This window comes from Passer domesticus, chromosome 2, assembly GCF_036417665.1.
Source record: "Passer domesticus isolate bPasDom1 chromosome 2, bPasDom1.hap1, whole genome shotgun sequence".
NCBI classification, from domain to species: Eukaryota; Metazoa; Chordata; class Aves; order Passeriformes; family Passeridae; genus Passer; species Passer domesticus.
Window position 1 is genome coordinate 29,342,627 of NC_087475.1, and position 144,179 is coordinate 29,486,805.

The window sequence follows — 144,179 nt, forward strand, 5'->3', positions numbered from 1 at the left end:
TTAATCCACAGAAATCTTGTGTGGATATGATTGGAGAGGGAAGTAAGCATGCAAAGCTTCTCTGGCATTCCACATCAGTGCAAGAGATAACCCAACTGCAGAAATAGTACTCTGCTCTTGAAGAACAGAACTAAGCTGGCACCTGGAAAGTAGTTTTGCTTACTGGTGTTTTCTCCTGCCTCTGGAAAACCTGTCAGACAGTGACCATGTTGAGCCAAGTTCCAAATGTGGGAAATAATCCTGAGAAGAGTAGGAAGCACTAATGAATACTTGCTCTTCTCAACCTGACCTACAGGTAGAAAGGCAGTTCCTGTTCTGACATCTCTTGCTCTGCCATCTTTAGCCATCAAAGAAATCACTTAAGAGGGTGAATGATACAGTCTGGAGCTCACTCATGAAATAGCACATGTAATTGAGATTATAAGTATCAGTAGAAGCTGTCTGAATCATCACCTCCTTGCATGTGAGAATCTAATACTGCATGTCAGCCTAAATCTGAACATCTGCAGCTAGCAACTGTATTTCTCATATTCTGATAAGTCTGTTTCTAAATCAGAGGTGATACAGAAGAGAAAGTTTGCAGATTTTGAGGGGGGAAAGAGAAGGAAACTCCAGCTTCTGTGATCATAGTCACAAGCTGACTGATTTACTTATTTATTGATGACATAAGTCATGTGTCATTTATAATGTGCCGCCACAATACAGCCGGACATGGTTGGCTGGCAGCAAATTATCCTGAACCTTGTGGAGGTAAGTAGGCTCCAGCATATTTTAAAGATGCCAGACATTTTGTCTCTTTGGCCAAACCTTCTCAGTCATTTATAAAGTTACATGGAAAGGTCAATCTGTACTTATAGATACAATATGATTTAACCAGATTACATTATTTCCATTTACTTAAAAAATAAATAAATTTTTAAAGGCACAGCAAAATGAATAAGCTTGTTAAATATCTCTTGGGAAAGGACTTCACTGTCCCCTGGGATATGACTGCTAGTTTTCCACTCTTCTGAATACATTAAAAAAAGTTAATCAGACTGGAATTTCAGTAGAGTTTCTGTTGGAATATAGAGGTTCTGAGCAAATACAGTTTTTAAATGCAAGAAGCCTTCAGAAGAAGGTCTATTTATGAGTGAAGTTCTCAGGGAAAATGTGATACTATTCAAAATAAAAACTACAGTTTCAAGCATTAAAAATAAAAGGGGAGACGAATCAACTATATGTAATTCTTCTGTTTAATGAAATTAAGTGACTAATGATTTGGTAAAGTACATTCGGAATAGTGCTCAGATCCAATTTTAAACACCTTATTGGAGACTGAAAATAATTGGTGTTGCAATGAGGAGCAGGCTTGGGGAAACAAAATTTGTTTTGCCTTTTTCTGTTTTAAATTTTCTGCAAATGATATGTAGTTTAACTATTGCTTTAAATTGCCTATTTATGTTTATTGAAAGAGGGTTTTGCACTCTAATAGCATGTTAAGCACCTTCTAATTATATTGAGAATGTTTGCAAACACACATTGGTCTTCAGTTTTTTCTCAGGCTAATGCAAATATTGATATACAAAATTGGAATAGTTTGAAATTCTTGATAAAAATTTTTTTCCTTCTTTATGTTCATGCTGAAAATCAGAGGATGTTTTACTCCTTTACTCCAGTAGTAGAACAAATCTAAGAAAATAAATCAACGTATCTGAATTAGTTGTCTGCTTTCAAATATTAGAGGACTTTCACAAATTCTCAAACCTTCTATTCACTATTCAGTTAATCTCCCAGTTAAGGTTTAATTCTAGATTTAGCTGATGGAATACATAGAACAGCTTATAACTATCACTAAGTAGTGGCAATGCTGTGACTGGTCAGGGACATGGTATTCAGAAAAAATGTAAAATTTAGGAATCCTCAGAAGTTAAGGTCAGTGAAGCAAAATAATGAGAATGTAGGGTGGAAGATTATAAGAAAATTGAATGTCAATAGTGCTGCATTTTTGAACCTGGACATATTTGCAAAAATGGGAGGATTCCATTCTCTTGAAATTCATTTTAGCACTGAGCCAAGGCCAGGTTTCTGCTGCTATATTTCTTTAAAGAACTTCTTACCTGGTGAGCAAAGCTGTTGCCGTTAATGGCACACTATTCAGTGCCGTGAACCATGAGAAGGAATTTCAAACCAGGTCCTAAGAATTCCCATGCTCAATTAATGGAATTTTTTCAGGCCAGGGGCTTTCAGCCTGTGGTAGAAGATGGCAGCTCTGCCATGCAGAGGGACCATCCTCAGGAGCCCTGGAGATTTGCCTTTTCCCCTGTGTCTGATGCCTGCCTTGCCAGCAGAAAGTCATCAGTTGCTTTATCAGGATGGCAAGCACACTAGTGATTCAGTGTTAAATCTACCTACCTTTTGTGGGTGCTGGCCAAGACATAGTTGGGGTAGAAGTTATGAAGTTATGTACAAGCAGCTTGCAGCCTTTTTCAACCCTGCTGAAGATGTCTGAACAAGCTGACCCAAAAGAGGAGCTGTAAAAGGGACTGGGCAGGGAAATATCTTTCTACTTGAAAATTTTCTCCTTATACCAAAATATGTAGTGTTTGTTTATACTAAAACAAGACCATATCCATAAATTTAAAAAAAAAGAATAAAAAGAGTAATTAATATTCTCTCTTCTGTACCTATTCTGTTTGCTTTATAATTTGTAGCAGATGGAAGCCAAATGTTTTTAAAGAATCAAAACTAATTTTATAATGAGATGGTTCATATTTTCAAAATAACTTCTCCTTAAAATGCCAGTTATCATTTTGATTTTAATCTATAAAAACATTACTGTTGGAATATGATAATATTTTCAGTAGCTCCAAGTGAACCCACATTCTTGAGCTTTCTTCCATAATCCATGTTTGAAGATTCTTCCTTTTCACACCACTATCTCATTGTTTTACTTTTCTTTGGAAAAATCTAGAAACCTTTGTGTCACAGCAATATTCTCACTGTCTGCTAACAAGCTGTTATGCTTCTATTTGTGGTAGATTTTCTTGATTTAGAACAAAATCTGTTTTTTTAAATTTATTTTATTGCATGGGCATATATAGTTCATTATGAGCAATTCTAACACAAACCAATAAAGAAGTCTGTCTTTTTTCTTAGTTAAGATTTAAAGAATTTCTAAATCAATATTTAAAGAAATGTAAGTGAAGATATGGCAAGAAAATAAACAGAACTGAGTAAAGTAGAACAGAGAAGGACGTTGACAAAATATGCTTTCTCTTAAGTGACAATTCCAAATGTTCATTTAGGAGTAAAAATAAATGGATGGTGATGGTGAGACAGAAGCCTGCGGCAGAAAGGAAGCTATAGTATGTGTCCAAAGCACCTAAATAAACAAGACTGAGAATAAAAGCTCTTATTCTTAAATACAAAGAAAAAATCTTAAATACATTCTTAGGTTGCTTAACTGAGGATTCAAAGCATCTAATATAAAAAGTACCAAATGCAGATGAATTGTTTTTAATTAAAAAATGCAACTCAACATTTCAAGTGGCAAGATTATCTTAAATTTTCCAGCTATGATCTATCTTGATCTTTCCTCAAGTAAATATCTTGAAAACCTTCTGAAGAAACCTCAGATTAAGTCTATTCACATAGTGAATTTGTGGGGTAACCTATGCGGTGAATAGGCTACCACTGCAGAGAAAGCATTCTTTCTTGGAAAACATTTAATTCATCACTATTGCTGGGAGTAGCCCTGGTATGTCAGTGCCACTGTAACAGAGACACTTCCTACCTCTTAAAGATGAGTGAGGAGAAAGTCAGGCAAGTGGAACAAATGTGTCTGTAGATAGGAAATTTGTCTGAGAAATTTCTGTACATGTAATCTCCAAAATAAAAGCTTACAAACTAGCCTGTTATGATGATTTCAGAAATTTCTCCAGGAATTTTTCTAAAAATTGAATATACAGTTTTTGAATGGTTGCTATCATGGAGGAAAGGTTTATAGCAAGTAGTTTTGAAGCAAAGAAATGTTTTCACCTACTTCAGCAACACAGAAGAATGGCTAATGTTAATGTAATTCCCTGTCAAAAGTACAAAAAGGGCACAGATCTAAGAAGTAGGTGATGCTACTCTTAAGCTGTGAAGGAAGGCACATCATGTGTACTTTGCACTTCACATTTTATGATGCCAGAAGTTAAATGCATGATATAAAATTTGCAGGAGCTGAACTATACGATAATTATGATAATTGGGGCCATTTCTCTCCGGGGAGTGAGCTCTAATAGTTAAGGAGTGACTCGATGTTAAAATAAAAATCTCACTATGCATTGATTAATTAAATAAAAGGTATCCAGAAGGTTTATTGCATAGTAGCAAGGGACATGATTTGTACTTTCTATGGGCCACAGTATGCATTTATTAAAAACCATATCTCTGTTTACTGGAAGTTAAGACTGCAACAGGACATACCCTTTCATCTGAAAATTACAACTATGGAAATGAACACCTAGGTGGGAAGATGTATAACCTTTTCATTTTTATATTGCCTATAACAGCAGCAAACCTGTGCTTTGTGATGCTTCCACTTCCATTTCTGATAGCCATGTAAAGGTATTGCTCTCCAGAGGTGTGTCAGAAAGTGCCTTGGAGTACTGACGGTGACTGAAGTGGTCCACTTCATCATCCACTCTCTCAGTGTCTCAAAACCTTTGGAGAATGCCTCACATCTGGTCCTGATTTTGTGAAGAGGGCAAATATGTCTTCACCTGGCAAGTGCTTAAACTGTGTTTAGTGTTAAGCAAAGCATCCTGGGGCCTTGTTCTGGCACTAAGGCCAGCATAGTGGCTTGCAACTGCACTAATAAAGTCACCCTTCAATAAAGGGCATCCACCTCCACACCAGCTGTTGGAAGTGGTGCCAGGGCTGTACTAATTCTTGAAATATGGCTGGGGAAGTCCTATATGGCAAGACCAAACTGTGCTTGCAGCTATTCCAACTATTCTAAACTATTCCAACTGTAATTTTACAGTATAGCTGATGGACTTCCCCTACCCAAGAACTTTGCCTGACACTGTTTAACTTAGCAATATATAACCCTAAATATTGGATCAGTAAGAGAGTACCAAGAATCACATAGACATAGGCCAATGAGTCTGATTTCTTTGCCCTGGCTTTAAGACATTTAGGAGAAAACCTCTACTGATTTTAAGACTCATGATGACACTGAGGCCCCTGTGCACAGGTATTGCCTCTGCTTGGAGGTGTTGTCCCCATGCTGCAGGCTGGGTGGGCTGGGCTTAGAAGGGAATAACAGTCTGCCTTGAAGGACTGAGGTGGTTAACACTAAATAAGGTGACAGTTGTCCCAAGCTGTGGGGAGCTGTGTGACAATACACACTTCCAGAGCTCACCCTATTCAGATGAGATCCAAGCTATTTTCTCAGTATGCAACTACTAGACACTTTTGATCTTGGGCTCAATCCTTTTATCTGTATATGTAAGCAGAATATTATAGATTTAGAATTAGATCAATTAAACTGTTTCTCCTCAGGAACCTATGTTTTTTGATCAGTGCTGAGTCACCTTAGGAAGCAGGTTAGAGTGTTTTCCTCATGAGTTTTGGGCTGAGAATATTGCTCTAGCTTTTATATTCTGGATGATGTTTTGACTTAAAAAGGGGATTTTTCAGAGCTTGTTGTCAGGCCTAGTAGAATAACTAACTTCTGAAATCTGTAAGAACAGACTCAAAGAAAAAATAGCCTAGATAAACCAGTTGGTACAGGGAATGGTTTCCAAAATCAAGGTAACTCCTCTGAAATTCACCCCCTTCAAGACTTCTTTTCAAAGAAGAGACTTATAGCACAAGTCGCTCTGCCGGTCTTGGTTGATGCAGTGTGACACAAGGCAAGCAGTTTAAATGCCAGGGCAGTTGATCTGCTGTGTACATACTAACATAGAAAAAGAAAACACAAGTGACTTTATTCTGAAATCATGTTCTTAACTCATCAAAGTTGTTTTGTTTTGTTAGGTTAGAAGAATATGGTGATAACATAGTGATGAAGCCTTTTTTTCCTAAACAGCCTACCAACAAACCTTTGTTTGTTGTCTTTGTAAGTACATTCTATTAATGGCATATATTTTTACAGTGTAGATGATGCAATGTTAGAAGCTGCTTTCCACGCAGTTTAATCTGAGATTGTATGCCATAACATTGCTTACATTGATATGAATATTACTTGAGCTTACAGTGTCAGAGATAGCTATCTCAACAGGATAGTAAAACAGCTGATTACTTCCTGAAGCACCTCTTTAAATCCGGAATCCTCACAATAAAATGCCTTTTAAGAATCCTTTTAATATTAGAGCATTCAATAGTTAATCACCTTCAAAAACTGTAAGGTACCATGGTAAAAGGAGGAAAATGTCCTTTCCTCCTTCCACAGGTACTTCATCCTTGTTTGCAATTTAAATGCAGCTTTGGTTTATTATTTTTAAATGCCTTCATTTAATAATTAATTCAAAAAGATTTTTTTGCAAAGTTGAGTAGAAGGCAAGAATGCTGAAAGCCTCCTCTCAGTCTAGACTGCTATTTTTTGTGTACAGAGGCAAAATGTTTGATGTCATTCCTGAATAATGTTCAGCAATGTTTTATCCATCTGAGTTATCCAAATACAAGCAAAGGGCAACTCCATATTTCAGTGACCTGACTAGTCCCTTTGTTAAATGGCCAGCTCCACTTAGCTGCAGATGGTCAAATGATATAAAAGTATAAGACATCACAAAAAGAGGTGCTGTAAGCTCTGGAATCTATTTTTGCAATCTGTGCTCATATTTTCTATTTCACAGAATCTTGTCCTCAGTAGAAAAGTTCCAGAAGTTTGCATTAATTAATTTTATTTGATCTATGTAAACTAGAAAAAAATCCATGAGGCTGACACTTTGAATCCAGTTCAAACTTGTTTAGATTAACTTCTCTTAATTACTAACCTAAGTGAAAACAAAGCAAGGGTAAAATCACTTCCTATGCACCACTGATGGATGTGTCTTCAGTGAAGAGTTAACGTGAATTATCCGTGCTTGAATTACTCTGTTTGTATAAGCTCTGTTTGCATGAAGGCAACCACACTGTGAAATAACACCAGAGTTTGTTTTGTCCACGCTATGCTTGTATGTAATACTAACAGTTGTGGATGGGCATCCTATGGATTTCTGTATTGGAGCATGCTGCAAAACAAAACAAAACAAAACAAAACAAAACATCCCCAGTTATTTGTTTATAAGAAAAGGCTGACCTCTTTAGATGAGCAGAAGGCACTGAAGGACTGTAGAGCCTTGAAGTTTTCCCATGGAGCAAACATATGTCCCTGCTACAGGGAGATCCATTGTTAGACTGCATCCATTAGTGGGCCAGCTAGTTAGAGCCACAGGCTTCACCATGCTGAAGTTGGGATCCTGGTTAAACTTGGGCAACATGTAGGCTAAAATTAGCTTTGCAGAGATGTTCTTGCATTTGGAATTTGCCCTCCTGCACCGTAAGATGCAGATCTTATATTGCTCAGATCTGCTTAGTGACAATAAAATGTCAGATTCAGGATGAGCTTGCCTGGATGCACTGTGACTGCTGCTTTTGAGGTCAGGTGCCTGCTTAGAGTAATAGTCTGCATATTTTCCTGAGCCTTTTTCTGTGATATCTATGATATCTGTGATAGCCATTTTATCTCTCCTCTGACATATGTATAAAACTTAGTCATTGCACTGAAGATGTATCTTCTCTGCTCCAAAGTTTGAAAATAAGAAAGAAGGTAACAGTTTTCAGGACAGGTTACTGAGAATGGCAGTTCACTGTTGGAGGAAATTGAAAACAATATCCAGCTATTCTAAATTTAAAAATCTGTTTGGGAATCTAAATACATATTTGCTCACTTAAATGAATGGCCTGACTTTTGGAGGTGCTAAGTTGATCCAAACTCAGAATGTTTTCCATCCTCAAAAATCTGGCCAATTGCTTTCATGTCTCTCTGTGGAATGTAGTCACCCAAGTTTGACAGTTTTGGCTCTAAGGTTTAACTTGACTGAAAACAAACTGGCTTCAAAACTGTAGGGGAGGTTAGCAGCAGCTGCTCAAACCTATGTATCCAAGAAAGAAAATCTTAAAATGTCAAATGGATTTCTTCTCATGAAGTCAACCAGCAATAAACAGGAACAGAAGCATACCTGGAAGGGTAAAACTAGACCTCAGTCTGCTATTTCTTGCTCACATAATGTTTCTGAGTAACTCTGCCCAGGGTCAGGTGCTCAGGTGGACTGTTGTACAGGAACCTGAGGCTTGTCATTTTCATAAAAACATCTATAATTTAGATACTGCTCTCTTCAGTTCTCAGCGGAGGAGCTGTGAGCTGGCACAATTATAACCTCCATACCATTCCTCTTCAAAATAAATGAATAATCTTGCAGGAAACAAGAGCTGCCCAGGCTGTGGCAGACTGGTAGAGAATGCTGTAAGAATATGCTTGCAATGCTTTGTGCATCTGCGGATAAAATGAAGTTCAAGAAAAAGGTAGTTACGAAACTTTCCAACTGAATTTGAAACTCAAACTGAGACTCAAAAGCTGAGACCAGAATTAGTGAACCATTTGGTTTTAAGTATTTGAAATTCTAGCATAAAATTATCTTCCAGTAATGGAAAAAATAGAAATTAATATTGAAATGATTCTGCATTCAAGAAGTGCAAATCTGTCTTCAAGTTCATTTAGCAAAGTGACATTTAAATTACTATGAAGAATTGTGTGTGCTATATATTATTTGTAATTTCATAAAATGTTGGAATGAGATTGTCCTGGGATCAGCATATGATTAAACTGATTATATACCTTATATACATGGTATGCTTCTTTTTCAGTCACAATCAAAATACAACCTTCTTTTATTAATATAATAATTTAGATGTCATAACTGAGATCTCAGTTAAATATTTTTAATTTCTATTCACAGCCTTTTATTCTCTATTAACACACTCATTTCCTCTCACCTAAAAAAAGATTCTACTTTTCCCATCACCACGATGGCTGACATCTGCTAGGATGACCCCCTGCCCCTCGCAGCAAAGCACTGCTATGTAGAAATGGACGACAGACAGATGCTCTTCTCCTCATTCTAAAGAACTTCAAAAATACGGATGGGTGCAGAAGAGGGCACCAAATACTAACTGTCAAAGCAGACACTGTTTTTCTCTCCTTAACACCCATGCTGAGTATTTTTCTTTTCCTCACTCCCAACCCCCATATATGCATATGTGTCTTAATACTCAAAATAAGCCTTACTATTTTATTTTGAGTCTAGGAACACTTCCATCCAATTTCCTTCAGGCCTGTTGATCTTCCTTTTCTGCTGTGAAAACAAGGGTGCGAGTAGCGGAAAACTAAAGAATATGCTACTGTAACCCACGCTGGCAGCCTGTGTCGCTCCTGTCTGCCATCTCTAAGCTCAGGCAGCAGAGGTTAAAGTCACTAAGCTCAGAAACCCACGTTTCAGCTCCTGCTACACTTGCTGTGCCACCCTGGGTGTTATACAAGGAGGACTCTTAACGTAAAGTGAAGACTGCATAGTTAAAATTACCTCAGGAAACTCCAAAATTAAGATTTTAAGTGTGATATGTTAATTTAGCTGTATTACACAGATAGCACCTTCTGCATTTTTATTGTTTTTATAGTTAAGGCTTATTATCTGTCATACATGCATTCTGACCCAGTTCTTCAAAATCCATTGAAGTCAAGGTTTCATCACTGCAATACACAGGTAATTGAAAAATTACATGCTGATGATAAGCTAACATCAGGGACAGGGCAGAAGGCAGAAATTATGACTTTATCTAGTTCTAGTATTCTTGTTGTCCCAGGACTATGGAATCAAACCATCATTGCTCTCCTGTAGATATAGTTTGCACATTTCTCTTCATTGTGTCTGAATATCTGTAGCCTGGTCCATACATAACTCCCATGGAAAACAGGAATTCCAAATTAAAATCCTTTTGGAGTTGGGCAAGAGTAGTTTTCTTCAAGATTAGTAGAGCACTGAACTATGTGGGAACTAGATGCCCAGCTAGTGATGTATGAGAGCAAAGCTCTTGAGCATGTACTAAAAAGAATGCTTTGTTTTGGTGTCTAGGAAACTTTGTGCCTGAAAGCAAAGGCCGTGGTAGATATTGGACATATGAAAGGTAATTATGCGGTGCTTGTTCAGAGACTCGAGAAACAAGAGTCTCTGTTGTGAGAGTGTGTGAGAGAACTGAAAAATTATGAATCAACAAATGAAATAAAGATATTATAGAAATATGTGTTACTTTACTGACAGTAGAATATTCTGGACACACAACATGTTGAATGCTTTATTTTTAACTATTTGTCTTTCAGACTATCTGCTAATAATACATGAGAAGAATACATGTTTCTTTCCAAAGAAACATGGAAAGATTTATCTACATGTTTCCATATATGGGATAGGAATTTCTACAATACCCTTTCATCAGAGTTGTGTATCATGCACACATGCACACTCATAATTCAAGCTTCACAAAAAATTGGAAAACAGTATGGGTGCTAGTAGCTCAAAGTCAGAATCTCTAAAAACCTAAAAAAGGTATAAAATGGAGACTCCTCTGTAGACTGATGGTGGCACTCAGACCATCAGTGATGAAAACCTCAAAAAGAAGTAGCTGTCTGTGTGTGTTAATTCCAGGTACTCCTCTATCAGGTCCCTGAGGGATTTCTTAGGGTCTATTCCAGATTTGAGAAGGGAAAGGAACCTTGGAAAACAGCTATAAGCATCATAGCTAAATCATGGAAAGCTGAATGACACAAAAATATATTTTGACTTCTACTGAAAAAAAAATTCTTCTAGACTGCATATTGCCATAGTATTTTTACTTCTCTCTTCTGGTTTCCATCTTGGTTCTTGATACAAACTGCTTGTTTCCAGTTTCTTGGATCTTCACTGCCTAGTATTGTTTTGAATCTTGCATCCTTGTCCCATGAAACCATAGTTATTACCCACTTATTGCACTTCCAAATAAGTACTTTTACCCTTTTGCTCATCTTTCTCTCGGGAAGAATTCCCAGCAGATGTCTGCAAGCTTACCTCATTCCCTGCTTTAAAAGCATCTCTAGGCCTACAACCCCTACAGCAACAGTCAGGCTGCTGGCCATGATGCTGAACAATGTCAGCTCTCATTTTCTTTGTGTTTCTCTCTGAGTGTCTGTGTTCCCAATGCTGTCTCTAGTTTCATTCTTAGATTTTCTTCTCTTTCAGGCAAGAAAGCCTTTTGTGAGTTGCTGGTGCAGCACCTTTTCTTGCAGTAAACTGTGGGCTCCAGGTGAGAGTATAAATCAACACACTGAGGCTGATTGTCTTAGGCAATCACTGTATTCTCCTATGCAGATTGTCTGTAATTCTTCTACTGGATCTCCAAGATGCTGGTGGAGGAGCAAAGGGATAGTCCAGGTGGTCCTTCTGACCCAAACTGCTGTATGAAGGATTCTCTGGAGCAGATGGAAGTGAAGGCTGGGTCAGGTCAGGTCCCACATTCTCACTGTTATAATGGCCCTTTGGTCTGCAGGGAGAGTTAAAGCTGCCTTCCACAGCTTTTATTTGGAAGCTGCTGCCTGGCGATCTGCCCCATCTGCTTCATCCAGACAGTGAATCAAGCCTGTTGTGCTTAAACCATTGACCCCTACTCTGAGAAATACCAGAGAAGAATAGACTTTAGCTAAATCTTTCAGTAGCACCCTCTCCCCTTATTTTTCTCCCTCCCTCCCATTGTTTTGAAGCCACGTCACTTTTTGTTTGCTGGAGGAAGATTAAACAAAGGAAGCCACCAGTGGCGCTGGGGTTTTTTGCTGCACGTGTTGTCTGCATCCCTCGGGCAGCCTTCCAGCAGGTATGCCCATACAGCTGCAGAGCCATTCACTGCTGAGCCATAAAACTGCTGGAAGGTCTCACCATCTGTGAGGAAGACTGTGTGAGAACTTGCTGCTATTACTGGGTGGCTTTCATGACAAATATCAGTGCCGAGCCCATTAGGATAGCCAACATTTTAGAAATGATAAGGTGTTGCAAGGTTGTTCTCTTTCTCTGTCCTAGTAGGGTGAGTCATGAAGTTTTGTAGATGTTCTCGCATGAAAAAATACTGGAATGGTTATGACATTTTAACACCATGGTACACTGAGCAATTGTGAAACTCTTCCCATTGACTGTCTGACAATGTAGCAAAGATTAGGGTGAGAAATTGTGCTACCATTACAGGAAAGAAAATGAGAGAGGGAAGAAAAGCAAAACCAACCCAAGAGCTGGCACTCAGAACTTTGGTAGCCTGGCAGAGTCAATGGAAAAAAATAACTGTGGCTCTGTATCTAGTCCATCATCCACACATTTCAGCCTTGCTGTTCACAAAATAAAAATGCATTTTTCCTTAAAGCCACTACAACTCTCTTGTCCAACAGTGTATTAATTTAATTCGTAGTTGATTATGAAAGGTATTGAAATAAAAGTAATTTGAAATGGTACCTGACTGTTGCAATGCAAGTACCTGTAGCTAAGCCCAGGGCCTTACTACAAGTTATTGTTTCAGGTATCTCATAATCATATGGAGCAAAAAGATATATTTCTTCTCTAGCTGATCAGTAGTTGGATTACAACCACTGTTACCCAAACATCTTGCTGTTATGGGAAAAAGTACATTTGAGTTTGAAAAGCCAAATCTTGACATGTAAAGAAACAAGTTGGAAAAGAACCTTAACTAGTATATCTGCAGCTGTAACCTTAACTAAACCTTAACTAGTACATCTGCAGCTGTAATTAATGTGGAAAAAGAGAAATAATTACTACACTCTTAACTCAAAGCCACAAAAATCAGTGAGACATCTTCCCTTGCCTTCAGTGGATCTTGGATCATATCCCAAAAGATGGCCTCTGACTTGACCAAGATAGTTATTAGCCTTTTGTTCAGTTTAATTATGCTTAATGAACATGACTAAAGCATGTTTGAGCAGTCCTAGGATGGTGTGAGCAGTAGCATGATTTAAAGAGGGAAAAGTTATCTGGCATTTTTTAAAGATTAGCTCACACCCTTCAAACTTTTTAATCCAGATGCAGCTAGCTGTTACGGTTGTGTTAGCCATCTGGTACTATAGTCTTTGGCTGAAAACAGAAGCAATATGTATCACCACTGCTTTTTGTTTCCAGGAAAAAGGAACGCTGTTTTTATGATCATCCATTCATTTAGTATCAAGCACATTTCACACTTGAGTTAACTGGAGACCTGCAGTTGATATATTCTGTGCTAAGAAGAAGGGCTTTTTATGGCTGATGGTAGAAACAGAGATGCAGAGGGAAAGGTTGCAGTTTCAGAGTAACTGAATAGAATATCATTGGGTTTTTTAGCTTTCCCTTCATAAAAAGATTTTTAATTTAGTGACATGTCTCAAATAACAAAAGGGTTTGTGCTTTCTGATTTTGCAGTTCAAAGCAAATAATATCTTCAGCTATATTTTGCTAAGCATTAAAACATTTGTAATTGCCTTCCACTAACCTTTCCAGCATACTACAAGTAACTTGATTTTATATACTTACTCAAACATTTTATTTTGTTCAAATAACAGATGCATGCAAAAAAACTACCAGCAATAGAGAGGAGAAAGGAAACTGCGAAGACAAAGGACATGGTGGCTGCTTAAAAATGTTATTCTTGGTACACAGCAGTGCCAAATTACATCACCAAAGGAACCTCCTGGCTTCTCATTGCAAAGGATTGAACTAGGTGACCGTTCAAGGTCCTTTGCAACCAAACCCTTCTAGGATTCTGTGATTCTGTCCAAGGAGACATAAAGTCTTTTTGAGAATAAAGAGAATGCTGCTGTCACACCATGCAGTAAAGGACAGAAGGACTCCTGTATTTTCTATATCCTGGATTCAGGAGTAGAGTTGGAGCAGATCTGTTAGCTCAGCTTTCTCTAGGTCTCCTAGGTAAAAAACTAACGCTTAAAAGAATGGAAGAAGATAACACATCCTGGATCTATAGTTAGTGACTTTGTTTGACCAATGCACAAAGTCAGGAAGTGATACAGCCCAACAAGCCCACTCAGCTATTTCCTATCTGGCAGCAGTTACAACTGCTTTTTGAAGAATATAGTATAGCTTCCTGGCTATACTATATACAGGCTGCCATTAAAAATGCCCCCACTATTTCAGTGAAACCAGCCCTTATTTCTGCCAGGTTAATGTGTGGGTCCCTTCTTTCCTCTCAGTTACACCTGACCTGCACTGCTCACAGTAGAGGTTCACGACTATGACTTGGCTCCCAATAAGCTGGCTAGCAAGGAGATTTTCCCTGTGCCGTGCCTTCTGTATCTGCACAAGAAATTTTGCATACCCAAGCATGTAACAAGAAACCTGTCAGCATATACTGCCTGACAATTTTATTCTAGGGCTATTGGTGACTAGGGGATACCTAGGAGGGCCACCTGGCCTTTTCCTAAGCTGTTCCTCAGGTAAAGATGATCATGCATCCTACAGTGCTCAAGCACCCTTCTTTACCTTATGTATGTCACTCAGCTATTGCATGTTTTAGGTACCTGTCATTTCAGTGTCTAAATCCAAAGAGAACAACTTAAGCAACTGAGGGGAAGCTGGAACTGGGGGCAGATTTCACCGGAAGCTACTCATCTAACCTGCTGAGATGTCTGAAACACTTCCAATGATATATATATATATACGTATGTATGTATGTATGCTTGAATAGCTTAAAGGATCCAGGCTTAAGTGCTGATATCACTGTTGAAAATGACAAAATGACTCCTGATCATATATGCTTAATTGAAAAAAAAATTAAGTGTAAAATACAGAGAAGTTTCAGAAATGCTGCAAATATATATATATGTGTATAGAGAGAGACAAAGATGCACAGTCTTGTCTGAGCAACGGCAAGTTTTAGTAACTAGTATAGCCACTCACATGTCTGCAAGAATAAATGGGTCAGGAGGCCCAGATTTCTTGGCCCAATAACCCAGATTCCTAAAAACCCACTGGATAATATTTTAAGTGATAGGAGCTAACACTAAAACAATGGGAATTTGCTCTTGGGATTAGCAGGGTCCACCACATTGCAGGCAGATTAGCAGGCAACTGGATTCACCCTGTCTGTTAAGATGTAGTAAGACATTCTGTTTCTTAGTAGGTCTAGCTTTATAAATCTGATCTTTAAAATGGTCTTGGGAAGTGTTCTGCATGGGCAAGCTCTCCTAAGGCTGAAATACTGGGATCTGCCTGTGCTTCTCAGAAAGAGTGAGCTGCAGCACAGAGGGTGAGGGCTGCTCTTTGCCATTTGCCTACTGCCCACTCCCAACCCAGCTGACTGCCTCTCTGGCATGTCTGAACATCCCCAGGAATATGGCTTTCCATATGATAGGAAACACCATGCGACTGCCTGCCTGCAATCCTGCAGTTGGCGCAGCAGGCAGGGCTGATCTTAAGGGCAGACTTTGGCAGGCAGGAGAGACATCCCCTGGAGGAAACCTCCATGTGTTTCATTGAGAAGGGAGCTGGCAAGCGTGGCTTTTACACAGTGTTGCTACTGCCATATACAGTTGGTGAGCAGTGAAGGTCAGGCTGCCTGTTTGTGGAGTACCTCTAGTCGTAAAACATCATATTTTCTTTGCTATTTTTCTGTCTGTGTCTATGCTTGTGTTGTGTGACTCCACTATTCCTGCCTGAAGAACAGTGCTTGTGATATCAAGATTGAAAGGAATCCCCAGCCTGTCCTCTGGCAGGCAGAGCTGGAAACCTCCTCTAACAACTGCCTGTGTTTTGCATTTAAGCGGAGCCACTGCTAAATCTTTTGCCTCAGCTTCTAAGTGCCCATCAGTTTTTCTGTCTCTGGAAACAGCAACACTGACAATTTAAAGAGGAAGAAAGGGGGGAAGAAAAGAATGAGTGAAGAAATGAGCAATGTCCAAAACAAATAAGGAAAGTAACAGCATAAGGGGAGGCAGCGGGTGAGCTCCTCTGCCCTGCTCTGCTCAGGGCCTCATCCATCCTCCCACCGCCATAGATTGACATTGGAATGTGATGGGGAGACAGACACATTTTGAGGCTAATATACGTCCTCCATCCTCCCCATCACAGCTGCATCTGGCCCTGCGGTGGGTTATCCTCTCCCTCCAAATGTTCAAGTCATTATCAGTTTGACAAATCCAATATATATAGAAAAATCTCCAGGCAAAATCTGTATTTCCAGAAAACGAGATTCCTATACCATCTGCAGCTAATTGTTTCATACCATATTCGTCTCAGGCCTGCTGAGCCCACTCTAGGCCTGCTGAGCCCATCACTTACCCTGGTTTTACACAGGAGGAGCTCCACTGTCTTCAGTGGATTAATGGGATTAACACTTTTGTGTATGAGAGCAGAATTCAGGGATGAAGGAGCATCCACCACTGCCTCAGATCTACCTCGTCATCACCTTAACACTGACAGGCATGTGCTTTGTTGATGGGCAATGAGTCTGGTTTTCAGGGGAAAGGGAGAGGAGGCAGCCAGCCAAAACTGGCTGTGGTGAGGAAGGGAAAGATGAGTTGTTGCCTCTGAAATCAGATCCAAACCACTGGGCAGGGAGATGCCGGCTGCAAAGGGTTGCAGCCATGGCCCTGCGCTTGCCTCTTGCCTAGGGTGATTGGCAGCATTTCCCCTCATTCAAAATTAGAGAAAACAACAGAGCTCAGCAGTAATCTTGATTCTAGAGCCTTGTTGAAACTCTAGACACACATATCTGACAGATACAACAGAGATTAATGAGCTGTGACCAGAAGTTTGATTTTTCTGTCAAGTGCTCCCATCCGTTTTTAATAAACAGGGGAACAACATAAACTCCAGCGCCTGCTCTCCGCTGTTTAAACCGGGCAGGTTGCTTTTGGTACCATGCATGTCTGTGCTGAGCTATGACTGTAACCACTGAAAAATGCTGGGGTTTTGTTGGGTATTTTTTTCCCCATTGGCCATTTTGTGGCTTCTTTTTTGATGAGTTTTTCTCCTTCCATATTGTTTCTTTTGTTCTCAGCATGGACTGTCTGGTATTTTACCACTGGAAGCTGTCAAATGTAATATCATGTTTACAGCTAAATGAGTTCAATTTAGTGTCATTGGTGTATTATCTGGAGCACATAAGTGCCTAAAAAGCCCACTGCTTTGTTTTTAACAGCACTCCGCTTTATTTTTTTATGGGGTTTTGGAACATGGTTTCCTCATCCTTTCCAAGTACAACAGGCTGAGCCAGCTAGAGTGGAGCCCGAGGAGCATGTCATAGTCTCTTCATGCTTCTGGTTTCTTACATTATAATCGGGCATCGCTCTCATAAAATAGTAATCAGTACATAGACATCTGAATTTGTCAAGAATTCATGGTAAAGCAGTCCCTAAGGATTATATGCCACAGAAATGTGTTTGAGAATTCCTCTATATTTATTTCTCACAAACTGTGATAGAAGCCACAAACAAAACAAAAGAGGATTGTTTATACCCCGAGGTATTTATAGGATGGGAAAAAGAGTGAGGAAACACTGCCATAAATCTAACTGGCCACAGAATGTCACTCTTGCTCCATGCAAATAAAACTGAGAGGAAATTTACCTGGTAATATAAAACCTGGGTCTTAAGGAAGGCAACTCAGGCAAGCTGTTGCCTGTAGACAGATGAAATATGGCTATGCAGACATGGATGAGTGGGTACACAAACCCTCTCCTACAGGGAACCCAATGATAAGCCTGCATGAAAGCCTTTGCAAACCTCTGATCTGAGTCTGCGTCTGAAGTCAAATCCTGTGGGTGACTCTTCTCAGTCTTGCCAACAGGTGGGTTGGGGACCTTAGAACGAGAAAAACCCTGGATCTTAAAAACCCTCTCCACACTAAGACAGACATGCACAGCAGGCCCCAGCCTGTGTTTAGGCCACATCAGTCTCCCTGCTGAAAATACCTGATTATCAGTAGGATTCTGGATTTGAGGGAGGTCCTTTCTGAGATGCAGGATCAGGACCACAGAGAAACAGCTAGCCTATATTATTTCAAACAAAAGCTACTCTTGAATAAAAAGCACTTGCAGTTTCAAAACATGAAATAAAAGCTGCCCTGAAACTGAAATTGTCCTTGACTTGATGCCACATACAACTGAAATTGCCACTAAATTTAACAGACCAATGCTTAGCATTTAATTGCCCCTGAAAAGACGTCACTGTCAGGAAGACACAGTATCAAACCCCAAATATTTTCGTTTTCATTCAGGGTTTCATTTCAGGTAGCAGATACCTGCTTCTCTAAGCTGTGACTTTGACTAGATTAGAAGACAGAGGTCACCCACCTGTGCAAGAAAGAATCCTACCGTGGTGCCACCTCTGTGTAGAAGGGGAAGACACCAGCTGCAAGGCACTTCTACATTTCTCCTTGGGGAAAAAAAGCTTTGGCTGAGTTCCAGAGTGAGACTGGGGAAACAGAGTAGAGATTATTTCCTGACCCCTCTGGGCTGAAGGATTGAGATTCCCCCCCGCCACCTTCTTGATAGGTGAAGCTTCTCTGGAAAAGGTACTGACACTTGTGTGATCTGTCTGTGACCACATTTGTGTGGTCTGTGATCTGTCTGCTGAAAACACATTTTTTATAGATCTGCAGAGGTGGAAAAAAAAAAAGTTTTTGTATTTATCAATTTTTGCATGAGCAGAAGTTGAATTTAAAGAGTAAAATGCAAAAAATTGTATCATAGAAAATTCTACAATGTTAGTTTTTGGTAAGCCTTGAAGTGTTTTGACTTAAGTATTTTTTCCTGATGTTTTTGGTCTAATCTTACTTAGATTTCAAAATAGAAACTTACTTTCAGTGTGAAAATTGCATATTTTCTTTTGAAAGTTACAGAAAGAAGATATTCTGATAATTTTAAAAAACATTTTCCAATTGTATTTGAATATGGTATTTTAATTTTAAAAATCCCATTTCCTCCCTAAGGCTTTGCTTTTGACAAATCCACATCTTCGAGTGAAAAACACTTTGCAGAACACTTCCCAATTTTGCCTAATATTTACATCTATTCTTCTCTGAGAATGTGTCACAGCTGTAGACCAACAGGAATCGCATAGAACACGGTTGATTTATGGTCAAAATAATATTTTTAAATCAACTTGTATTTAAGAGTAGTGAATAGCACATGTCCATATACCAGCAATGTATCATAAGGATTTTGTACCGCTTTTACATTTTTTACATTTCTTTTGCATAATTATACACGATTCATGTGTGATTGTAATTTTTACAATTATTTTACATAATTACATGTTATTAGAGCTGAAATTTGGGCATAGTTAAAGACTGCAAGCCAGATCCTCAATGTTTCAGGCACCCACCCTGATGGCATCATCTGTCTCCTGAGACAGGCAAATTGGACCAAAAGGGACTACCGTCCACTGAAATTAGAACAACCCCAGAGAGATCCATGACTTTGAAGTGGCAAGGAAAAGGAAATTGTTTGTTGCTGCTGCTTTTATGCTTAGCTGCAGCTTTGGCCTTGTGTAGTGTGATCCCACTTAGACACAGCACTCTTGGGGAGTTGAACGAAATTCACGGGAAGCTGCTCATTGCTTTCCTGCATCTGTCCCCACTGCCTTCATCTCTGGACCCCAAACCACAGGTACTTGGATGCAAGGCAAACCTACAGAGGGGCTTCCGTTTAATCCCAGAATATTGATTCCTCTGCCAGAAAAATCACATTTTCAATGTCCTTGGTAAATAAGGGGAGGAAGTGTCCCACACGCAGCAAAACCTGGGGCGTTTTCTTCACCTTGCCAGGCGTGCAGGCATTTTCTTCATTAGAGCAGTTGCTTGGTGGGACACACTACCCTCTGTGAAGGTGAATATTAATCACAAGTTTAGCTCCTGTCCTTTGCTAGCACCCTATTTTTGGCTGGCTTTCTGTTCCCCGGAGCTCAGGAAGGTCTCTGTCAGCTGAGATACATGGGGTGGGTGAATACCTTGTTTCCTTGACTGGATTATCCCTCATCCCCTCTGCATTTTAAGAGATTTGGTGGGCCCGTTAACAGCTTCTACCTGTTTTAAGACCTGTGACAGGAGGCTGAATGGTTCACTTCATGCAGCACTATTCGCCTGCCGTTTCTGCTCACGGTGTTGACATGATTTATGTAAATCATAAAATGTGGTGGGGTGACCTCACGAGTGTCCAGCTCTCCTCACGCACGTCTCTGGGCAGAAGGGCTAGTATTTATAAACAGTGGTATATTCACGTCTCAGTAACCTGCTTTATTTACACTGCTTGAGCAGGGCTGCTACTGCACAAATGAAATATTATTCCCCACCATGTGCGTTTCGTTTTTCTGTCGGCTCTGTGTTTTCTTTCATGCATTGCCCTCCCTGTCGGTGAGTTTGTCAGCAGCTCTCCCCAGCAAGGGGCTGGGGAGATGGGAAGGGGGTGAGTGAGGTTTGCTGCCATTTCCAGAGCAGATGGTGACAAGCAAGTGTGGGACCCCAGACCAGCAGACTAGCAAAATCCACACTGGGGCTACAAACTGAGCTCCAGTTTCTGCAGTTTGGAGGGGAGCGAGCCAGGGCTCTGCATTAGCAACCAGCGGGGCTGCAACAACACAACCTTTCCCCACAGCCAAAGCCATTGCCTTTGCTTATGGTGCTCCAGCCCATCACATGCTTCACTTGCTGTGCTGCTGCTGGTGGGGTGCTTGTTCCTAGGAAATCCTGGTCTTGGCTGTTCTTTGATGAGGGTAGGTGAGAGTTAGTCAAGCTGTAATCAAGCTTCTCAGGCATCTGGATATGGTTGAACCAGCTGGAATTTTCTAGCAAAGTCATCTTTTTGCAGTCATTTTTAAGGAGATCTTTTTACTACAGCCTCCAAAGAGCTCATGTCTGGCTCATAAATTAAGAGAAAAATGTCTTCTCTCTAACCACAGTAATGAACTCAACCATAAAAACTGCTTATCACCCTTCAGGTTTAGGGGCACTTATTTTTCATTTTTAATTTTTACCACTAATTTAAAAAGGGGGAAAATGTTTAATAGTCCTTAAAGTATCTTGTTTAAAGTTGTGTCTGATTCATTATTTCACCAATTTCTCCTGTTTTGAAAATGTGTTTTTATTTTTCATTTTCTCAACAAGATATTTACGGTAAATGTGAACAAGTCGAGAAAATCAATAGCTGGAACTCTATCAACCTCAAAAGACTGTGAGCATTTCAAAATGAACTCCAAGGCCTGAAACTCCAGAGGAGAAAGAGCCCTCTATTGCCTTTACTGATGGAAAGGGAAAAGCATCTCATAAAAAATCTCAATTTCTGTAAACCGTGTATACATTACTCTTCTAGCAGCACTTGAGCAACACCTAAATCATGGGGCCACAAGTGCTCACAAGCTTTTAGATTCAGATGTGGATCTGGCTGTGTGGAGGGATGGGACCTGTGTTTAGATGGATCTTCCTTCTCCTGTCCTATGCTGTGGTTTCCACAGGAAGAAAATTCCTGTGTCTGGACAGAAAGGGAACAGCCAGTGCTGTGAAACATGATCGAGGCAAGCAGGAAACACCTCTCCCATGTTTGTTTGAAACGAGAGCAGAGGCAGAGCTAAAGAAGGATCAGGATTTGGGCAGTCACTTATTTGTTTGGTACCCCGGGAAAGTTTAGCTGCCAGCCCGGGGTCGCGGGCTGTGTGATGGGGGAGCAGCTCCGCTGGGGCCGGCAGGCACATCTGGAAGCAGACATTTGGCTTGCGGCTGCAGCCCATGTGTCAGGTTTGGTGCGTGTCTGGAAACGCGTGCGGCAAGGACCATCACCCCCAGGACTGGGGAGGGGAGAGCGGGAAGAGCCAGATGGCTGAAAAAACTTGCTAAGGGAAAGTACTTTTCTCTTTATATTCTTGCAAATCCTTTTTTCCTGGCCCCCAAATTCACAGCTGCATTTGCTTTCGTCTCATAAAGATTTCTTTTTTGTTGTTGTTATTCCCAGAATGTGATGGAGGAATTCCTGTTTGTTAAAGGCATTCGCCGAAGCTGTGGTAAACCTTCCTGGTTTACTGGTTGAGATCACAAGGTAGTTTAGCTATTTGTCAAAATGCACTAAGTGAAACCTGGGCCCTCTTTCTTTTCCCTATCTTTTGAAAGGCTTTTAAGAAGGGTCAGATTCTGCCCTACCTCCTTCCCTCGCAGCAAGCTGCACCTTTTTTTCCTGTCAGAAGTGGAATTGCCTTTGCACATCCTGCATAAATAGAGGTAGTAGAATCTGGTTTAGGGAAATATTCTTCAAGTACATAATAAATTATTTCAGAAATCTAAATGACACTGAAATGAAAAATTGTCCTGTTGCACCAAAGGGATATTTAGCTGGGGAACCCCCAAGCTTAGTGTTTGGTGTTTTGAAAAATATCAATATTCTCTTCAGCTTCTAGCTGAGGAACTGAGACCATGTTGTAATTCTTACAAGATGGATTTCCTGCTCTCACTCAAGGGGTTTTCCCCATAAAGTATGGTAGGAAGTGTGTTGAGCCTCATTAACTCTCATCTTGTTGCTGAAACAGCACTGGAAACTGTTGGAGATGTATATTAGGCAAAGCTGCCTTGGCTTGTGTGGACAGCAGTGAGAAGCTGCTGTGAGGAGAGGTGAACCAAGGTATGGTGAAAAGCAAAAGGAAATCAAATATAAGTCCAGAAGGAAGTTTGTCTATGGCAATATGTACTCTACCCTCTCTTTCTTATATGTCAATAAATCACATCTGATTTTTTCCCAAAATCAAGTAAGAGTGAGTTGGAAACTGAGGAAGCCATTTCAGACCACTATCCTTTGAGATAGCTCCACTTTTGCATTTTACATATTACATCCTGTTGTATTTGTCTGTCCACAAAATCTCTGTAATGCCTCCATAGATCTCAGAAAAAATATTTTACTCTCCATCATCTCTTTTACCCCGGCACTGTTCTGTAGGTTTTTGTAGAGCTGCTTCACATTTACAGAGGAGTGAAGGCGAGGAGAGCTGGAGATTTCACACTTGATATTTACACACTGGACATAGGCTTCATTTATCTCTTCCTGAGTTTAACTCTCAGTGAAACAATTAAAAAGTCACCTTGAGGATTTATCTCTGAAAACACTTCAGCATGTCCTAAACAGAAGACAACTAGGGAACTAGCAGTGCTCAGAATTCAGTGTTGCGAAGGACTAGACTGCAATCTTACACACATTCTGTCTATTTTATTCCCTGGCTTGGGGCTGGGATAGCCCATGTACGTGACTCCAGATGCTAGCAATATAGAGTACATTGAAAGCAGAGCTGAGCCAAAATGTTCTCTTTGGACTTCTTCAGGAGTATGGGAAAGTACAGATGGAGATTCAGGGTGTAAACTTTCCCCATTGAAAGTTTGATACAGTCAGTGTGATTTTCAGGTGGAGTGAGAGGAAGCTGGGGGAAACCTGTTCCCCTTCAGTGTATTTACTGCTTAACGTGAGCAGCCACACTCTCTAACCCAGCAGCAGATATTCTGCCTTGGATGTTGTATACATTATACTGCTGAAAGAAGAATAACACAGTAATAATGTCCAGCTATTACAGGCCTTAACCTTTTAGCCTCAAGGGACTGCTCAGAGTTTTGTGTGAAGAGTGCCTGTAGGGGCAGGGTACAAATTTGCAGGTGCAAAGTAGTATTTGCAACTACAGATCACAAAGGTGCAAATGCCACATTCTGGTCTTTTGCTCTGCCATCCGCCAGCCTGCAGGCAGAAAAACTGGGCACTGTGCAGAGCTCTGGTAAAACCTGTGATCCTAATTATTTAATAACATTCCAGTCAAAGGATGTACCACTTTCTGCTTCTGTGATATGCATTTTCATTTTTTTGGATGGGCTAGGACACTGCCTCTTTCTGCCAGTTTCTGGAGTCATGACCTTTAGAGTGTGTGTGTGGCTTCTTGTTCTTTCTGCATCCAGCTTAGAGATTTTACAAATCTTCCACCAAGGGGGACGGATTACACTGACTCCTGCATTCTTTTATGTTCTCCAAGAGCTGTAATATTTACCAACAAAAATCTCTTCTCAATCTAATCCAGTTCACATGAATATCACATGAGGCAAGAGGCAGCCTTAAGATGTAGTGCATGATTTTGTGCTTACTGTCTTCCTTCCCCTGTCCTTATTTTTTCTTCAAAGGAGTTGTCTGTGCAAGAAGGGTGAAAAGACACGGGCCTTGGATTGCAGACCTGTATGAACTAACTTAATGGCAAGTGCAGATGAATACTTGCTATCCAGAGAGCATGGAGTACAGAGATTGCATTTATTAAACATATATGGGAAATTTCCAAACTCCGGCACTGCCACAGCGCTGTGAGAGAAGGCTTGTATTGCTACACGAGTCCAGCTTGTGTGCCAACATGTCTACCCATTCTGCAGGTGTATGTGTTACAGCCCAAGGCAAAAATATCCATGCCTTTCCCAAAGATCTCATGGTGCTTCTGCAGGCCAGATGGTTCCAATTTGAGGCCTACGCTCGGTGATGTAGCTGTATTGAGTTTCTTCCCTGAAACCAACAAAACCTGCTTTAGCATTTTGCTTGGATTAAAATATTTGTCCCTTTTTTTCACAGGGCAGAAGAGGGACTCCTGAAGCCACTGAAGGAAGGAAATCATTACAGGGTTCTACAGAAGTAGGTCATGTGCTACAGCTGCTCATAGTTTAAGAGGAAGAAACATGGGACCTCAAACATGGAACACGACTCCTTCAAAATGCTTGAGAGCAACCCAAGAAAAACATCCTCAGAGGCTTATTTAATAAACATTATCTATAATAGTCTCAATGTGTGCTCATGTTTCCTTAGGAGTTTGCACCTACTTCCCAGAGCTAACAAGATTCCAAAATAGAGTGCAGAATAATTTAATGAAAAGGATTTAATAGTTTGTGTTAAAGCTAATATGGTCCATTAGGAGCTGTCATTTTATAAACAATGAAGGTATGTTACCCCCTCTATTGCCATAAAGCCATTCCACACAAGGTTTTTAAACAATCAGTAATGATCTATAGAACACAAAAGACAATTAGAGCCACATTTGAAAAGTATGCTTTCCCTCACATTTGATTTCTTTTTAAGTAAACTTAAGAGGACTCTATATCTCTGTAGTAGACAGATAAATGTATAGCAGAAAGACCACATATATGTGTGTATATATATATATATATACATATACACACACACACATATATATATATATATGTATGCATATGTGGATTTTATTAGAAATCATACAATGTTCTTTATCTTAAAAGCACTGCTATTTCCACAGTTAAAAAAATGCCTAAAATGAACTGTTAAATCAACTGAAAAGTTTTTAAATATAATCAAAGTGTCACTTCACTGCAGCTTTTTCTTTTTTCATTGGATTTAAATTTTTGTGAAGACTCAACCTGTTTTCTTTAGGAACTGTGAACACAGAAGATTATGGACAGAAACAGGGCCAGTTTTAATATGTGGGGTTTTTTTCTGCACAAATTAAATGTGTGTCATTCTAAAAAAGGACTCTCCAGGTCTTGGGCTTCCTTATGCTTGGTGGCATATTCCACCTGTGTGAGCCTAGAGGATTACAACAACACCCATTGTTGTACGCCATAACTTGAAGAGGCCTGAAGAGAGGGACAGAAAAGCTCCCCAGCCCCTCCCCATGCCCCATGTTTTTTGGAAGCCAGGCAGGAATGAAGTATGAGAGAAATCAGACCTAATGACTACAAGGGAGGTGCTTCTGGTGTACAGTGAAGTAAGTGTTTGAAAAATTAGGTCCATAAAGTGTCTTTATTCCTCATTGCGACATGATCTAGGAGGAGATGAAATTGTCAAAAGATGACTAACTTGGTAAAAGAAAATGGATACAACCTTATTATTTATAAAGTGAACTCCTCATTTAAACAAGGCAGCTTTTTCAAACTTAGTTCCTTACTCAAGAAAACAGGCAAGAAGGAAATTTTAGTCTGAGGTCATTCTGTTACGTATTTACCTTACAAAGATTTATCGGAGCTAGTTCTACAAAGTTTGTCTTAGAACTGCCAGGTTCTTGAAAACCACATGTCTGAAAATCCTGCTAGAAAGCTGAGCAGAGACATGTATAATGAAATAGTAATTAATTGCAACAAGTGCCAAACAATCATTTTGGAAGATTTGATTAGACAATATATTTTGTTGCTTCCTTTTACAAACGGTCATTATTTGAACATCAGGTTGGGATTACAATAGATTCTACTTGACTTACCATATAAATCATAAGGAGAATGAAGAGACTGTCTGTTTTTTTCACATGACAGCAACACCAAAAAATTATAGGATAAACACACCCTAAATGTGTTGTTTGGGTACTCCTTTCTTATAGCATGTAAAATTTCTCAGATGAATAAGAAAGGAAAAAGTTTTACATCTATATTCACAACTATTGTCCATGGATTTAATCAAAATTAATATTATTGATTTACAGTGCTGCCTTCCTTGGCTGTCTTCATGACAGCACACTTAAGAGACCAAACAAGATTTCCTTGTTGGTCAATGGACATATTTTAGATATTTTTAATACAAACCCCACTGAGTCAGATCTACCATTAAATCCATGTCTAAGATTATTCAAATCTTCTGCTCTGTGCTAGGGAAAGCTGAAAGAAATTCACAAAGCATCCTAGATAGGACAGACATTCATGTAATGAAAGTACTTTGTCAGCTTATGGTGTCATTTTCACAGGGATAAAAGCACAAATCAGTTGTTTTCGAATAGAAGACATCCAAATAAAACTAATGCCCAGGGACAGAGGTAGAGCCTAATAAAAGCAGCTAAGCAGACCTGTGAAGTCTGAGGATTCATCTGAGCTCCCAGAAGCCCGGAATTTATCTAGCTAAACATAGTTGTTTCCATCCAGATATTTACATCACTTAAGGCTCCTTTTGAAGTAAATACATAGAAACAGGCATTTTTAGGAGGTACCTACTCAGCATCTCCTGTGGCTGGCATCTACATCTGACTTGATGAATTGAGTTTCAAAACACTGATTTCCCTCTGCTGATATTGAAGGGATTCAAGGAATATCAAGGAGGTGTCAAAGTATACAGGACAAACGTCTGAAACTAAGGATTGAAGGAATCTATCTCACAGTCTATTATAACAGCTACTAGGAAGGAAGATAACTCTATCCAAGTTTAAAGCAGGATAAGAGCTACTCTTGCAATATGAAGAAAGGATATAGGAGCATATTGTTCCGTTTCATATTCTTTGGGGTGAGGAATATCTAGATTTTACAGTTCTGAGTTTCTATTGTACTATTGTTACTGGACTTAACCCAGACAAATAATGGGTATAATGAACTTGTTTTAAGCTTGATTATATTTGCAGTATATTTGCAGTATAATGCAGTATTTTTGTCTTTGACTTGGTGAGCACAGAGCCAGTCTCATAGTTTCAAGCATAATTAAAAGATTTCCTGCTCTCTGATTTTTTCAAATGAAAATTATTAAGAAAAAGGTAATTTTAGCTTTACACTCAAATGGATATGATGTTAGTGTTTATTTACTTTCTAAAATCTCCATACAATTGGAGAGGACTGAAACAGGGGATGCAGGATGGGGAAACAGATTCCCGTGCTCACATTAGCTTTGTTTTCAAGGCAAATTTCACTGCTTTAGACTTCTTTCTTCCCAGGCAGATAAAGAGAAAACAAAATATTGGTGCCAGAGACAGGTGCCTCTAATGTATTCTTGTCAGACATGCTGGGAACAGGAGAGCTCTATTTTTGAGATACTACTGTTAGCTACATTACGTGGAGGTCTTGTTAGCGGTAAGCAGCAAATTGGTGTTTAGCGATGCAGCTGACAGCACTTATTAATTTGGGGGAAAGGGAAAGAAATCTCCAAATTCTCAGGGAGACAGGCATAGTCTTGTGTGTCAATATGAGGAATTTATGCAAACATCCTCTCATTCTAATGAGGTAGAAAAAGCAGTACTGCAGAGGTGGTAGTAAAATAACAGCTTATGCCTCGATTCAGGAAGCATGTACTTAAACCATCTTTATGCAGGACAGCACTTAATCCTCTGCTTAACTTTGATTTACATGGGTGCTTATGTGGTATCTCAGATAGGGATGACTAAAGGCTGGGATGAGCCTTGCCTCAATTAATAACAGATACAGCTCTGCATTCATCTAGTAATGTTAATAGCAATAACGTTAACAACAATAATTTGTGACTAGGTAGCTACTTTCATTTAAATTGATCAAATAGTAAGCTGCACAAACAATAATGATTTGAGGCTTCCTGCATTCCTGAATTGGGAGGAAGTTTGGGCCATTCACCCAGGGTAATAGAGCACCTAAAGATGGTGTGGGAATCACACAACTATGGTGCCTAAGATAAAGAAAGCAGCGAGCTGGTCGGCCTGCTAGGTCTGTCCAGTATCTGATTCCCTGTGTGCTCACTGGCCAGTTTGAACAAAATTAATAAAGGGGAATCTTGTGTCTACAAAGAGAATCTGTGGCAAAATGTAGAAATATTGGGGTCTCCTGAATGCCCTCCAGGCCGTTGTGCAGTCACAACAATATCTTTTCCATTGTCATCATCTAATAATATACAAAGGGGAATTTAAGTTACTGTCTTTATTTGAAACAAAAGCATTGCAATTTGCATGACCAGTGCAAACTGCTTCTAAAACAAACCGATTTGGAAAGAACATAAGCATGAGATATGTCTGGTTTCTTGTCTGGGTTACACTCCAAAACTTGATGATCACACCCAGATGACTAAAATAATGAAGGTGATAGATTAGTGTATTGATGCATAATCACTGTCTAGCCTCCAAAACTTATGAGCTGCATGATTTTGAGAACAATTACTTGTAATTAAAGCGATGCTGCTCGCCCCCCTCAAAGAAATATTTTGTGCATAACACCAATTAATTACATTTTTTCAATGAGAATAGTTCTTAAATGGCTGTGCTGCTATTTATTTCTGACCACATTCAGAATTCTGAAGAGATATGAATTATGTATTGTTTAGCAGTATTATTTTGGGGCTGGGATTGTAAAACTACCTCCTTCTTTTTCGTTAGCATCTCTTGAATGAATTAAAAGCTAACCACTTCCACAGGGTGAGGATATGAACTAACTCTTTTAATGATGCAAGGGAGTTTTTAGCCAGACAAACATTGTCTGATGAAGTCAGTCTATCCATCCAGTTTAACTATCTGCTTGTTCGTCTCTTTTTGATTTTCCACACCCTTCAGATAAAATTGGTGGAACTATAAGGCAGCCTCATGCCCTGCAAAGAAGAAATCTATGATTGTGCTAAATAAATTTTACTACATGTGCTTTTAAAAAGCAAGAATATGTCCTTTTTTCAGACTAAAGCACAGTGTAGGTTTTCCTTTTAATGGGGTTGCAGTACAGGGTTGTAGCTAATCTCATTATTAAAATATTGTTGTGAGAAAAGGTTTTCAGTAGTCTAGCTCTACATATATGAACTATTAATTCAAATGTATTAAACCTGAGCTTGGCATCTGAATTCCAGTTCAGCATTTGAAACATCATGTAGGCTTCAAAGAGTTGTATGAAACAAAAGAAGATAGGAACCATCCATAGTTTGCTTTTTCTAAAACTGCAGCTTTACCTCACCAGTTCTGCACAAATAAATGCTGTAGTACATCTTTAAGTGAAATAAAGTACAAGGTCTGAGCTTTATTCTCAGAGATGTTGTACACATGCTATTCCCATCAAATCTTTTCAACTCTTCCCCTTCCCAAGATACCACTGAAGCCTCTAAAAGAATTGGGTTTGGTAACTACATCTAACACCTTTCCTTCTGGCAGCTGTGGTTCCCTGAAGAGATAGATAGGTCTCACTCTCTTTTCTACTTCAAAACAGTGAGTTTTCACTTCTGAAAAATGGACAGGCTTCTCCTGATAAATCTCTTACCAGGTTTGTAGCACTGGCAGCGACATGAACTGATGTTTTCTCCCTAGAACCGATGTTCTGTATGAGTTACCATCCTCATCTTGATAAGTGCTCTGCAGAATGCTGAAGCAGCGTCTGCCAAGAGGGGAGCAAGGACTCCTCCTGCCTTCCCAGCTTGCTCCTGCCACCCTGAAATTCTGCCTCCATCAACATATGGAAGAGAAGCATCTTCTGATAATGCCCATGTACTCAACAGACATATGAGCAGCTGTACCCAGAGAAATGCATTTTTAGTACATCATAAATATCACACTTGCCCTGGGAACAAAAAGCAAGACAAAATTTCCTTTAAAATCAGTCAACACTCTCAGCAGAGAAACTTGTCCGTCTAACCACAGGCTCACTTATGAGTGGCAGAGACTGAAATCATGGCCTTGATTCATTTATGTTTTTCTGATCTGTCACACTGGGGTCTCTGCAGTAGCTCAGCCACCCAAGGAACGGCATGCTCAGTCTTTTCCATGACCCACAGAAACATTCTCCGTGACTGTTTTGGCAGCTGGGTGTAACTCAATCTGCTATGGTATCCACGCTTAAACAATTCTACGAGTAAGCAAAACAGCTACTGTTTTCATCTTACCATGTTTTTCATAGTATCTAGATGTTGAAATAACACTGCCAAAAAATTGACATTTTATGCTTTGACAATGATTACTCCTGATCTTACTCATGATCTCAGGCACAGCAAGGGGCCCAGGCCTTGGCTTCCCAATGTGTCAATCAATCCTCGGCACCTATCAGGCACACACACGCTGCCACCAGCCAGCAAGTTCAAGCACCTCCGCTTGAAAATAGCTGCAGTGGCACTGGAAAAGGAGGCATGTTTTCCACAATGTCGCAAACTTGTGAAAACAATTCTGCAACCAAAACTGAGAATAGCCTTTGCAATTGCTACCCCTCTCAGGCAGCCAGCTCACTCTTGGGTGCTGTAAATACACAGTAATAAACCGTACCAAGGAACCATGATACAGTAATGTTACAGTAAATTCTGGTGGAATTGCTTTTGAGGCGCACCAGCCTGTGAAAGAGGAAGAGAAATGGGAGACACTCACATGTTCGAGGGAATGAAAAGGAAATACCTTTGCAACCCTACTTCCCTACCTCTGAACACAGCTCTCCTGTACTTTGTCTGTAGCCTATGGTGCCCTGGCAGCCCATTCATGCATAGAAAGACTTGGCAGAACACATGGTTACCCTTACACTGAATTCTTTCGCCATGTGTGTTTAATATATCTCTGTGATCTGATTCAAGTGGAGCAGATTTGAATACCTCATTATACAGAGACCAATATGTCTTCATACACACAGTAATTATATTGTTCATTCTGATGTTAGAACGCTGTATCTCTTGCTGAAAGTCAGAGTACTCGCATACATTTTTTAGTCACTTAGACATAAGTGACTATGCTGACATTCAAATTCTAAACAAATTGCTAATGAGCTTCCCCGCTTCTTTTTTTTTTCATCTTCTCCCCAAAAGCAGATTTCTCAGCCTCTGAAAGAAACAGAATGGAAGAGCTTAAATGAGAAGACACACGCACATGACTGCAGTCTAAGGAATAGAAGCCCATTTCTCAGCCAGTGTGCACTGCCAGAGCTGTGTTGGCTCCTTGGGGAGAGGGAAAAAGACAGGAGAAGCAAGAGGGTGGAAATACTTTAACCACACTTCAGATGTCTACCTTTGTGCTTGGATTTTGTAATGAAGATTTATCTAAATCTCAGCAAGTGAGTATTTTCCCCTAATGGAAATGCTGTCTGCAGCAGTTGTTTCTTTCCTTTGTCTACCCACTACCTTTTTATCTTATTGTAGCCTTTTTGGTTTGGTAATAAAAATTGTACTTGTGATGCTACTTAAGGTGTATTCTTTGGTGTTCCCAAGCAATGTCTGAAGGTGCTCCAGGACTGCAGAATACACTCTGGATGTAGATGCACATGGTAAAACAGATAACACCTTATGTGACCAGAAGTGGGTATTGCAATTTAAAGGACAGGTTTGTGACCATCACAGTGACTAGAAGAGGAGTGCCTTTGAGAAAAGTCCCTTTAATGTGACCTGTGGTGCCCCCACAGGCGGTGCCTTGGGCAGGCTGCAGGCATTCAGCGTTCTTAGTGCCCAGACTCCAGTGCCTCCATCACCACCTATGGGTATAATTCCCTGTTATAGCACTACCCTATACAGATCTGAAGCACTTGGGTTTTAATTGCTTGGCAGTTAGCTTTTCTTTCCTTCCAGTACCTTGATACTTGAGGTCAGGTGTTGAAATGCCACTTGGGTTTTTGGGACCTGAGTGTTAGCAGCTGGCTTTCACTCTAGTTCCCAAATCATTTGCTGTGGGGGGTCTGTATTCACAGTTCCCTGTGACATTCATACCCTTATTATTATCTTATGTTAATTAAATTTCATATTGTTCTTAATTGTGTGTGTGGCCCCTGAGACAATGGGAAGGATTCATTATTAAAAAGGCAGATTTTTATTTAGTGCAGAATTCAGTGCTAAGAGAGACCTCACTTTACCCAGGGAAAAGCAGCAATAGAAGGGAAACAGCTGCTGGCATATTGGTCAGAAGCAAAAACAGTGGGCAAGGCTGAAAACAGCAAGACCAGTAAAGCGAGAAGAAAATTTAAGCCCATGTGTTTAAATTCAATCTTAGACTAAAAGACTTATAATAACATGTATCATCCCACTTGTCTTTCACCAATGTTGTATTTTAAGAGAAAGTTTCTAGTGTAAAATTTACTCCTTTTTTCAGTCAAAAAATTATTCAGCTGCAGGAAGGAAAGGCATTCAACAGGATGGCTCAGAGCACATTTAATGAGCCAGGCAGGAATAGCAGGCTCCCTTTCCCCTCTTCCCTCTCAAGGGCTGCAGAGGACATTTGTAGGCATAACTCTGGGCCTCTTGCTTGCTGATCTGCTCCTCCACTGTGCTGAATTTCTTTCCACTTTCTGTGAGGAAAAAAAATTATACCACTGTGCAGCAAAGCACATAATTTCTTCAAGGGGTGATGAACATTTGGTAACAAAATTCCTTGTCAATCTATGTGGCTTGCTCCGTGTACTCAGACTAACTGTTAGCTTCTCTTCCTGATGAAAACTGGAAGTACATGTGCTTTCTCTGCAGCAATATATTATGCCCCAGTGATATTGTCCTAGATAAGCATGGCTTTCACAGGCTGCATCCTCTTGTCTATCTCCCTGTTTGTGGGAAAATAAATGAACACGCAGTGTGTGTGCTTGTTCTCAGAAAATTCCAGTTGTGTTTGCTGGTTTTCATCTTTTTTTGTCAAACGGCTGTGATGCTCTTTCATTGCTTCCCATACGAAAAAAGTCCTGATCAAATACAGTGCATACCAGCTGGCAAAGGGATGAGTTCCCAGCAGGCTTTTGGCATTTGATACACTCATGTATGTGAACAGGTTGATATGATTAAGGTTCACAAATGAGAGACAATTCCAGACTTTTCTAATTTTTGTATAGCATTAAATATTTGCTGGTGCTTTTTATTTTGAAGCAGGCAGAATGCTATTGAATGTTCACAATGGCAACCTGATGGTTAAAGTATAAGGGGCATTCTGTCCTTCTCCTACCATTGCTATGACCATAAACCACACCTGCAAATAGAAAAGAATACAGAACAAAATAGGATTGCATATCTGTATGCCCAAGTTTTAAAAGCTTCACTGTCAATGAAAGAAAAATGACATGAGATTCATTTTCATTGCATTCTGTGAAAAGTTATTAGGAAGTGATCTGGGGACCTCTACACCTGTAAAACCAAGGGCACTGAGGGAACAGAACTCAGTGTAGCCACCAACACTGCAATTTGCTGGTTGGCTTGGGTTTCCTTCCAGCCATGCAGTATTCCCAGTTCTCTTTGTGCTGTACTCAGGAAGGGCACAAAGCTGTTTTCTTTCCAGACAATTTTACCGATGGGTCTGACTGCTTAATTGGTTTGGCATAGGATGCCAGAGCTCCACCATTTGTCTGTGCTTCCTGTTTGCTTCTCGTCTGTAATTCAGGCTGTGGAACGGCTCTTGAAAGTTTAGTGTGGTATGGTGTGGCAGATTGTGTAGCAGATTGTGTGGCTTCTTATTTGGTGACAAATTTGGTGTTATTTAGATGGCCTTAGGTAGCTCTTGACCCTCCAGCCCCTCGACTACTCATTTCCAGCTCCACGTCATTGCAATGCTTTGCTTAGCCAGGTGTTTATGTGGCCATGTACAGCAGTTTGTTCATCTAGTGGGAAAAGCAGATCTTTCATCCCCCACCTTGTTCACTGTTTGGCTGTGGAAGCAGTTTTGCCAGCACTGCCCAGAACTCCAGTCCTGGCACTGAAGGACCACTTGAGGAACTATGGTCTGCACCAGTCATTGCACCTCGGAAGCACAAGTCTGTGCACAACACTCACAGCATCAGCCCAGAGCCTGAAATGCTTTTTCAGCTTTTGCCTGCAGGGATCAGAGGAGTGTTAGTATTAGTGTGATCTATTTATCTCAGCTGTATTCAATTTCTCTTTTTTCAATACAACATTCTTGGGGATGAACACACTTTAAAATGGAAAATTGGGATGTGCATAGTAAAACTTTTCTAACAAAAGCCTGTCAATCAATATAGGGTATGTGACTGCATATGCACTCCTATGTATGTTAGCCTGAATGACACCAGAAAAATTATGCCAGGAGATTAATCCTTTAGCATTGCCTAGTTCTTCTTCAAAGTCAGGAGAAAGTGGTGAATGTGGTGTAAAAGACACATATTTTGTCAATGTTGCAGAATTTTATTTAAATAACGTGTTTTCTCAATGACTTTTCTTACTTCTTAAAACCGTTAAAACAGAGAAACTGAGAGATCTGATACAAAAGAAACACTAGGTTAGGACTGAAGATCAGCAAAGGCTTAAGACAGATGTTTCATGGATGACAAGGTGGACAGGAGCTGGCAAGGTGTGCTTGCAACTCAGAAAACCAGTGATGTTCTGGGCTGCATCAAAAGAAGTGTGTCCAGCAGATCGAGGGAGGTGATTCTCCCTCTCTACTCCACTGCAATGAGACCCTGCCCACAAAATTATTAGAGGGCTGGAACACCTCTCCTGTGAGGAAAGACTGAGAGAACTGAGGTAGAGCAGCCTGGTGAAGAGAAGGCTCTGGGGAGATCTTATTGTAGCCGTCCTGTACTTAAAGGGGATGTATATGAAATAGAACATACTTTTTAGCAGGGCCTGTTGCTACAGGGCAAGGGGTAATGGTTTTAACATCAAGGTGGGTAGATTCAGAGTAGATATAAGGAAGCCATTTTGTGTGATGAAAGTGGTGAAACACTGGAACAGATTTGTAGATGCCCCATCCCTCCAAGGTCAGGTTGTACAGGGCTCTGGGTGACCTAATTGAAGATGCCTTCTCGTTGCAGGGAGATTGCACCAGATGACCTTCAAGGGTCTCTTCCAACCCAAACCATTCTAGGACTCTATGAGTCTACATTAACATAAAAACTGTATTTTGTTTGTTGATTAGGAAAAAAATTACAAAGTAATTGAGGGTCAGATTCTTATCTAACCTATCTTAGTGCAGCTCCATTGAAATCACTTGAGCTCTGCTGATTTACAACAGTTGATGCTGGAATCCAGGGCAGTTGAGATCTAGTCATGACTTTCTATAACTTAAATTAATTACTGCAACACATTTATTTTTGGCTTGAAGGAAGAATTTTAAGATCAGGATTGATTAGCGCTTTTTTTTCTAAATTATTAGAGCATCTTCAATTTTATTTTAAATTTGCTTTTACTATTGATGGTAGTTTTTTGTCTCTTGTCATCATAATTTATCTGTTAAAAGTTTTTCTGAGTGTCAAATACTTAGACTATCTTTCAGATTCTCAGGTGACTAAGATAGAATTCTTTCTTTAATTAAAAAGAAGAAGATTGAGTTTCAGGGCAATCATGTTTTGATATTCCCATATGTATCTAAAGTCACTCAGATTAGGAGAACAGGACTTCAGTTTTTGAAATTAGACTTTGTTAAATTGGACTCTGAAAGTGCATTTTCCTATCTGACTAAAATACCCATGGTTTTAAATATTTCAATGTAAGCCCTCATCAACTCTGATAGATGCTAAATGGCACTGCTTTACTGTCTTGATTCTGACCCCATTTCTTACACTGTCAATATGGTGTAAATCCTTCAAACTCAACAGAATTACTCTAGGTTTAGACTGCCATAAAAGTTTAAAGTCTACCTCTATGCCTTTGCTCCCCAAAAGAAAAATGTTTGTCATGGTAGCGAACTGCAACCATAAGAAGTAGATTGGAGTTAGATTAATTTATAACACATAAAATCTGACATTCTGTTTTCCTAAATTAAAATACCATTTTTGGGGTACTGAACGTTATTAATCATTATAACTAATTAGAATTCAGGGTCCGCCTCTGAGGCACCATGTCAATAACATCACTGAATAGTGCTGGGCTAGGCTTGGTTGAAAAAGAAAGTTGGTTCACAGTATATGGTCAACATTGCTCCCAAAGCTCCCCATGCACACAGGCTCAAGATCTGATACTGTTTGTGGGCCACTTTTGCTCCTCCTCCTCCTTACTCATTTCTGCCCCCCTGTCAGCGATGTTCTTCTCCCCACCCTTTCAGTTTCAGGAGCCTGCAGGTTATTAGGCTGTAGGTCATTAGCCAGACACTACCTTACCAACAAAATGTGTTCAAAGTAAACCAGATGCAGGAAGAAGGGAAGATGGAGCTAGTGTGGGCCAGCAGCACAGCCAAACATAGTCTCCATCTTCAGATATCACAGCTGGACTCTGAGGTCCCCTCTCCTGTGGCCCGACAGCAAATGTCCTGTTTTCATCCTTGCAGTGAAGGAAGTATTTCAGAGCTCACCACTTGCTGAGATTCAAGTCCTTACAGTGACACTGGCTTTTAATAACACAGATACACCCATTTCTGTGGTTTCAAACATCCACAATCATACTTACAAATTTTTCTACCCTAATCAATCTCTTTAAAGGAAGTGGGAGGAAGGGATGTTGATAAAAATCTCACCCTTCTATTTGTACTCCTCAGTTTTTTCTGGTGAAAAATTCTGGTGCTGAAGATGGTGGCTGAAATTGGCAGCGAAAGAGTCACTAACTTGGATAGTGGTTAACATGATGGTTCTGTTAACCTTGATAGGTTTCCCTGCCAGGACAAGTGAGGCACTTGCAGAGCCTTGGACAAGCAACGGTTGTGGAAAAACCCATCATGGGATGTCCTATTAGCTGAGTGACACTGGCAGTGAAATAGTGCAGTGAATGACAGTTAAAAGTAAATTACAGTGGAAAAATATGCCTCTCAACTAATTTGTAACTGAAAGGCCAAGAATTCAGAAAATTCTGCAATAGGTCCTCTAACAGTCCTGACAGAGCCCAAGGTTTGTGCATCCAGTACAAACAGGTAGCAAAGTACCAGTAGGCTGTGTGCATGCTGACTTGTGAACTATCTCTCTCTTTTCCATTATTCCCATTTCAAATTGTATAGCAAAAGTAATTTGGGTTGTACATTTCTAAATAACCTTTTCAACCCCTTCCTCAGCATTTCTTGAGAATAGTAATAGTCATCTTTCTTGCCCAGCTAAGATGTGGTTCAAATTTCCATGAGTGGGTTTTTTTTTTGCGCTTTCCATAGCTGACCATCTTCCATTTACAGCATGCTACTCTGTTGCCATTATGGATCCTTAGCAGCTCAGATCAAGTTCCTACCTGTCCTGTCACCAGGTAAAATGGCATTCTGCAACTCTTTATGGCAAGAAACATGCAGTTGTGAACTCTCGAGCCAGGGTCACCGAGCAGTAGGTGTACAAGCTGCATGCCTCCACAGCAACACTTGTAGGATGGCTGCCATGACCAAGAGAACATAATTTTCATTGCTGCTTGCAAAAGATGTGGAAGAACTGGTGAGATGTGTTGGTGTCCTACTGCTGAAATAATGTCCTAGATGCAGACTGAGCTGATTTATTTTGGAAACAGGAAAACAGATCCTCCCCAAAGAACTCTCCAGAAGGATTCTCAGAACTACTTCAGCAGAGCTGTATTCCTATCCTCCGGATGAGCCAAGGCCAGTCAAAGTGCAGAGTGAGATAGCAGGTAGTGGGGCTGCAGCATACAAATATCACAGATGGAATTAAATTTACTTATGCCACATATGAAGGGAGCAAAATGCATTCTGACCAATAATGCATAAACCCAACAATGAAGAGTACAGAAGAGGTGTTACAGACAGATTAAAAGTACTCCCGCAGAAATGCCACAGGCTGCTCAGCAACATTGTGGATGCAGTACTCAGTCCTCATGTAGAAGAGCTTTTGGCCACACCTCTGTTCTTGATTAGGAAAACGATGAGATTAGCTCAATTACAGCATGGTGCCAGTAATGCCATGGTTGCGGGTTTCATCTCTGTATGGGCCACTCACTTAAGAGCTGGACTCAATGGTCTTTATGGATGCCTTCCAACTCAGGATATTCTGTGACTCAGAATATTCTGCAATTGATTTCTTGCATGAATATCCAAAATGGACCAGTAGTTGATCCTGCCCACGCTGCTGGCTTTGCCTGGAGTCTCATTCAGAGTGAGCAGAGCCTGTGCACGTGCTGCGGAGGAGCTGTTCACACCCAGCTAGAACTGTGAAAAGCAGTGGGCACCTGAGACAAGCTGCCAGCAGTGGAAACCATCAGCAAGGAAGTCTTCTGTATTGCTCAGTTTGTGATTTACTCTGGATCTGCATTTAAAAATACTGAAGGCCACTCAGGTGAGGGTATCATTTAGGGAACCTCATACCCCTTTCCTGCTCAGCCCTGGGCAGTACTTTTGCTTCCATCCTCCGACTGATCTCACGTGGCTGAAACAGGCAAAGATAGTAGTTGTTATTATGTCATGTTTACACGCATTTATGTGTGGTAGAAACAGGGGAGAAAAAAGTGATTGTGATCAAGTGAACTATTGCAGGATAAAGAGAGATAAATAATTCAGGTTCTCATTACAACCGCAGAGTGCAGCTTTCACAGAGAGGACAGGGACTGTCTTTGTGTGAATTGGTATTCAGTGGCTGTTTAGTAGCCATAGCATGTAATCTAGCATTAGTATTAACATAAATCAGTGGCAGGAATTAATAATATTTCTAAAGTCTTATATGATAACTGGATCCACACTATATTGTTTAGTTCTCTTGGGCATTTTAATGATCATGTAATAGAAATGTTGGAGTAGCTGAGATATTCTTTATAAAGCTCTATGAAAGGTCTTTAACACAATGTCTTTAGCAGACAGTTTTGATAGAATGTGTTGTAAAAGAAGAAATATACCTATTTTGGTATTATGAGTATGTTTCATTAGCTCAGTTCACAGCAATATGACATTACATTTAAAAAGGAATACAATTAATAACAATGAGAGGGGTTTTTTAGCTCCCAGAGTATAGCTGGAGGAACTGAGCAAGGTGTCAGGGCAATTAAATAGAGGGACTGTATTACCTTTGTCTGAACACTCATAACATCATCCTGTCTCGATATGTTGAATAGGGGATTTCTTTGCAGTAGGATTCTTAATTTATTTTGATGTTTCCTATAACTCGGATAATAATAAGATGGACTTTTTTATTAATCTTTAAAAATGTACAAATCTTGGGGATTAGCATGTCTGTAGATCCGTATATTTTCCATTTTCCACAGAGTATGGAACGATTGTATTAGAGATACACACAATAGCTTCTCAGCCTGAACTTAATGGAACCATCATATCTGTGCTGTGAAAAAGTACAAAATACTGCTGGTGCATGTACAGCACATGGATTAGATAACTGCAGTCCAGGGAAAAAAGTTATACTTTGAGACTATTAAAATAATCAACATGAGTATTATTTTATTCAGCATTAACCTTTATGTTCTCTGTTAAATGACAATGAAACCAGTGGAACACAATCCTTCCCCAGAGTAATGGTACCAGGCATTTCTTTCATCTCTAAAGAGGTTTCTTAATATCCTGCAATCCTAAAAATGCTATTTTTTTCCCCACTTCAGGTCAGATTTAATAACAGTAACAGGAGATAAATTGATTTGGCTCAGCCAAGCTTTCAGCAGCCCTGCAAGGGATGGGATGTCCCCTCCCAGGAAAAGGAGCAGCAGAAGGCAGCAGGGGCATTGCTGTGATGCCCTCAGGGAACTGAGTTCTACTCCCTAGGGACATAGTCCTTTCTGTGGCACTCACTTCTCTTCAAGAGGGTCTCCTGCTTGGCTCAGTCTGTTCTGCATGTCTAGGTGGGAAGGCCAGGAGTCCTCCTTGGCCCTGGGAATGAGGGTGGCAAGGAAGCGAGGAAGCCACTTGACGTCTTTGGTATAGCCAACAGTGAAAAACATAGGGTTGCTTTGAGAAGGAGAGGCCCAAAATGCTCCGCAGGGGGAGCTCTCTTCTGCGGGGCAGCTGACTTGTACTCCTCATACTTCCACGGCAGCAGTAGCTACATGGGGAAAAGTGTTAGGCAGGTGCCAAGGCAGAGGCGACCTTCCCCTTTTGCCCACACCTCCATGTGCCCCATTTCATGGGTGCCTGGCAGCGGTGCACCAGAGCCTAATAAAAAACACCATCCCTGGGCCCACAGGGAATTAATGAACAACTCCATGACCATTCATGAGTAATATTATAACCCAGCAGGGAACAGTTTCCTAAGCCAGGGAGCTCCAGGTGACTCCTTCCACAGCAGTGCCCGGGTTAATGGCGCACGGCGCCAGCCGCCCCAGCCCGTCCCTGGGCAGCAACTGACCTGGCCCTGCTTTTAAGCTGCCACATATGCAGTGACACACGGCGCCTCCAGCGATTAAATGGTGAGGGCTGCCCTTCCCTGCTCGGTGTTATTGACAGACCCATCAGGGGCAGTGATGCATCGGCACCTGCTCAGCCCCAGCGGGCCGGCACAGGACAGGGCGGCTGCCCAGCCACCATGTTGGCGGAGAGGCCTCGCGCCCTCCCATCGACCTGCCGGGCCTCGGCGTTATCGACCACTCCAATTTGCAGGAATTTATGGTATTGATGTGGGGCTGATTAACATTTTGTGCCACAGCAGTTCAATACGGGCTGGTAACAGCTTTTAATGATTAATTGACTTTTATGATTCCGCCTGGGCGCTGTCAAGCCGGCTGTGAATGGCGGGCACGCGCCTCCACAGCCACTCTCTCCGGTGGCACCGGGCAGTGATTGAGTGCCTGGGAAATTAGTGTCCTTGCTGTCTCGTTTTATGAAAGATAAATGCTATGACATTTAATGTAGACCTTAATTTAGAACAGAACTAAACAGATCATTTTGCAATTTAATCATAAACAGGTAAATATCAAAATTGTTTAGCATTTCACGAGTCAGGCAGACAGGCAGCAGAGGTAAAGTGAAGTGGGCAGCAGTGGAATGGCAGAGGTAAGGTGAGGTAAGGTAATGAGACTTGGAGCCAGAGATGTTTTAATAGTGGCAGCAGCATAAATTAGATGGTATATCACATCCACCATTCAGATATGGTCTGCCCATATGGTGATCTTGCTCTCTCTTTCTCTTTCTTCCTGTAATCCCATCCACTGTTCCCACTCTAGCTGTAAGGTGAGGGTTCTGACACATGACATGATATATGGGAAAAAAAATGTCACCCACAGTTAATTTGTTACCTAAAACAAACATAATCATTATGGAAAATTTGCAAAGGAAAACAGAATTTTATTATAGCCCATAACAACTGAAAAAAAGATTGTCTGGAAGGCTGTGTGCTGTCAACTCCTACCTTCCTGTGTTCATATTTATAGCCTATTCCTTTGCATTCGTGTTAATTAAAAAGATTGTAAGTTTCTTTTTAAATAACTGTCTAAACAAAATGTCATATTATGCGTGTTTATACATACAAAAGCTAAAATGGCATGTTTTGATCCTCTTTGAAATTTTTATTCTCTATCTTCTCATCACCCCCTCAATTTGGTATGATTTTCAGAGGAAATGAGGCTGCAATGGGCCAGATTCTTGAATCATTTTGACCCACTTTGAAATAGCTGGGGAGTTACTGAATCTCCCCATTCAAGGATTCCCTTGGCACTAGGGAGTTCCTAGCTCATACAAAGATGACAGAGCCATTTCCTATGCCATCTGTTCCTACAGAAACCATTTAGAAGAGCCTAGTGGAGGCAGACCAGGGTTGCAATTGAGGTGTTTCTGTATTTCCTTCTCCCTTTCCAAGACCCTCATGGAGGCAGAAGCTAACCTGTTACAGTGCAACAAGAATCCCAGGAGCAAAAACCTAAAGTGAGCTCTCTAGCTGATCCTCTAAGCTTTACCCAGTATAATTTGAAGGGATAATCCAAGAAGCCACATAAAACAGACCAGCTCCAAAGGCTCTTCTCTTTAAACCTGAATCACTTTCTGGAAGTCAAGAAGCAATCAGACAGAGTTAAATTACAAAACTGATTGGGCTGTAACATCTGAGGAAAGGGGGGAAAGGGGAATGGATACAAACTTCTGGACAAAGCTGAGTGCATCCCCCTCTTTACCCTGATCAGCAGAAAATCTCATCTAGTAACAGTCCTCAGCTAGCTATGTGATACCTGGAAGGGGGTACGTAGCTCTTGAATCAAAATTCAGAGTGCTGAGCAAGACCCTTAAAGCTCTGTGTACACAGGATGTTTGCCTATGGATTTGTCCTGATGAGCTTTGTGACTCTCCTGACGCTGTGATCCAAATGGCACATACTCTGACAGGTTTCTCTGCTTGAAGACACCAAGAGGTAGTAAGGGATGGCTTTTTAAACCACTTCTCAACTTATGCCACTTGTTACTCTGTCAGGAGGAGCACATCCTTCTTCACCATCAGGCAGGCTGGTGAGGAAGCAGGGTCCCACTTTCCCTGGAGTGAAACAGGAACAGAGTAAACCTATCTCAGCAATAAGGTGGTGACTATGTGCTGAGGGGGAGTCTTGATGTGCTGTTTCTTTGTTTGTTTTTTTTTTGTTTTTTTTTTTTTAATACCACCATTCAGATATTTACTTCTGTCTCTCAGCTCAAGCTTATGAGCATCTGGCACATTTGGAGAGTGACAGAATACCACACCATGTATGGGACAAACCAAGATGCCTTGCAGTGTCCCTGAAACCAGCATTTTTGCCTTGAAGAAGAGAAAGAAGATTAGGTCCCCAGGGCTTTTCAAGCTATAAGAGGTGAGGGAAAAAATAAAACGTATTGAAGAGCCATGGTTGGATGCTGCTGTCACTGGGTAACTGTGGGGATGACTGCTGATCCTTGGAGGAGCAGCAGGTTCCTTGATGCATATTGACCTCTCATGTTGTGTCATCACAGAGCCTGGCTTTCAAGGACATAGGACACAGGTTAAATGGCTATTATAATAGCCCATTATAACCTGGGCAAAGGTCAGTCTAAGCCACTGCTCACATTTTGCTTGTGCTAACAGCTGGCCCTTGGCAGAATTCAAGTGTGTCCACACAGGATCTCCACTGACCCAACAGTTTGAAGATCCAGCCTAGGGAGTGGCATTCTGGCTTTAGATATCAGCAGTGAGTAAATTCCCAGGTTAGGTCACAGTCATGGGCTAAGGTATAGGCAACATGCAAGTAGAAAAATTTAAATTCCCTTGACACTGACTGGCAAAATCTAGCACTTTAAAAGTACACATTTGAGGATGGGTACAGTGAGACCTCCTGTATGGGTCCTGTGGGTACCCATACAGCTACAGTTCTGGACCTAAGGTCACAAGACTAATCTCCAGGACAATAATGCCATATATTCATTTGGCCAGGATCACAGATGGAGCAGACATGTCTGTCTATACTCACCAATGTAAATATACCCTAAGCATGGGCACAGCAAGCTATGTCACTGAAGCCAATAAGAAATCCCAGTAAGGGGAGTTTTGCCCTACATCAGAGCTGCAGTTAAATGTGCCTTTGAATGTCAGTTTCTGAACCAAGCTGTTCTGTGTTTAGCTATCTTACTTGCACATTTGAAGGCAGGTGGCTTGTTTCTTTTCTCCATTGGGATGAGGTTCATGGTGATACCACTCTTAGCTAATAACCAGTTGAATATGAGCCCCAGAAGTGGGACTCAAGCCCTATCTCAGCAGACTCTACAATAATGCAGAGACAGTAGTTCCATCAGAAGGATATAGGTGAGAATGGGAATACTGAAGAGAGAGTGCTTCTGTTTTCTCTGCTGTCTGGGTAACTATGCAGCAGAAAGCACAGACCATAGAGCCAGAGATAGCAGAAAGGAGTGCCATGAGTGGTGCAGGTAATAAGCATTCCCACAGAGAATGAGAAGCTCTGAACCCTGAAGTTTGGCCCTCCCTATTTACACGCCATGTTAAAACATGCCTCGCCTTTGCTCTATTTAGCTCTGCAGCTGTAGACTCCTTGACGGCACTGCTGCTCACCACAGAGCAAAGTAAGATGTGGTCCTCTTCCCTGCTACCTCCTCTTTCTCAGTACGAGTCTCCTTAAGGGACCTTCAAAATCAATAGAACTGAGAACTTTTGTTTCCCAAAGCATTCAAGCTGCCAGGCAACTGCACAAAGGGCAGACAGAAGTTGTCGTGTTTGAAAGGAAGTGGCTGAGAATGCTGAGACCCAGAGTATATGAGACTCTGCTGACATGGTCTTTTGCAGATGGAGGTGAGCCTGTTTTGTCCTTTTTCCAAGCCAGATGGGGAACTGCTTTACTGTAAGCTGATCCTGAGTAATGAAACTACACCCCTTCATGTTCAAAAGCTTCTAGTTAGCACCATGTGCCCCAAAAAAACAAACAGGAGGGCTCTCAATTGCTGCCAAAACCCAGAATAGTCCTACCTTATGGTCCTGTGGACCTTTGAGGCAAACCCCGTAGGTTCTCACCCAACAGAGTATGAGATAGGGAGGCCCAGCTTGTGAAAGGAAATAAGAATGGTTTAAGTATGTGACCCTGTAGCAGGGCCAGTTCAAAATGTAAAACAAGTAAGCTGTTTCTTTTTCTGCCACATGTTGCAAAAAAACCAAACCTAAACGCAACCCAAAGCAAACAAAGCCACGACAGCACTACTTTGCTTCAGACAGAGACCAGGAAAATGAGGCAGAAGCCTGTGTCTTGGGGCAGCAATTGGTGCCTCTCATCCTTTATTTCTCCAGCAAGACCGAGAGTCTTGTTCTCCTGAATCCTTAGGACCTGCTCCAGGCTTTGTCCTTTTCACTGTACCTTAGCACTTTCTGCTACATAGGAAAGCAGGTCCCTAACTCCTCTGCCTGCAGGAAGGTTACACACTCCTTTTCAGCTGAGCTGGCTGTGGGTGGGAGTGGCTGGGCACATACAGTAGAACTATACTGGGCACCTAAGGAAGTAACACCCAGCAACATATATGCCTTGGAGATACCTAACTCAGATTGGCAGGATTTTCTGTGTGACCTTCAGTATGCACCTGCATTTTGCCTAAGTTGTATTCTAGGCATGTAAGAGACTGTTTGGGGTTGTGCTCAGGTTCATCTTATGCTGCCTTGAAGTTCTACCCACTTATCTGCAAAAAGATTTTATGCCTCCTCCTCCTCCCTTGGTGAGGGATGCAAGGTAGAGAGGAGTATTGTTTGAATAGCACAACAGAACAAGAATCAGAGAAATAGACAAACTGTGTGGAAAAAACTCAGCCCCACTAAAGTCGAGGCAAAAATTCCACAGACTCCAACAACTTTCTATTCTGTGGCTGCATGTGCTTTTGTCTCACCGCAGACCACTTTCAATGACACAGTTTTGATAAGTTGTACGACTACTGCAAAGGGTGAAATGCGACCTTCACCCTTTTATTAGGGTGTTACTCTGACCAGCATGCAGCACGTTTTTACATCAGACCTGCATCAGGTAACACAGGAAGAATATTGTATTATGAAGAAAGTTTTTCCCTCACAGTATAGAATGCCTATTCTGTCATGTTCCTCTCTGTTCTATTGCATATTGGCCCATACATACACTGCATTCAGTGGAGATTCCCATTTTCAGCCTCATTTACTTTTGTTTAGGTAAGTGGCTAGGGATACTGAAGAAGAAATGTGGTGGACTGTATTTATAAGTACAGCTCAGGTATTATCCATTCAAAAATAACACAATAAAATTTTGAGCAAAAATAATATTCAGTATTTTTCCAAGAGAATCTATTGTTTTTCTGCAGTCACATGCCAGCCATTACTCAACAAAATTCCACACATTATCTTTCTCATGAGTTCAGAGGGCAGCTACCAAGTGAAATTTCCACCTGTAGGCACTGATTTAGTCTTCTTTTTATGATTCCTCTTCCAGATTTATAAGAGAATTTAATTAGGCTTCTTATAGATTTCTTTGGCAATTTTTGAATATATATATCTATCTCCTTCTTGATTACGATCCCCTTTAACTCACTGGATGTCCCAAATTATAAGCTTTGCATGGAATCAGTTGCCTTTGGCTATGTTTGGTATTATGTTACCTTCTGTTCAGTTAACGGTGTGGAGATAGACCATAAGCACTGGAAAAACCTCAAAGCTCTTTTCTGCTGTTTTGAAATTGAGAAAGCAGAAACATAATTGCTTTTGTTGGATCACAATCCTGAATAGCAAAAGACTTTTTAAACATCTGCCCTTCCTTTGATTGGCTTTACATCTTCTCTCTTTTTTGTCTACTGTTCATTATTCTGCATTTTATTCACTAATGAAAAATTCTATCCATGACAATATTTTCATATGCTGTAAGATGACTGCAATTCAGTGCACTTAATCTGATCTAGCCCTACAGAAACCTTTAATAGAATGTGACAATATATGTTAATTCTGTGAGGTTTGTATTTCCTTCTTGCTTGTGTAATATCAGATCTGTCCTGCCTACAATCTCAGGGCAATCTCCTGCAACTCTGACTTTTAGCAGAGCCAGAGTCTAACTCCCAGCACATAGTTGCAACATCTGTTGAAGCCAAACAGCACCATGTAGCTATACAGAAAGTAAATTTTGCTTTCTTTGTCATTGAAGCCCTGCTCCCATGCAGATCTGTTACAAATCAGCACTGACTTTCATTCTGCCAAGATCAGGTGTCAGAATTGTTACATTTTACATGGGATTCTCTCTGATGGGAGAACTTGCATTTGTTTCCAGGTGCTGATCTCCTGCTCGCTCTTTATCACTAATCAAATTACTTGATATGTCTCTCTCCTTTCTTACTTTTTTAATACCACTGTCAAATACCTATCATGACATTACTATGCATTCCAGGGAAATGTGGCAGACAGAAATAATGCTGATCCCTGAGTGGATTGGAATAATCCATTCATTCTGCAGGGAATAGCTATCCCTATTCAATAATAATATTGAAATTAAGAAATCACATTCAGTCTTTTAACATGGGAAGACAATACAAATAATTGGGGAATTTCCTAATGAGTCTGTTATTAAAACAGTGTCTAGAGGAAACCTGAGCACTCAGACAACTGAAATGTGTCCTTTTCTTCTTTTCCTGGTTTGAGCATAATGCCTGACATCAATACCACAAGTATTTTCAGTGCTACCTGGGAATAAGAGGAAATGAAGGCAGGAGACTTTTGAAAAATCACTTTTGATTTTGCTCATTTAAGAGCTACATATTTCAAAAGAAATGAGGGCCAAACTTCCAAGTGCCAATAGTCCCCTGTTGGATCCAGATTTTCAGAAAGATTCCATTCTCATTTACACTTCTCAATAGAGCATTTTTCCACAAGCGCTCAGCAGCCAGCAATTCTTTCTGGCCAGGAAGCCATTGAGAAAGCTGGCCTTTTTTTTTTTTCTCTTTTTTTTTACCCTTCTGTGCCTAAAAGGGAACGGCAAGCTCTTTTGTGAATAAGGTTCTTCAGACAAGTTATGCTTGATGAGCCTGGCTCTGAGGGAAGAAGTGAAGTACAACTTTCCTCTCTGAAGCCTCCAGAGGCTGTGGGCGCTAGAAAGACCCAGTCTACTGTTGGGCAGAGATAGTTCTGAGAGAGGTAGCTTGGAGACTGGAAGCAATGGAGAAACACCCATAATTCCTCCTGGAGCTTTGCAGTATGTGAGGGAACAAGTATTTCCATGAATACCAGAATTATTCCGGAAGCCTAGTTTCCAATGGAGTTAGTGTTTCATGGCTGACTGACATTTTAAATGAATTATACTATTGCTGCACTGTGAATTCTGCCCTTATCAGACACTGGAGAATCCATAGGGGAGAGAAGCCTTGGCTGTGGAGTGGATTCCCTTATATCTAATAAGGTATAAGCTCTGACTGAAGCTTTCCTTCACATACAACCATTCTCTTTCCCAGGTGGATTCTCTCTGTGTCAAACGAGAACCGAGCGTGGGCTGCAGCCTTTCCATCAGTAGAAAATCTCCTCAGTTTTCTGTATTCACAAAAACTTACCAACTTGATTATCTCTGGAACCTCTGCCTTTCTGCCAGGTTCAGCTACAATTACCCAATGGGTACAAAAGTACAAAAGTTTTTAGACAAGTGCGTGTGCATACGCACACACAGAGCAATTATATGAGCTGTGCTTCCTCATGGAGCCAGGCTAAAAACACCCACTGATAAACTCTAAATGACTGAAGCCTGCTGTGTCTCTCAGTGAGTTGGGCAGGCTGTAATAAAGGGCTCAGTGGAAAGAGAAATAAATTATTCTGTATCTCCTGTCCCGTATGGCAATCAGGCACGTCTCCCTCCTCTGCTAGCCATAGGGTCTCCCCATCAGACGGGACCGCTGCTCAGCCCCTTTGGCACAGAGTGCGCTGCGGGGGCAGTCAGGGGGGCTGGAAGTGTTCCTGGCTGGTCTGCCAGTGTGAAGGATTGGCAGTGTTTCTTGCAGTTTCCTTTCCCATGAGCAACTAGCAGCAATCAAATACAATCTAGCCGTTATTATTTGCCGTTAGTTTCTTTGATTGTGATTTGGAAATACGTTGCTAAGGAAAGCAAAAACCATGGTTAACTGATTGATAGAAAATAAGAGTCATAGAAAACATCTGGAGAGCCAGATGAGTACAAGTCATTGTTTAGTTTAATACCCTTATAATATTTGCTGCAAACAGCCAAGCTGAAGGGTGGATTCTTCATCATTTTTATTATGTGCTTATTCCAAAATATTAGTGAATGGGCTTTGGCAGCAATGTTTGATTTGTGCCCTTTTGCCCAGATATTACCATGTCTTTGGCTTTCTGAGGCTGTGTAAGGCCAAATTATCAGAACATAATATCAAAATATAGGAATGGTCATACTGGATAATACCAACATCCCTCTAGACTCTTGCTTCTGATGGTGACGAATAGCAGATGTTTAGGAAAAATTACAAAGCCAAAAAATGCAGCCGTTGTTCTCCGACACACTTTTGTATCTTCTAGTGATTAGAAGCTAGAGAACAAGCTGAGCCAGAAGTGGTATCTTTGTAGTTAAGATGGATGGATGGATGGATGGATGGATGGATGGATGGATGGATGGATGGATACATAGATGGATTTTTTTTTCCTGCTTGGTTGCTCCTCCTCAGCCTGTGTCTCAGGAATGCTGATCTGAGGAGATCAGAGCAGAGAACATCCATGAGGACATCCACTGCAGCCTTTTTTAATTCTCTGGGGGCTATTCCTGCCCTTTCTCACATCACATTCATTTCTACCCAAAACTGCTGTGGTTCTAAAGCCAGCCTTGAAGAATCACCCTCCAAGGATATGGAGTAGTCCCTGCCCTCTGCCAATCCATTAGACCTTATCTATTACCTGTGAAAGGGTTTTCCAGCAAACCTTCACTAATATAATGCCGACAGAACCACCCCAGTGGAACTGTTTTGATGAACAAAATAATAAACCAGCAAAAGGACTTTTTTCCCTGATATTTTTCTGTCCACCTCAGGCAATTGTTTTCATGCTTCTGACAAACAAAGCAAGGATGGCAAAACTTTCTGTGTAGACAAGAAATCCTGAGGGGTGTGGAACAGAATATTCACTGCTTGTGGTTGCTGCTCAGTTGTCTCTCTGGGCTGCCTTATTGCATGAGGGAATTTACTTTCAGAACTGGAGATTAATGGAGATTTTGGGTAGATGCCATTATCTTCTTTAATTTTCCCTTCTTCTTGTGGCTTATTTAAAGAGAGCACTAGGGTACTGGTACTATAGGAAATAAAAACAAGGCCAAAAATAAGAGTGCTTTAAGAAAGATCAGCAGATAAGCAAAGGACTGGAAATGTTTGACCATTGGGATGTATTTATTGAAAGAAGACCCTTTTTGAAGGACAGGCTCTGCCTAAGCAACTGTGGAAACAGCCTCCTGGAAGCAAGTCTGGCAGAACTGATAAGCAGAGCTTTGAACTGAGAAAGGAAGGGTACAGAGTCAAAGACTTAAATAATCTCCACACGCCCATGGAGCACCAGAGGAGAAAGTGTAGGTACAAGAGGGTATGCCAAAGGATAAAGAAATTTGAGTGATCAGAATGGCAGGAAATAAGAATAAATAAAGTGCAAACTGCGAAGAGAACTGCTTCCAAGGTGGCAATACAGTAAGTGTCAGGTTCAGCTCTTGACAAAACTGTGTTTATGGGGCAGAGAAATTTTTAAGAACAATATATATACCAAAAAAGGGAAGAGCATAAACTAAGCTGTCAGGGCAGTAGATGGGACAGATATACACTCAGAACAGAACAGCAATCACAGCTGGAACACTGGTCTCCAAGCACATGCATTATTCAGAAAAGCAGAGGTAAAGGTGAAGGTGGTGGCAGACAACTGTGCATTAATGATATGAAACACTGCAAAGAAGTATGTGCAGAAATGATAGAATGCAAAAAGCAGAATTTATTCCAGCTAAAATCATTTTGGGGAAAGCTGGTAAAGGAGAGTACTTGGACAGTGCTAGCGCCCTGATTTTCGTCGGGTTATGTGTAAAGGTATACAGGCAACAGTGATGCCATTGGAGAGACAAATTCTATTGAGTTTGTATCACGCATTGAAATTTTTACCTCCCTAAATATGGATCAAGAACAACCACACTAAAAATTACAGAGTCCAAATATTTATGGATGTAATAGTCAACAAAGTCTTAAAATTCTCACAAATCTATTAAAAAGTAATGCTGGTTGAGCCTTGATTAAATGACTCTGCTAATAAGGTTTTGCATTTCAAAAGGGCAGAGTTTGGTAAATTTTTTTAATTGACTATTAAAGTCAGATGTATTGCAGAGTGTGGGCAATAAAATGTGAGGGGCATGGAGTTTCTACAGGTCTGAGCAACTAAAAGTTTTGGGAATCTGTGTACCAGACAAAAGAGAAAGCCTTGAGATGTGTTAGTACATTAGGTTATGTCTTTTAAAAAAAAGACCAGGTATTAGGCAAGGAATGGACTTAAATGTGACTGGAAAGATCACACCAAAAGTCTTCCCAAACTTTCTTGGATGATATCCTACACAGGGGGAACAGTATAATACTCTTCACTTGTGTTTCACTACAGGGTTTGGCACAGCAGTGCAGATGATGTTATTTGTTAGCTGGAGCTCTGCAGAAAAACTGTGTGTATAATAAGGATCTGGCTCACAGCATACAGACGCCACTGAAAAAAAATCATCATAAGACTGGACAGAAGCAATTAGGAGGGCACATCAAACTAACTGTAGGGAAAAATCTTGTTTCACATTTTCATAAACTATCATGACACTAGTACTGACTTCTAAATTTTTAAAGATGCAGCATTTAGAGGTATCATTAATTGAATAAAAAGCATGTCAAGACTCTGAAAACCAGTTAAGATTAAATAAAAACTGTAAATGCAAAGTTACTATTAGCAGTACAATTTCCCCTAGGTGCTCCAAGCTTATAAATAAACACAAATATCTGGCCATGCTATGAAAAGAAATTCTTATGCTACAGTATGACCTAGACATCAAAACAGGCAACTAAAATCTAGTGAGGCAGATATCAGAAAGTGTTAATGCTTTAGCAGAAAACCTGCAGAGACCTTGTGTGCAGCTCTGAGCACCCATGCTCAGGAAAGCTCGATTTCAGCTGTGCAGAACCATGACTACACTAAGGTTGGAGGCTTGATCCCTGTACAGACAGATCCCTGTACTTAAGAGTTGGATTCAGTGATCCTTGTAGGTCTGTTCCAACTCAGGATATTCTGTGAATGACATAACAGAATCATAGGATCATCACAGAATATCCTAAGTTGAAAGGGTCCCACAAGGATCACTCCTGAGTGAAGTCCAACTCCTGACCCTGCACAGAACAATCTCAAGAATCACATTATGTGCCTCAGAGTGTTGTCCAAATGCTTCTTGAACTCTGTCAGGCTTGGTGAAGTGACCACTCCTCTGAGGAGCCTGTTTCAATGCCCAGCCACCTTCTGGGTGAAAAGCCTTTCCTTAATATCCACCTTGACCAGTAGGAAACAAGAAGAGGCTTAAATAACTTGGCTTGTTAAGTTGGAAAGAAGAAAAAACAAACAAATAAAAAAAGGAGAAGAAGAAAGACACAAGCCAACCACAGGAAATCAACAAAAGCAGAAAAATATTTTCTAGCTGTTAAAGTCATCAGTTGAAAGCAAATCTATGTGTTTGTGGCAAGAAGAAACCTTGCTAGTCCAAGTTAGTCTTGTGGGTTCAACCATGGCTGAATATCTGAGGGAGAGATTAAAGGGAGATATTTCTATAATGAAAGAAGACTGCAGCTCTCTTTTAGTGTTTAGTAAACCTTTTCTCAGCTTTTTAGTTCCAAACTATTGCTAGTTTGCCAAACATGAACCAAAAGACATAAACCTTGAAATTTCATTTCAATTTGGAGCCATATTCTGAAGCTTGAGTCAAATAAGAGGAAGAATGTGGTTTTCATGGAAATCTAAAACATCTTTTTCAGACTTGTCTGACTACTCAGCTGAACTTCGCCATCTGAAATATTCAGACTGGCTATATCCTACATAGAGAAAAAGCCCTATTCACTACCTACCTGCTACTCAAACATCACCAAAAATGAAAATAAAGTTGTCTAGGATATTTGTCTATTTCCATTTCAGGTGTATGCAGTGCTGCTCTTTGCCAGTTTGAAGCTAAACCTACTTGCAGAGCTAAAGACTTGCTCTTCCTCTTGCAAGAGGCCATCGGAAATTATCCATTGGCTTCACTGGGATCATATGTATGGAGATCTTGCAGATGAGCAAGCAGGTATTTTCTTCTCTGCCCACAGGGTCCATGTGCTTCTGCTGTTTCTCCAGAAAGGTCCTTGGAGTGAAATTATCAAAAATAGTAACAGGTTCCCTCCTCTTTCCTCCAGATATGTTATTCTGAAGGTGCTTGGTTATGCTCCTGCCACAGTTAGCCAGCCATTCTCTGTGTCATGCCCTACTCTTGAAATTCACCAGTCTGGTTTCCACCATGACTCTGACAATTTGCTTGGTTCCAGCCCAGTGCTGCAGACTGACTCAGCCTGACACCCACCCAAGCTAAAGGTGACTGATCCCACCACCACCACCACCTGGCTCCAGCTGATGCGTGAGCCCTTGCAGTGAAAAACACACAAAATGCTTTGGTGGATATATGTTTTTTCTACCACTTCCCAGCATCTCCCTTGCTTTCATACCTCCTGCTGGATGGGGTCTCACTAACTGGAAAGTGAGAGAAAAAATTGAGTTTATCATGGTGTAGATTTAACTCTATACAAGTTCTGTGTGCCAGACATGGGTAAAGCATTATATTTCAACCCATTGCCTCCACTCAAAAAGGTGTTCCTACATTTATTTCTGCCTGGTTTTGGTTTGGGTTTTGGAAGTCTTTGTTTTGTTTAATGCCTGGTTCCTAGATTCATGGTTTTATGCAGAAAATATTTGAACAAAAGGGAGGGTTCAATTTACCCTGTCATGAAAAAAACTGTAAGACCTGCTTCTAAGAATTGTTCCAGCCTGGATTGCAATAAAGGGTAAAAAAATTAAAATGCATTTCTGTTGGCATCACTGTAAATTGAGCAAATGTGCTACAGGCTGGGGTAATTTTTCCTGAACCTGTCTGAGAGATATTATTTGTTATGGGCAAAACACATCGACACTCAGGAATAAAAGCACGTCTTGGCTAGACCTGAACCCTGAGCCAGTGCTGAATGCAGCACGTCCTTATTGGCACTGCCCACAGATAGGTAGAACAGGACCCATCTACCCTAACTTCAGCCATCTGGTCAGGTGTGCTCTAACTAAGCTGACTGCCTGTCTGCCTGCTGTAATTGACTGAGCCCTGCAGGCAACTTCAAAAGGTGACTCATCCCTCCCTTTAGTAGGTGCCTAAGCTAGCTGGCACGAATTGCCCTCTGCCTTTCTCCATTGAATGCAGAGAGAGAGGACACAGGAGACTTGGCCTACACACTAACTAGTATATGGCTAAAGTTAGTGAAGATAAATCCCATCTGCAGTTAGTGCTGGATCTGATAACTCAACTGCTAAAGCTCCATTTGAACTGCAGGCATTTAGAAATAGGTATCATGAACTTATTGGTATCAGATGTTGTTCATAAATGGGCAGTTCTAAAGGGAGGCCAGGGTGGGGGGAGGGATAGTAACCCCTTGATTGTGAAATTACATGATTACTAAATGAATATGATTCTTCAGCAGGCTGTTTTTAATGTTGGGGTTGTGTTTCTAATGAAGGAAAACATGTTGTATCACTGATCCATATCACAGTCCTCATGCTGTCTGCTATCAAGAGAAAGCAAGCTCTAAACTCAAGATCTATCAGATTTTTATTCATACCTGCAGAAATAAAACCATAAGGTTGTTCTTTTTTAAAATCAAAATAGTCTCTATGCAGTGTATCTGATTCAAACCATATTGCTAGCAAGGTGGAACCTTGAAAACATTAAGATTTTTCTATGGTAAAAGTCAAAGATTAGAGGGCCCTGAGGAAACAGAACACATGGGCCAAAAGTTTTAAACCCAAATATTAAAGATAGTCAGCCAAGTCAAAACATTGGCATCTACATGAAGGGATTGTGAATTACAGTGGGACTGAGCACCCGCTGAGTCTACTTATTCCCTAGCACTTCTGAAAACTACTCCAATTTTAATTAAATAACTTCATGTGGATGAAGTTGCTTCAGTTTTGTCCAAAGGAATATTTATGCTCCTTGCTTTACTAGAAGAACCCCAAAAGGGTTTGGGCCCTTGTCTTTCTGCACCAGAATGGGAAGAACAATGAGAAAAGTCTTTGGTTCTGACAGAGAGGTTTTTTTCAGTTGAATCAGAACTAACCCCTCAGAAAACAAAACAAAACCAAGCAAACAAACAAATGAAACTACCAAAAAACAGAAGCCCATCACATAAGTCACCAATGACTGATCAAAAGGACTTTGGACTAACAGAAACTTGCCACCACAGCTTCAGAAAAATTGAACTCAAAAGCTTATGATGGGCTCAGCCCCATCAGTTGCACAGAGATACCTCTGATTGCCACAGCTTCTGCCTCTTCACAATCCTGCCTGTAGCCCTCCTGGGGCTGACCTGGGAAATGCATTGTGCTAAATTAGATCAAGGAACTCTTCTCATTTTTGAAGTATGAGAAAATTGACAACACTGAAGTAATCTAGAAACCAAAGCTTGACTCCTTTGAGTAATAGGGAAACCCCAAAGATTATACAGTAAGAGAAAATAGGTGTCATATTTTAGGTTTAATTACAATCTTTATATCCCATTCCAACAGACACAAATTAATATCTGCTACTGTAGAGCTCAAAGCGGGTCTCCACCACCAATATCAGGAAGACCTTTCCTAAGCTAGAAGTTGTGACAGCAAAATGTGCCATGTGCCATTCTTCTGGATTTGCAGTCCTTGTGAGGTAAAGCATGAGGAATCCTCTGTCTGAAAGCCATTGGGTAGCTGTTCTTCCATTACTGTTCATGTAGAAGGGGAGGAAAAACTTTTACTTTCTTACTTTAAAAAACTTTCTCAGCTGAAACCAGTAATTGTTATTTCTCAATTTAACCATAATCCTGGGCTTCTCCGCTGTTCCTGTCCTTTGCCGGAGAGTATGGCTTTGGATAAGGCACAAAGGTGTCTGTACACACCTGCTCAATTCACAGTATAGTGAGCCTGTGATGCCACACACAACATCAAGGATGCCAAAGCATCTTAGCAAAAGGTGATTGAAATCCAAATACTGAGACAACTAACTTTTAAGATACGTAAACCCTTCAATGGAACTAGCTATAAACCTTGCTAGCCTAACTCTTCCTAGGTGTCTAATGAACTGGAGCGTATCTCATTTTTCATGCCTACTCTGAGACATCCTAGCCTGACTATTAGAGGCTGTGTATTGCCCATAAAGCCAAAAATGCATTTTCCTTTCAGCATAGATAGAAACTGCCCTTCTTCGCAATCATTGAAGAAGACGAGCATTCCCAGAGTCAGGAATGAAAATCTATTCCTGTCTGTTGCCGTACACATTATAGTTTCTTGTTGATAAAACCAGTTCAATGACGGTATGTTATTTCATTTTTTCATGTGAAGTTCAGTTTTTATTTACAAACCTTATTTTGATACTGGAATAAACTCGTGTTATTTTTAATTGCTGATGCTCATAGGATGTCAGAAAATGACATGGGACAGGAGTTATGAATCACACTTTCATCTCTGAAAATGCAAACCCCGATAAAATTTGACCAAGCAGCAGAGTATTGATCAAGCAGTCATTACTGTTGCTTGATTGACTGGTTTAGGTAGTGGCTTGTGGCACAGCAGAATTAGAAAGGATAAAGTCCTGGTCATCTTTCACTTAAAATTCCATCTGCTGTGTAGGAAGATTTTGCTCCATACAATAAACCAGGAAAGAGCATCTAAAATGTTGGGTTTGGGCTATTTCGGGACTTCAGATCTGAATTTCAAGGTCTAGGTTTTTTAAAACAATTAGTTGTTCCCCTGTTAAGATGGCATAGGCAATGTAGGTGGATGAAACCAATTTCCAAACTATGCAGGTGACATCAAAGGCGTTTCAGATGTTACAACAAAATAAAGAAGGAGTTAGAATCTGAATATTTCAGTATGGGCTTTAAGACTGAGGTCTTGGATATACAACAAACAATGTTGATGGGTAACTCTAGTTTAAGCCTTTATTTCCCCATTGGCGTCTGGAGGAAGTCAAAATCCCATGCAGGACTTGGTAACCTAAACCTCTCTTTTTGGGCTGGACCTTAGTAGTGGCAATTCAGAGTCAATCAAAATCACTTGGGCAAATTAAGCCTGGCCATCCAAGTCACATAGCATTTGCCACACACAGAAGTGGCATCTAAAGGCATTGGACAACCTGGGCTGAAAAAATAAATAGAGTTTGTATGGCTCATGCAAATACAGTTGTGACTAGCCAAAGTCTACAGTACCATTTCATGATTTGAGGTATGGACAGAAAGATTTCTGTGCTTCTTTGGTTGTCCCTGCCAACATGCATGTACAGAAGACCTAAGTAAACACGATAAAATTGGTACATGCATTTGAAGACTTAGCTCACATTCTGTACCTGTAAAAGAAATGCAGAAGCAGAAATAAGGAAAACTTCAAACCTAAAGAAAAACTTACATCTTGTTCTGCGGAAATACCTGCACTCTCTAATTCTAACTTGAAGCCTTAGAGGTAGAAAGGCCTGAAGTGAGGCAGGCACCTGTAGAGACTGGATGTGACCTTAAATGAGCTCAAACATTGTGGAGAGTCTATTTTTCTTTTTGCTGCTCATGCCACAGGCCTGGGGTGCACACTCTCCTAATCTGAGCAAGTAATGCAGTGACTTAACAGAACTGGGGTGACCAAGTCAGATGCCTCCCATGTGGATGTGGACAGAGGCATGGCTGAAGTGTCCCGTCAAAAGGGCAGCATCATAATTTACCCATAAAAATTAGCATATGCTCAAAAATTTTGGAAATAAAAAGCTTGCTGAGATACTAAACTTACTAAAGCAGCAGAATGGGGGCCCTGTTCATTTGTAAGATGCAGCAGCTGGCTGGGCCCCCCCCCCGCCCCGACCTCCCTGCAAAGGGAAAGAAGTCAAACGTGCTGGGCTAAGAGGTTCTCTCCTTCCACCCTCAACTCTGTCAGACTCTGCTGGAATTTATCCATTCCTCCTCCCTCGCCTCCCACCCCTAAAAATAGCGGTAGCTCTTCCAGCTCTTCACAGCTACAACGACTAATAAAACCGCAGAAGCTGGGGAAGCTCCCGGAGGGTAACCCCCGGCCGGGTTACAAAGCACCTTTCGGGCCGGTTTTTATGCACAGGACGTGTCCCCCTCATGCGGGGCACTCCTCGCTCCCAAGGGCGCTGCCCACCCAGCCGGCGCCTCTCCCCCTGCGCGGGCGGCGCGGAGCGGCCCGGCCTCCTGCTCCCGTTAGATGGCGCTACAGACTTTACAACCACGTGTGCAGAGGCCGGGGGGAGAGAACCACCGCACTAATAAAAGAAATAACCCTCGTATTGCCCGGAACGCGGGGAGTCGGCCCCGCGGTGGGCCTGAGGGAAGCGGCGCCCAGCGTCGGGATGCCCCTTTCCCGCGGGAAACGCCCGAGGCTGCCGGCAGCCCCGCGGCGCTGCCGGGGCTTGGCCCTCGGGAACCACCAGGGCAAAGCCGGGGGCTCGGGAACCAGCAGGGCAAAGTTGGGGACTCTTGGTGGAGCCATCCTTCCTAATGGGAGAACATCCTGGCAGGAACGGGGAGGAGGCGCCGGCCGGCTCCCAGCCGGGGAGCTGAGCGAAACCCACGGGTAGTCTCTCCTCCCTCCCCTGCATTACTTCTCCTCCTGCAATGTCCACAGCCTGCTTGGGTTCTGATGTGTGGGTGTTTGATCAGTCCCACTCTTCCCCCCAACACTTTTTTTTCTTGTTTGGAGTCCCACGTTTCCCCTCGGTGTAGAACTCCGCAAGTTTTCAGGCAGCCGGTCAGCGGCTGCCTCGGGGCTCCGCCGGAGCGAGGCTGCCCTCGGTGCGCGGCTCTGCCCTCGCCCATCCCGGCTGAGGACGTGGGGAGAGGACAGTGTATGAAACTGCTGGTCCTCAACTCCCTAAGTGCATGAATTATGAGCCAACGCTTCTTCGGCCGGTCCCCAGCCCAAAGGCGGCTGGCTGTCCCCAGCCCTGCCGCTGAGCGTGGAGGCGCTCACCTTAAGAAGGGGTTAGGGCTGTCCCGGCGCTAAGGCCACCGCCGCGCCCTCCTCCCGTGCCTGCCATCGGGCCGTGAACTTCCCGGTGGGGTAAGTTCTCCTTTAAGAAAGCGAACTGTTCCTTATGCATATTTAAGGCTGTTTGTCTGCAGTGCCCAGCTGACACGGTCTGGAGGCTCGCACGCGGGACCCGAGCTCTGGAGGAGTAAATCATCCCCACTTTAAAACCACCCTCTGCCAGGGCTCCAGTTGGGAACTCCTTGCATTGCTCTAAACACACGTAAGTCGTGGAGGGGGGGAGGGGGGATAGGGGGGTGCTGGGGAGACGGAATGGGGAGACCGAGCCTATTTAGGGAGATGAGTAGGTTATTTTGGTAATTTCCGTAACCAACATCCCCCCTACCTCGAGTCGCCCCCCCCCCAAAAAAAAAAAAAAGAAAAAACCAAAACACCTTGTCCTTGGATTTTAAAAAACAATTCAAAACAATTTTTTTTTTTTTCGCCCAGCCTCGGGGCTCCTGCCCCCCTCAGCATGCCTGGATCCTTAAGATCAGTGAGGTTTCCAGACTTCCTCCCTCTTTTTGTCCTGCACGAGAGCGCTTTGCTGGGCGGGCAAGTGTGCGTGTGAGGAGCGGAGAGGAGCGCCGGGAGGGTGAGTGGACCCCTTGCTTCAGCCGGGGGGGCAGGAGAGACCTCTCACGTCACCCGCGGATCAGAGGACTCCTCCGTCGCGGGGGTGGGATCCCGGGCAGTCTCTTCAGCCTACAGAGAGCGGGGGGAGCCTTCCGGGGATGCGAGTGCCTTGGAAAAGTCCCCTCCGCAGCTAGGCACCCTGCCACCTCCGCCCGTGTGCGCTCCTGTACGTGTGTGCGAAACGCCAAAGCCTATGCGAGGGTCAGGCTTGTGAGCTTCCACTGCAGCTCAAATGGGAAGGAGCAACTTTCAGTGCTCTGCTCTTAGTGGTTTCCTGCCTTTTAAAGTGAACTTGTTCGAGTGTGTTATTCAAAATGTGGTTCAGTAGTTATGCCTTCAAATTAAGTTGCTTCTCGGTCCTCATCGGGAAAAGCAGACATGTGTCCTCAATTGTATAGTATATATATATAAAAAATCTACTAGGTACTTTATGATTCCATCTGGAGAAATTAAAAGCCCAGAGCTGTAATGTTTATTCTTACATAGTTTACAAAAAAAAAAAAAAAAGGGGGGGGAAATGTGTGAGACACATGTCTCCAAATATAACCAAAGTGCTTTCCCTTCTGGTTAAAAAGTTGCATGCAAATGTTTTCATTTTGACACTCCCTGCCACCTGTACTTCTCAGGGAAACTTTTCTTGGCGTTAGTGACGAAGCACCAATAGTACTTATTAATGAATTAATTATTATTATGGCTGCTGAATTGACTTAAAGTGCTTTGGAGGCGAAACTGATCCATGTTAATCAGTTACAATTAATTGTGTTTCAGCTGCTGTGTCGAACACAGTTTCAAAGACGAAGGCGAGAAGGCTGTGCATGGGGTGCAGGGAAGGGGGTGATCCGGAGACTCTTCCCGGCCCCCTTGCTCAGAGATGTCCTCTTGGATTGCAGAAACCGGCGTAATGTCCCGGTGCCCGCGTCAGGTCACACAAAGGTGCGAGGGGCAACTTAGGTGGCAAACTCCTCTTTCTCCTACCAAAAGCTGCAAAGATTAAGAGAGTCTAGGATTTAGGAGCGCAGCCCCGCAGGGAGATTTCCCTCAGGAGTTCGCATTACGGGGAGGGCAGCGGGCGTGGGCTTGGCGGCTTTGGTCAGGGCTTTTGTGTTGGCGGCGGAGACAAGGAGGCAGCGGTGGGCAGCGAGGCCGAAGGGATCCACAGAGCTCTCTCGCGGGGGGGCGACTGCATCCCGCGTCCAGGAGCATCTGGGGAGAGGGAAGCGGGGGAAGAGGAGAAAATAGCTCCCTGAGGGGACAAGCGGCAGCTGGGCCGGGCTCTGTGAATGCCAGGGGGGCCAGAGGGACGGCGGCAGGGCCGAGGGCAGGAAAAGCCAGGTCTCGCACACAGGCAGCCTGAACGCCAAGGGGAGGGCTATTCTCGGCAGTGCTGCTTCCCGGCCGCCCCGCCGCCGGCGGGACCTGGGTGCTGGGGGTGCCGGGCGGGCTCAGCGGGGAAAGCTGGGGACCAGCGAGGCCAGGGAGAGGCGCTGAGACAGCCGGGCAAAGCCTGGTAAAGCTCCCAGGGTCGATGGGCCGAGGGGAGGCCCGAGGGCCGCCGTTTGCCCCGCTGGTCACAGGGTGGGTGCCCGGCACGGCGAGTGCAGGGAGCATCGCCTCCAAGAGGCGTGGGACGCGAGAGAGGAGCGGGCACTGGCTCAGGTGGACCGGGCCATGGCTGGGGTCGACCTGGCTGGGCCGGGGGCTCCGCACCGGCTGCCCGCACCCCCAGTGGGAACTGGTGGCAGGGAGGGGCTGGAGACAAACTTGCCGTCTTTTGCCAGAGAAACGGGATTTTCCACAGTGATAACGACACCTCTTTACAAAAGTGAGGGGCGGGAGAGAGGGGGAACTGGAGGTTCTCCCCGGGCTGGGCTCCTCACCCTTGCCCTGCCTGCCCCTTGGCCTCCGGCCGCCGCGGGGGGTGAACCCGTCCCGGGCGGCACCAGGCATCATCAAGTACTGCTTGTCCTTAGAGATTTACACTTCGCAAAAGTAAAGCTCTCCCCCGCCTCAGCCTTCAATGTGACTTTTTTTTTTCTTTTTTTTTTTTTTTTTTATGTCAGTCCGCAGAAAGGCAATTGGGAAACTCTATTCCCTCCCATCCTCTCTGGAATTGTGTTGCTGGGATGTTTTTGCGGTATGATTTTTTTTTCCCCTTCTCTCGCTCCAACTCTTTCTCAAAGACTCCCCCCTTCCTCCCTCTCCCTCTTTTTTTTTTTTTTTTATTCCCCTTCATCCCATTGACTCTACTCAATGCTTTTGCTTAAGATGAGCAAGTCGAAAAACAAACCACTCTACCCTGTATGTGCAAACGGACCTTTCTTGGAGAAAAGTAAAACAAACAAAACCCCTTTTACCTGCAATAGAAGATAGCGTAAAAATCATGCACACATACACCCCCCCGCCCCGGTCCTATATCGAATGCAGCTGTAATTAATTGAAAATTGTGGGAAGAGATGCGTTTTCCTTGTGTGAACGTAATAGCTAAGGTCGGCCGGGTAGACAGGACACCTCGCTCCTGCTCATCACGGGTGGAATAGCTCTCTCCTGGGATAGGTGATGTTGCAGGTCTGGCAGAGGTGCAGGATGCAAATCTTCGGTTTTCGTGTATCACAAAAGCAGGCTTCGTTGGATGAAACACCCATATTAACCAACTTTCTCCCTCCCTAGTTTTATTTATTTTCCTTGGATGCGGGACCGAGGTGGGAAAAACCAAACAAAAGCACTTGCGTTTGTGTCGGCACTTTGTCGTCGGGGCAGCACCCGCATTAGATTATTGCCGGGGATTTATTTGCATGCAGCTGCAAGCCCACAACCCGGCTGCTGACCGCTGCGCATAAAGGGCTGCCGGGGCCGGCCCCTGCCCGGCCGCCGCGGCTCCCGGTGGGAACACGGCCCGGGGGCCGGGGGTGGGGGGAGGATTTGGGAGTGGGTTTGCTCCCGACACGGCCCGGGGGGATGGTCATAGAGCCGGCAGCAGCAGGGTCCCCAGCGCAGCCAGAGGCTGCAGGTGCGGGGGATGGGGGGAGGCGGGGGCGGCGCCGGCCCGCAGCCCCCCTCCCCGCCACCCGGCTCGCCCCCAAAGGCAGCCGCAGCTCCCACTGGCCTTGCTCGCAAGCACATCCGAGAAAAGCTTTTCCTAATGCCTATGTCCCGGGGAAAAAAAAAAAAAATAAAAAGGACCGGTGGCGGATCTTCGGGATTTCTTAAAGCTATTTTCAGTGCTTTGAAATTTGTAGTAATGTTGATGTTCTTTTTTGCTCCCTCTTCTCCCTTTTCTTCGGCCCGGTAGCGTTTGGCAGCGTTTGACGAGGGAGCTATTAACCTTTGAAGCACGGGCTTTAGGTTCAAACTACCTCCTTCGCAACCCGCTGTATGCCTCCCCCCTCCCCACACAGGGGCACGATGCGAGGATGGATTTGGCTGTATGTATCGAGGTAAATGTCTCCTCAGGCCTCCCTCTACCTCGGGCTATGCTACCAAGTCTCCTTCATCTTCTCCCGAGAACCCGGTGAAGGCGCAGGGTTCCCGGAGCTTGAACTGGTTGCCCTCCGAGCACAGCGGGAGCAAAGCCTGCCTCCAAAGCGGGGCCGGCTGGGGACGAGCCCCACGGCAGCGCTGCCGTGGTCTGGCCCGTCTCTCCCTCCGTGAGGGGAAGGAGGAGGTCAAACCAACCATCCACAAACTTAGGGGGACTCCTGCCCGTCCCTCTGCTCCGACGACCAGCATGGGACTGTAGGAGAAGGGGAAGAAAAATTGAGTTCGGGGAACTTAATTATTTGTCAGAGGAAAAAGATGTTCCCATTCCATGCAGGCTCCTTAGACTGGGCGTGAGCAGGGGAGGCCCCTCCGGCCTTTTCTTCCAAAGACAGGGGGCTACGGAGCGGGAGCTCCCAGACAGGGAGGGCAAGGTCCGGAAACCTGCCCGGGAGGGAGAAGTTGGAAGGGCAATGGGGATACACACAGACACACAGAGGATCACGCTCGCCCCTCGCCTCCCCAGCGTGGTGCACGGAGAAGTCGCGCTGCCCCTCGGCCAGGCCCGGGGGGAGCCCTGCGTGCTGAGGGGCCGGGGCGGGCAGCCCACCCCGCCGGGCCGCCCGGTCCCGGTGGGGACCCGGGCAGGCTGCACTGGCACGGGAGGGGGTGTCTCCAACCCCATGCCCCCCAGAAAACTGGGGAATAGGAGGCTGGAGTGCATGTGCAAATTAGGATGCACCTGTGGGCTACAGTGGGCAGCGTTTGTGGGGAGCAGGTCAGTAACACGAGTGGCCAGAAAAAGCGCAGGGAAAGGCAGGAAGGGATGAAACCATTCGCTGACTCCTTGCGGAGCGAGGGTGTGTTGTCATCTTTGTTTTGGTTGTGTTGTTTTGTTTTGCAGGAGATTGGGACAATAGCTGGAGTGGATTATTCATTCCCGTAGGGCAATACTTCCCTGTATGGGCTTCAGGATGCAATTGGAAGCTTGGGAACAAAGCGGGCATCGAATGTCAAGGTAACTGGTCCCCTTCCTTTGTCTATGCTATTGTTAATGACGGGGCTCACTCAGCCCTGGCCTCAGCCGTGCTGTATGGCATTAATATTGACTTGAGAGAATAGGCAGGGCAATTAAAACCCAAATCCAGAACAACAGCAGCATCCAGCCCAAGCCCAATTCTTCAGGTAAAACATGCCTCTTCTGGGCTACCGAGAATGATACAGTAGTCTTGCCTGGTATTCACAGGAACACGCACACCGTTCATAAAATTAAACGCATCCCTATGCAGCGTTAACACGTAGGGGAGACACTGTAACCCTGTCCTTCAGTATCAAATCAAAAGGGAAAGGGCATTATTTTCAAATACCCACGTATTAGCAAAAGGGAATTCTCATCAGGAGGAAAAAAAATCAAAGAAACTAATAAAAACATTGTTCTAATTATGATAATCTACAACTAGTAGAAACCTGAGTATTTATTGACTAATTTTCTTCTTCTCGAGGTAGCGGATGGTATTTAAAGTTCAACATTTCACACAGATCCTTGTTTAGTTTAATTTTCTCAACAATCTAGGCAATTTCAGCAAACTGGGTTAAAAATTTTGGTACACATCTGAGTATGGATCTGCATAAAATAGAGAAGGCAAGAGAACTGGGGAGAGGATGTTTTATTATTTTAAGAAGAGAAGGGAGTGCATGTGTGTGTGGATGCATATATGTGACAGAGTGTGAGAAACAAATGGAGATATTTGCACCTTACATTTGATCTGTAGCTTTAGTGTGGACTCTGAAACAAATATCTATTAGATTTCTCTGAAAAATATCTCGCTTAGGCAGAGAGACCCCTGTTTTGAATGAGAGCTCCAGGTGATGAAAGAAATTTATGTTATTCAAGAACAATTCTTTATCAACTCTTTTATTTCTTTTTTTTTTTTTCCTAGAAAGATTAATTTCACCTCTCCTATCCTGGGCCCATTTTCTGTCAGTGAAGGGTTATAATAAAGATCAATGCCCAGCACTTCTCATATCTCTTGTACTTGGTAAATATTTGTAATGTTTTGAATGTAGAGGGGAGGTGAAGAGATGAGCCCAATCTCAGCTTCAGAGGATCCTCATGAGTACTCACACAGAGGGAGGAAAAATCCAAACAACCAAGCCAACCTGTTCAGAAGACCCACCAGCCCAAAACTCTATAGTCATGCAGTTAGTTTTTGTATTTTATCTGCCTGCTGGGTGAAAGGGTCTGCATACAACAGGCTATCTAGGTTTATGCGACCAGTTCCAGGTGTACATTAGTACTCCAGTTGAAAATGGAACCTGGAGTTGTTGAGCAAACAGCTCCTGTTTGACTGTAGTGTGGACTGAGTGCTGTCTAGTCAGCTGTATGGAGCGGTGGCAGGGAAGCAGCTCCAAGTATTTCCAAAACTAATAACAAAAAGGTTACTATATATAAAATGTTTATACAGCCCACATTCCCTCAAGTTGTTTAAATTTCGGTTTGATGCATATAAATATAGCAGACATACCCGGTTTCCCATTAGACAGTCCCTGCTTTTAAAATCAATTCATTTCAGTTTGAAAGAATGGCCCCATACTCAAGACAGTCAACAACCCTTTGACTTTGTCCACTCAGTGTGGACCTCAGGAAGAAATAGCATCTGTCTTTGTCATTTCACATGCGTATTGCAGTGCCTTGACATTGTGTTTTTAGAGCAGGCCTACTACTAGGGAGAGTAACAGTCCCCAGCTGTTTCCCCCTTTCTAATCCATTTTCCCCTTCTCATCTTAGGATCCTTTTGAGGAAGAAATAGTTCTGCTAGGACCCCGTGTTTGGACTTTGGAGGGCATGGTGCAGTGGTCTGATAGGAAAGCACTGTCCCTGCAGATGGAAGCTCTCCTCTGTATCCTGTGCCTTGCAAGAGAGGCAGCCAGGGGACACTTGAAGTAACCAAGCATCTGGCATCAAGCCTGACAATCCACTTCACACTATGTGAAGGAAAGTTTGTTCCAAACCACATACTTTGTGGTGCTCAATACTAGTGTCAAACTGGTTTGAACTGTCCCAGGTCTAAAATAAAGATCTCCATTGTGGTATGACAGCGAGCTTGTCTTACTAAACTTTCCCTGTTTATGTTGGAGGTACAGAGCTGGTGTAATACTGTCTTTTCACCCATGGATGGGCGCAATAGGAACAATTCAGAAAAGTTCTGTTTAGCTTTTTCCCCCTTGTAGTTGCAAAAAATTCAAGCTATCAGAAACAAGCCTATGTTTGAAGGTACAGTTTTCAACATGTGAGTGGGAAACATATGTACTGGCACTATTCAACAGCTCTGTAAGGGCTGTGCTCGAATTTTGGCTTTTAATCTCAACTTTGTTAGAGAGCGATGCAAAATGGAATGGAACCTGATTATTTGTGCTATAGCCTTGTGATGCTCATCCTATAACTGTTGGGGAGAGAAGCAAAACACTCTGCTAAAGCTTTGGGTGAGCCTGAGTTTCAGGAGGACTCTAGTCTTCACAGGTTCTCACTTCCCTGCCTTTCTTTCCTTAGTATTTGTTATACGGGATTTTTTTATTCCGCTGTTCTACATTTTAAAGTGAGTACAGATCAATCCTGGTAAGAGAGAGAGCTCCCTCCATCACAGGCTCACGTTTGGAAAATGCCTACCCACTTCCACTGTCCCCCTTCAAGTCATTGTCACCCTTTCAGGGGAGAAAAGAAAACCTTAAAAGAGAAAGAGAGAAGCGGGGGTAGAGGGAAGGGGGAGATCCCCTGATTCCTCAGTGACCTGCACAGCTCGGACAGACCTCCAAGATCCCCTCCGCCTCCTGCAGACAAGCCCCGACGGAGAGAAAAACCCCACACGTCTGAACTTTTAACGTGGCTTGGGGTTTACACGATTCAGGCTCAATTTTAACAACCTCGGGGGGAGGGGGGCGGGGGGGCGACAAGGGAGAAGAAAGTTTGGATTTAACTCTTCGCCGCTAAAAAACCACCACAACCCAAACCCCCAGCCACCAGCAAAAGCGCCCAGCGTCCCCGGCACACCACGGCGGTGGCTGGCAGGGAGAGGCAGCCCCAGCCCTGGCACCCTGCGTGCAGCCGTGCCCCGGGGCTCCCCTCGCTGCCCCGCCGAGGGGGCCGCGCTCCCTCCGAACGCTGAGCGGGGAAAGCAGCCCTGCCCCGGGTCTGCGGGGCCGACATGGAAGTTTTTTGGTACTGCCAAAGTCACACACACACAAATATATATATATATATATATATATATAAATACACACACGTCTTTATATATAGATTTATATGTAGGTGTCTAGTCTATGTTTAAATTATTCTATCTATACACACAGTCCTCCTCTGATGAGGTCATTCTCCCATATATATGAGATTGGGTGTAAGATGCCAGATTCTAACGCCAAGATCTTATCACTGCCGATCTAAAAGCAATATAAAGTAAATGTTAGCAGAAGGGGAAATAAATTTTGGAGAGAAACATTCAACAAGGTGTCCCTGAAGGCTTTTCCCCCGCCCTCCCCAGCCGATGTGCCCACGCACTTTATGCCAGAGAGAGCCATTTCTGCACAAGAGACTCCTGCTTCAGAGCAAGGACAGACTGCACCCCTCATCGTGGGTCTGTGCCTGGCAGGGGCTGCACCTTGACATTTTTAATCCCCTCTTCCCTTTCCCGAGCAATGCTTTCCTCTCTAATGCGCTAATCGGCTGCAGCTTATTTATTTTTATTTTTTTCCCTTGTGGCTTCAAATGTCTTAATTTTTTTTTTTTTAATTTCAGGAAACTCAAAACGGAAGGGGGGATGCTACTTGAAAGTGTGACTCAAAAAAAAGGTTTTGCTTTGCAGCCATCAGTAGCACCAGGAGACAGCTCCATTAAAAAAGTAGTTTTCCACTGCTCTTGAAAAGCCGTTATTTTTTACATCGCTTTTAGGAAGATAGATTAACAAAACATCACATTTCAAGCCACTCTGATCTGTAATTAAATGGAGGAGCCGGTTTGTATTCTCCTATGGCTTTTACAGAAGTTGCAGTGATCCAAAGTCAGGTTGCTGTGTCAGAGTGGCATTTTTATTAATGAGAATACAAAAAGCTTGCATATTCTTAGCCCGGCTTGAATTTAGTTGCTAAGCAACCGCTGTATGGTAATTCATCCGCGAAATTTAAATCTTGGAGAAAGGATCCTGCGTTTTGCTGAATGGTCGCCACGAGGAAAACAACTTGTGGGACCCGCGGCAGCTGCCGCCGCGGCACCGCGCCGCAGCCCGCCCGCCCGCCGGCTCCCCCGGGCCGCCGCCGCCCCGGGACGGCCCGCCGGGCACCGAGGGCACACGGGCAGCAGCGGCCGCCCCGTCGGCGCTGCCCCGGCCCAGCCTTCCACCAGCGGAGGAAGCGGCAGCGCCTTTTCCCCGCTTGGGGCCGGCCCGGGCCCCGCCGCTGGCACCCCGGCCGGGCGCGGCCAGGGGGACGCGAGTCCCGCCGCAGCCCCGAGGGCGAGGCCCCGCGGGCACCGCCGCGGGCCCGGCTGCTCCTTTGGCGCCGGGCAGGACGGGATGGGCCGCGAGCCTTCCCCCGTTCGGCCTTCACCCCTTAGCTTTTTGTGCCGCCAAAGCCTCTGAGGCAAAGAGCTCCCTACTGCTGTGTCATTGACACTGCGGGGCCGCTCGCCGCCCTCCTCTCCCCTCGCTCCGCCGCCTATTGAAGGCTGCGCCCGCTCCATTGTGCCAAACTGCAACTGAAAACACCGATGGGGCAATAACCACCTCCCTGCATCTCCTCCGATCGCTCCATCCAGCCACCCATTCCTCTCGCCAGAGGCGACCAAGCTCCTCGTCAAGCCTGGCATCAGCAAAATGAATCCCTGTCCTCAAGCGCTCGCCCCACGCCTGCCTCCGAGGTCGGGACTTGTTGCGTCCCTTTTAGAGTTTGATTAATTACCCTGGAACTTAAGCAAACTAAAGTACATGTGGCGAAGAAGCTCACGGCTACAGTTTGTCCTGCAGCTTGCCAGTTACAGAGGTAATCTACACTCGCTGCCAAATCGGAATGTGCATCTCTGCACTTCAGAAAGGTGTCCCTGTATAAATATATAGAAGTATCGATTTTGCTGTAGCTTGAAGATGTTGATCATTTATTACAAAAATAAACGAATAAATACAACAATGTATTGTTGCTTTCAACAGGATAAATATTTTACAAATATATAATTTAAAAAAACCCAAATTTAATTGTTAAAGTTATTTAAAATAGTACACTTATTGATAAAATTATCAATAGTATATACTGCATTTCATATTAGAACCAATTATTCTCTAAACGTTCCATTTAAAACCATTCATACAAAACAAGTTATGAGCATTGTAATGTGCAAACACGAGTCACTACATTAAAGCATAAGGATTCTGTAAAGATCACTTTCCGATAGGAACTGCTGCGCTTTTAAACCAAGGTAGAGCCCTCTCCTAAATTTCGGAATATACGCAGACCAACAGCAGTGACATGACTATTTTAAATACACCTGAAAATGATTTATTGCGGACAGACTCGACGGGGGAAGGATGGGAAGTGAGTGAGAAGACTGGGGCGTAATAGAGGACTGCAGGATATGAAAATGTAAACTATAAATAATCACATCTCGGGATTACCCAGTCTGATCAAACACAATTTTGTAAAATATTTGGGTTTCCTTTAAGCGGGGGGGGGGGGGGGGGGGGGAGGGAAGAAAAAAAAAAGAGTAAGGAAAACGATGCCGACTCTATTACCAAGCACGGAACACTGATATTATAAATGAATACAATTACTAAATTCATTAAGAGATCTGGCGATATATAACAATATTTTCATTATTTACACGTGTAACAATATAACCCTTAGCGCAAACCCTCTCACTTATTATCTACCTCTTGCTATCTCAGAGACTCACAACCCTGAAATTCCTAAATACATTCAAAGGATTCAGTTTCTCGGGGGCGGGGGAGGGGGCGGAGGGGCGGAGGGGGGAGCGCCCATGGCCTCACTTTTTGTGCATAACAAGTCCACGGAACGGGCACATTTTGCCGGTCCCTCCGACCACACGTTACTCCTCCAGCCTAACCCCCAGCTTTTCGGAGGCAGCAACCCGCAAAGGTTGCCTTTTAATAGAAACCAGCGTGAAGCCTAACGTTAGCTCTTTGTTGCCATCCAAATCGAGTAACCAAATACCGCTCCGAAATTTAAATAGACTTTTTTTCCGCGGCTAATACAACTGCTCCCCTTCGTGCGTGAAAACAGGATCCCACCTCACGTGTCAGTGGTACCCGGCCCCCGGAGGGGAGCCCGGCCGGGCCGCCTGCACGCCCGGCCCTTCTTCCCTCCCCAGCTGCAAAATCAGCCAGCAGCTTCTGCTACAACGAACAAAAGAAATAGCGTCCTTTACCCTTTCGGGTTCTCTTTCCCTTTGTTGGGTTGGCTTCTTCCCCCACCCCCCCTCTTATTTCCTCCGTGTCAGTAGGGCCTTTCGGATTTCACAAATCAAACCGACGGTGATATTTACTACGAGCTGGTGTTAAAATAATGCATCCCGGTGCGCGGCTCCCAGGTTGGCTTTGATTTATGGACTTACACAAGGCCTGTCTGAAAGGAAGAAATGCTTGTTGTTCCTACAGCAGTTTTCTGGGGGTTTAACCCCTGCCTCAATAGCACGTAGAGAAGCAAGGCAGGAGGGAGGGGGCGAAGAGGAGGGGAGGAAGAGGAAGGTGAGGAAGGAGCCACAGACGAGCTGGATCATAAAAGAAAACCTTATTCTCCAGCAGACTATCACTGGGGGCGGGTGGACGCATTAGAAGCAGCTCTCTACTTCCCACAACCTCCCCGCTGCAAAATGAAGTGAGTTGAGGCGGTCATTCACTTGTCCCTACATTGCAATAAATTCTAGTGGATAAATATGACAGGTCAGCTAGTGCATCTATTGGCATCTCCAACGTTACTGACACACGCGTGTGTTTGCAAAGAAGGCATGGCAGCGCTATGGCAAAGTGGAGGAGAAAACTAGACTACACCACTTCACACCCCATAGAAAAACCTTAAAACAACAACAACAGCCACAGCAACAGCAACAACAGAAACGGTGAACTAGGCAGACCGCACGTGGGATGCTGAAAGTATTATTCTATATATTCGATCAGAAAAAAATTATAAAATATAATTTTCTTTAAATTATAAAGAGACATTAAATACAAATATTGATACATACATAAAATGAGTCAAAATAAATTATAGGTCAGCCCCCCCTTCTCCCTCTTTGCCCCCTCCCCCCCCCCCCCCCCGCACCTCCCCCCCGTCTAGCCTCAGTTTGGAAAGAGAGGAAACAAGACTGAACTTTTGGAAACATCCCTCTCAGCAGCGGCCGCGCGGGACCTGAGGACGCGCTCAGGTACCGCCCGCGCCCGAGTGCCAGCCCAAACCGAGGCACCGCAGCCCTCTCGGGGAGAAGGCGGCATGCGGTGAGCTCTGATCCGGCCCTGCTTCCCGGTGACACAGGGCCCCCGGGGCTGATGGAAGGGAGCGCGGACACGGGCTCGGCGGAGAGGCGGGCAGGGGAGAGCCCCGCGCCGGGCGAGCAGCAGCGAGGGCGAGGCGGGGGCACTGCCGGGAGCACGGGCCGTGCAGGCAGGCAGGACCCTCGGCATCTCGCTCACTTTGGCAGTATGTCCCTTCAGAAAACTTTTTTTGTTTGTTTGTTTGTTTTTCGACACAGTGTTTATGCATCAGACACAGACTATTTCATTCTAACAAATTTATTTTCTCAATCAGCTCTTACGGAATCACTACTCAAATTAAATTACAATCAAATTATCACATCAAAAGATACCCTTATTACCTAACAACTGTCCATATTTTCATTTCATTTTGATTTGTGCTCGTCTGAAAAAAACACGTAATACAAGATCTGGGGAAAAAATAAATTACCGTTTTGCAGCAGTTCATAGGTATTCTGAATAAAATATTAAAAGAAGTCATTTAATGAAAATATAAAGCAAATTTTTTTTTTTAGATCAACAACGGATCTAACAATTCTATATTGCCGTCTTTTTGAAAAGTCTGTTTATTAAAACCTACCAAAAACACTGCTTGGAAATGGCAGTATTATATAATCACATCCACAGCACCCATTCAATCAAAGTTGGCAACGGATTTAGGAGAGGAGAAGTTCAGATAAGTGCAGCTGCAGATGCTCAGTCCTTCTAAATCCCTTTATCTGAATCAGTCCAGAAATAAAAAATAAAAATATTAATAAAAAAAATATTAGCAGTGGATTTTTTATGACTCTTCCATGATGATTGGCAGCCGTCAGGAGCAGGACTTTGACAGCCCTAAATTATTTCCCTTTCTTTCCCTGGTTCCTTTAATTCATGCAAAGTCCTTCTACAGAGCTCGAACTTTAGGGACCAACAACCTCTCCTTCTCTCACCCTCCCCCTGGCGTCTGTCCCTCCCCCCTTTCTCCTCAGGGTCAGTTTTCTCCGCGTGCGGGCATTTATTTCCATATTTTTGTTCTATAGCTATACCTATATATATAGATAAATATATATATATGTATTTGCTTCCCTATTCAGCCTGCTTGTTTTTAGTGCTGTGTGCATATTTTTTTTTCCTGGAAAAAGTGGACCCTTTCATTTTGCAGAATATATAGATATATAGCTATATATGTTTTCAGAGTGGATATCTGCCTTGCACCAAAATTCTACGTTTTGGCCAAGAAAAACAGGGTGCCGGAATGCAGCAGGCACCCTCTGATTAACCAGATTATTTTTCTCCTGCTTCCCTTTTTTTGACTGCTCCCATTGAAAAAAAAAAATTAAAAAGAGGGAGAGAGAAGGGAGGAAAAAAAGTTTCTGTGATTCATAGAAGAGAGCCCTTTTGGGGATGGGGGGAAGAGTGCGGGGGGTGGGGGGGAGAGGAGGAGGGGAGAGAAGAAGCGCAGACAGTGGTGTTCCTTACTGCGAGAAGGGGGTAATTTGGAGAAAAATAAAAACAAAAATAAAATCAAAAAAGCCCGAGCCCACCCCCCAAGCCCTTTCCCCACAACCAACCAACCAACCCCCCGGCACATCTGCAGTTTTGGTGCATTATGCATCTCCACCCCGTTTTCCCAACACGGTCTAAACGCTCTCGCTCGGATCGACCTTCTCCACCGCTCCCTATTGGTATCGATCTTATATATATATAGATGCACGCATATATCCATATATATATAAACACAAGCAGTCTGAACGAGCCTGGATCGTGTGTGTGTGTGTGTGTGTGCGCGCGTGTGTGTCTGTGAGCGTGCGGCTGTGCGCGGCGGTGCCGGAGCCGGTGGCGGTGCCGGCGGCGGTGCCCGGCCCGGCCTGGCCCGCGCTGCCCCCGCGCTGCCCGGCCCGCCCGCGGTGCCCCTCACTGCACGCTGGTCTGCAGTCCGTGGTGAGGGGGCGGCGTGTCGGAGTTGACGGTGCCGACCTGCGAGTAGACATCGTCGGGGGTCTGCTGCTGGATCCCCGGGGGGGTCATCCGTTTCTCTTTCTGCCTCCGATTGCAAAACCAAACCCTGACCACCTCCTTCTCCAGCTGCAGGCTGTCCGCTAGGTTCGTAATCTCCTGGGCGGAGGGCTTGGGGCATTTCAGAAAGTGGCTCTCCAAGGCCCCCTTGACACTCACCTCGATGGAGGTCCGCTTCTTCCTCTTCCTGCCCTGGGCGGCGATCTTGTCGATGCTGGTGGGACTGCCCGTGGAAGAGTCGGCTTCCTCCAGCCACTTGTTCAACAAAGGCTTCAGCTTGCACATGTTCTTGAAGCTGAGCTGCAGGGCCTCGAAGCGGCAGATGGTGGTCTGCGAGAAGACGTTGCCGTAGAGGGTGCCCAGCGCCAGCCCCACGTCGGCCTGGGTGAAGCCCAGCTTAATCCGCCGCTGCTTGAACTGCTTGGCGAACTGCTCCAGGTCGTCGGAGGTCGGCGTGTCCTCGTCCGAGTGCGGGTCGTGGCTGTTGACGCCGCCGTGGTGCGGCGGGTGGTGCCCGGGGTGCTGGTGGTGGTGGTGGTGGTGATGCCCGGGGTGCTCGCCCAGCTCCGGCGTCTCGCCGCGCACGAGCCCCGGGTGCACCAGGCTCTGACCGCCGGGGGGGGGGCTCAACATGCCGTTCACCGTGAAACCCCCGGGCTGCGAGTAGAGGAGCGACTGCTGCTGCTGCTGCCCGCCGGCCATGGAGGGTAGGTGGGCGGCCGCCGCCGCCCCCCAGGCCGCCGGGTGCCCCTGGTGCGGGGGGCCCAGGTGGGGCGGCCGGTGGTGCAGCGCCGCGCCCGAGTGCAGGTCGTCGCGTCCGCCGCTGCCCTTGACGTCGGGCGGCGGCGGCGGCTGCTGGGGGCTGCCCGTCATGCCCACGGGGCTGCCGGACCAGGGCGAGCCCGCTTCGGCGGCAGCGGCGGCGGCGGCGGCGGCGGCGGCGGCGGCGTGGGGCAGGGCTGTCACCCACTGGTGGGCATGGCTCAGCATATGGCCGCCGTTGCTGGCGGCCATGGCGCCCGGCATGAAGTCGCTCTGGACCATCTTGGCCGCCGGGTCGCCGCGGTAGCCGCCCGCCACCGAGGTGACGGCCACGCTCCCCGGCTGCATGCCGCCGCCGCCGCCGCCGCCGCCGCCGCCCGAGTCCGCGTGGACGATGGAGCCGGCCGCCAGGATGCCGTTGCCGGGGAGGTAGGGGTTAGAGGTGGCCGCGGCCATCCCGCGCCCGCCGCCCGCCGCTCGCCCCCGCCGCGCCGCAGACGCCGCTGCGCCGCCGCCGCCGGCTGCCGGGCGCCCGCCGCGAGCGCCCTTGCCCGGCGCTGCCGGGGCCGCTGCCGGGGCCGCCGCCCGCGCCGCCGCCGCCGCCGCCGCCTTCCCAGCCTCGCCGGGGCGCCGGGGCGCGGGGTTCACCTGCTAGCGCTCCGCTGCGCGCTCTCCTCCGCCCGTCCGCCGGCCGTCCTGCCTCCGCTCCGCGGCGCGCTCGGTGCGGTCGCCGGCTCTCGCTTCGCCTTTTATATTTTTTTAGCCTTTCTTTTTTTCTTTTTCCAAAAAAAAGAGAAATATTTAGCTGTACATGTAGTTTTCCTCCGCCTTCTTCTCGCCCGGGTTTGCTGCTCGCAGGGAGGAAACCAAACAAAGGCTAAAAAGCGAAAAAAAGGGGGGGGGGATCAAAAAGCCCCCGTGCCTTCTCCCCTCCGCTCCCCTAGGAGTACATCTCCTCCTCTCAGCCTTCCCCTCTCAGAGTGAAACTTTTCCTTTTCTTCTTCCTTTAAGGCTTTGTGTGTGGATATATTTTCCTTTTTTTCTGCCTCTCTCTCTGTCTTTCTCTCCTCGGTTCCTCGATCTCCTTTTGCTCTGTTAATTGCAAGTTTTGTTGGTGTCCTAAGAAAACTTCCTGTGATGATGATGGTGGTGATGGTGGTGATGATGCATTTCTCAAAGTTGTGCTGTTGCTGAAGCACTTTGTCCCCTTTGAAACAAGAGTCCTGCCGGAGCCTTCTTGCTAGAGTCACGCTCTGGATAAGACATTTTTTTCTCTCTACCTTTCCTTTTGGCGGTCGGAAAAAAAAAAGTAAAAAGAAATGTAAAAAGTTGAATTTTCTCGTTACCTCGCGAATTGTTTCTTTCCCTCTCCCGCTCTCTCTCTCGCTTGGTTTGTTGTCTTTTTTTTTTTTTTTGGTTGTGTTTGTTTTGCTTTTTATTTTAATTCCAGCAGTTGGTCGAGGGAGGAGGCGGAGGAGGAGCGCCTTGGTGGAGAGGTGTGTGTATGTGTGTGTGCATATATGGTATCCTTTATACACTAACTCCAGCGGGGAAGTTGGCTGCCGGGCTGGCAGCGCGCACTGGCGGTGCCGGAGTCCCGCCGCTCGCCTCTCCCCGCCTCCCTCTCCCGGGCCGTGCCCGCGCCCTCCCTCCTCCCTGCGCCCTCCCCCCTCCAGTCCGTCCGTCCGTCCGTCAGTCCCTCCCTCTCTCTCCTCCCTCCCTCCTCCCGCCGCCGCCGCCGCCGCCCGCGCCCGGCCCCGCCGCGAGGAAGCGGCCGCCGCCGCCCCCGCCGATTGGCTGCGCGCCCCGTGACGGACAGCGCGCCGCCGGCCGCGCGGCCCCCCTTCCGGCCGTTCCGATTGGCTGCTTTTTAATTTAGGCGAAGTGGCGTCGGAGATGGAAGTTGCCCCCCCCCTTGCCTCTATCCCTCCTCCCTCTCCCCTTCCTCCTTCCTCCTCCCTCCATCCCTCCCTACCTCCGCCTCTTAACTCTTCCTGCCCGGCGGACACACGCACCTCGGAGCTCTCCCGCCGTCGCCGCTCGGGCAGGGGCGAGCGCGGCCGGTAATAATTAATACCAACAGTAATAACTGCAATAACAACGGCGCCAGCGCCGGGCTGGATTCGGAAAGGCGTTTGTGCGAAGGTGTCGCCACCGGGCACACGCACCCGCTTCTCTCCCGCCGGCAGTGCCCGTACCGGCATTCGGAGCTGCGCCCCCCCCGCGCTCAGCCCCGGAGGCGCCCGCCCCCCGCCCGCCCCCTCCTCCCTTTGTCCGCCCCCGCACCCCGGGGTGCGCCCCGGACCCCGGCAGCCCGTCCGCAGCCGTCACGCCGGGGGGCTGGCCCGGCAGCGGCGGAGAAGGGCCGCCCCGTCGGCGGGGGAGGTGGCGAGGGGAGCCGGCGTCCGGGCTTGCCCTGCGCGCTGCGGTCTACTCGCAGGGAGCCAGCCCCGCGGCATGAAACGCTGTATTATTTCTCGTCCAGCGGAAAGAGTTAAGGGGGGCGGGGGAAGGCGGGGGGCGCGGGGGAGAGATGCGACCGAGCGGAAACACTGCGCGCAGGCAACCTCAGTGAACCACGGAGAAAGAGAAAGTGGCAACAAAAACAAGGGCAAATTGAACGCTCCTCGGGGACTGCCGGTGCAATAACACCGCTCGGACACGCAGGGGACACGGCGCTGCCAGTGACCGCCTGGCCGCGCAGCGCCGTCCCACGCGCGCTCCCGGGGTGGCGGGGGCCGCCGAGGGAAACGCGCGGTGCGGGCACGGGAACGGGCAGCGTCGTCCCCCGCCTGGCCCTGCCCGCCCCGAAACCTCCTCCGCACGCCGAATAACCCGGCCCCGGGAGGCGGTGAGCCGCGCACCGCCGGCAGCGCCCTCCGCGCCGTCCCGCTCCCGCCGCGCTCGGCAGCCGGGGCTCGGGGTCCCTCCAGCCCCCGGCTGGCACGGCACGAAACGCCACGGCAGGTCGGGTTAGAAAAACCATTCAAGGGAAGCGTACGGATCTTAAGGGCGGTGATAACTAAACACCAAACATAATCATTATAAATATATATATATATGTATATATATGTGTACATATATATATATATGTGTGTGTGTATATATATATATATATATGCATATATATATAGGTATATATATTTGTTCCCATGCGTCCTCCAAAGGTTTCTTTTTTTATATATATAAAAGATCCAACACAGATTTCATTGAATAAATCTGAGATCTCCAGGTGCAGACGTTTGAATAGTCAGTGCCAGAACCCCATGTTTTCCTTTCCAGCCGATTTTGCTTGGATCAGGCTCAAAAACCGAGTGAGTCTCGTGGTTTTGTTTACACTGAATGGGGAGGATAGGAACGGTGCCATGGGGCCGTCTTTCATTAATATACAGTGAGGATTTTGTCTAAATTACTGCTATGAATTTCACAGTACACGCTTTCAAAAGCCGTCTCAGGTGGCCTGATGAAACGTGATAGCGCCTCTGCAAACAGATCTACTTTCTTAATAAAAAAGGAAGGTGTGTGTGGGGGGGTGGAGAAATCCCCCAAAAATAAAGAAAAAAACCCCAAACCACCGTACACCCTCATAACAGCGACAACAACAAAAAAAGCTCAAGCTGGAGTATGGTCTTTTATTTTAAAAAAATATCCCAACAAAAAACAAACAACCAACTTCGTTCCCCAACTCTTCCCACCCCCTCCCTTGCAGAGTGAGATTGTTTTGTCTGGAAAAAAATCCAAAGTATAACAAGGGGAGAACAGTTAGTGCTGATTTTCATTTGCATAAATTTTCATATATTTTGGTGAAAATAATAGACTAGTGGAGAGCGGGGCTTAGTGGAGTCAGTGCAAAGGAAAATCTTAACATGGATCGTTTCGCTGGAGTTGAGAACATGCTTTTTTCCCCCTGTCACCTTATTAAAATCAAAAATTAAAAAAAATTCTCTAAATCCTGGGAGTTTGATCGGTAAGTGTTTTACATTTTTTTATCTACTTTTGTTTTCTTTAAAGTCTTCTGGATATGTATTTTCAAAAGCTTCGGACAAGACAGGGAAACCCATGGCAACTGCCTTGAAGGAAACAGGCTGGGAAAAAAAGGGAAAGAGAAAGGGAAAAAAAATCCCACCAGCAACAAAAAGCACCTTAGTGAAATATTACATAAAAAGCATGGATTCATTCCAAAGCTCAAGGCAGCAAAGCGCTGGAGTCTTTCTGGTTACTACTTCACTTTTCTGGGCACTGTTAATTATTGTAACACCAAGACTCGGGGAGGCTGGGCCGGGGCGGGGGGGGTGGGGTGGCGAGGAAAACTCTCGAAAATATTACAGATTTGTGAAGGGGAGGCGAGGCTGTTTTCAAACGCTGCTTGGAGGGGGGCGGGGGGGTCTCCCGGCGGGCGGGGAGGGGGCCCGGCCGGTGCAGCGGGCGGGAGAGGGGCCGGGGCCGGGCCGGGCCGGGCCGAGCCGAGCCGAGCCGGGCGCGGGTGACCCGAGCACCTGCCGGAGAAGGGACGGGCGCGGGGGAGGCGCGGGAAGGTGCGGAGCGGCGGTGCACGCACAGGGTTAATGCTGTAACTAGGGAACAGACGGTTAAGCACAACATCTAGAGCTCTGTAGTGAAAGTCCATCAGAAAGAGTATAATCAATCAAAACTAACCAGGACATCCCTTCATTTTATTCTCCAAGGAGATTGGGGCTGGAGGATTACAGACCAGATTTCACTTTGTTTCTCTCTCTTGACAATCTTGCCTGTCTCTCCGCTTTCCCCGAATCCCATCCAATTGCGAGGTGTAGTCTAATGATCTGAAACTCTTCTGCAGCGTTTGGGTCAGTGTGATAAATAATGTGATAAATAATGTAGGATTAAATTAACAGGCCAGATACCGCTCCTGAAAACTTTACCGAACCTTAAATATACCATTATGTGACTTTAATTTATTTTAATTTTACCCTGGTTTTTTGCATTTTTTTTTCTTTGCCCCCTCTGTTGCTGCTCTTTTGGATACACAATAGCTGGTGATCATTGTAATTTCCTAGAATTAGTTACTTCTTTGGAAACGGTCGATAGCCAAATCAATAAAATGGCTTGTAAAACTACGGAGGTATAGGTTTCAATTTGGGGGGGAGAAGAATCGCTCATTTTCCACTTCTTGTTGACGTGCCCAGCGTCTCTTTTGACTGGGGTTAACTCTGTGTGCTCCATCGGAACAGATGCCGTATAGAGCTGCTCCCTCAAGATCATTTGTTTCCTTGATGGGGGAACATTTCTGAGCAGAACATATTGGTTGCCATAGAGAAAGAAATAAAAGGAAGAACACTAGTCACATTAAGCTATATGTTTGTGCACTGGGCTTTAGATAAAAGGACCCCAGTTCAAGCCAGAGCGAACGGGGCCAAAGCAGAGCTCCTTAGCTTCACTAAAACTAGCTTTATTTTGTTTTGGACTTTTACGGTTGAAACATGTAAGCTAATTTTATTGGCTGTCGTTAATTTTATACGATACAGCTTGCCGAGCAAAATCAACTTTGGGCGCGCTCCGCCTGGCGCCGGCCGGCCGCCAGGGGGCGCCCCGCGACGCCCCCTCCCCGCGCGCGGCGGGGCCGAGGGCGGCGGGGCCGAGGGCGGCGGGGCCGAGGGCGGCGGGGCCGAGGGCGGCGGGGCTGAGGGCGGCGGGGGCTGAGGGCCCGGCCCCGGCCCCGCCGCCGCCGCAGCCGGCACTGCCCGCACACCGGCGCTCCCCGCCGCCGGGACAGCGCCCCGCAACTCCCGGGGCCCGCGGGCGTGGGGACGGCAGCGGGGGCTGCCGGTTCAGGGGCGGCCCGAAAGTGTCCCAGGCGGTGCGGTGCCTCCAACGGAGCCGAGGCCTGCAAGGGAGTGAGAGCGGTAATTAAACACAGGCACGGGCACCGCAGCTCGGGGCAACCGGGGTGCCACGCGGGGCTTTTTGTGGTTTTCTTTCTGTCCAAATAAGGCGCTTAAGCCTCTGGAGATGCAATAAAAGGACTCTTTTTTTTTTTCTTTTCTTTTTTTTTTTTTTTACATTATTTAATATTTAATCGCTGTATTAAACCTGGAAAAGTGGCTACTTTTCTTTTGCTTTCTTTCCTTTTTTTTTTTCCTTTCATTTTTCCCTCCTTCCCCCCCCCCCAAGCTGGCCACTCCTCCCCCCGCTCCCTTCAGCCTTATCTGTGCGCGGAGCCAGCGGCAGAGGCAGCGCCGCACTCCCCCCGCCTCCCGCCCTGCCCGCACCGGCCGCGCTCCCGGCACAAGTTTTCGCCGTCCGGGACCCTGGCAGATTAACCTCAACTAAACACAGCATCGACAGCGAGCGCAGCTGAGCCCCACGCAGCCCGGCTCTCTGTCCCTTCCCGAGCGCGCCTGCTCTCAGCCTCTCAGCCCCTTACTCCTTTTCTCTGCTTCCCCCGCTAAGTGATTGCAACAGGGGACAGAACCTAGAAATTTAGTTGGTGGCTTTTAGTTTTCGGGGTTTTTTTAGTGGGGGGGTTGTTTTGTTTTTTGGGTTTTTTTTTTGGTTTTTTTGGGTGGAATTCCTGGGCAAACGCGGCTGCTTCTCACCCCCGCGCCCTCGTCCGCTGGCAGGACACAGGGCACGGGCGGACCCGCGTGGCTGCAGCATCCTGAGCATCCTGCAACGCACCTGCGTCCTCCCGGGACGGGTGGGGAGCGGTGCCCACGGGGCGGGAGCTTGGAGCCACTTTGTTCCCCCGTGCTGGAGCCCCAGCAGTTTCCGTGCTACAAGGAAAGTTTTATTTCTTGCCTCCATAAAGGAAAGACCAATTGGAACCCTGGAAATCACACAGCCCATAAATATGATAGAACCTGGCAAGATGAATACCCCGCCTAAAAGCCTAACACATGCATAAAAAAAAAAAAAAAAAAAAAAAAAAAGGAGAGAGAGAGAGAGAGAAAGAGAGAGAAGTAATCAAAGACAGAAAACGACCTACAAGAAATTACACTTTTCATTTAAAGTGTTCGTGGGTCTTCATTTGGAAAACGGAGTCAAGTCCCTGTGTGTATTGACCGTGAGGTAAAATGGTTGAGATATTTACATGAACAAAACTTTCCACCTACCGCGTTTGGCGCAATGAGCGCTAGGAATATTCCAGACTAGTAAAACACATTTCCAGAGCGCAGTTCTCCTCAGAAACGTGGTCGCTTGCCTGAGATGTGCAGTTTGGTGAACATTTTCCTTGCCTGTGAAGCGGGCGGGTTTTGGAGTTGAAAGACCCCAGCAAAGTTCACCATCCCGGGGTCGGGATTGAGCGGACTTCTCCCAGCTTTCCTCTGCCCCCCCTTCCCCCAATCCTCCAAGCGTAACCTGCGTTATATTTTAAATAAAACAGGATTTAGAAGCGCAGCTCCTCTGCTCTGTGCCTGCGCCAGTTAGCAGCAGCAGGCGACTAGGTACGGAAAGCGAAGCGAAAACTAACGCTAAAACGAGCAACAAGTTAATTCAGCAAAAGTAAACTTTTCTGGCTGCCTTTGGAAGAGTCCGGTCCGGCCAGGATTGCCGGCTCCATGCCTGCCCAATTGTGGCACCCCATTTGTAAGAGTGCTACAGAGTACATGTTTTCCCTCCTCCTTTTTAAAATAAATGCCTATTTAGTCCTAATGGACGCCTTTGGAAAATGGATGTCGAAGAGATACTGTCGTGGAAATAGTGAAAAGAAAGTGTTTACCGTATTTAGTATTCATTTACTTATAGTGGGAAATGATTAGGTATGTACTAATATAACCGTGGAGACCAACTGCCTAATTAGCATTTACAAATTAAAATGTTAAACATAAAGACATATTCCGTATACAGTCTGCTATATGTAAAACACATTCGTGCATAATACAGCAGTCAGCTGCAAACGTGAAGTTGACTGGCTTCCAGATATGTAGCGTTCTTGGCTAATGCGATCTGCTCTGGGTTTTTCAAGCTTACCCATAGTGTAGTTCATAGTTCTTATGACCACGTTGATAGCTGCACTAGGGATATTACACTAACCAATCTGGAGAAAATAGGAAAATACACAGATTACTTTTAAAGGCTGACGATAATAACGATAAACACAATAGGCAGGCGGATCATTTATCCATACCTTTTATTCTGAAGGCTTCACTCGGAACCTTATTTATTGTTTTGAGCATAACAAAGCATTTCGGGTTCTGTAATAAATTAGAACAATAATACAGAACTGCACATGCAAAGCAAGATTCCTTTATTTCCCGGCTGCATAATTTTGATATTACCCAACGTGTCTTGCTCAGGGTTCACCTCACACGGACTGTAATGAGAGTTGCCAAATGAATGGAACAATCTATCTGTTGACTTGAGCCCAACGTAGACACATTACATATGATGGAAACCTAATGCTCCCACCGATGTTAAAATCAGAGGGATACATACTTTCAATCCAGACCCTTGAACATGTAGATTTTTATTAATAAGAATAATTGTGCATGTAGCGACATTAAAAGGGGATTTACAAGTTGGAGTCTTTTAAAAGAGACTGTGAAAACCTTAGCCCTGCTTTTATTAGACATGATATCATTCCGATTTGCGTGCTTGCCATCTCAATGGCGTTTCACATGTGATAAAAAAAAAATCCATATGCATTACATAGATTTTCTTTTACACGCATAAGGACTGGAAGTCTTTTAGTGAATATGAGGGTGAATAATTGTGATACACCAGAAAACAGTTCGTGCAGTTTGGCAGCTCTGGTTATTATTATTAGATTTTTTGACATTTGAACTTGTCTATTGTCTGAGGAGCTCAGTGCAGATTGCAGTAGGTCAACCTTAAGGCTGCTCTTTTTGGCATTGCACACAAACATGCACACGCTGTCTGTTCTCCTTGTGTGAATACAGCAGCTAGAGTTTTATGTTGCCTTTTTTTTTTTTTTTTTTTTTTTTTTTAATGCACATCTATTTATATTTATCTAATCCGCTTGGGGTTTTCACGGTCGTGTGATTAGTTTGTACGTGCCTTCATTTTACACCCATTCCTCCAATCTATACATTTGCCTGATGTTGGATACTTTTAAGTACTCAGTCGCATTCACAGCAGTGTAATTCCAGCATCACGACGTTTGATAAAAGGGACTTCAGTAGCCCTGGGATTAAATGACATATTTCCCCGCAGCTTCGCTCAACTCCATCATGACTCCTACAGTCAAAAGTTAAAGTTATTCATCATCTCCTTGCATTTATTCCCTCCTCCCCTCTCTAAATTCAGCCCCACCACCGGACTTCTGAAACAATTTCTTGCCGCCTGCCAGGAGTTAGGGGGGTAGCAGTGTGGGGGGCGGAGGCTGGAACCGAAAGCCCGCCGCCACCCCGCGTCCCCGGGGGGCGACCCCCGCCCCGCCGGCCTTTCCGCGGGCGCGGAACGGGCCGCGGCCACGCCGAGGTCCCGGCAAACGCCCTGCCGGGCGGGGCGGCAGGAGCCACTTCTGAGAAGGAAAACGCGAAATAGGGATGGATCCCCCCCTGGGGTGGGAGGGGTAAGAGAAGCAGAAAAACTGGATCAAACCCGATAGGAAAGTCAGTTTGCACTGGGAAAATCTAGAGATTGCGTCTAAATAACTTTTCCCTGGAGTGATTTGTGCGTCTTGCTTTCTTCTGTAGTTTGTTGGGTGTTTTAAATTGAGGCTCTTTCCTCATCTGCCGGGGTGAAGACACTCGGTCCGAGCAACAACCCATCTCTTCTTGTAGCAGTCTGTCATTTAAATATGTATCTATATAGGTATGCATACATCCAGGCGCATACGTCTGGATTTGTTCCCCCCTTCACTTCCCTCTTCCCTCTTTAACAAGAGCCTGATAACGCGTTTAAGGCTTGTTATTTGAACTCTCTGATCAGCATGCAGAAATGTAATTGCAACGTTTTTCATCAGGAAAGAAAAGAAAGGGAAAAGGGGGAGGAAATCCCCCCGCTCCCCTTCACACTCTTACACACACAGACACCCAGTGCTCTGTAATCGCTGAGTCACCGTATTGGGGGTCAGTGGGTAAACACGAAGGAGAGAGCAGCAGCTTATTGAAAACCCCGGCGCAAACCGCATCCCTCCTTATCTCCAGACTGTAGATCCCTCCCCTCCTTCTTCTCCTGGATTTATTACTCCGGACTTGGAAAAGAGTGGCCCGAGTGCTGCCAGAGCCTTTTTTGTGACACTGTATGTCCTCCTCAGGCACAGTGGGACCCGCTTTGTTCCGGCGAGGTGGAAGGAAGAAATTCAACGTTAAACTGCTATTTGGGCTGCCGGGAATGGGCGTTGTTTTGTGGGCGTGAGGGGAGAAAGAGGAAAAGGGGGAACAACGGGCAGTTCACCTAGGGATATAAAGAAAGCTTTCCCTTTCTCTGGGGCTGGGCTCTGATCTGGGCATATTTACTTCTATTTAAACGCTATTGTTCCTGCCAGCCTTTGACACAAACAGAAGGGGGGGGGGGGAGAGATGGGGAGGGGAAGGTGGTGGTGGTGTCTGGAACAAAGCTGCTCAAACCCCAGCAACCCCCAAAGGCAGAAGAATACTTCTTTTTTTTCCCCTTTAAAAACGTATGTGACAAGTCTTTCTGTTTGGCGTTGTTTTCTGGGTCCCCCCACTCTCCCTGTGAGCTGAGCAGAGTGCCTGGCTGTGATTCACTTACCAAGGCCCGTTTAGAGAGGTACATGTCCCCCCGGTAGGTGCCAGGGAGCCTCGGAGGGACAGCTTCTCCAGCCCCTGGGTCTGAAGGAGAAGACTTGAAATCGGTTTGTGGCAAGCCCTGCAGCGGGAAACAAAGAGGCAGAAATGTTGGGAGCCCAAGGAGGGCCTGAAACACAGAGAAGCATTGAGCTTCCCAGAGATGCTTCAGCTTCTCAGCGGGGGACAGAGCAGAATCCTTTTTGGGCCGTCTCTATGCATTTGAGGGCTGGACTGTACAGCCCACATTGAATCAGAGTCATTGTGTGTAAATGAATAAGTGCACATTGTTTTGAGATGCTGCTATTGTATTTGGGGTTGGGGGGAGGAGAAGGTTATATTTTGTGTCTGTGTGTGTGTGTGGGTCTATGTGCTTACGAAAGGTGAGTGCAGATTGCAATAGTTGCTGCTCTATTTTTGTTTGTCAAACAGGGCCCTTCTCTTGGGAGAGGGGCATGTGGCGGATCCCAGCCCAGGATTACATTAATCAAAGCATTATTTCCCCAGGGATGTGCAGCACAAATGATAGTAAATCCTAATAAAATTGGATCGCTGAGAAATTGAACGCTTAAAGTAATCTGCTCTGTCTGATAAAAACTTCAAATTTATAAGATATTATGCATCCCCACCCCCAAACACCTTAGGTATCATCACTATGTGTGTATTATACAACTATCGGTAGGAGAGAAATCACTGTTCAGTTAAACAGGCCCATCACTATTGAATATATACATAGATATAAATGTGTTTGTATGAGCATGCACACATATATTGCCCACACACATGCGCAGAGTCATAAAAGAAGCTAAAATATTTATGCACATAACAATAATGACTATGGTCAATACTGCCAAGACTTTACATGCAACACCTTTGCTGTGGCAGGTGCTATAGAAGGCTTGGACAGGGCTGCACATGGTTGTGTACCAGTGCTATAATCTTGCCTGGGGACTTAACTCTCTCTTGCTTTTTACTGACACTCATTATGGACCTCCACGATGGCACCTGTGATCTCAAGCCACTGAGCAGCTTTGCTTTTTAAACATGGGACAACAGGGGTGGTATGAAAATAATTAAAAAAAAATAAATATGTGAACATGAGTATTTGAAGCTGAATTTAGAAAGCTTTTGAGGGGATGAGCTTCAGAAGGAAACTGTTGGAGTGGATGGGAAGAATTGAAAGACTGAAAGGTATTCCCAGGCCAGGTATTAAGTCTCAGACATGCAGCATACTGTGCCCATAGTCTTTCAGTACAGGGCCAGGCCACCACCTTGCTGACATGGGCCAGCAAAGATCAGCTGGCCATTCGCTAGCTTCAACCCTCAGTCTCTGCTACTTCCTCTCTGCAGAAAGAAAGTTTATTTATAATTACTGCCATAGGACACGACAATAGGCTCAAAGAGATCCACTGTCCAGCAGAAAAATTAAAAATTGCTTTCTCTCTCCCCCGCCCCCCCTCCCCACCAAAGATCGCTGTGCTTCCATATGTGTAAGGGGCAGAAGGCATTTCCACTCACCCAGCTGAAACTCTTTGAAAGGCTGTGAGCCTCCCCCGGCGTTATAAATGCCGATCATTCCTCCTACCCTCGCCGTCCCGGGACCCTGTTACCCCCGCGGGAGCTGGCCCTGCCTCGGGCCCCGTTCGTGACCCGTCCTGCCTACTGCTTTGTGGCCGACGAGCTCCGTACTCCTCTCCCTGCCCCTGTCCTTTCTGGCATCGCTAGGCAGACCGAAGGCGGCTTATCCCTTTTCCCAGCGTGGGGTTTTCCTTCCCCGTCCCGGCCCCAGGGGCTTGCGGGGAAGGGCGGGCGGCGGTGGTCCCGACCCCACAGCGCCCCGCACCCTGCCCTGGCCTGCTGGTATCTGTCCTCCCAGCCTGCAGACAGGGGAGCTGAGCCCTCTCCCAGCCCCGAAATGACGCAGCCCCTGTTCCAGCATCGTCTCCCGTTTGGGCTGGCTCCATTTCAGAAGCCGTCTCCCTCCACCCCCTTCTTCCCAGCCTTCCTCCTTCCTCCTCCTCCTCGCCTCACCGTCACTCTCAAACACCCCCCCCCCCCACTCCCCACGCCTCGCGCCCGCTTCCCCCCGCCGCCCCAAACTCCTTCCTCAGGACCGTGGGATGCGGGTGAGCTCTGGTGAGAGTTGCCGGTCTCCATTTCTAAGCGGGGAGCCGCCGGGAGCGGTGAGGCAGCCGTGACGGGGGGGGGGAGCGGTCGGGGGGTTAGGGAGGCGGAAGGAGGGGGGTCCGCACCCCCTCTCTCCCCATCTGGAGCAGCCGCTGGTCCCGGGAAGGTGCAGCCCCCGGCCCCGCGCCCCTCGGTGGGCAGCGCTGCCCCGCGCCGGCGCTCCCCTCGCCCTGCCCCACGCGTGTGCGGACGGTGCGGGGACGCACTCACCTCGCCACTGACGGCGCCTTTTCTCACACCCTCCACGCCCCCCCAAAAAACCCAACAAAGACCAACTATTTGCATAGCGTTCGGCACCCTCACTCAGTATTTATCCCCACTTTTTTTATCACCCGTCTACCTCCGCCCAGACCGACCCTTCTGCCCCACCCCACTCCCCCGCATCCCGGGTGTAACCGGATGGCAAAAATCAAAGCTGGCTCCAATTTACCCCAGTTGTCTTCCTTTGAACACTCATAAGGTAGGTATGGTGGGATGCTGCGCTCCCACTCCCCATGTGCTCAGTGAGGTGCCTTCCTCTCCACCCTCTTCCCCCCCCGCCCCGCTCTCTGTTCCTTAATTGGCTGTATCTTGATGTGCACTTGTTTTGTTTAGCCTATTTTACCATTGCGGACGAGATAGGCAGGAAAAGGAGTGTTTGACTTGGTATGTCTCTGATTTTTTTTTTCCCCTCTCTCCCTGCCTTCCGAAGTTAATTTGCATTCGAGGTCTAATCCATGTTTTAAAATCCTGCCATTTGAGGACTGTATAGGAACAGGGCATTCGTTTCTATTTTTGAGGAGGAGCCTCTCCTGCATTTGCTCCTTTTTGTATAATTTCATTGTGCTCACAAGTGACAGGGATCTGCATCAGTTATTTTGCAATTTATTTCTTAAAAGAGTTGATCAAATTTTCTTATTTTTAGAATTGCAGAGGGAGCAAATACTAGGCATTAGAAAAGGAGCATACATTATTAACAATGTTGCAAACTTAGTCACAGACTATATATTCATATATATGTATTAATCTGCGTTCCTTGGAGTTGAATTTCTGCCTCCTGAACATTTGATTTTGATGAGAGAAATCAGCCAGAGAAAGTCAACTATACAAATACTAAAGTGTATTTTTAGTTCGTCACATCTATTTACAGGTGATTTTACTGCTGTTTGCTACTCTTGCTCCAGCACTTAGTAATTATTTGACTCCAGCAAGGCATTTCATAGGATTAGATGCTGCTTTACTCATTAAAGAGTTTTCAGTTTATCCAGGTGTAACTTTCATCTGCATCTCTGGAAATAGCTATGAGGCCACGTGGACTTTATGTAAAAAGTATAAAATATAAATGAACATATAAAAAGATTAGATTGTATCCATGGTTCTTTGGATGTGATGGAGAATCCCTCTGTGTTGAGGCCTTTATGGGTCCTTTAATAACTTTCACATATTTTATTTCTATCTATAAATGAATTTTCTTTTTTAGTGTAGTGATTACATGGATGGTATATGTTACATAATATTCATATGAAGCCTTTCAAGTATTTCTGTATGCGCACAAATTTATTTTTCACAAATATATGTGTGTGCATACTATACGTTTATACATGAGTGTGATAAAAAACATGCTGGAAGAGAAAAACTGCCCAAAATAAAAAATATGCATGAAGGAAAAGCCATTAAGATAGTTCACTGGGAGTTGGTATCTGGTACATTGCAAAAGTTACTTTAGTTTCAGACTTTACTGTAAACACCTACATATACCCCCATCTCAGCATAAAAATCCCTATGTGTGTATTTTGCCCTTCTAGAACTAACTAAATGGGACTATGAATTATGCCTAAAAAGATGCCACTGATATAAAAATCTTATAAAATAGTAATAGAATATGGAATTTTGTATAGTGCCAACAACTTTAGCACAATTCTTGGCATAAGCAATTTAATGCAATTTTATTTGTCTGAACCAGAATGATATTACAAAGTGAATTAATAGAACATTAGTACTGAAAAAAAGAAACAGTTCTTCCTTTGAAATATGAAGTGCCACTAACTTGAGATGAAACCTGAAAGTCAGTGAATAATATATGGGAAATATTAATATTTTAAATGTATCATATTTAAAATTGCTGTGAACTTAAACAAGATTTCATATCAAGAAAAACCAAGTAATTCATTTTAGGTTCTAATCTTATATGCAATGTTTTACAAATGAGGCAACTCACTAAAGGAGGGAAACCAGGTATGTAAGCATATCTTGTTATTTTGCACATGAAATATGGTCATTATGGAATATGAATTTAATTTTGGAAATGATAAAAAAGAATGCTTATTTTATTTTTTCTACTACGATTCAAGAAAAACAGTTTTAAGTAGATGATTAATTAGATGAAATGGACTAATATGGCCCATAATACCTGTATGGGCTTTTATACCTTGTGAAACCCCACCACAATGGGACCTCTATAAAAAGTATGAAGTCAAGTAATACAATCATATTTTATATTTAGAACGGGAGTTGATGTAATCCAGTTTAATGTTGTGAAAAAGTGAGCCCTCTGGCACTTGGCATGAAATTATTTTAAAATTACTCCTTCAAGTAAAGTTAGTAGAAAGACTGTACCATGGTTGAAGCCCAGCACTAAAGCTCGGGGGCAAACTGGATGCTGCTGCTTGCCTTGCCATCTGTTTAAGTGCAGACAAGGTGCTGCCCTTGGTCGTCTCCTTAGTTCAAGGTCTATTGGCTCCACTATTTCACTGTCCTTCTCCAACGAGCTCAGCGTGTGGAAGCCAAACCTGTGCTGCTCAAGATGGGCCAAATCTTGCTTGTCCCATGCATTGAAGTCATGTGGAGCTTTGTTTGATTGGAATGAGCAGGATCTAGCTCTCATTCTGCTCCCTGAAGTACTTCCATTAGACCTTAATGTCAACTAAGAGATTATTGTTTCATTTATTTGATGTGAATGGAGTTAGGTATGAAGGCCACCCTGATCTTGCCCTTATGCCTCAGCTGTCTAAGGGTTATATCCTATACACTTTGACTAGTGAATCAGGCCAGCAATAATTCTGGTCACTAGATACTGATAAGTAGGACATGCATTACTGAGCATTTTGAACGCTCAAAACACCTCATACCCGCGTCTTTGCATCGAAGCAAGTGCTGGACGTGTATGAGCTTAGCAGAAAGGGCAGTTGTGTGTTCTGGGAAAGAGTTAAGGCTGCCATGAGGACTGTCAGCACTTGTGAGGTGTCTTGTTGAAGGACACAAAAGCCTGGTTAGTCTGTAGACTGGCTCCCACATAGCCAGTTGCTCCCACTATGAGCTAGTTGCAGGTGCCACAGAAGAAGACAGGGTGATGATGGTGGGGAGGGACACAGTTATCACTTGCTACACAAGTGGATCTTTTTCTGTCCAGTTTTGGCCAAAGCTCTGGGACATTTGCTATAGTTCTCTCAATTATGTCTCATTAATTTCAGTAGCTTGTGTTTTCATTACAAATGCCCAGTGTCCTTTGGAAACTAAGTATGGGTATTTTAAATTCAGAATAACTGTGGTGAGAAAAAACCCAGGCTTTTCCTTTTTAAGCAGTTTTACCATTTAATCACAGTTTGTTTAAATATGCATTTCTCTGCTGTGAAATAACCTTTCTTTCCACATTTATGTGCACAATCCTAACTCATAGCAGAAAAAAACATTTTAAAACACTGTGTCATGCTTATAGGATAATTATTAATCTTGTCAGAATAAAAAGCGTACTAAAAGTATTCCATACAAAGGTTTGTGCCTCAACATTTTTGAGAGTTTTTTTTAAAGTAATCAGAGATGTCATAACAGGGGGAGAAACCATACGATATATACCATGTTGTACAAGACTCCTAGAGGACTATTTAGAAATACACAAAGCTTATTTTTTCTCCTTTTGGTTAGCAGACTACTTGATGAAAAGGTATGTTTTTATTTTTATTCCTGCTTGTGTCTTACAGTTCTATGAAGGTGATGGGAAACTACAAATTCCAGACTTTAGTTGTTATATATGATATAAAACTAAGGAAGAAAAATCCTCATAATACATATCTGGAGGGAGAAATACACAATAATCATGCAATTTGATAACAGAAAGAATAATTATTTGACAATAAACCCAATGTTAAATACAAGCAGAGTAATATTGTCCTAGTGAAAAATATAGCAAATAAAATGATGCTACAAAAAAACACTTATGAAACTTCCTCTATGTTTAGAACTTTTCCAGTTGAGTTCTCCTTTTTAATCATTTGTGACCACTGAGATATGGTTAGTGAACAAGCCAGTCAAAACTTTTCTGTCTTGATTTTCCTATCCCGTATCTACAAATCCAAAAATGTAACTTGTAGTAACTGCACTTGATGTTAGGAGGGTGATTTTGCTGCTTGTTTGCTTGGATTTTGCTCAAGACTTGATTTTGCCTACCCTGACTCATGCTGAAATTTCTGGTGCATGTGAGCAGTGTTTGTAGGGTCATCTACTGATTTTGTGCAAGAAGGACAGCTTTTCATACTAGGGATTCTGATAGAAACAGAAAAGGGATACTGTAGGATAGCGACTATTTTTCAAGGACGTTGGGCATTCACTCCTTCATTTAAGTTCAGTGAGAACTGTGAAAAATCAATATTAAAAAAAAGAGCAAATTTTTCTTTAGAAAGTTAAGTGTTATGGAAATTTGACTTGTACATCTCTGGCTATAATAAATAGTAAAATTCTATAGCTGGAAATGTCTGTTTTTATCTTTGTGTGGGTTTAGCATTAGCTATACGTATATAAAATGCAAATGCACCTTTCCTCATGTGATAACTGTTTGCTTTGCCTTTTTCTTTTAAGAGGTAGAAAAAATTATTAAACTACTACTGCCCTGAAAAAAAACCCAAACAGACAGAAACAATAGAAATTATTGTTCATTACTCAGGTAAGAAAATAAGGTCTGTAATCTGCAGAGGGTAAATTATGATTTTATATGCTGCTGATTTGCCTTTCTGAAATTAGGATCCTTGTACTGAAACTCTTTCAGCTATTTTTATTACTATTATAAAAGAATGAGATGCAGATTTCACACACCTGTTAGAGGGACAGCTTTTTGCACTGTGATACTCTGAAACCTAAGGAAAATACAGCAACTTTTCGGGGAGCCACCAATGGCTGGGGAGAGGAGAGTATCTGCACATGCTTCTGTGCCAGTGAATGCTGTAGCCGGTTGTGTGCACCAGGGGCTATGGGTTTTCTTTTCAGAAGAGGACTAGCAGAAGAACAGAAAGCCATGACTAGTTATTGATCCAAGTCCCCTCAGTGCAGCACTGTCAAGTTTTGGGATCAGTTTTGGCTGAATGGTATTGAGCTGCAACTGGGAAAGGAACCCAATCCAAAGCTCTTTCCACCCCCTGTGCCCACACCTGGGGAATAATTCCTTTGTCTGCAAGTGGTGGTTGAAGCTGTGACCCTCCTTCCAGCAATGCCCAGGACAAGCTGGCCCCAGGGCCCCCAGCAGGAGCTGGGGTCTCTGGGATGGGGGGGTGCTCCGCTTTGTTGTGCGGAACCCATAGGGAGGGGGCTTCCCTCCGCATCCTGACGCCAACTTTGCGCTTTGGTTTCATCTCTAATCTCTCTATTAGGGTTTTTAAAATTTTAAATCCTGGCTTCAGTTAGAAACAATTGGACTGTGCTCAGCACTGGCTGTTTTGGTAGGTTTGAAATTCCTGGGAAAACTCAATACTGGCATTTTCTAAACACAGTAAGCACACTGGAATATTAATAGGTGAAACATTTTAAAGGGGCAACATCACTTTGTAATTTTGCCTGTTAAAATATATCAGCTAGGGGCAGCTTGGGGGAGTTGCAGTAAAGACATAAGTGTTCTTCACAATTTAGAGCTTCTGAATTTTAATTATTTCTTTTTTTTCTACCACTGTAAAAGATCCCTGGAGACAATGGGGCTGTGACACTTAGCAACAGGTTATCCTCACTGTGCAGGGAGCACCATAAAAACCACAAAATGGACACACAGAATAAAATACAACACCCGTTGCCCTGTTTCCCAGTTTCTTTACGTTCTGGTGTTAGAGTAGTTGCACTACATCAGCAGTGGGTAAAAAGGAAAAAAACCCCAACCAAACAGATGGAAATGTCTCTAAAATGACAGAGTCTCTGCAAATTGCTTGAAGAACTATCTAAAATAATAATAATAAAACATTCTATATTGTTCTGGACTTTATTTAAATACAAATTTATGGAGCTGGTCACATAATAAAAATTGGAGAGTTTGGCACTGTAGTTGCTTTGGTGTATTTTTCACCATTGTAATGAGCTACAGGGAAACAAAGGAGGATATGAATATAAGGCAGTTGATATTTAGATTTGTGTGGCACTTTCATATGTTGAAAATGTCTTTTAGAAAATCTATTTTTCTTCTATCGTGTTACTGAATTGTAGAAGACACTGAGATAGAAAAGCTGGAATTATTTAATAACCAAAATGAGGAGTGGTTTTTGTAGTTTATTTCCTATATTTCTCATTGCCAACCTCTTGACTGATAAGGAATTTCAAGGTCCAGACAAAACTCACCCATGGGGTAGAATAGGCTGTTAGAGAGTGAGATGATAGATGGATCTATTCCTCACCTTCCAAACCCAGTTTCTTTATAAAGCAATAGAAAACAAACCTTTTCATAGAGCATCAAAAAGCAAGCTCAAGAACAACACTACTACTATCACACCTTTCACGGCATTTTTTTTCAGGCATCTGCCCCTGATTTTAATCCAAAGGAGCTGCTTTTGGAACTGGCGTGTCCGGCTTTGGTGTGTGCCTGCTGAGGAAGAGGTATGCCCTTTGTCCCTCACCTGCAGATGGCTTGGATGCTTTTACTTTACCGAGGCAAGCACTTCCCAGTGGGCTGCATTCAGAAAGTGCTTTTCATAGCATTAGTACAGAACCAAGTTACAAAAGAATATTAATCTAATACATTCCAAAATTCAAATATGTGTGATTAATAAGCATTATTATCTATAAATAAGGCTCTAATGATACTTTGGCAGTGTTGTAAACACAAGAATCAGAAGCAATTATTGTCATTATTGTTCTGCAAGTACCTTCCATGAATACCAAATGGATATTACTGTCCAGCTCTTTGGCACATAGAAATCCTGTAAAGAACAGTTGTCAGTCAGTAAGGCCTGGCCGGCTGCTGTTAACTACGTTTGTGTAAAATGTAGTGTACCTAAAGACAAAGCCGATGAGTTACTGAAAGCAAGACGACTGATTAAAAAAATTGTTCTTTGTCCTTTGCAACACCCAAAATTATGTTAAATAAAGCCTATGAGAAAGTTTTCCCATCCGATGAGATGAACTGTCTGGTTGTGATTAAAAATGGAAATGGACTCTCTGACAAAAACACTGCCCTTCTTTGTGTGAAACACACAAAGGTGAGGATGTCCCAGCTGAAAGGTGGTGTGTAAATAATGACAACATCCCCCCACCCCCCAGCTGTAAGAGGTAACTCTGGACTAGTTTTCAAGGACAGAAGATGAAAGGGGTCTTAATCCTCACCACATTTACCTCTCCCCTGTTCGTACAGGTCCCATGGACTGGAGTCACGCTGGTGGCCGGGTCCCACTCTCTGTGACACCCCCACTCGCCTGCCTTTGGCAGTCTCACCTCCCTCACCAAACCTTGCTGCTTTAGATGGCGCCAGCCAGCAGCAGCATTTTGTGGTGGGTGTTATGTTGTTCTTCGGATGCCAGGGTGTCATTGCGAGCGGGAACAGTGTGGGTCTGACTCTCCGAATATGCAGAAAGAAAAAGTAAAAAAAAAAACCAACCAAACCCCAAACAGTAAGCTTTACTTTCCAAATGTGTTCAATTCTTCTTTTCTCTCCTTGATATTTGGGGCGTGCGGCACCCTATACCATGTGGTTTAACATTTTGTTCTCTATTTGTAGGTCAACATTTCCATGATTAAACTTCATCCTTTATTCAGCCTGTTCTGGCTAGGCTTTGCAGCACATGTGATATAAGCTGTTTTCACAGCTAGTAGGCCAAATCTTACTCTGAATAAGGGAGCCAAACATATGTGACTGAGTCAGACACTTAAATCAACTCCTTGGTAAATGGGAGATAACTCCAGGTGCAGTGATGAACACTGAGAACCAAAAAAGTGGGAAGGGTGGCCAGCGTTCCTCTGTGTAGGAAAAGAGACAGCCTATGCACACAGGCAGTGAAATCATAGCCCTACCCAAATTTTGCTCTCCTGCACTTGTTTGGGGTCACAGAGCCCTCTTCACTGAAGTAATTGGGAATTTTTCCATTCAGGGTCAGGCCAGCCTGGGGTAGGCTCAGTTGCATGGAGCAGGCTGTGCAGGAGGGGGACAAGGCAGCAGGCACAAGAAGGTTGCTGGGGGAACATGGAGCACTTCACCTACAGCATTATGTTTCCTTCACTTGCCCTCCCTCCATCTCCCTTACCGATCTCATTTACAGACCAAGGCTGGTGGCTCTTCTTTCGCTTGGTGGCAGGTATCGGTTGCTCAAAGTCCATGAAGTTGGACTGGGCAACCTATCCACTTAAATCAGTGGAACAATTCCCAGAAGCACTGCCATCCAGAGAGAGTGTGACCCACCAGTAACCCTTAGTGCAGAGGATTTTTTTTTAAAGGACTCTGGCTGCCAGGCCAGCAGCTCTCTTCCTGTCCTTCTTTGCCATTGCCTGGCAATTCTGCTAAGTTCTGGGAAGACTAAAAGGCTCATCAGGCACAAACAGAAGTGCCGGAGGAGGAAGGGATGTCATAAATTATTTAGACCTGCTGTGTGGTTGCTGTGTGATGTTCCTATCTTCACCAGAGCTGGACTGGTTGGGGCTGTTGGGTTGCTATGCAGCAAGTACCAGAGTGAAGAGCAAGAGACCTCCTGCAGGAGGTCCAGAGAGGACCTATTTTCCTCAAATGGACATGGCTGTACCCATAATATTATAGAGAGAGGATTGTGCTTCATGTATAATTTGGTGATGAACTGCAGCATCACAGAGAGAACTTGACAATTAACCATTTCTGTCAGGAACAAGCACTTCCAGAATTACAATGGGGCTGCCTCCCTCAGCTAAAGGAAATACAGGCAGCATAGCAGGACCTTCAGTGACTTTCGTGTGTGTGGGGTTTTTTTTTTTTTATTGCATCCATTCTTTAGGGTTTGTTTATTTGCTTAGGTTTTTTTAAATAGCTTTTTTTTTTTTTTTCATTTAGGAAGGAAAACATATCCTGCCCCCCAAAAAATCTTATTGCTAGATCTTTGGTGAAAAAAGGTCAAACATTGATTACTGTGGCTTTTTGAGTACTGTGTTATTCATAGTTTAGAAAGTCCTGTCCTGATAAGACACACGGTAGACAACACAAATAAGATGAAGGTTATGCACTAGTCTGAAGTTTTGTGGACCTGCCTCATGGCTGGGCAAATCCCTTGGCATGTATGTGGACATCTGATCTACTTCTCTGCCATTATATTGGGAAGAAAAGCCTGCTGGCTATGAGATGTTACCAAGGATCTAATAGAAGACACTTGCCTTCAGTGCTTGTCATGCAGTTAGGGGAGGATGTACAGAATGAGGCACAGAAGCAGATGATCTGGTCCAATGTGCCTTGGGGATATGGAATAGTGCAAGGCAGGGGTAGGATGAACTGCACACTCCTGGAAAGCAAGAGGGAGAGTACCATGATTCTACCCTCACTGGAATGAAAGTTAATCAAGAATATGCTGGAATAAATCCCTATGTGCATCAAAGATACATCAGTATCAAATTAATGGAAAGGAGAAGGGAATTTAGGACAGCTAAGATCTGCTGATAGGGTCAGGTGACCTCCCTGTCCTTAGGTCTACATTTTGGAAACACAAATTGTACTTTGGTTTCACTTTTAAATATGTAAGCCAAATCGTGATGCTTACAGAGACCAAGAAGATTGGAAGAAGATGGGAAAGTCCTGTAATCAGGGTGTGAAAGGATTGCAGCAGGGTATGATGAAGTTAAGCAAAGAAAATTAGAATTTTTCTCCCCAGTTATTTAGAGAAAAGGAGTAAATCTCCATTTTCTTATGCTTAAATAACAGTCCCCCTCTTCCATGGTATAAAAGATCCCAAGATCAGGCAGGAATGAATTAGGACTGTGGTAACAGACATGATTTCAAGTTAATGAAGAGACAGTATGTTTTGTATTATCTTTTCTCTTGTTTTTGATTGCCGTTTTTGGGGGGTTGATATTACTGTAAGTAAATACATTTGTCTTTTGTTTCATTTTCCCCCTGTGACCTATTTCATTTAATTAGAAGGAAATGCATAATAGGAAATGAGTATCATCACACTGGGCTCCATCCAAAGCCCATGAAATCATCAGGAACATTTCCCGGGCTTTTCACTATCACTGCGTCCAGTCCAGCAGAAAAGAGGGGCTATTTCCACCTTATCTGGAAGAATGTGTGTTGTCAGTGTAAAAATATTACAGTTCTTATTTTAAGGTCTGGCCCCAATACTAGGGAAGGATTTTGCTACTGCGTGTGCCTCTCTGTGCCACATGTTTCACATCTGTGGCAGCACATTAAAGGATAAAGGTTCCTAAAACTTTAACTCTGAATATACATATAAAAAGAAGATACAAATTAAGGAAAAGATAAAAGATATTGATGGAAGTACAGGAGATGCTCTTTAACATGCATATTATTGACTCAATAGATTGTTACGGCTTCAGAGCTATTAGGGTCTGCTGTGTCAATGTGTACTTAGGGACTGTTTAATATGCAGATGGTTGACATGACAGACTGGAACCATTACAGTCTATCATGTCAGGGGGGATACATGAATACGCACTTTGCCAACACTGTAAAAAGTCCCTTTAAAATGCAGTAGCTGTTTTTTGCAATAATTTAATAGGTTTGGTTCTTTGGATGCCCAGAGACTTGAGAGTCAGGATTTATCAGCAACAAAATTTATTTCCAAATTAAGTCATTTTCCATGTGGAATGTGCAGTCTGGAGGACCGAGTGTAATCTCAGATACACAGCTCCTATCAAATCTTGTAAAATTAGCTACTGCACTTGTGCATGTGTAGAAGAGATCAGAATCTATCTGTCGGCATGTGTCTTTTTGAAGAATATAGTTTTGTCTTTTTGAGGGGTAAGGGAGAATGTCGTCTCATTTTTCATTCAAATAATCTTCAGTAGCAATTAAATAGCTTATGCTACCTAAGAGATCAGTTATTACAAGATAAGCAGCATGACAGTTTGGAAAACTGAATAAGTCTTTGATTATTTACTAAGTTTTGATATCTGCTATTTGCCTCAAAATGCTAAAAAGTGAAGTATAAGATACAAACATGAAAGGCTCATTTGATCATCATAAGGAAAGGAATCAGTAGTTTTGCTTTTCTTTTCCTCAACAACTTATTTTTTATTAAAATAGCAAAGCCAAGTGTTGTGTTTAATAAGATATATTTTTTTCATTTGAATATCAAATAGAAAAATACAATTAAAATATTTCTGCTTTTACATTAATCGTAGGCTATATTTCAGCAATGCATATATCTAAGAAGCTCAGCATACACATTTGGTATATATTAGATGCTTCTAACAGATGCCCAGACCTCTTCCCCTGATTTTTAATGTTCTTTTTTATGGCAGTGGTCCAGGGACATTTTAATTTGCAAGCCTGTGAACTTGGAAATAATACTTGTAGTGGGGCATTATGTCTAGTCCATTCCCTCTAAGTTTATTGTCCTGTGTCACCTAGCTCTGATTTTAGCTGATTTGCTGAACAGACTTGCATGGTGCAATTACAGCACAAAATTCACTGGGAAAAAGCACTCTGCCTTGCAAATAATAGTAATTGTACAATATTATAAAGGTCTTTCCTCTTATCTGTGGGAGAGTTGGGGGACAAATTCCACAAAAATTTGCATTTTTAGGCAAATGTGATGGCTGATTTCTGACAGCTCCTTTTACTGCCTGGTGCAGTAGAACAGGGAGACCATAGGGACAGTCTGGGTGTGGTGTGATGGGTAGGGCAAGTGCCAGGAGGTAGAAAGTGCAGAGAGTACGTTGCCTACAACCTGTTACACAAGTGCTCCTGGGTCTTCTGTGAGATATCTGCAATGACACAGGAAAGCCAGGAAAAGCTTAGGGAAAAAGAGAGGTCTGGAAAAGCCCAGGAGGTGGCTTCTTACAGCTGAATTTATGCTGTGCTCACGGAGAGGTCCCTAATAGGAGATATCTCTCCCTGGTGCTGAGTTACCTCTGCAACAAGGGAGGACCAAGCAGCAGAAGCCTGAGCTGCAGGAAAATGTATTGTAGCTTCAAACTGCATCAGTACCTGTGGGAAAGGTGAGCTTTGTTCCCTCCCCAGCTCTGGGATGGTGGGCACATCCTTGTGGCAGTGGGTTGTGACCATGGCTGTGGGAGTGGCAGCTCCCACAGCCGTTCTGCCTCCACCTCTGGCCTCATGTGGCTGTCCAGGCCACTCTGCCCTTCTCCTTCCCCAGTGCAGCCCTGGAAGTTCCATATCCCTGTCTGTGTTACCCATGTGCAGGGAAACATCATCAGCTGAAAGATGCACGTATGAAGGTACGATGTGAAGCACTGTGTTACCTGGTGCTAATCAATAAAGCAAAAATGTAGCTTTTGACAGCACTTGTAATTTTGACTATTGCAATGGTGTGCCATTTCTTTGAATGCAGTACGCTTCTGTGCCCCATTAAAGCATGGCTGGCATCGCTTTCAACTATTCACAAATGCTGAGATGTTGAAAAATGTAACATTTACAAAAGATACATCTGGTGTATATTTACAAGGCTCAGGAATCATTTAAATAGTGCCTGTGCCATCACCATATTAGGAGAAAAGTTAGTCCCAGCCGCATATGTGAAATCAGTAGTCAAATGTGTGCTGGTTGAAAGTCCATTACTGTGATATGGTATTTTGGGGTATTAAAGGTGAAACTACTAACCCGGGTATAATGCTCAAATTAGATAAATACAGACCTGCATAACATACGTGATAACTACCTATAAGCACCTGTTTAAACAGTGTGGTCAGAAGAGGGTTATGAGTTTTGAGGGATAAAGATTTAATTTTTTTTTAAGTAAAGCACAATCTTTGGCTTCTCATTGCAAGGTGTCATCATACCTTTTTTCCCTGTTGTTCAGTGAGAATGGTAAGACCTACCTTGGAATCGAGGAAAAAGCTATTGAACAGCTTCCTTTATATCACATAACATGTCAAGGACAAAAAGGTGTTTGTCTCCTCCTGCCAGTGCAATACCACTTAAGTTACATTTGTAAACTATTTTTTAATTAATGTGATGGGTCATGTTTTCACCACACTAAGGCAGGAAATTCAAGGTAAACCAGATACTCCCTTTCTCACTCACACAAACATGAATTAAGCATGTAGCATCAGACTTAATTTCAATTTCTAGGTGTGTAATTGAATCTAGCTCAATGTGAACTCTTTTTTTCTGCACCATCTCATTGATATCTGGATGTTAGTGACATTATTTAAAGCAACAAATCAACCTATAGGACTGTGTTCAACTATATGTCGTTTGACAGTAAATGGAATAAAAAAATGTTACTTTTCTCTAGGGGCAGATTTGTTAAAGGGTTTTCATCTTTTGTCAAGATATTTAATCTTGGAATGTTACAAAAAAATTGCACAGTTTGTACAAGTGCAGATTTCTGCATGCACAGTTTGCCTGATTGCTAATTTGGCTGAACACACTTAGCTTTAACTCACACAAATGAGAGAGGAAAGATAATTTTTCTATACATCCTTCTGAGTCAAGTGTGAGTTGCTGGACTCTAAGGGAAGCAGGTATCCACTTTTGGGGCTGAAGGCTGTCACTCTGGATCACCCTGTACATCAGTCTCAGTTCACGCATGCCAAAGAGAACAAATCCTAGCAATGAGTTGTTGAGTGATGCCAGCAGAAATGAATGTTTCTGAAAGCTTCAGGCTTTTGGAGAAAACAGCTGAAGCCAGCTCTGTGGCACTCACCACTGCTGCCTAACTGAAGGAGGGCAAGATTTTGGCACAAGCCTCCCATGTAATGGACAGATTTGAACACACCTTTGTTTTTCCACAGGCTGAGTAAAGCTGGTATGGGACTATAGAATTAAGCCAAAATGCCAAACCATGTTATTTCCTCAGAGGGGCTCACTAAAGAACAACTTTAACTAAATTATTAGCGCTACTAGTAATTATTATTATTAATTCCTTTTGGTAAGCCTGTCCCTCCATCACAGTAGCAATCACGTGCTGGGATGTCTACTGCTTAGGACATCATACTCTTTTGGAAGTGGATGCTTGTTTAATTGATAGATTGCAAAGAAGGTCTGACCTATTGCCTTTTCATGTTTTGCTTTGTTTCAGTTGCCTGGACTCTCACAGCTCCTTAGTAGCTTTTCTGATCCATCATGTCAGGCTGGCAGCTGTGCCTCTGCACTGTGCCTGCCTGCCCACCATGTGCCAGATTTCACTCTCAGATGCTTGGCATGCCCTCCTCCCTCACTGCTCTCTCACTGGAGATCTGGTTTTGCCTTCACCTCTATTAAACGCCTTGGTTTTAATGGGAACAACTGCTTTCCCTCATGGGTCCTCAGTCCTGGGCTTTAGGTGTGCAAGGACAGAGGAGGAGGGCACATTCCCAGATGTCCCTAGGTGTGTGCTATGTATGTGGGATCAGGCTTCTGCCTGACATCTGCAGACTGAGCCCTCTACCCCTCCCAGTGAATGGTCCCACTCCGAACCACGAGCATTTTAATTCTGAGATGTTTTCCCCAGGCTGTGTAACTTTTGCCTGCACTCTTGGCTCCCCACTGCTCTTGAGCATATTTCCCTGGGTCATGCAGGCCCACAAAGGTTGGCATCTCAAATGAATAAATTTCATTTTACATCAGTCCACCTGAAAAATTGTCCTCAGAGGTTTCCACCTCCTCCCCAACATCAGGAAAAAATGGTTGAAATTTTATAAGCAGATTTTCAAGAAGAAACAGATTTTTTTTTTACTGCCAAGCTGTATAATAGGTGTATTTGAGAGGTCGTTAACTTCAACAGTATAGTCAGAAACAGTGTTACACCCCACACTGCATCCATCGTTAAGCAATTAAGTTACTGATGGGCTTTTACATTTATTTACCTTGATGGAAAGATATGTTTACTGAACCTGAGTACAAATCAACATGAGGAGGTGGAAGTTCAGAGTAAATTTGACTAATGATGTTATGTTTTCATCCTTAAAAGAAAGGAAAAAAAACCTTTCTGCTTTTGATGCTATTTTATCTTCATTGGAAGGGATCCGAAATGATCCCAACTGTCATGTGAGTGCTCAGTTAGGCTTAGATCCTCTTTGATTGCAGCTGAACATCTCTCCCCGTTGGCTCATACCTTTCCTTATATGAATACAGCATACAGCACTTCAGGTTGTTTACTGAACAGCACTTTAACTCTTCCTCTGTGAATGCCCTCACGATTATATCTTTAAGCAAAATTTGAGCTGTGGCCACCTTGGCCTGAGGAGATGTTAATGTGGCCTCATTGCTGATGTGAAGGAAGAATTTCCTTTTGCTTTCACAGTAACTTCTTAAACAAATGAGAAATATTTTGTTCATGAATCTTAATTCTCTCTCCTTTTTTTCAGGCCCACTCTTTTCTCCAGTCTTGGTATGTGGATTTCTCTCTCTCCAAGTAATTCCTTAGCGTACCCTTGAATGGCATCTACCACACGTGAGCATCCTCCACAGTCTCTAAGATACTTTTGTTGTTTTTCTTCTTTGAACATTTGTTTTTTTGAGATGACATTGACAGACATGAGGCCTAAGTCTGGAGATGTTCTGTGGGTAGAACTCACATTTATTTCAGTATGTCGAGCAGTTTTAGGATCTGATCCATATTGAAGACTAGCATGGTGTAATGAGGCCTGGGCATATACAACAATATGTATTCTAACACAGCTCACTCAAAACAAATATGTTCCCTTCTCTTTGGCTGGTATAAACAAACAATCTCCATTGTGTTCTGCATGGCTCTGCTGCGCCGCCTTGCACATGGCAAGAGCTTGGCTTCCCTGTTCATAAAAACAGCATCTCCCTTCTGCGACGCCGTGCGCGCCCAGACAGACCTGCAGCTAAGGACACTGGTCTGAAACGGATAGCTGGTCTGGTGTTAAGTCCTAGTTGAGGGAATGAGGGAATTTTCTTGTGACAGATATACTTAAACAGGGTCTTGTTTCTGAGTCCTGTGGACTTCAGTCAGACAATACTGATTCTGGATTCCACAGCTGGAAAGCAGAGAATCAGTGTAATAGTTGTTGCAAGATTCCCTCACAATGACCCACAAAATCTTCACTTCTTATCCTCGCAATAAAAATCGTCACCTTTGTGAAAAATTCGTGATGACTTGAGGTGGAAACATTAGCAGGGGTGAGCTCAAAACTCATGTGTGAGACCCGTTGTCTGTGTGAAGCAGAGTGAGTTTGAACCCAGGTGTTACTTTTGTGATTGAGCTCAGACTTTTATGCCATTTTGCAAAGCCATTACCCTCTCCTGTAACTTGTGCTGGAAGCAGAGTGAGCTGTTTTGGCACTGAAATGATTTCATTGTTAGGCTAAGTGTTACACAGATGGCATTCTTAAATGTAAAATTCTTTTTATGATTCTTTCTATTTCATATTTATTTCATTAGATCATTATTTATGTTAAAGAGTCACTATTAATCTGAAACGTGCTCAGCTTGAAAGAAAATGTTGAGAGGAGTTTCAGGTATCTGATCCTCAGTCCTTTAGTTTTTGTGTTTTGCATTTTCCTACTTAAAATGGTTTTTTCTGTCTCTAGGTGCTATGTGACAGATCCACACAAACAACAGAGGGGAAAGAGCCTCACTTAACTGATTAGAGGAGAGAAGCAGTGAAAGGGAATATGCACAAAGCACTGCCAAATTCACAGAGCAAAGGAAAAGATAAAAAATAGAATGATTTCACCGGCCTTTTTTTTTTTTTTTTTTTCTCCACAGAGTAATGTAAGGTATTTCTTATACTAGCACCAGGGAAAGAATTTTCAGAAAAAAAAGTGATTTCTTAATTAAGGATCTCTAATTCAAAATATATTCATTTAATAAAGAGTAATTATGATAGAAGCAACTACTCATTCATATCAATAATTCATTCAGAAGTAAACAATATCAACATATTATCATTTATTTTTCTATTTAATAGGCTGTGATTTAAAATAAATCTAAATCATCATAATCATTCTGCTCCATATGCTGGGAAAGAAAAAGTCACCTTAAACCAGATGCATATTGTGAAAAAAAAAAGGAAAAAAAAGAAAAAGAGGAAGACAAGTTGTTCTAAAGAAACAGCATATGGGAGAAAATCTTAAGCCTCAGTAAAGATGCTCTGCTTTGTAGATGGCAATTTAGTTTTGAACTGAAAGAGGGTATGTTTAGATTAGCTATTAGGAAGATATCCTTCACTTAGAAGTTGGTGAGGCACTGGAACAGATTGTCCAGAGAAGCTATGGATACCCCATCCCTGGAATTGTTTAAGGCCAGGTTAGATGGGACTTTGAGCAAACTGGTCTAGTGGAAGGTATCCCTGTGCTGGGCAGAGGGGTCAGACTAGGTGGTCTTTGAAGTCCCTTCCAACCCAAACAATTCTGTGATTCTGTGATAACTATTATTCTATGATAGCGAGGCTGTTATGCCAAACAAGATTCTGGTCAATAATTTGCAACAACTAGGAGTCAAATACTAATTTCTTTCTTTTATAAAATTAAAAAAAAGAAAAATAAGATTTATCTCAGTTTTATTCAGGAAAAAGCAATAAATGTGATCAAGAAAATTCTAGTTCGAAGATGTTCATGTATGGAAACAATAGGCTGTTTGCAAGTCCTTATGTGTGAAAATAATAGTCTGTTTACAAGTTCCAAGTTGGCTCTGCACATGTACCTGCTTATGTGCTTGGAGCTGCATTTATTTTTCCTGTTGCTAATTACCTAGCCAATCCCTCTCCTAACTTGTATCCTTAACTACCCACATCATTTTGTCAGCTGACAGCTCTTTTTCAGCTCCCTAACACATCAGCACTCCTGAAGCATACTCAGTTAAAAACTTTTATTTCTGTCACCTGTCTGAGGTCCAGAGAGTGGCGTTTGGAGCCTGTGGATCAGGGTTGCGCTTTGAATTTCTTTTACTTTTGACATACTGAAAAAAGCATGAAGGGCTCAAGCCCTGGTCAGCCTGTGCTTCCCAGTTACAGCATCACAAGAAGTTGGTGTAGATCTCCGCTTACTGCTTTTTTCTGTTTTTGCTTCCAGTAGGTGAGGCCAGTGGCTGTGGTGGAGAGTGGGGTGTCAGCACTCTGCCTGTTCTGTTCCCACAGAGCAAGGCAGCACTGACAGCACACTCTTGGGCCCCAGTGCAGCCATAGGGCCCTCTTGTCCTTGGATGAGCTCAGCAAAGCCCTTTCTCTCTCCCAGACAGAGAGCCCTGTATTCTGTCTGGGAAAATAAGACTATGCAGCCCTTCTTCCCCAGAATTCCAGCAGCAATGCTCTCGGGGACCTCTCAAAGTGGTGGCCGCAGTTAAAATGCTGTCAGCATAGTGCAGTTTAATTCTGCAAAAAGTTGTTTTCTTAGCCTCTCAGGTGAGTTTTGTCACCTGTGTCATTATTGTGTTACTCTTCCAAGATTATTGTTGCTGTCCCAGCAAAGGCTGCCCAGGGATGTACAGTTCCAGGGCAAGCAGGTTTAAAAGGTATCTGACTTATGTTCTTTTCCAATCTATCTCTGTCATTAATATTCCTCCAAAAATTTTTAAGGAGAAAAGTGAGTCATGTTTGATTTTCCATACCCTAACAGAGAGGAGCCATGTACTTTCCACAAGCTATTGCATTATTTCTCTCTCCGGTGTGGCTCTGATTTAGTGCTGGATGAAACTCAAAAGGAGGATTAGTGTAGAGAGACTCCCATATGCTTGGATGCATTTCTGAACTGTGTACTATCCTCACTGCTTTTGATGAAAAAAGCTGGGCTATAAACCTGATGAGAACAGGCTTCCATGCAAGATGTTTAGTATTTCCTGCTTCCATTTGGGCCAGGAATACAGCACACCCAGCCACTTTTGGCCCTGTAGCTCTTGGTCACAGGCCTGCCTGAAATTTAGAAAACCACAGCAGTGGAAAATCAGTGGGGGAGTGAAAGGAAGTTGATTTTTCTCCACTTTAATAAAGGCTAGATTAGGGTTTTGTTCCAGTTTTGGCAAAAGCTTTGCTGGGGGAAGGGCACAGGTAGAATGTTTTTATATTAATGGAATTGGTTAATCTGTCTATTAGATGGCTGCACTGGAATGCAAGTCCCTTTTTATGGTCCTGAGTAGAAGAACTGCTTTTTAAGGGCTGCCCTTTCTGGGAAAATTAGAGCTGGATGTAAAACTCTGACCATATTGTATTTAAGGAAATTGAGAGCATAAGAAGGAAGCAAGATGAAGAGAAATAGTGAAAAAGGGAGAGAGGGAGGCCTCCCAAAGATAAACTGCTACAGTGAGTTGTGCTACTGCTTGGTGTCACACATGGGGGCTTCACTATACCTAACACCTGATCATTTTTCTAGCTAGTAATTAAATTGTAAATAGTGAAACACAAAGCAGCACTGAAATTGACCCTAAAACTGCTGGTGTACTGCCATTTGGGACTATCTTCTTTAGTATTTTCTTTTTTTAGACAGAATTTCCCAATAGTACTGTTATCAGTCGATCATTTTTGCTGATTCTCCTCTCCATTACAAAGGTTTCTGAGTTTGTGAATGAAAGGCTATGTTTTCTCAACCAAATCCTCTACTCCTCGGTCTATTAGTAAACTAATGTTAACTTACAAGATTTGACTGAAACCTCCGGGTCTGCCAGCTGGATGCTTGAGGAGTCCAAGCTGGCTAGGTAAAGAAACACCTTTTTCACATGACCCAGCTCGGCTCCCGAGTTGCCCCACAAGTTTCTATCAGTACAAAGGCTGACATTGTCTACAAGGAGCAACTCGGATTACGGTCCCTTCCAGCTGCATTGCCCCTGACCCCAGTGCTGCCCTGGGCTGCCCACGCTCTGCCCTCCCTGAAGCAGGGAGGCTTCAGCTGCAGCCCGCCGCTGACAGCGCCGAGTCTGCTCTTGAGGGTGGCCTTGGATGTGCTTTAAAAGGCAGTGCAGACGCTCTGTGAGGATAACATGGAATGATTATTTTAGGGCAGATTTTCCCCTAGAAAAAAAAATAGTTCTACATGTGCGCAGTTTGATCTTCACACAAAAGATTTATATAAGAACTCACTTCTCTCTGTCAGTTACAAAAAAAAAAAAAAAAAAAGCATGCTGGCAGGATTTAGGGAAGTGTGCAGGCTAAAGGATAGAAGCAGACAAAAGGGAGTTTTTCTTCTAAGAACATCTGCACAGCTGGAACCCTGGCAGTGCTGTGGTTTGAAAGCCTAGGTGTTGCATGACTGGGGCAAGGGACAATGTCTGTTTGGCACCCTCCTGACACACAAATTTGGCCAGAGATTCTTAGAGCAGTCCTCAGCCATGTCCCTTGCTGTGCATACACAGATGCATGGACATTATTTTGCCATCAAATGCCTGTTTTGGGGAATCTTCCACCCTGGAGGTAAACTATATATAAATGATCTTAGGGTAAAGGTGAAGGGAGAAACTGTGATTTCTTTAAGCGATAAAGTAGATATAAACCAGGCACAGAGTTAACAGGAATGGAATATCTGCAGTGCCTCTAGATCAGCAGAAACCAAACTTCCCTGACTCCTAGATGCGCTGCAAAAATGTGCCTATAGTTCAGGCTGGAGAAACTTAACAATAAGTCTGTTAGAGAAACAGCCCTGAGAGCCTGGCAAGGATAGAAAGGCTCCCTTGAGGCACCTGCACCCCAAATGTCTTTGTAAAGTCAGATCACCACCTACGGTAGAGCACAGGCTAGCTCAGTCTGGTCTGCTTTGTGGCATGAAGGAAATGCATGTGTGAGTCTGGAGTTGTTCTGATTTTTGTCTGTCTCAGGCTGGCCCCATTCAGCCATCTCTGCCCTTTCTGGGGAGTGAGTCCCAGATCCAAAGACAGATTCTAACAATACAGCCTGTGTGCATGCCTCTAATATAACATGATGCATATAACTGAATATAAGCAGGGATGAGGCTTTAGATCTTCCTCAAATCTCACTGTAACTTTGAGATTGTCAGACAGTGCTGAAGTGAGAGATCTGGAGTAGGAAAATTAGTGAACACAAAAGTCATGATATTTACTCAGTTTATGCATTTTCTCTCTCTTTTTCCATAAAACCTGCATAACTGGCATGTAATTGTTTTGCTAAGTGAGTCTTGAAAGCAAAAGTCTTGATGGCTGTCACATATCTTCTTTGTAGTACAGTGTGTTGTCCTCAGAAGATAATCAGTAGAACTTGCTCAGAAAAACTTAATCAGCAGAACTGAGCACATTGTCAGTGCTTAACAAATAATAAATTATAATAATAACCGCAGTTCCTTTTGACACAACCTATCAAACTTTTGCTTTATTTCCAGGAGTACCTTACTTACCTCTGTTTAAGATTTAATACTTTCTACAGCTCTGCTTGTTATGGTTGAGAGGACTGGTAATACAACCTAACAGGGTGGAAGTATTGACTGAAATAAAATTTTGACAACAGGCAGAAACAAAATACAAAGAAAATTCTTGAACTGTTCCTTTCCACTTACTGTTGTTGCTTTACAAGTCTTAAAAACTGAATTAAAGAATAGATTTGATCTGTTATATTGTTAAAATGTAACAAATTAATAGAATCACATTTAAATTTTCTGATAGTCTGTTTTTTAAAAGACAGACTGATTAGGCTTTCTTTACAGAGAGGTGAATGTGTCCAGAAGCACTTCCCTTATTATTAATTATTTTTATTATAAGGAGCTTGGATGGCTCAGAAAGTTGTTAACACAGCTGGGGCTATCACTTCTTTGCCACCATTGTAGTTTGGCCTTGGCTTGGAGTTACTAACACTCATATAATTTTCTGATTATTTGGTAGTTTTTATGCAATTTGGTGGTGGGTTTTACTCACTTTGAACAAGAGATGTATTCACGTTATAGAGAAAACCGTCAGGTCAGCTCTAAGCTGCTGCTAATTGTCACAGGCTTAAATGGACCCGTTTCAGTTTAACCCAGTTGAGGATCTGACCAATGATCACAACTGGCATTAATTAGCAGATGTGTTATCAGACTCCGTGGAGATGTCCTGGGTTGAGTGACAACAGAAGCGCTCAGCTGCTGCAGCCGGTGGAGCTGTGCCAGTTTGGCAGCTGATGGCACAGTGCCCGATGCTGGCAGGTGGAAAGCCAGGGTCAGGCCTGACGGAGGCACGCTGGTGGCTTCTGTCACCAGTCTCTGAGTAGAAGGAGCTGCAGACAGAGACCAGAGCACCAGGCATGTGGTTGTAGTAAAGCACAAACAACACAAGACTCCTGGGAGCAGGAAGACAAGGAGGATGCAGCACTGAACTGACTTGTCCCTGAAGCTGGATATGCACAAGATATTGCACTGCTAGAGAAGCAAAAGCCTCTAGCAAATGTGTTGAGGCTCTGGCTTTCCATGTGTGCCATCTGATCTGACACTGTAATGCCAGTTGCAAGTGTGTGGCAGGAGGGTGAGGGAAACACATTTAAAAGCAGGGGATCCTGAAAAGCAGTTGAATTTCACAGAGACAGCTACTGACAGTCTCAGTGCTATTATGGCTGTGACTGGAAAAGTATCTTGAGCAGGTCATGGGGGTGAATGAAGAGCAGGAATGAGAGGCTGCAATTTTATCAGGGAAAAAGAGCATGCTATCTTCCCTTTGCACTTATCTGAGTGCAGTGTGGGTTAAGACCAGGCCAGTAACCTGCCCAGATATTGCTCAGTAGCAGCCAGTTCCTCTTTCTCATGCCTACCTACCTCCACAGGATGGTGGCAGGAACAAGTTGCCAAGATAATGGCATGGGACCTTTGTAAAGATTTATGGTTTGTTAATATTTACAGGACAAAAATGAACATCAGGTAGCTCAGGGAGTAATTTTTTCAGCTCTTGACAGAGTTTGGAAATTAGCTTAACTGATCCCATGTATTTTGATGCACTGTGAAAAAAAGAAATTCTTTTAATCGTGGGATCTTTCTGTTGTAACCTAGGAAAGGAAAATAGCAAAAGAGTGAGAGTTCAATAGTACTGGGAATGGAGAAATTTTTAGATTGGTTGCAGACCTCTGACCCAGTTGACAGGAAGATGCAGACTACCCAAGGAAGGCGCTACCACCTGCAAATTCTCTGTTACCCTTCCTGCCATTTCTCCTGCCACTCAAAGCAAGATATGAAAAGATGTTTATGCATCTATTTGCTGTGAAAAATCTGGGTCCTTCTCTGAATAGTTATCTTTGGGCCCAAGGCTATGAAAGGGGATGATTGAGTCTCATGTGGGATATAGATGTCCAAGTCCAGGTTCCCAATCTACACATTTTTTATCACCTGCATTTTTGATAAGAAAGTTCTTAAGACATCTAAAACCTTTTTTCTGCTTGTGTCTCTTGGTCAGTCACCAGCTCAGCTGAGTTGAACTTCCCAGCATTTAATCCTGATTCATCTCCTCAAACCATCCACTGCTTCACCCATGTCTTCCAAGAGTGTCGTGGTAAAGCACATGTAACACATGACCAGGACTGAGCAGTACACAAAGTACAGCAGCTGTGTTCACTGTCATTCAAAGGCATTAACTTCAAACTCCACCCAAGCTTCAGGGGCTTCAAGCCCTTATCTCTTATCTGCAGAGAGAGCAGGAACCTTAGGTAGGAAGCTGCATGCTAAATATTTATAGGGGAAGAGATTTTTCATACTTCCTGCAGAAGTGGTGCTGACACATGTAAGGTTCTCGGGGAGGAGTTTAAGGCAATGAGGTACAGAATCAGATACAATCCCCAGCCCTCCACTGCTGAATTAGCTTGGTGTTTTGGATTGATGCAAGATAGAGGATCTCTATTGGTATACTCATTGCTGTGTAAGGTGTTTCTAAAACATTGTCTTCATAGCCTAATGAAAATACAGTGATTTTTCAGAAAAATCAGTAGAACATATCCTCAAAGGATATGATGATTATTGGAGTTTTAATTAAAATAGCAGGTGAAATAAGTATTATAGTGTGCTATTACTCCTAAAATAACAACAGAATAAAGATGCCCATTTCTTTTTTGAGTGCAATTTTCTAAATGAAAAAGTAAACATTAATATCTGCAGAGATCTTACTGATCTTGTACGATAATTTAGAAAAATATCCCTATTAGGGATAGTTATATATGCTTTTTGTTGGAAATGCAATCACAGGATATGCACATAGCTGCAATCTGTAGACAGATTAAGTAAATTAAATCACTCAATGTCTTTTTTCAATAGCTCTAAAGTTAAAAGTAATTTGCAAAGAAAATACTCAGTTTCAATTGGTTTGTAATATCTGTTAATGATCTTTGGAAAAATTTCTGATAACACGCAGGAATTCCCTCAGGGGCAGGGTTGTGAATAAGTGGATTTTTTAAGTTTGAGATGTCATTAGCTAGTGATTTCTTTGAAGTAAAAAGCTGTTACAGAATAAATTGCAGAGGTATACAAGTGAACAGGACAATCATTTTTATGAATAATATACATTATTTCCACTGTGCTTTCTGGCCTCCAAAGAAATAATTTACAATCTAGCTTGCCATTACAAACATCCTGGAAGAGCAACTGCATGAGCATTTTGTGCTTACTTTATGTGTATTCTTTGACTTAATATGAAAGTTATAAAACCACCAGTGTAAGGATCTGATTTGCCCCTTTTAATTATTTTTTTTGTTTTCTTTCCCCCCCAGTAGATAACTTTTTCAATCCACAAGGCTGAAACAACTTTCCTTAACTGAAATGACTCCAGCATCGCTATTCACTAGAAGACATCCTCCTTGATTTCTTGGGGGGCCCATAAGATGACTGAAGTTGTAGGTAAGTGCAACCTTGTCAAAAAGTGCCTCTATTCTCTTGGTACCTTGTCAGTATGAACATATTCTTAACAGTTCAGAGATGAATCAGGTATCTATCATGCCCCACTACAGCAAAGTAAAATGACATAAGGCAATAAGGACAAATGAGATCTCCTGGTTCTGTCCCCACCTTACCACCTTAGGATACCCCAAGTAGAAAAGAGTGCCAGCAATGTCACAGAACACACTTGTCCATGGGGAATATTGCCCTGCTTCCAAGGTTCAGTTGTACAACTCAACCATGGGCACCTGAGGATGGACCTTCTGCTTCCACAGGTTCCTGTGGGTGGTTCTGAGTTTAGATGGGGATGGAAGAGATGCTGGTCAAAAGAGACAGTTAATTGTAGTTATTGACCTTTTGATTTCCTCACCTTCCTCCAAACCTTTTTTGGACTTGTTGGACTTGGTAATCTTATTCCTGCAGACCTGCAGACAGAGCTGAAGACACACCCTGCTAGCATGAGTGTGACTGATGCCTCCAGGGCTCCCATATAGGGCTGGAGGAGAAAGGATTTGTCCCACACTAGAAACAGATGAGACAGTCACCAGTTTGAAAAGCCTCCTAGACTTTCTTGACCCTCTGAAGGCCCAGTGTGATGGTTAACCAAGGGTGAAGGTGCTGTCCTGACACATGCCATGAACCACTGGGATGATTGGACATCATTGTGTAGTAGCAGCTAGTAAAACACAAATTTTTTAAGGCTACGAGCAACTATTATTATCATCTAATCTGATTTTCTGCATAATACTTTCAACTGAATTTAACCCAAGCTGAGCTTTGTCTGAAGATTTGATTTTATGCCTAAAAATGACTTGTCATTTACAAATATGATGATGTTTCTCTCAGTACTAATCATGTGATAGCAAGTTCCATTGACAGGAAAAGCAATTCCTTTCATCTATTTAAAATGCAATACCTTTTTGTACCACCTTGCAGAATAGGAAAGACTTTTTCCTCTGCTGCTAATTAAGTTCCAAGATCCTGAGGACAAAATTTTATTTATATTATAGTCATGCTTAAGTAGAACTCCGACGAAGCCTGGGGATCCCATCACACAAAGTGAGGGAAACTGTGCAAGTCCTTTGGGACTGAGACTGTTTTAATAGACACATGGCACATTTTCAAGGAAGATGAGTGATTAAACTGAAAAAGTTGCCAGACAGTCAATGGATTGTTACCTCTCAACACTGATGGCTTTCAGAAGAGAAAGGGAAACGTGAAGTTTCTAAAAGTTAGACCCAAAAATGAGTTAGGAGTGTAGTCAAGTTCCTGGGAAAGGACTTTTCACAAGTGCATGAAGTGACAAGACAAGGGACAATGGCCTTAAGATGAAGAAGAATAGATTTAGATTATATATTAGGATGAAACTCTTTACTATAACAGTGGTAAGGCACTGGAACGTGTTGTCCAGAGATGGGGGACACCCCACCCTTGGAAATGTTCAAGGCCAGGTTATATGGGACTCTGAGTAACCTTCTCTAATGGAAGGTATCCCTGCTTATGGTGGTGGGATCAGAATTAGATGATCTTTAAGATCCCTTTCAACCCTAACCACTCTATGATTCAACAAAGGAAAACAACAGTTTCTAATATGTAGCTCTGTGTCCTGTCCACTGTCCATGAGTCAGATTGGCCTCCAGTGGCTGAAAGTTCTTTAAGACAACAGGGTACACTGAGAAAAATACCTGCAATATCTGGTTCATGAAAGGTCCCACTGTTTTCCAGAACTGCTGGGGTCCAAGGACATTTTCTAGATTGTTTGAGACAAAAGCATGTGTTCTAAGTTTATGGAGAGGTTTTGTTCAGTTCAGTATGATTTGAATAATAGAATAATTAAAGACCTCTAAGGTCATCAAGTCCAAACATTAACCTACCACTGCCAAGGCCACCACTAAACCATGTTGCTAAGTGCTATATCTATGAATGTCCCATGAGAATATATCTTTCCTGAGAGACAAGGTGGTGCTTATATTCTTTCTCTTTTCTCAAGAAATTTTCCATCCTTTTGACTTTTATCATTTTTATTACCATTCTCTGGACTTGTTCTATTTCTACTTTCTTTTTTCAGGGATGAGGTGACCAAATTTGAAGACAGTATTCAAAGTGAGGATGTGCCACTGATTTATATAATAGCATTATAATATTTTCCATATTATTCTCTAAAACTCTTTTCTTTGTACAAACCCTGTAAGATTCTTTTAATTCTTTGAACTACCATGCCTTTTAACATCTGTAGTTTACTCTGATCAGATTTTAACAAAGGAATAAAAGGCTCCATTTTTCACATAGAATTTTATTTATTGTTTGAACTTGAGAGGAGAAATTGGTTAACTTACAATTTAAAATTCTTGGTAATGTAGACCATTGGGCAAGGATTTCATTATCAGCCCTTCTATACTTTCTGTAGAAGTGTGTGAGGCTGAAAGTTAGTGTACAGGATCTTCACTCAATAGGCTTGTCTTTTGCTTTATAGACATGGACAAAACCTAATTTGGAGCTACCAGCATCCCCAAAGATGTCAGAAAGGGCATTCACCTGTACCCCCTTCCTGATGAAACATGCTGGAGCCCCACATTTACCCGCTGTTCATCCAGGACCAAGTGTGCATGCAGCACCTGAATTTTGTGATCTCCTGCATACTGTACCTCTCACTTCCACCCCTTTGCAAATGATGCACTTGATGGCTGCAGAGGGTGAGGATCTTGCTCTTGTGTCATGGCTTGGCATTATGGCTTCATCAGGATATTAGAAAAGGCTCAGGGAAAACAGTTACAGCTATTCTATCACCTGAGACACTTCTGGCAGCTCCCGCCTTTCCTTAGAATTACCAATCCAAGTGGTGACCCTGCCTGACCCTACTTATCTTGTAAAACCTGACAAGATCACAGCCTGAAGCAGTATAGCCACAGGCTCAATACTGCCTACCAAAGTGTCTGTTTAGTATTTTCAAGAACGTTGCTCTAAAGATTTACAATACCAGACACTAGATATATGGACAACACCAACGCACAGCTCTGACCCCTGAACATTCAGCCCCATTTATAAAGAAATTTGTGTCTCTCAAGGGGCCAACACTGAGCTGCTACGAACTAGCGATTCCCTACCTGCAAGCAAGTGGATTTTAAGTACAATTTGATTATATATACTAAGACATTGGGTAAAAGTATTTGAAAACTATGGCCTTGAGTTCAGAATTCATGATTCATTTTTTTCATTGGTTGCATTACTACTTTAGCAATAGAAAGGTCTCTGCCATTTCTGTGTAATATATAGAATTTACTTTTAGTTTGGTGTAGAGAATTTTCTTCACTCTTCCATGACCAAAGCAGGTTTTCATTAGAAGGTATTTTTAGATGAACTGTAAGTTTCCTCCCCAGCAAAAAATTTAGCTGCACCAAGTGAAAGCAAATGCACATTTCCTCAGATATCTCTAAAGATAAACACAGGTTTAAATATACAAAAAATTTAAGGGTTTAGTTGCATATGGGTTCATACACCGGATGGATTAAGTTCTTGCAAAGTTGTGTGGGCTTTTTCCCCTCTTCTTTTTAGAACAGCAAAGACTTGGAACAGACATTGAGGTCCTATTGCTCCTGTCGGAAACTTCTGTTGACGCAGCATGAGTTGGATGGGACCCAGAGAAACCAAATACAGACAAGTAATGATGAGTTGGCCATACAAGCAAGGAAAATCACAGATAACAGGTGCACACCAATTAGCAATGTATCTTTTGGGTCATCCAGTACATCTTCCTGACACAATGAAGTTGTTTCTTATGGCATATTTCTGTGGTTTTTTTGTGCCTAGACGAAATTTCCTAAGTGATGCCATATCTCAAGGGAGAGGTTGTGTTGCCTAGAGTATCCTGTTGTCAGGAGTTTTTTTTCAGTTCTTAATGTCTTAATATTTCTTATTTTTACGTCCCTTGGCAAATTTCGTTCTTTCCCTTTGATCTCTTTTAACTAGTGTGATGTAGTGTTTAGTTAGCATTAAGGCAACTCATAGATATTTAGTTCACTTAATCTTTCTTAATGGAGCAGTCTTTCAGCCTTCTTGTTATTCTTCATTTATTCTCATCACACAATTCCCTGTCAGTATCTTTTTTAGTTATGAGACTTTAAAGATGCGGTGCATTTCTCTGATCGTACAACAGATGTGGTACAGAGCTGAGCACCCTTAGTGTCTTGTCACCAAAAGCCCCTCCTGAGAGGGGAAAGGTCACCAAAAGCCCCTCCTGACAGGGGAAAGCTGCAAGCATTATAAACAAGCACACAGGTAGAGTATCCTGCTTGAACTACTTCCTTGGTGCCACTTTACTGACCCACAAAACACTATTAAAACAGTTAACCTAGGAATTAAATAAGTACATGGCATTTTGATTTTAAATTTTTTTTATTTCTCATTATGCAAAAAGACAGAATAGCAGAGATAAAAAACTTTGATGCTGTTGAGATTTTCTAATTCTTGGTCATGAACATAACAGATTAACATTATAGAAAAAACATCTTCTTCCATACCTACATCTGAGTGCTAGGAGAGTACATTGTAGAGAGTAATTATATACATAGTGACAAGCCTAGCTGTTCACTTCAGGCAATAAGTTCTGATCTATAAACTACAGTACTCCTTTTGTGCTAGATGAGATCTTGGTTGTAATTGACTGTCTTTACCTTTGTGTTCTGTTGGATTGGAGTAGTATAATTTTAATCTGTTCTCTTTAAATTTCCATTAAGGAATGTTTCGGCTACCTTCATCCTCATCCGATGATGCTTAAGGAACTCAGCTGGCTCGATCTTCTGTGCACCAGCAGGGACTTCTTTAAATGGGTAAACTGTATAGAACATTGTTTTCAAGTTTAACGTAGTTGGAATTAACTTTATGAAATAATGGCATATCTAAAGACAGGTTATATACATAGCACAGACATGTACGTGTGCATTTATATGTGCAAGTCTGTGTATACATGTGTATATATACATAAGTGCACACATATGTATGGAAATGCTGATGTTATTCACCTTTTTAAATCTTTACCACTAGTATTAACATGAATGTGCTGTTAAATTTGGCAGTGCTATGCGTTTTTGTTGGAGTTTACTTCTGTAAGATAAAATCATAAAGATAAGCTGTGAAACTCGTGCAGCTGATGACACAATTCTAGAATCTCGTGATGCTGAATCTCATATTTCTATGAGTGTGGGATGGATGTTCCTTGCTGAAATAATTATACTGCCTATTGCAATATATGTTTCCTTGTTTTTATGTGGGCACTGAGGTGTCCAAACTATTAAACGTATATGTACAATGAATCCTGTGTTCCTTATTTATTCTAAAGAAGGCAATTAATTTCTATGGTTTTATTGTATAATAAAGCAAATTACCCTAAGAATCTCTTACGAGCATAGCAATAATCTGTGACAATATGCATATTTACTTTTAATAATGATGTCCAAATATACATATGTGCATATAAATATGCATATATGTGTATACAAACACAGAGAGACATATACACAAATTAAATGAAACCAATTAGAATGTGGCATAAGTAGATTCAGAGCTTACTTGTTATGGCTGTGTGAAGGGATAATTTGAGTTACAAGGACATGCAAGAAAACATAGTTCAATATACTCCATTGGCTCATTCTCATTATGCTCACCCGTGACAGGCTGTGTGCTAAGGTGGGGTACCAGCAGACATTCATAATGACAGCTGGTTCAAAACAGAGCTTTCAAAGTAGTGCAACACTCCTAACTTCCTTCCAAGTCTTGGTGTTTGCCAGAGCTTAAGTGAGGCTGGTTCTTAAGGTCAGATATTCAGATATAAGTTATTTAGAAAGAATCTGATTCTTTATGTTTGAACTGTAGATATGTTCAATGTACAGGCTTTTTGCTGCCCATGAATTTGCATTTGGGTTCAGACATGGATTATGCTTGTCTACTACCTGCAACAATATGTATGTTTCTCCCTGATACCATACCCTATTTGCCTGGGATGTCCTCTATCAATTCTTCACTCTCTTGTGGGCTACATAAACTGAGATTCAGATGGGAGCCCTTTCTTTTTACTGGGACCAAAAATTCCGTCAGCAGCTATGTTGAGAAAAGGAGGAAAAGCAGCTTTACTTTAACATCACCCATATTACACCCCCTATCCTCAACCAACCAGGAGCACAGCAAAAAAAAGCCCAACTGAGCTTCAGTTGTTGTGTGTGACTTTTCCTGTTGGATGCGAATAGAATCTGGAAATACACATGCTCCTCCTTGGGAGAGAAAAGCAAACAGGTTTTATCTATATGCAGTTGAACTCAGTGAAAAATAACCAGGAACAGAAAGCACACTTGACGGTAAGGTATGAATATAAGTAAAGATAAATATCACTACACTAAATTAAAGGGAAATGTGCCACACTGTTATAATTATTACAGAGAACATGTGCTAATTAATTGTTACACTGTGCTGGTGCAAGAATTGAGTATTCCATATGGGACAAATAGAGGAGCTGACCCTGGAATGCTGTTGGCTCTTGTTTAGAAGCCAGTGTGTGAAGAGCATGCCATGAATGGCCTTGTGAAAATGAGACTGGTGTGCTGATTTGGTCTTAGAAATTACTTTTCTGAAGGGTTAGAAAAATATTTTAAATCTCTGATAAATTTTATTTGTACTGGGTGACTGGACTGCTGAGTGTGTGCAGTGTGTTCAAAAACAGTTTTTTGTTTACCATACCACCTGGGGAACCCAAGCACTAAGTGTCAGGCCTTCCAAGGAATTCAGACAAAATATAGCCCTGCTGTTAGAGGATCTTCAGTGCTGCCAGGACTTCTCTGTAGACGAAATCAAGGAGACCTGAGCATCAGGGGGTTCAGAAAAGCATTGACCATGTGCCTATCAGTCTCTTTTGGATCTGCACGCATTTCTGGAGTATTGACCCTCCTTTAGCTGAAAGTGCATCTGGGGAGATATTGAGGGGAACAGGATCGGTCTGTTCTCATTTCTGGAGGAGGTATGGGTCTCCTGCAAGCCAGAGGTCTGTGCAGGGCTGTTTGCCTGCAGCAGGCTTACTTGGCTTACAGACACCCGTCGTGCTAGCTCCAGCATGGTACGTGTGAGCAGTGTTGGCCACGCTCACAGGCTGGCGATGCTCCTGTTTGCCATCAGCCTTCCCTCCTGGATCAGGGCCGCTACCCATTGCTGAGGGGTGGCCAGGAGCAGCTCCCTCTGGTGAAGCTCTTTTGTGCTTTTATCTCCCTTTTCTTGGCAGTAAACTGCCACTGGCTCTCAGCCATGGCCCTCTCGCCCTCCCCAGTGCCCAGCTTGCATGCTCAGCCAGTGCCTACATCTCTTCCAGCAGCTGGCCCTACTCCTCCTCCACAGCTGGCTGCTGCCCCCTACTGTGGTAATTATTATTTATTATGGATATTCAGTGTACATTATATGTCCAAAGTCCAGTACAGTCTGAATCACTACCAGGGTCCCACTGTGTGGGCAGAAGCACACGGTCATACAGAGTTGTTTCACATCGATATTCACTTGACTCTCACACAGGGAAAGACTGAGGGGAGAGGGGTGAAGCTGGCTGTTGGCACCTATTAGCACTATCTGATGTGACACCTACTCTGTGCTGTGTTATGTGACTCCTGCAACAGCACAGCTGAGCACAGAGCTCCTTTTTCTCCACCTTGCTATCAGTAGCAGGTCTCCTGCTATTCCTGTTACCTAGCTGGAAACACCTGAGGTGTTTTCCAAACGTCATGGTTGCTACATAATCACAGTTTAACTCCCTGTTGCTGTGAATGCAGACATTGCTTGGCACAGCATGGCTATGTGGGATGCCATTTTCTTTCCTATTTCTCTCCATCACCTTCTTCTCTGGGTTTCTTTGTTCATGTGTCCCTCTCCTTACACTTCAACATTCTTTCACACCCTGCCTCTCTGAAGGCACCACCCTCAGTTAAAAACAGAGGAGCTGTAACTCCCACAACTTAGTGCACAGGCAAAAGTACCTGCAGGGAGAAGAAGATTTCTGTACATTTGGAAAAATACAGAATCCTGGACATATTCCACACATATATGTGCATGTGTGAGAGCAGGCTCTCAGCTGTGCCCTGCTCAAGAGGATGGAGCAATACTGCTCCATGGCAGCTGAGATCTGTCCCAATACGTAAATGTAAATATCTATTTTTACAAACCCTCCTACAGTTTGCTTTTAAAAAAAGCTTTCTCTTTAGATACTGGAAACATACAAGCCAGTCAGAAGTGTCCCACTTTCTCTATTTTCTCTAATTCTTACCTGTGACTTCCTTTGAAAGCTTTCAAAATCTAATGAATTCATGAGACAAAGCAAATTAAAACTGGAGAAGCTTTGCCTTCAGCACCCTGGGCCTAGTCTACAGGAACTAAAAAAATCCTAGGAGAGAAAATGGAAGGGTACCAAGCCGTGTAAATCCAGATAATTTAAAATGTTTGATTGTAAATGGGCTCACCAAACCCAGCAAGATTCCCACTGTCCATTACTTGCAATCTTGTGCCCTTTCAGCTAGCTGTGACAAGTTAATGCAAAGAACAAATACTTACAGTCTCTGCATCAGAGCACTTTTTGCCATGGATCACTTTTAAAATTGTTTTGGGTTTACATTTAATTGCTTCCTTTGCATGCTATGTGTACACATGCACTCCTCCCACCCCCCCTTATTTCATACGTAACTGTTGTGTAGGCTGAAGTCTTTGAATATGAAGTATTCAAACCTCAGAGCACAAACCTCAGGAGTTTCAGCCCAGGAATTGATTTGTCCTCTTGAAGATGGGAACCACATGTGTGACATGTGAATCCAGATCTTGGGTGGATTCTGGATACACTAATTTGAATGCATTGGGGCTTGGGATTCAGACTCATTTATTTGTTATGACACTAGTCCTGATTCCCACTACTGGGTGTTCACCTTTCCCTTCCTCAATAGAAAGAGAAATGCTTCTCATATTCACTTCTTCCAAACTGATTCGTAGTTCATTCCAGGACGAAATCATCATCAAGTATTATTCTCAGTTTTATTTCTTAATTTTCTCTGTGACAATTGCTTATAATTGACCTCCATAAAAACTTTAGAATCTTTGGATCATTTTGTCACCTTTCTCTGAGAAGACTCTGTCAATCCCACTTTTCCTCTGAAGGCTGCTCCACTGGATTTTCAAAGTAACTGGATGCACTTCCCCCCTTGTAACTGCCTTAGTGTGTTGGGATACTGAAGAACACCTTCTTGGGGTGTTCTTGTCCAACAAGCTCTCTCTTGAGCTGTTGTTCAGAACTAGTATTTTTGGGCTCCCTAAAACTGTGGCAAACTTCAAAGCTCTTTTATTCCCAGGATTTTCCTCATCTCCTTTTGAAGACAGGCAACATAATAGGGCTTCCCAGCCTTCTTGTGCTGCTGCATTTTTCAAGGGAAGAAGGCATCCTCTTGTCAGTATCTTGGCTTTTTCTCACTTTATTTCCCTTCAGAACTCCCAGATGAACACCATCCGGTTGTGGTGATTTACTGCACTTGAGTTTCTCAAGTTACTCTACAACTTCCTCCTTAGAGACTTCAGTCTGTATAAAGGCCACACTCTGATTTTCTTTGCAAAGTGCCTTTGGCACAGGAATTTCTACACTGCTCTCAGCAGCAAACACAATGCAAGAGATTAATTTAACTCCTCTGCTAGCTTGTTGCACTCTTCTGACCCACTGTATATGGATTTGTGGGGATCTCTGAAAAGTTTTTGTGCAAAGTCCAGGCTAAGAATAGTATTCTCCAACAGGTGAGGTTTGTCTCTCAGCTGGTATTCTCTTGCTCTTTCACTGAAAGATATTTCTGTGTGTTGCTACAGCCACTCTCAGCACTGGTTTATTTGACTAGTTTATTAAGCCCAGTATAATTTCTCTGCACTATGTCTGTCACAGGTGGGTTAAATTCTCACCCATGCAAACTGGCACTGTCTTGGGGGAGATGTTCAGGTGAGGAGCTGGTCCTGCAGGGGACCCTTCCCTAGAGCTTTGGCAATCCACCCCCGACAGGTCACAGCAAAGGGGCAGGATGAGTGCTCAGCACCACAACCCAAGAGGAGTGGGGTTTGTATCCTAGCCCATGGCCCTCATCAAGTGAAAACCTTTTGGTCTTTTGCCTTTCATAAAGGGAAGCTGGAGGGCTGGAACAATCCTTTCTCTTTTCTGCTCTTTCCTTTATATATTTTTATATCTGCTTCTTCCCACTCCCTTTCTGTTTTGAGAAAGACGGAAACTGCCGTATGGCAAATCCAGTCTTTGATTATTTTGAAGGACAGAACTAGAACATCAGAAATGGGGCAAATACTCTCCATGTCCTGTTTTAATCCCTGGCTGGTGCAGATTGGCCTTCAGTCCCGATATTTCAAAAGAAGGTCAGTTTTATGAAAAAAAAAAATGCTCACAAACACTACTGAGCTTTGTGACTTTAAATTTATTTCAGTGAACTTTGATGACCATTACTTGGTCTGTTTATAGAGTCAAACTCAAGAAATTAGCTTAATTTGTACTGCATTCACTAAAGAAACATATGTCTGATTTGAGACACAGACAAGCATCCCATTGATATGGTATGGATATGAGGCTGATGTTCACTATAGCTGCCTAAGGCCCAGATGTGGAGACTATATCAGAAATCAGTTCCATGACTTCATCCATCAAGGAGAAAAACATTTATGCTGTTGAGTCCATCCTAGCTTTCTCAAAGAAGAAGCTGTAGAAAGCCTACTGTGGGTATCCTTATTTTACTAACTTTCTTATTTCCAATGAAGAATTAAAATCTGAAACCTCTATTTCTCATGGGCCTTTGTGAAAAAAGACCCTGAGCTTCCTAAAACTTCCTAAATTGAAGTGAAATATGTCTCAAGATTCATAACCGCAGAGCTGTCAGCTGAAGTCCAGCCTATGAAATCTATGTTAAGAGACAAACAGGCATGCTCATCCCTGGCACATCTGTCTGTAATAAATGAAAATACCTTAGAAATTAATCGGGTCTTTAATTTTCTAAAATTTGGGACTTCATGTACAGAGCAGGATTCTTTATAAATTGTTGTGTCTGTCTTAGAATTAGCTATCTAGCCTCAGATAACTTTTCTTTCCCTTTCTGTCATGGGTAGTACCTCCAGATCTCTGTTCAACCATTTTATATGGTCATTATAGGATGGTATCTCATGTAGCCATATGAAAATAAGTCTCTGTTACTGGTGGAGTCTCTTTCTCCCTCAGCTACAGAGAGTGTGCAGGCAATTGCCTTAGAACAAACCACTAAGGTGATACTCTCTCTTTGCTAATGTCTTGGCTTATTAACATTTCAATTCAAGGCAAGTAATTCTGATTTGATGTATGTTTTTCTTTTACTGTAGACCACAAAAATGACAACGCCTCCCAAACATCCCTCTTCTAACCTGTTTTTACTGAAATTATTTCCAGTTTTTCTGCTTATGCAATAAGAAATGCTACTTTTTTGGTCTCATTTTCATAATCTACAGGTATTCTTATTAACTTGCAATATTTTGACTGAATCTAGTGATATACTAGGATCCCACTTAGCACATAAGCAAAATGATCTTGTAGTACTGTCCAAACTTAAAATACAGAGCATAATGCGGGGAGGCAATTTTAGATGCTTCTCCTAACTGATATAACCAATTTTGTACAATTGTAATATAGAAAAAATATATCAGAATACATATCTGAATTAATTTGAAAGCATAATTTCAATGGCGAGAACAAATAGAATGTGTTGATATTTATAAAATATGGTTAGCAATAACTAAATGAGGGAATTGAAATCAAGCTATACAGCATATAAGGTAATTTTTCAATTTTTGCACTCTGCCTTCTAACAAAACAAGCAGGTTACATAATGCCCTAAAAAGTAAGGCTCTAGGAGATCAAAAATTTTTCAGAGGCCATTGGGAAGAGACACCCAAAGGTATACAAAGCATAGAAGACAACAACAAAGAATAGTCTTATTGAGATCTATCACTCTTCCTAATTGAGAAGCAAGGCAAGACTTGGCCTTTTATTTTAGTAAGATTCCAGAACTTGAAAAGGCTGTTACATGGCCATGCTGGTGAAAGAAGAGTACCAAATACTGCTGTTGGAAAGGTACAAAAAGCAGCAAAGCTTTTTTTTGGCTTTTGGGTTACTTTGAAGTCCGTTTACTGTGTGGAATGTGTGTGCTGTCAGGACACAGGCTGGTCCCTTCTCAAAAGTTCTGCATCAGTAATCAATTTTTCTCATTAAAACTTGTATGCTGATCTCTTTCTCTATTCTCTCCCTCTCTAAGATACTGAAACTATTGTTCAAGGCTCAAATCCAGGTTCATCTGCCAGTGGTCTGATAACACCCACCATCGCATCGCCCCAGCCCCTCACTACACCTTACCCAGCAATGTGCAACACTTTCCTCTCCTTTTCATGGGATTTTTGCCAGGACTTAACAAGACAGATAGAGCTTGGAAGTGCTGCCTCCTGTGTCAATCAGGCTTCTAAAAATCTTCCATGCCCCCATATGGCTTAATGTGGGCAGCTACAAGAAATCTACACGGAATGCTTTTTGGAGAATGACTTCCTTGCATTGCCTTTCTCACACATCTCTGCATAGTCCCATGCAGTAGCCTGTATTTTTGCTTGGGATGATAGGAAATATTCACAGATAAACAACAAACAGCTGCTCTCACCATCTTCACTGATGTCAAAGGCTGTTGTGTAGGTGAACCAGGAGGGAAAGCCTACTGTAAAGTGTGAATCGAGTAAAGACTATGTTGAATCATTCCACACAATTGAGCATGTTTGCAGGGATGATTACTTCTTCACTTCCCAGTACACAGGGTATTGCTCGCTTCTCTTGGTAGGACCGACTTCCTGATGAAATACTACTGAATGGAGGAAATCTGAGCCATAGGTATGATGGTTGATCCAAAATGAGTGATTAGTAAACAATTTTCAGCTGATGTTGAAAACATAGATGAACCAGAAATGAACTTTAAATGCAAAAAATTGGTTGATTACATCCATTCAGTTCGTGGGGTGATTCATGGTTGTCTTCTCTCTGCAAATTTTCAGCAACATTGAAAAATTTTGCCAAATCTAAGAAAATGTCAAGACCTTGGCATAAATCTGTTACTCGCTCATGCATTTGAGTCTAGTCAACAGTTTCCCATTTAGTTACAAAGCATTTTTAAATTTATCTATTACTTCTGGACTCCTTAAGGTTTTAGGAAAGTTCTGACACAAATTTGGATGTGGAAATGGAATTTTAAGGATAGATGTACATAACTCTCTGAAGAGTTACGATGTAACTTTGGCTTGCAAGAGTCTTTTCTAGGAGGAATTTTGATTAATCTTCAGATGTGAATGTCACAGTTTAGGGCCATTTATTAAATTTTTGAGTCTTGCAACTGGCTCAGAACATTAGTGTACTTGGGAGGACCCATGACACTCTGTGTGATCTCTAAGTGGCATCTTGGAAAGGCAAGTTTTGTTCTTCTTTTTCTCCCTGTAGATCCTTAAAAATATGCAAATCTATGTGATCTGCTTCTCATACAAAGAGTTGAAAATTCAGCTATGGATCAAAGATTAGAGCATATGCCTATTATTGCAGCTGCCAGTTAACTGATCCAAATGTTTAACTCTTTAAAGAAATAGAGGGTCAGCAGCTTTCTGAATAATTGTTTCCAGACAGTCTGCTGTTAGTTGGATTTCTATATCACATTCAACTTCAATTGCTGCTGTCATTTATCTCCATTCCACAGAGTTTAACTTTACTAAATTCACATGTTAGCATTTGAGGCACTTACTCTTAGACACATCCAGAGCATGCTCCATGCTTGTTGACTATTTTTTATGGTGCCTCACAGATTAAATGAGAAAAACTGATGCCATCCAAACACCTGCCCCGTGTCTTTTGTCATGCCAGAAAGTGCAGAGACAAAGAAACCAGGCCATAAATGACTCAAAAATAAAACAAGTCAGAGTGTGTACCAACCTTTTTGAAAGCTTGTCTTCACTTCCGTATTGACAGTCAGAATGGAAGGTGCTTTGATGACAACCACGGTGCCACATTGTGAGAGAACACTGGGTTGCACTTCCTTGTCTTTCAGTCTTGTCTTTCCCTTATGAAGAAAAGATCTTCAGAGGTTCTCTGATCATGTCCTCTGTTCCACTCTGGTGGGCACCACCTCAGTCTCAAGCCCCCCAGGTATGGGACCTTGTGATGGGGTCAGCACTACCATCCACATTTCAGTGCTTCCTGATGGAGAGCCACCAGCTGCTGTCTGCAGGCTCTCATGCTGTGTCAGTCTCCTTCACTATCTTCCTCCTGCTTTGGTGCAGTTCCAACCAGGCAGTTGTTGTCTAAAATGATGCAAAAAATGGTGTAGGGTGTTTATTTTCAGGTGATAGTAAACTGAAAAATAAAACATATTGGAATTTTTTTCTTACTCCAGTTTTGGTCTGGACTATTCAGTGCCAGCATGCCCTGCTTCATCAAGTAACCAAGTCTCAAGTTAAATGCTTTCCTCAACAGATTTTGAGAAAGAGAGCAAACATGTTAGTCTAAACCAAAAAGGACTAAGGAGACAAAAGGGTTAAGGACAAGGTCTAGACCCTTAGCATCTCCTCAGGAGAGATGATAAACACCTCTCTTTGGCCAGGTCCAGTTTCCTACACCTTTCTGAGGAGCAGTATTGGAGAGTGCTCTTTATTATGTGTTGGGATGAACGTAGGGAATGTTTTCCACCATTTAAAAAAATAGAATCCAGAATTTATGGGAGTTTGAAAAGCAATTTCCTTTTAAGGTGCAAATTCCTAATTTGCCACATAAAAGTACAGGAATTAAGTGCTAAATCCTTCTTTGCCAGTGAGACTTGTGAAAGGAGGTACGAAAAAAGAGTTACTGTTAGGTTTCTATTCATGTCTCCTGAAAGCCAATGTATGCAAAAGTGCTGAAACAGCCCTGATTTTTTTTTCAAAGCCTTCCTGCCGTTTCTGACTGACTTTTAAAAAATGAACCCTTGTCCAGTTTTATTTGTGTGGTGGGTTCTGATTTTGTTCTCCCTGTACTGTATCACTTTTCTCTCCTCACCATTAATCTTCCATGAATGTTCCCTGGGGCACAGTTCTCCCTTTTCTGCATGGAGAGTTTCTATTGAAATTAATGGACTTTCTTCTCGTGGGTGGAAGGAAGAATACACCCTTATATCAGCCCTGTTGCAAAAGAATATTATTCATTGAAAAAAAGTGTTAGTATCACTCCTGAAAGCCCAAGGTCTAGTCAGGCAGATTATAGTGGGAGATCCCAACAGGAGGTCTGGTACAGAAGCGAGAACTACTTGTCCAACATGAAAACAAAAATCAGAACAGAAGACTTTTTAAATGTTGGAACAAAACCCCATAGAAAGTCAGAGGATATACTATGTGATGAAGTGTACTGTCCCCAACCTAATTCTAGGGCAGATCCATCGGGTCGAATACAGTGCAGTGAAGATATCCATTCATGACCTGTAGAACCAGGCATGTTCACAAGAACAGCATGGCACCAAAGACTAATTTGCTCTGCAAAGAGGCACTGCAGATTGACCAGAGGTGCTGGGCCATGCAAATAAAGGTATATTGTGTTGCGTAGATGTATCACCTAATTTGGAATGAGGGCTTGGGAGCTTGGACATCTTTGACACAGTTGAGCATTGCACAATGTACACATGCTAATAAGCATGGCTACGTGCCCTTAGAGGCTTAAATGGAAAAGTCTTATGTTCCTTCACAGAGAACCCTTTGCTGAATTAAAGAGGGTGTTGACAACCTTCAATTGAAACTGCATAAATTCTCATAGGAAGGATAGTAGCTGCAATATGAGGTCTTGAAGAAGGCGGATGACCTTATAAAATATACTACAGTATCTAAGTTTAGTAAAACAAACTCACTATATTTAAGTAGACTATGGAAATGTAAATATGCTTCAGGACTGGCCCCAAGCAGTTTACGTTACGGTAATGTTGCTGTCACATTTTGGATAGATCATTGCTGTAGATATTATAATCTAAGGCTAGGAGATAGAATTTAATATACATAGAGAAATTTAAACAGAAGATAAAAAGCCCTCTTTCCTCAACAGTATTTTCAGGAATGAACCTCACCTCCACCCTGTAAGAAAAAAAACAAACCCAAGCTTGTCTAAAGAGGCATTGTATGGATGGACTAGGCCACTCCAATATCTTTAATAATTTGGTATATTTCACAGGGAAGTCCTTCTAGTAAGGATGACTCCTTCCACAGTTCCTCTTTGCTTCCCATGGTTCTTTGTACCATGCAGTACTAGAATGGGTAGCAAAGGTTTGACAACTACAGTAGCAGACAAATAAGGATTTCTTGTGTGTTTACAGTTTGTGAAACCTTGATTGTTGTATGATTAACAGGTCAGTTGCCCTTGGGTTTTCAGTTTTAACAACCAATGTGTTTTTAATGTTTACGTTTGATTTGAGTATCTCTGACAAAGCTCTTGTTACTCATTTGTGTGTTTGTATTTTGGTTGAAGATTATATACATATCTATCAAGATGATTGCTTTAAACAGTGCTCTATCTGCTCCTTCCACCAAACCTGGATCGCTTGCTTTAAGATTAGCCTTGTCAAATTTACTTAAAGTGACCAGGCAAATACATACAAGTAATTTTGTTATAGGCAAAATTAACTAATGCTCTTTTTCATGGTGAGGTGCTGTAATGATTTTATATAGCAGTCAAACTATTTAAATACTAATGCTGTCTTCATGCTGTAATCACCATTCTAGTCAGACGTCATTTTTAGTAGCCTATAGGGAATTCCATCCCTTAATTATTCTTCAATACACAAACCAAGCATTCTTTAATTGGTGTAAATTGAACAGTGTTCCAACGCAAACAAGAAGAGGACAAACTAATCAATGATTCTGTGCATGTCTATTGGAAAGCTATTGCCATTAGATCAAGTAACGAATCCTCGACTCCATTAGCTTCAGAGGAACGATGGGGGAAAAATACTGCTAATGCCACTTCTTACTATCAATCAGTAATGAAAAGTGTGTAGCAAATCCTTTAGCAGAACTGCAGCTTTTCTTGCAAGTGCTCATGGAAATTTAAAATATGAAGATATTCTGACTTCAGACTCCCGAGTCATATGTCTTTGATGGGGACTTGTCTGGAAACAATGTGTTTTTGTTCTCTGCTGCCTTCAGTCATGTGGCCTGTTCTTTATTTTTCTTTTTAAAATAAATGATTCTTGAATGATAACATAACTTTTTTCAACTTGTCAGGAGCTTTTGAGTGAATTTTCTGTCTTTTTCAGGCTATTCTCTGTACATTCATATGTATTCACTACTGCAGCACAACATAAATTGGTTGGCTCTCCCATCTCTTTTTTTAATACAATCTGAAATAAAGGTGCTGTATTTAAGAAACAGATGAAAAATCCTTCTCATAAATGTGTCACACTCACTTTTCATTCTTGTCTCTTTTTATCAGTTCTCTAAAACTGATTATTTATCTCTGGAGAGGGAGGAAAAAAAAAAAGTAAAAGGCCCATTACAAACCTCTGGCCCAGATCTGCCAGTCTTAGAGTTTTAGTTAGTGTGGAAAGTGAAACTCCTCTGGAAAGAGATATAGTGGCTATGGCTGTTCACTTTTTAATCTATTTGTTTTTGATATAATATGCTATTTACTGTTTAAGGACCTTTCATGTTGCTTTAAATTGAAGTTTTTAAAACGAGTCTAGCATAAAAAGCTCTAAGTGACATAGGCTGAGTAGAAAAATACAGCATCTTGTACAGACAGCCTTTGTTCACCACATTACAGTTGAAAGAAGTGTAGAGCAGGCTTGGTAGATAACCTGCCTTCTTAAAACAAGAGGGTTTCTAATTTCCACACATCCTAATCACAGTCACATTACTTCACTCTCTGTACCAGACCCCTCAGGGCTGGCTCTAGGTTTTGCTGTGAAGTCACATGTGTGGGGCCTGAGGCATTTTTCCACTTTACTTTTTTTCTTTTTTAATCCTTTTGCCGGTTGGGACTCTCTAACTGGCTCTGTTGTCATGGGTGGCTGACTAGGGTGGTAAGGAAGAGAGCAGCACAGGTAATCGCTCTCAAGGTTTCATACTTGTTTTTTTTCTTATGAGGATGAAGATGCTGCAGTATGTGTTTTCTGAGGAAAAGGAAGCTTCTCCCCTCACCTCCTTTACCAGATGAGTGTGTGATTTACAGGTAACGAATTCCCCTCTGTTTCCCTACTTTTTTCCTTTGCTGATTGGTTCTTGTGTGTGGTTGTACTATTTTTCAAAAAATTGACGTGTGCCATCTGGCTCAAGGTATCTTTCTTCTTTCAGTTCTCTTCAATATCTTCTGTGGTAGCTGTTAGAGAATGTTGACGCCAGCAAGTGGCTATGACACTTGAAGAGGGGATTGTAGAGTGCTGAAGAGGATTTTCAAGAGTGATACACTCCTCACTCCGCTGAGAGCATATTCAGAAAGCCAGTGGGTCCTTTGGAGCCTGCATCTGCTTCCTTGGTTTGGAAATTTGGTCCCTGAAACAAAGGGATGCCAAATGTCCAGGGCTCAAGCAGATGGGAGACACTCAAAGAGAGATTGTGGGGCAGCTGTGGGGTGTAGAGGGGATACATGCTTTGAGATGACACCAGATAGTCTAGAGCCTGACTCTACCTTGTTATTAAAAAAAGAGGCCTTTTATAAGGCCATACTATGTGTACTATGTTACAAAGGGAAAACTTTATCTAAGCAGAATGGTAGATAATATGTTTCTATAAAGATTTCATAAAGGTAAAGTGAATTTCACTCATTTAAAAAAGACTGTGTTACCACTATTTCTATATATATGAACAAGCCATACTGGTGTTGAAACCACATAAGAAAAGAATCAGGCCAACTTCAAAACTACACTTGGGATCCAAATAACACCACTGGGAGGATTTAGCATAATAAGTTTACCTGAGGTTGGAACTTGTGTTTGCAGTTGCGCGCCAAATGTGGTTTAAGCTCTAAGAAAGGGCTAAGATTTGTCATCTGATATTCATGAAAAACAAAGGAAGACTTTTTAATTTTGGTTTATTTTTCAAAAAATGCCAGCCTCAGATTGTTGGGAAAGCTTCAGTAGAATAATTTCTTAATCACCTTTATGTTCTCAGGCATAGCTGGCCTTCAAAGTCCATATTAAAATTCCCCACTGATTTCCTTAGGATTATGCCCCTCAGAATGGATGACAGAAGAAACAAATACTCATCAGGCCTCAGCCATTGCCTGGCAATCCCAAGGGATATGCCCCTCTGATCCCCACAAGGAAATCCTCAGACACCATTTTACAGGATAAGGAAAATCTCTTCTTTCCCAAGGATGACAGAGAGAAAGACAGACCATGTGAGGCGGGATGTGCCACTCCCTTTTTGAGACAAAGAGAATGCACTAGCACACCAGCAGCCAAGGGAAGGGAAGCCAGCAGAAGGCTTTTGTAAAAGGCTAGGATAGTTAGTGTGGATGCTTCAATGTAAACAGATACAAATGTGTTAATGAAATAATGTGAAAATCCTAATTTTAGAGTGCAACAAAATGTCAACATTCTTTTTACCTTGTTACATACTTTAACACTTATGCAGGTGACTCCACAGATAATTTTGATTTGAAAAATATATTTTTTAAACAATACGAGATATTTGTTTGCTTTTTTGAATTTGAGAGTGAAGTGAGTGTTATACAGGTGTGACTCTTGGGGATGGCACTAAACAGGGACGGGAGCTGGAGTCAGTGGTCATTGTGGGTCCCTTCCAACTCAGCATATTCTGTGATTCTGCAGTTTTATGATATTTTTTAATCAAATATACAAATGCTACATGAAAGAAATAATATTCTCATTCATACTTGCATTATACAGGTTGTATTCTGTGTAGTTTTGGCAAATTACTATTATATCAAATTGCTATTGGTATTGGAACAGAGTCTGAGATTGCTTTGCTTTGTAGTCTCCACTTAGTCACAGTCATAGAGACTCTGCTTCTAAAATCTGTTGAATATACTCCAATTCTAATGATAAAGTTATGGCATATTGACTTGCTTTATTTTATAGTACTTAAGCCAGCTAATTCATCACTGAAAGCTTCTATTAAAAAGAATTTTTTTGTTTTGTTTTGTTTTGTTTTGTTATGTTATGTTAATGAGCTCACCTTTGGTCGTTAGACCATTCTATCTGTCCTGTGTCAGCAGATATGTCCCATCTGCAATTGCTCTCACTCATAATGGCAGCTGTACTGGGCATTTATAGTGTGTTTCTTGCCCTAGATTAATTTTAAAGTTTTTTATTTTTTTTTATGGTACCACAAAAGCAAGAGTTCCATCAACTTCTTAAAATAAGTTAAAATATCAATGTAATAACTGCTAAGGGATTGCTGTCAGCTAAAAACTATATTCATATTATTTTGGAAAGTAGCTTGTGCAGCCTATTCTCAGAGGTCTTCTGTGGGGGACACTCCAGACCCTCCATAAACAATAATTTCCACAGCTTCAGTGTCTTCACTGTGAGAAAATTTTTGCCAGCATTTGACCTGACTTTCCTTTGTTTCAGTGTAGTACTGTCACTTTCTGTCATCTGGCTGTAGTCCTGAAATACAAACTCTTCCCTGCCTCTTCCCAGAAGGCTTTTAACATTTGAAGTCCTTGGTTTTTATGTCCACTCATTTTCTTTTCCAGATGAAATCACCCCAGTTCAGATTTCTTTGCACATTTCCCAAATTTCTGATCATTCCCATTCCTCTCCTTCGGACACTTTTGAAAGCTGCTGTATCTTTTTTGAAAAGTGATTTTTTAATGGGGTCCCTGCCAGCGTGCAGCTGAGCAGCATGATCACTGCCTTATCTTACAAGAAAGCTTCTGTCTGCTCAGCTCCCAACAGCTCAGCCCTCTGGCACCCAGATATGCTTCTGATTTTCTTTCCCACAACTCTGGGGGGAGAGAAAAAGAGAGATTGTCCCTCATTCAAAATCAAGCTTCAGTCTTATGTTGTCTGCTCCTACCTAGTGGAACCTTCAAAGTTCTTCAGGAGCTGCTTAAGAGGGAAAGAGAGTCCTGGATGTTATCTTTCAGAAGAGAATGGAAACCAAGATTTTCCCATGTACTTGAGACATGTTTGACCCCATACAATTCTCTTTCTCTCTCTGTTTTCCTTCCAATATGAAAATCCCTTAAAAATGCAAAGTTTGGTTTTATCTCCTTTTCTATTTTTTTCTTGTGTAATTATTTGCATTACTAATTTAAGTGAATATGTTATGAAAGCATCATTTTAAACCAAAAAAGCACAGAAAATCAAAAACTTGATCTTTTTTTTTTAACCATTATTTCTTTCAAAATGGCTTGCATCATTCAGCACAAAATTTTTTTTCATCTTCAGGTCAGTAAAAATGTTGTGAAAAACCCTCACTTAATTTTTGAGTGATTGTTCTCCTTCTTGACTTGACACATTTGAGCAAAATAACTCAGAAAATTCTAATATAATTCTGCCACTTATGTAAATTCACTCAGATTTTACATCAGGATATCTGGTTGGTTTTGTTTGCAGCAGCATGTTTTGAATATTTTTAAAAAATTGCATTATTTTAATCACAGAAAACACAGACTTAGGTGCCTCACTCCCTTAAAGTTAGCAGAAAACTCCCTTGAGCTTCTTTTGGGAAGGGTTGAGCCTTTAATCTGTGTTTGTTTAATAATAAAGTCCCTGAGATAGGCTGGTAGATAAGTTTCTTTGAGACACACTTGTATCAGTGTTCTCATATACCCTGGTTTCTTAGACTGCTTAAGCAGGTACTAATGATTTTGCCACAATGATGTCCTCCTGAGCCTCTGGTTTGTCTTTCTGTTCCTATTTCATGAAGGTAGATATTTTGCAGCAGAAGTGTGAAAATATATATATTTATTTATATATATATATGTAAAATGAGTGATTCATAATTAGTCTTCTGTTTTCTTACTCCATTAAATTCCATTCCACATGATCATTTTTGAACAAACATTTGCTGTCAATATTTGCTGAAAAAGTCCAACTCAACCAAGTAAATAAAAACATTAGAAAACATAATTTTGTTTCTTCATTCAGCTAAATCCATTAAGACTTTAACACAAGTAGAAACTAAAGACAAAGGGAATTTCTTAAACTATGAAGGCCTGTAGCACATTTGCATTTTGAAATTAATTGCTGACCTAATTATTTGTCAGTAGTAGGATAAGTTAATCAAATATAACTTACAGTAAAGCTTCTAAACACCCACAGGATTTTCTCCCTCAGAGTAAATTGTCATAGTGGTCCAGTTTGACAATCCATTCTCACTGTCATCTTGCGACCAAAGGAAGACTATCTGCGAAATGGTACCATATGGAGACACAAGAGAGAATAAAATACTTAGATCTCCTGTACAAAGGCATGATAAGCTAACAGTCACCAGAGGAAGTCAGGAACGACGAAGCTTTGAAAAAAGAAATACCCTGCCTTTCAAATCCATTTAGATTTATTTTTATACTCTCTCCAATTTGGACTAAAATAGTCTGATAAAAATATGCATATAAAATAGAAATCAAACGTATTGTGCAATGTTTCATTTCTAGCATATCTGTGGATCTGCATTTCATGCTTAGCATTAGTTTGATGAAAAGGCCGGTATTTATAGACAAGACTAGGACCTTTCCCTCTTCATCTCATGGAAACTGACTTTGTTATCCCCAAATAATATGTCGCAACCAACCACTTCATGACCTGAGGCTAAGAATGCACGATTTTACTTCAAAATGCGCTTGGAAACAAAATCTGATGAAACAATCAGGTAATGTGACCAATGCATTATTTTCAAAAGGCATACCTAGGCGTTTGAGCTAGAAATACCTCATCAGTAGTAATATGAACTACTTCATCGCTTCTGTTATTACAGTACTGCCTCTCTCCTGTCATCTGCTGGCAATGGCAACCCACAGAAAAGGATGTTTTTCTGATCATTTTGCACTCATTAAATACAGCTGTCACAATAGCGGATGCGAGACTGCATACAAAACTTTTATGCCACGTCAAAATAAAGCAGAAACATTTTAAAAAGATCTGAAACCTTTGAAGCCTTTTCTTGAGAAATATTGAAATATTGCTTTTTGTTTTTGTTGTTTGCGACAATTGAAAATGTTCCACAGCTACACACATTAAAACTCACTGCAGAACAAAACATCATCCATCAAAATTAAGGAAAAAAAGAAAAAAAATGGAGAAAAAATAAAACCAAACCAAATCTCTCTGAAGCACAAAGTGTTTGGTTTCTGAGAGTCTGAAGTTCTGGTTCATCACCTGATTTCTGGGGCTGAACATTCATTGAGTTTCAAGATCTCAAGGGACCTGACATTTAATTCTGGATTATGGATGAAATCTGCCCTATAAAACTTCCAGCTGAGTGAAAACATCTTCCCCTAGTTCCCCATTCTGAGAAACAGCTCCCTTTCAGACTAAGCAACAGTAAATTCTGTAGTTGTTTGACATTATTGCCTTAAAAAAAATATTTAAAAGGTCATTGTGAATGACCTCAAAACCATTTGGTGACTGGTGTGAATAGAGAACCCCTTATGAGTAGCATGAGTAATTTCTCTTGTTTGGATGCAAGTGTGTTCTGAAATACTGTACCATGCAAGGTGACCTATTGAAGACTTTGGTTACCCCTTAAGAGCTGCAAGAAAGCAATAATTTGCACCTGTCTTGCACTTCCCAAATTCAGAATTGCATTATCGTAAAAGAATAAAAATTGTTAATTTTGAAACATCTCCTTGAGTTGATGGCTACTGAGAAGCAGGTCAGTTGAGAAGATTACAGATTTTCAAAAATACTGAATTTTCCAATGACACCAAATTGTGGGTAAAATAGCTAATCATATGACCAGACTTAAGATATTCAGGATGGCTGATATTAAACTTCTCTCAAGAGACTGCTTCAAAGACAGGACGATACACATATAAAGCAATGACTTCTATTACTTGCAGTAACTCATTTAACAAAAATGAGATCCATTTCTTTGTAGTAAGCCTGCTCTTTGTTGTAAATCTGCCTTCCTGAATGTACGGGCCTGGGCCAATTATGTGATTTACTTGTTGTGAGCTTTCCATTCTCTTCTCATTTTTAAATTGAAATTTTTGCCTGCGCAAATGATGAGAAACAATGTGCAAGTGCCTGTGATTTTACACACATGTGTACATCTAAAGGCATCTTTAACACATACCTGAAAAGTTCTTCATGCTCACAATCCTGCCAGCAGTAGGACACATGGAAAGGAGGCCCTTGGAAGCCATGGCTGGTCTGGAACAGCCCCAAGTTCTCTCATTCCCCCTACAAAGTGCAAGCACATGATGGCCAAAGGGAGGCAACTTCCAGCATTTGTGTGGCTGGCACCCATGCAATGCAATCTGCTTTCATTATGGGGAGCTAAGTGTGTCTCCATGAGATTTGGTGACACTTACAACTGTTGTGTGGAGATACTATCAGCTCCCTCACTCTCTCTCTCCCCCTCCTCTCTCTCTGACTTGCTTCTTCCTGATGCAACTATTTCCTGCTCCCTTTACTTCTTTTCCTGGATACCTTTTATATTGTCCTTTACCTTTGCTGATGACATATTTTCTGTGGTGAAAGAAAGAAAATTGTGTCCCTGGCTTTGGAAAAAGGAGAAAGACAGCATAAATCTTACTCCAAGAGCATATTCTCCTAGAGCAGCAGTTTTGGTTAGATGGCATGACAGAATTTGTGAGTGAGAATACCAACACTGGGAAGAGCATTGCTGAGCTCTTGTTTGCAATTACTGCCTACCATCAACATTCCTGGCTCATGCAGTCCCAAGATCAATTCATCTGATATCCCAGACAGAGTCCGCTTCCCAGATTGCAGAAAACTTTTTCAGACAGCACTAGACTCCATAAATCTGAATCTCAGGGCACTAATCCCAGATATGGCTGTAGGGTCAAGTCACTTTGGGACTTGAGTGAATGGAGATAAATCACAGTGGAGTAACCGGTGGAAGGAAATAGAGTCAGAAGAAATCTCAAGCTGGAGGTTGTGAATGAGTATGAACAGAAATTAAGGTAAAGATGGAGAATTTGGCATGCAGTACAGGGAAGAAAGGAGTGAGAGAATTCAAATAAAGGGCACAAGTAATGAAAGAGAGACAAAACAGAGGAAAAGGAGGAATATGAAAACTGAGAAAGAAAAGGAAGAGTGCAATAGAGGGAATGACAATACATGAAGTGGGAAAACCTTACTGGGAAAGTTGAGACAAAGGGAAGATAAAACCCATGAGAAACACCTATAAGCAACAGATTGTGTGCAGCTACTCCTTTTCACCAGCCCAAAGTTCACTTTCTCTCTCAACATCAGAATTCTCCTGCTGGCCTTGGGCCAACTGAGATGCCCCACTGATGCCCTGGCTGTTCCTGTTCCTCCCTTCTGGGATCTGTGTTCCTTCCTACTGCCATCCCATACCAGGTCAATACTCTCAAGTGCCTGGCCAGCTCCTGTCTTATGGCTTTCAGAACTAATTTCCAGACTGGACTGTAATCTCAAAATCTGCCCGAGAGGGCACAGTATAATCCCAGCTCTATTTTAAAGGTCAAGTCCTGCAGGTTTTGCTTGGTTTTGACTCATTCAGACCTTCCAGTGATTTCAAAAGCCATTGACCTAGATAAGGGAGGGCAGAACTGGGGCCACAGTCAGATTTCCAGTATAAAAAGTGACTTTATTTTCAGATGGCTTCACTGTACCTGCCGTGAGGTTTCACTGCTCTATATTTCTTACTGAAATACGTGGAAGGTTCTGTACATCAAATACATAAAAGATTTGACTTTTAATTCCTACCATGTATTTTGGTAAGAGGAATTAAATGTCAAAACACAAAAGCAATTATACACTTAATGGTAAAAAACATATAATCAAGTCATTTTTTATATTTTCAAATTGCCGGGATTGAAATAAAAGGGCAAGAGGGTCTTACTTTGACATTATAGGAGATGGAAAGGCACATTTGTATCCTTTTGTACCTTTTACAAAATGAATATGCCTGTAATCAGACCCATTCATTTTGAAACGGAGATTGTGCTTTAGATCTATGACATATTTGCGAGGGTGTTGAGAAAGTATCTAAGTAAAATGTGCCATAGGAAATCAACTCTGGGGAAATGCAGTTATTCTTCATGATGATATACAGCTAGTTTGGCATAACACGGGGTGAAACAAAGCCTGCTTGTATGGGCAAGTCATGGCTGTATATTTAAACAATCATTGCTACAGCAAGGTAGGCAAAATTTCCTAACTCGGGAAATGTCCAAGCTTCAAATTGCTGGAGACTGGGACAGTGATCTGGGACACTCTGCTAGGAGGTTATCAGCTTCTCCTCTGCAGTAGCAGCTGCTGGAGGCCACTTTGGGGTTTAAGACACAGGTCTGTTTTTTAGCTTTGCCTTTTTCAGGTTAATTTTTATGCCCCTTTCCTCTGTGTACCTACCAAACTTAAAGGTGGAAGAAAGTAAAGTCCTGGTGGTGCCTGTGTTCCTATATTTGAAAATATTGGCTAATTGCTGGTGTATGTGTACATTCCTTACCACAGTGAGCCACTGCTCCTATTGCTATGCTGATAAGAAGCTCTCCAGCAGTGAGCTTCCAGTCTGGGCGCAAGGACAGGGTGTATCACAGCTCTCTCCAGCCTGAGTCGGTGCCTCTCCTTCCCTGTGGCTGGGGATGACTGATGCACGTTTACAGCCCAATCTGTCATTTCTCTATTGCAAGACCCCCTGCAGCTGAGACAGACTGGAGGTACAGAAATGGACTTCTGTTAGTTTAGTGACAACAGAGTGCTAAAATGTCTCTTTTCCACTTCTACAGCAGTTTATGAGGGAATGGAAGACCTACTAGTGATAAATATTGCTACATTACTGCAATATGGCAATTGCTTATACTCAGCATTAATCTTTGTGAGCCATTAGATCAAATTCCTTTTTAACACTGCAAAATCTAAGAACGTATCCTGTCAAAAACATAACAGATGTAAAGTGTGGGATCATTCCTCCATCCCACAGACTAGTGTACTCATATTTTTCCAAATTCTCAGGTCTGATTCCTGCTTATGATGATATTGCATTTGTGAAGCTGCGAAAAAACACTAAAAATTATTATGAATGTCCCTGCTGTGTAAGTAAATATTTACAGCTAAGTGGTTCTGATATGAGCTAAATAAAAACTCCAAACCAACAAATTCGAAAACATAACTTAAAATGCCCCAAAAATGAAATTCAAGCTGAATTAACAATCAGACCATATTTTTGCCATTCTAAAGAGGAAATATTTATTTGGACCATAGTGATTCCCGTATACACAGAGAGTTGGCAGTTTGCTCAAAGCTTATCCAGGTAGACAACTTACAGAAAGGATTTCCATCAATAGATTTACATCAGCAACCTGTCCCAGACAGGATGTGGGTTATTTAGTATGGAGCTGGGCAAACTAGGGTTCTATTTTAAAGTAAGCTCTAATTTTCGACTTCCAAAATTAATTTTTTTTGGTAGAAATGCATGTTTTCTTGCTGACTCTTTTATAAAGGTATCATAGAGATTAAAAACCTGATCCCAACAAAAATAAAGGTAAAAATAATCATTTGAGGAAATATAGAAAACTGGTCAGTTAATCTGGAGATCTGCTGCTTCTGTAGGCTGCTTTACATCTATAGAGGTCCTAAAAACACAAAAAGATTTTCAGAGAATACTTGTATTTATATTTTATGACTTAGAAATGGTAGAACATCTATTTTGCGTGCCAAAGCACTATTATTATATATCTATATTTAGCTTTCACTTTTAGTGGGTGTTATCTGCTAATGTATATTTTGTGGAGTTTGAAAATTTAGTGGAAAATTGTGGTATTTTTCACTTTCTGTAAAGAGTGCGCTTTTGATAACAAAAGAGGAAAAAAATCTCCAACCTGCTAAATGGTACTTACTGAGAAAGAGGTTTGTCTTTTCCAGGGAGAAGGAGACATTGAACTTTTAAATCCTACTTGCAGGGTTGCAATTTTACAGGGAAAAAAAAAAGGATCAGAAAAATCCCATTTTTTACAAAAGTTAATTTCTCTCAAATTTGGGCCAATTGAGTTCTAGCATGTTGTGTTTCTCCACAGAGAGAATGCAATGACTGGCATAAGAAGTCGCTGAAAACAAATTTTTTTGATGGACATTTTCTGTCACCCTTTACCATCACAGCATACATTTTCCTGTCACATAATATACAGTAATTATATGGATTTTGCTCTTTCCAAATCAGAGGAATGCTTCCTTACTTGAACGGAGGGGCCACAGACTACTAGTCAACCTAAAAATCCTGTTAGGATTACATCTCAGCATAAATAAAGAATTTGGATCAGTGCCTTGTTAGATCACCGCTATTTCTAGCTCGCTGAGTAAAAAGAGCATTTTTTGCAGCCTAGTTTGATAAGTAAAAGGTGTCTTTCTCACCTGCGTGCACTCTGAATTGTCACTCTCATTCTTTGTTCCTTTGCATGCGGCTGTTGTCAGCTCCCGAGTCACAGAACCACTTGCAGGAACGGCTCGGGAGAGTTTCGGAAGAAAGGAAAGGGAAAAAAGGAGCCGCATTTTTATTTAACGGGAGAAGGAGAACATAAAGAAAAGAAAGGTGTTCTCAAGAACGTAGCCTGCAGCCTTGTCAGGTAGCATTTCTTCAGATGGTTTTTTTCTCACCCCTTTCCCACCCCAAGATCTCTCTTCATCATTTTTTTAAACATGTCTTCTGGGACAGAGACATGAAAGTGAATTGTGGGTCAAAGGCAAGAATTAGGGGTTGCCAGGTCTGCTTTCTGATGGCTTTACTTTATCTTTGTGTCCAAGCTCTTGCCAGTTAGCAGGTACAGTGGGTTATCCATTCCAGTCACATCATTTTCTGCTTGATGACAAGCATCACACCTTCATCCATCACATTTACATTTCAAACTGCCACACTGCTCTATTGATTAATTATTTAGCAGCTCTTGGCCACTTGTGAGCGTTTCTGTGCTCACGTTTCACGGGGAAGGTCCATTCTTTTTATTTATGTGCAGTTTTGTAAAGCTGAAAAAAAGGGTAGAGCCTTTATCATACACACATCCCCCCAACCCATGTGTGTGTACCTGTATCTATGCACACATGTGTGTGAATATTTATGCATGTGCGCTTGTGTGTGTGTGCATGCCAGTACAATTAGGTGCACACAGGGAGCAGAAGCAGGTAACCTGATCAATAAGCACATGCTCACACTGATAATAGATTTCTGAGTTTTCAGAGCACTGAACAGCAGATCAATGAGACCTTGCAGGTGTGCTGGAGCTGGGAATTGCATCAGCTACATCATGCTCCCTACAGACCTGCAGGGAACACAGACATCGTCCTCTGGGCTTTGTCACTTTGAGCAAAAACAGGTGGAGCATTTTTGCAGGTGCCTGCTAATGGCTGTGTTTCTTCCACATCACAGTCAGGAAAGGGCAGCCTCTGAACAAGACAGGCGATCCAATTCAACCTAGGGCTCAACTTGCTCCAGAAAATCACTCCATCTGTCTTTTCCTCAGTTCTCCTTTCATGAGATGCAGAATGAGGATCTAATCTTATAGTCCTTTTGCTTGCTTTATTTTATTGTCAGATAAAAGTCCACTGTAAGAATAAAATCTACCTGCTTTACCTGAAAATACGTGTTAGCTCAGAAATCTGTGTTTGATGGAATGACGTTTTGCCTTGCTTCTGCTCCCTGGGGCACTCTGCTTTAGCTGGGTGCTATCCTGACCCACCACCACCCCTCACCCAGCAGTTCCCATGAGAGCAATCTGTAATCCTTTGGTGTCCCAGGTGGTGGTACATTTCAGACTACCCTCTGATATTGGTAACTGCTTGTCCAAAGATTAATGTCTCTAGAAGGAACAGCTGCAAGAAGAAAGAAAGATGCACCGTTCCACGATGGGAAGAGAAATATTTTCAATAAAGGCTTTGTAAAAGTCATCACACACTTACGTTGGAGCAGAAAATGAGGTAATCTTGAAATCTAGAATTAATTTAATATTTGGACCTGTTTTAATGTTTCTGTTTTCTTTTTTTATAAGCTTATTATGGATATAACCCAACAAATATAAACAGAGTTATTATTTTTCCTGTTATTAATTTTCAATGCTTTTTGACTTATACAAAGCTTATTAAAATAAAAAAGAGTAGGTATATTAGCTTTGTAGGTTCTGGTGAGACCTTTGAAGAGCAGGAACTACATGGCTTTCATTACTCCATCTCTCACATTTCTGTGTTTATCCTTCAAATTGTAAAAGTAATGTAATACCACTGATTTTTTGTTAATGGACAGGATTTGTGTCAGTATTCAGCTCATTATGTGAATGCTGTTAGGCTAGGGTTGGTCAACATTTTTCTGTCAAAATTACTTGGTTTATTGCAAAGTACATTGGGAACTTGAACAAGGTGAGTGAGTATCCTATTTATATTTACAGTACAATATTATACCACTCATACAATGCCACAAAACCATCTGCTTGGTCTGTTAGTGTTGCTAGTACACTATTTAGCACACAGAGAATAACTGACTGGGTCCTTTCTATTGAAAATATATTGAAATAAAAAAGTAGAGTTAGCTTTAGTTCTGACTTGTAGTGGAGAATTTGGTTGTTTGGTCAAATACAATCCCCATCTCTGAGTGCAGTTAAAGGAAATATTTAATGTTTAAATTAAATATTTTTGCCATTACTTCGCCTCTATATTTGCTTCTCCTCCTGCCTCATTCAGTCTCTTTCTGTCTCTATTCTAACAGAAACTTCTGTGAAGTGCAAATTAATCTACTTGTATTTTTTCAGCTCTTTCCAGAACTTCTCCACCTCTGGCATTTAAAGTAACCACTTGATGCTGACAATCCAGACATCTCCCATATCTTCTGCATTGTACAGCACCAAAACCACCAAAACTAGTGCCTGACAAAGAAGACCATTAAATCCCTGCTAGTGAGGGAACTATTTCTCTTGCTTTAGTGTATAAGGGAAGAAGGGAATGCAGCATGTAACTCCACGGAGGGAAACACAGCAATGGATGGTCTTATCTGGGAGAAGTCCTGACCTCCCAATTTCCAGTGTACTATGAATATTCACAGAAAAAAAAATAATTTCTGCTTGTTATCCTAAGTGATTTTCACTGATATAACTTCTGCGTGTGAAATGTCATTGCAGCAATATTAAGTTATAATTAGAATAATTAAAACTTCTAGTAATTTGAAAATCAACACTTTCATGGTTAACCAAAGGTGATGATATCTCTTACCGCTATGGTAAACAAAGTGTCTTATAATGTAAAGTGCAAAAATGAAGGACAGAATGCGAACTTTTAACTTATACAGCAGAGTGGTTTATCTTACATGAGTAACTCCAAAAAGAAAACAAAAATACTGGTACCGTGGCAACACTTGATAAGATAACAGATATTATCTAGACCTCTCTGTAGTACT

At 42.7% G+C, this 144,179-nt stretch overlaps 3 protein-coding genes and 1 long non-coding RNA gene across 54 annotated transcripts; 1 reads left to right on the plus strand and 3 right to left on the minus strand.

Moving 5' to 3' along the window:
- Positions 1-32,717: 32,717 nt before the first annotated feature.
- On the minus strand, positions 32,718-41,040 carry LOC135293612 (uncharacterized). 2 transcript variants are annotated; one of them, XR_010355729.1, is made up of 3 exons: positions 40,824-41,040; positions 40,271-40,520; positions 32,718-38,906 (listed from the first exon to the last, which is right to left on the minus strand). It is a non-coding gene; the product is annotated as an uncharacterized LOC135293612 (long non-coding RNA). The 2 variants fall into 2 exon arrangements; XR_010355728.1 differs by lacking the exon at positions 40,271-40,520.
- A 31,064-nt stretch (positions 41,041-72,104) lies between these two features.
- POU3F3 (POU class 3 homeobox 3) lies at positions 72,105-75,093 on the minus strand. Its single transcript, XM_064407998.1, has one exon. The coding sequence runs from the start codon at positions 75,076-75,078 to the stop codon at positions 73,759-73,761; it is 1,320 nt and encodes a 439-aa protein (XP_064264068.1). The 5' UTR covers positions 75,079-75,093; the 3' UTR covers positions 72,105-73,758.
- A 314-nt stretch (positions 75,094-75,407) lies between these two features.
- Positions 75,408-76,908, minus strand: LOC135293608 (uncharacterized). Its single transcript, XM_064407999.1, has 2 exons — positions 76,598-76,908; positions 75,408-75,907 (listed from the first exon to the last, which is right to left on the minus strand). Exons 1-2 carry the CDS (start codon positions 76,824-76,826, stop codon positions 75,528-75,530), a joined length of 609 nt encoding a protein of 202 aa, XP_064264069.1. The 5' UTR covers positions 76,827-76,908; the 3' UTR covers positions 75,408-75,527.
- A 1,546-nt stretch (positions 76,909-78,454) lies between these two features.
- LOC135293611 (uncharacterized) lies at positions 78,455-117,892 on the plus strand. 50 transcript variants are annotated; one of them, XM_064408006.1, is made up of 8 exons: positions 87,232-87,442; positions 87,854-87,963; positions 94,241-94,322; positions 103,167-103,256; positions 112,477-112,544; positions 115,057-115,276; positions 116,136-116,287; positions 117,317-117,892. In XM_064408006.1, the coding sequence occupies exons 1-3, from the start codon at positions 87,232-87,234 to the stop codon at positions 94,313-94,315; spliced, it is 396 nt and encodes a 131-aa protein (XP_064264076.1). In that variant the 3' UTR covers positions 94,316-94,322; positions 103,167-103,256; positions 112,477-112,544; positions 115,057-115,276; positions 116,136-116,287; positions 117,317-117,892. The 50 variants fall into 50 exon arrangements, 12 of the variants coding, with proteins under 12 accessions (XP_064264076.1, XP_064264074.1, XP_064264075.1 ...); XM_064408004.1 differs by lacking the exon at positions 115,057-115,276 and having other exon boundaries at positions 103,167-103,252; positions 112,418-112,544; XM_064408005.1 differs by lacking the exon at positions 115,057-115,276 and having other exon boundaries at positions 103,167-103,252; positions 112,421-112,544.
- Positions 117,893-144,179: the final 26,287 nt, after the last annotated feature.

Coding starts and splice junctions, on each gene's coding strand:
- POU3F3 (XM_064407998.1), bottom strand. CDS start 75,078: ATGGCCGCGGCCACCTCTAACCCCTACCTCCCCGGCAACGGCATCCTG.
- LOC135293608 (XM_064407999.1), bottom strand. CDS start 76,826: ATGCCGGTACGGGCACTGCCGGCGGGAGAGAAGCGGGTGCGTGTGCCC. Junction 75,908..76,597: donor GGAAGAGTTAAGAGGCGGAG/GTAGGGAGGGAT, acceptor GACCGCCAAAAG/GAAAGGTAGAGAGAAAAAAA.
- LOC135293611 (XM_064408006.1), top strand. CDS start 87,232: ATGACGCAGCCCCTGTTCCAGCATCGTCTCCCGTTTGGGCTGGCTCCA. Junction 87,443..87,853: donor CTCAGGACCGTGGGATGCGG/GTGAGCTCTGGT, acceptor ACCTCCGCCCAG/ACCGACCCTTCTGCCCCACC. Junction 87,964..94,240: donor TTCCTTTGAACACTCATAAG/GTAGGTATGGTG, acceptor ATTTTTTTTCAG/GCATCTGCCCCTGATTTTAA.